Source organism: Leucoraja erinacea, chromosome 5 (genome assembly GCF_028641065.1).
Source record: "Leucoraja erinacea ecotype New England chromosome 5, Leri_hhj_1, whole genome shotgun sequence".
Taxonomy (NCBI): domain Eukaryota; kingdom Metazoa; phylum Chordata; class Chondrichthyes; order Rajiformes; family Rajidae; genus Leucoraja; species Leucoraja erinaceus.
The window spans coordinates 82,138,816-82,282,994 of NC_073381.1; the positions used below are offsets into that span (position 1 = coordinate 82,138,816).

Here is a 144,179-nt window from a genome sequence, read left to right on the forward strand (position 1 = left end):
ATTGTCACGTGTACCGAGGTACAGTGAAAAGCTTTTTGTTGTGTGCTATCCAGTCAACGGAAAGACTTAGTTTGGTTTAGAGATACATCGCGGAAACAGGCCCTTCTGCCCACCGAGTCCACACCAGCCAGCGATCCCCGCGCGTTAACATTATCCTACACACACTAGGGACAATATTTACATTTACACCAAGCCAATTGCCCTACAAACCTGTACGCCTTTGGAGGGTGGGAGGAAACCGAAGATCTTGGAGAAAACCCATGCAGGTGAACATACAAACTCCGTACAGACAGCATCCGTAGTCAGGATTGAACCCGGGTCTTTGGAGCTGTAAGACCGCTATGCCACCTTATATACGTGACTATACATGATTATAATGGAGCCATCCACAGTGTACAGATACAGAATAAAGAGAATAACATATGATGCAAGATAAAGTCCAGTAAAGTCTGATTATAGACAATCGGAGGGTCTCGAATGAGTTAGATGGTAGCACAGGACAGCTCTCTAGTAGTTGATAGGATGGTTCAGTTGCCTGATGACAGCTGGGAAGAAACTATTTGTGAATCTGCCGGTGTGCGTTTTCACACTCCTGTACCTCTTGTGAAACTGAATCTGTTTTTGTCGTGTTGGCCGAATATAAAAGCAAGCATGTAACTTCAAAGAACAGGGGTGTCCTCTTAGATTTCTCTTGCCAATTCTTATTATCAACGCACACTTCCAAGACAAAGATACATTTTTGGGGATAATTATTTGTGGATTCTCACTGTGCCTAAATTTGTTAACAATCTTCCTTACGTCACAAGTGACATTTGAGAATTGACAAATGTAGTCATGGATTGCATGATATAAATGCCGGTATATTTTAACTAATATATTTACAAAAATAGGTGAAATAAATTTAGTGTGGATATGACCTGCTGTATCCTGCATGAAGAGATATAGAATACCAAACTGAAAATATTAACTTGTATTCAATAATTAACCATTTTAATTGCTCAATGTGTACTGGACTACTGTATTTAATCCCCATGGAACTGAGCCCAGCCTTATCAGTTTCCACAGTGGTTCCTCTATGTTTAGTTTACCAGCCTACATTTAATAGAATAGAAGTCAATAAAATGTAATCGCATATTTTGAATTATAATTACTTTTGTTATGCCAAAAGTTACTAATTTCATTATTATGACTCCAGGTTTCTGTTGTTAAACAACCAGAGGACCAAAGGAGGTAGTTGAGACATTTACTGAGACATTTGGGCAGGTAAATGCGAGGGAAAGGTTGAGAAGGATATGGGCCCAACAGAGGCAGGTGGGACTAGTGTAGATGGGAAATCTTGGTCGGCATGGGCAAGTTGGGCCTGTTTCGTGATGTATAACGCTACGGCACTGTAACCTGAACAACACAAGACATCACATGTTAAAGACTCAAAATGGTCTTATGATGTATAAAAGCTATGTTTTAAGAAGAGATTTTGCCTTTTAAGAATGTAACTGGCAATGCTACTTTATGCAATCAGGACAAGAATATAAGTCCACAGAGCAAGGTTTTGAATGTCACCACAACAGCTTAATAATTGGGAATCTATGAAATACAGTTTGCATGAAAGTGACTTGGTGGCTTTTATTTTATTTGTAACCTGCAACTGGCTGACATGTTATCGGGAAAAACCCACCATCCTTGTCGGGACTGGCCTTTCTGTAACTCAGTTCACCTCACAGTCATTACAGGAAGGGTCCTGGCATTCATTAATTTGTAACAGTTACTGAAATTTCCCTGGTTTGATAAGACTGATTACCATGTTCCCTGCACTACTTTAGATGTACCAAGTAAATGCATCACCAGTGTCAACCACACCCTAAGAAGAAGCAATGAATGTTTAACTATAGAGATTGAAGATTTCAAGAGGATATTCCACCTGTAATGTCTTTGTAATTACGGGAATCGCAATGGAATGCTGAAGTAGAACATGCAGTAGATCCTCAGCGTCTGTGGAAAGAGCAACAAATAACATGTTTTGATTGATAAGAAACCCTATTTATGTTTTGTTTTTCAACTGTAGATTACACCATAATGTGAACGAGAATAATCCCAAGAATGATTGGGTTATGAGCGTTTAATAGAACGATGAGATAACCATGAAACTTACCAGTCCTGGATAGAGTGGTAGGGTTTTCACCAGAGGGAGAGTCTAGGAATGAATCAGGGGAGAGGGACATAGGGAGATTGAAGCAAGAGAGGGTTGTGGGGAACTCTTTCGGAGAGAGGAGGAACTGAAGCATACCAGGAGACTTTCACAAGGGTTGGGTATGGCAATACTCTACTGGAGTTTGTAAGAAGAAGAATTTCACTGTGAGCACTTTGCAAATGTAATAATGTAACCATTGAACCATTGAGTAGGGGAATGAAGAATCGGAGGACATAGGCTTATGGAGAGTGGGGAAATTTTAATAGGAACCTGAGGAGTACCATTTTCACTTGGAGGGAGGTGGGCAGGGGCGGAAACCATTAAGCAGACTAAGCACGTGCTTAGGGCACCAGGGCCAAAGGGGGTGAAAAGAAAAAAAAAAAACGAATGAAGATTTGTAAAAAATTCCGTATCTCCACTTTTTATGTATTTGTTGAAAAGTTAGAAACGGAAATGAGGAGGAGACGAAAGGTGTACACTGAAATAGCAGACAGATTCTCTTGTCTGACAGATGTTCCTAATGCCACCCAACAAGGTGCTAATTCCCAATTATCAGAAAGTGAAAGGTACTCAAAGACTTGCATTGATGTTTATCCAGATGACATGAACAACACTTTGTCTACAGAGCTTCAGCAGTTCCATTCATATGTTCTTCATAAGTTTAAAACAACCAAGAAAACATCTTTCACTCACATGGAACTTTACAACACAATTACAGAAGACAAACTAGAGAGTGCCTTTCCAAATGTTGAAATTGCCTTAAGAATATGTTTAACATTAATGGTCACCAACTGCACAACAGAGAGGTCTTTCTCACAACTGAAACGTGTAAAAAACCCAAATAGATCAGTTATGCTTCAAGAAAGACTCGACTCACTGTGTATATTAATAATTCAAGCAGACATTCTGAGAAGTATTAATTTCGAGGATGTTATCAGTGATTTTGCAAAAATGAAATGTAGAAAAATGCCTTTCAGGTCATGAATATTGGAACTTTGATACATTTAACTTGTGAAACATTAAAATAGATGTTGTATTGCATTTTTGTAGAACTTTATGTAACCCAAGCTTGGCTTAGTTTGTACAGTATATTGTGTTATCATAGGAATACATTTTTGTACTGCTGCAACCTGCATTGTATATCTGGTCAGACAGGTCAACAACTAAAATGGACTGGGACAGTGTGGAAAGGAGGGGGGCACCAAGATTGGTCAGTGCCTAGGGCACCAGTGAGCCTTAATCCGCCCCTGGAGGTGGGTATGTGGAACGGGCTGCCAGAGGAGGTAGGTAGTATAATAGCATTTAAAAGACACTTGGACAGGTACATAAATAATAAAGGTTTAGATTGACATGGGCCAAAGGCAGACAAATGGACGTTGGGCTGAGGGCCTGTTTCCGTGCTGTATATAACTCTAAAAGGGAAATCATCGCAGATACAATGATGTTCAAAATATTATGTTTTTTCTTCTTTCCCCAAGCAGCAGGGTGTGCAGAGTCTTGCCAGCATTCCTCAATTCAGTTTTCAGGCAACTGCTGTGTTTTACATCGCACAATATTGGCAAAGCGTCTCTTACTAACCTCCCTGATTCATCTTCCTGTGTTTACACTTCTTCAGTCAGACCAGCAATGATTAACTTCCATCCGTTTTCTCACTTAGCACAGAAAGTAGCTGTGTTTCCTGGACAACCTTGATCTCAATAATCTAACATTGCCTTTGTTCACTGTGGCCCTCCTCCTAGTCCGCAACTTAAAACATGGTGCTTTTTCGCTCGTTTCCAGTTTTGATGAAGAGTAACTAACCCGAAAAGTCAACTACCTTCAAGGAACTGCAGATACTTGTTTATACGAAAGGACACACCTGCATCTCTTAAAGTCTAAAGACACAAAGTGCTGGAGTAACAGTCTGAAGAAAGGTCCCGAGGAATAGACCAGTTAAACACACAGTCTTTAGCTCAGAGAAGGGGAATCACTAATCATAGGTTTAAGGGGGGGGGGGGGGGGGGGGGAGAAAGATTTAAAGGGAACCTGACAGTCACTTTTTACACAAAGCGTGGTGGGGAAATAGATCAAGCTGCCGTAGGAGGTAGTTGAGAATGGTGCTATCACAACGTTTAAGAGACATTTAGACAGGTACATGGATAGGATAGGTTTAGAGGGATATGGGCCCAAAGCAGACAGGGGGAGTAGTTCAGATGGGGCATGTTGGTCAGGTTGGGCCAAAGGGCCTGGTCTATGACCCAAAACGTTCCCTACCCATGTTCTCCAGAGATTCTGCCTGAACCAATGAGTTATTTCAGTGCTTTGTGGCCTTTTAATTTAACTGCCTTTCTCTCTCCATTGACACTGCTGAATAATCCTGTTTTATGTACTGTTTCCCTAGATTATCATGGAATCCAAAATAATGAATAAGGGGCTAAAATAAGGCCAGGCAAAGGGCATTCAAGAGGGCTACTGTTAAAATTTGATCTTAGGGAATTTGATCTTTGATCGTCCGTTTAATTCGCTTTTTTAAAAGTTTTTAGTAAATCCTGTGTTTCGTCCGTTTGGAGAAATGGACTTTTTAATGTGGGGGGTAGGGGGCAATTTTATTTCTAGGTCCCTACCTGGTCGGTGAGGCAGCTTTTTCTCCGGGCTTCTCCGTCGACCCGTCCTCGCGGCCTACCAGCGGGCGTGGAGCGCCGTTTCCTGGCGGGGACCGCCCAGCACCTCGGCCTCGGTGGCGGCACAGCGCTGGAGCACTATTGCGGAGCGGAGCAGGCGATGCCTTGCCTGGGTCGCCGCGCTGGATCGACGCGCTGGAGCTCTGGTGAGCTGTGACCGCCGAGATCAACACCTCCGGGCTGCGGGTCTGCTGAGCGGAGCGGGCGGCGCCGATTTCAACATCGGGAGCCTGGGAGCTCCAAACCGGCGCGGCCTTGTCGGCTTCGGAAGCTGCGGTCTCCAGTTGGAAACGGCCGTTCCAGGTGGCCCAGCCGCTGAAAGGACTCGCCTGACGCCGGGGCAAGACCACCCGGTGAGAACGGCCAGGAACATCGGGCCTCTGTAGAGGCAATTGCGGTGGCCTCAATAGGCCTGACTTTGGGTGATGGGGACTGGACATTGTGCCTTCCCCCACAGTGGTATCCATTGTGGGGGGATGATTTTTTGTCTCTACGTAATCCTGTTAGTCCTTGTCCAAGGTGGGTGCCGTGAAGAGAGAGTGGACGCTGGCGCGCTTTAGCTGCCGCTGCTCTCTCTTCACATTGCGTTTTTGATTTTTTGTTTTTGGACTGAATTATGTTTTTAATTTGTGTTTCTGTGATGTCTTTATTATTTATTTTATTCTGATTATATGTTTTTTATTCCTGTGAATCTTTGTAAGGTGTCCTTGAGATGTCTGAAAGGCGCCCAAAAATAAAATTTATTATTATCTCTTGCAGTGATGTATTAATTTGCTAATAACTCTTTCAACTATTATTCCCGATTTCACTTTTGGGGTTACAGTTGTGTGAAAATTGGAAGTATGTATTTCTAATATTTGCTCTCCAAATTACCACTGTAAATAAGGATATTTTTGGAGACACAAAAGACGGCGATTGCTGAAATCTTGAGCAAAAAACAGCTCAAGGAACTTAGCGAGTCAGGCAGCATCTGTGGAAGGAACTAGGCTGTGGAAGGAAATGGCCTATTTCACAGATGCTGCCTGACTCGCTAAGAGTGTATCTAAGACTGATCAATCAGTCTGATGAAGAGTCCAGACCCGAATTGCCAGTCAGAGAGTATTTTTCCAAAGTGGGCAATACAATTTGAAATAGGTTTAAACTGTGAGTGTAGTTTATGTGTAAGCCATCATCTGCAGTTCTTTGTTTCTACAATTTGTGGTAGCCAGTCCATATTCTCCAGATATGCTGCCTGGTCCACTGAGTGACTTGCACCATGTTCCTTTTACTATTACAATTTAGATGCTATTTCCCTGCCAGATAGAATTTGAGTTTAAAAGTAAATTTATGGCACAGTGGCTCAGCGGTAGAATTTCTGCCTTACAGTGCCACAGACCCAGGTTCGATCCTGACTACGGGTGCTGTCTGTATGGAGTTTGCACGTTCTACCCGTATATAGTGGCCATTATTTATATTGTTCGAGAAGTTACTCCATCTAGCTACTTAGGAGACAACATGGGGTTATGAGAATGTCGTATTACGCACGTGAGCTCTCCATGAGAATTTCAGAGCTCGAAAGATAAATCTTCATAACAGTCTTTTGATTACTGGTTTCTTTATTGTTGCAGAAAAACAGCAAGATATTCATCCAACATTCTTCTCTGACTCATACACTTTAATCTTCGTCAAACTCCAGCATATCGCTTTTAAAAATTAGAAAACTCCTCATGTCTCAGCAAAACTCCACATGGTCGAAGGATATTCCTTCTTGCCATGCTGAGCTCCAAAACTAAACTAACAAGTTACAGCTTCTGCGCCAGAATCCCCGCAGCAAACACACCTCCGACTATGTAATAAATCCAACCCACATAATTACGGGCAGGCTAAATTTAAAGGCAAATGCCATCATTTATGACACACAAAATGAAGCCAAATGGCCACTACACCGTGACCTGCGTGGGTGGTCTCCGGGTGCAAGGCTTTTCTCCCACACTCCAAAGACAAACAAGTTTGTAGGTTCAAAATGCTGGAGTAACTCAGCGGGACAGGCAGCATCTCACCCATTCCTTCACTCCAGAGATGCTGCCTGTCCCGCTGAGTTACTCCAGCATTTTATGTCTACCTTCGATTTAAACCAGCATCTGCAGTTCTTTCCTACAGGTTTGTAGGTTAATTGGCTTCGGTAAAAATTGTCCCAAGAGTGCATTGGGTAACACTAGTGTATAGGTAGGTGGTCATTGGTCAGTGTGGACTTGGTGGGTCGAAGGACCCGTTTCTTTGCTGTATCTAAACTAAACTAAAAAAAAAACAGGAGTCACAGATATGACCCATTCAGCAATACCTGGATGTATGATGACATGAGTATTGTGTTGTAGAGCAGGAATATGGCGATCCAGTACAGGGGAAACACAAAGACAGCAAAACTTTAAACTCCCCTCTTTTTTCTACGGGTGTGCCAGTGCCCCAGTGGCAAAGTTGCTGCCTTACAGCGCTTGCAGCGCCAGAGACCCGGGTGCTGTCTGTACGGAGTTTGTACGTACTCCCCGTGACTGCGTGGGTTTTCTCCGAGATCTTCGGTTTCCTTCCACACTCCAAAGGCGTACGGGTTTGAAAGTTAATTTGTGTAGGTTAATTAGCTTGGTGAATGTGTAAATTGTCCCTAGTGTGTGTGTGTAGGATAGTGTGTGTGTGTGGGGATCGCTGGTCGGTGCAAACTCAGTGGGCCTAGGGACCTGTTCCCACGCTGTATCTCGAAACTAAACTAAGCTAAACTAAAGGCAAGAGAAGAACTGGCTGAAAAAAATGGTAGCAATAGGGCAGCATGTGCTTGTTTCTTATAGAAACGTACAAAATTCTTAAGGGGTTGGACAGGCTAGATGCAGGAAGATTGTTCCCGATGTTGGGGAAGTCCAGGACAAGGGGTCACAGCTTAAGGATAAGGGGGAAATCCTTTAAAACCGAGATGAGGAGAACTTTTTTTCACACAGAGAGTGGTGAATCTCTGGAACTCTCTGCCACAGAGGGTAGTTGAGGCCAGTTCATTGGCTATATTTAAGAGGGAGTTAGATGTGGCCCTTGTGGCTAAGGGGATCAGAGGGTATGGAGAGAAGGCAGGTACGGGATACTGAGTTGGATGATCAGCCATGATCATATTGAATGGCGGTGCAGGCTCGAAGGGCCGAATGGCCTACTCCTGCACCTAATTTCTATGTTTCTATGTTTTGCTGGAGATCAGTGGCATCTACATCTTTGAGGGGTGATTTTATAAAGGTGTATTAAATCATGAGAGGAATAGATCGGGTAGGACAATCTATTGCCCAGGAGTGGGAGAATTGAGAATCAGAGGACATACATTTAAGGTGAGAGGGGCGGGGAATGTTAATGGGAATCTGAGGGGTAACTGTTTCACACTAAGGGTGGTGGGTGTATGGAACGAGTTGCCAGAGAAGGTAGTTGGGGCAGGGACTATTGCAACGTTTAAGAAACATTTGGACAGGTACATGGATAGGACAGGTTTGGAGGAATATGGGCCAAACGCAGGCAGGTGGGACTAGTGTAGCTGGGACATGTTGGGCCGAAGGGCCTATTTCCACACACTGATGGCGGAACTAGGAGGTCGGTGTGCGGATTAGAGACGTGTATGTCTGACGTGGCTCGGCAGGATATGGCCCTGGGACAAGTCGTGGGGCGAGACCATTGGACAAAAGAACACATCAAGGCAACAAGCTCGCCACCTACAGTTTGAGGGAACCGGCTGTGTTTGGGGGAGGCGCAACGTCGGATCCATGTTACACCAACACGCATGCAAGAACAGCACTTGATCATGAATTTTCAGTTCCTGTTTGGCCCCGACTGCAGAGATGCAGGTACGCGAAGATATGAGGTGCTCCTGCTCGGCCCCTGTACAATTGTTGTCATCTGGCGGTTGTGGAAGATGAACCAGTCTTGTAGTGGCGTGGATTTACATAAAGTTTATTAGTGTCACAGACGTCGGACTGACTGCAAAACTGCCACATTGAAATCTCACGTTTGGTAAGTTAGGTTAATTTTATTATATTCTTTGCTGTAGATCCTATTCTGTATTGCCGGTAGCTGGCTCTATAAATGATGGAAAGCATAAGATTGGGAAGGTGTGTTTCCTAAGTTTTATATCGTGATTTTTTTTTTTTTTAGAAGAATGAGCTTTCTATAAACAAAACTTTAAACGACAATTTCTTCATTGAATTGTTTAACTGTGATCGGACGTTTAAGTTTACATTTGGTGGAAAGCTGATGAAAATTGTGGCTGTGATTTCTAAGATTAGATATCCAAATCCGAATTGACTTGGTGCATATTTCATGCATTGCATATTTCACCAGCCTCGGTCGTTCAAACCCAAGTCATCTTTATTGTGACTTAGCAGTACAGCATTCCATGTTATTTATGTAAACGATGTCGTTGCCAAATGACTGTTAGGTTGCTCACCCCGATTGCGCTCATTAACTAAAAGGGTTTTCACTAATTGATGAGAAAGGGTTGGCTGTTTTGTCAACACCGCATAACACAGTCAAACTTGTAAAACATGCACGGGAAAGGCACGCAGAGAAGATTTACTGTGGAATCAGTCTGAAGAGGGGCCACGACCCGAAACCTTTTACCTGTCCACGTTCTCCAGGGATGCTGCCTGACCCGCGGAGTTACTCCAGCACTTTGGATCTCGAATTGGTAAACCAGCATCTGATGTTCCTTGTTTCTAGCTTTACCAGGGTATTGCCAAGACTTGAGGGACTGAGGTTGGAAAAGGTCGCGCTTTTGTTCCTTGGAGTGCAGGAGAATGAGGGGTGATCTTCTAGAGATGTAAAAGATCACCAGAGGAATAGGCAGGGTAGATGCACAGAGTATTTTACCCAGGGTAAGGGGACTCCAGAACCAGAAGACATAGGATAAGGTGAGAGGAGAAAAATAAATCGAACCTGAGGGGCAGCTTTTTCACACAGAGGGTGGTGGGTATGTTGAACAAGCTGTCAGAGGAGGTAGTTGAGGCAGGTATCATAACAACATTTAAAGAACATTTGGACAGCTTCATGGATAGGAAAGATGTAGATGAATATGGGCCAAACGCAGGCAGGTGGGACATCTTGGTCAGCATGGACAAGCTGAAGGGCCTGTTTCCATGCTCTATAACTCTATGACTAAGTGCCAGACTAATTCAGCGGGGCAGGCATCATCTCTGGAGAACATGGACGTGTTCTCAGGTCGAGGCCCTTCTTCAGACTGAAACCACAGAAAGAGTTGCCCTCTCCGTTGCAGCTTGGAAACCCATTTTTTGCCTTCACCTGCACTAGATTTAAACTGTCAACATGATTATATAACTATATTTTAAGAACATTTCCATCAAGTTTGACTTCTCAACTGTCCAACTTTTTTTTTTTTTTTTTTTTTTTAATTTTATTAGAAGTTAATACAGCACAAAACAGTACAGTGGCACCTAATTTTAGGTGCCAACTATGTAATAACGTAATCCATTCTATGTACAACCTCTAGTTTTATGTTATAAGAAAGAAGTAAGCAGAACAAGAAAAAGAAAGCAATAGAAAGGGGAAAAAGTGGAGAAATAGATGGTAGAGAGTAGAAAAACGTGAAGTGTGTATATAAAAAATAAAAAAAGGAAGAGAGAAAGAGGAAAGTAGAAATAGAAGAGAAGGCCCCTTAAAAGAGAATTTTTCAACTGTCCAACTTTGACAGTGGATAATCCAAAAGGTTAATCTGCCCATATTTTAACCTGATGAGAGACTTGATCGGCTATCTTAAACAATGTTAAAAAGACATTGGTTTAGGATTCCACTTGTAACACTTTGCTGCCAGTTTCTCCATCCCCAAAGCACCTTGTCCTCTCCGTTACACGATGGACTGGGCTGCATCCACCACATTGCAATTTCTTGCTATGTCGGGCAGAGAAGTTTGTCAAATCAAATGCATTCTGATGGGATGCTTTCAACACAGCTACCGACAGCCTACACTTCATAAGCCATCTCCCTCGGCACTGCTTGACTTGCAGGAAGGAACTGCAGATGCTGGTTTAAACTGAAGATAGATAGTCTGAAGAAGGGTGTTGACCCAAAATATCACCCATTCCATCTCTCCAGAGATGCTGCCTGTCCCACTGAGTTACTGCAGCATGTTGTGTCAGTCTACAGTGCTTTACTTCCAAGCTCTCGAGGTCAAATGGCAATTCACTAGTTCTTTCAGTTTGATGTTGCGTATTCACTGATGCAAAGAGATCTCTGCACATGTTGGCTAAGCCACATGGTAGAAATCAATCTTCATTCAGTCTGCAAACACGATACCAAACGTCTGGTTGCTTTCCATAAGAAGGCATGGGCTTAAGGTGAGAGGGGAGAGATTTAAGAGGGACCTCACCTTTTTCCCCTCAGAGTGTTGGCCGAATCTGTAATGAGCTGCCCGAGGACGCTATATAAATTGACACAACATCTTTTAATAGACATTTGGATAGATACAAGGATAGGAAGAGTTTACAGGGATATGGGCCAAATCCAGGCAAATGATACCAGCCCAATTTGATTGGCGTGGAAAATGTCAGCGGAAGGATCTATTTCCATGTTGCGTAGCCGTGAGACTATAAAATGTTAAATATAACTCGGCTAATTGTTTTGAGATCCTTATTGACATATCCTTTAGAATCGATATTGTTTGTTCCATTCCCATTCCTGACCTTGAACCTCAGTCCATCTGTCACTTTTTATCTCTCCTGTCATGTGATCACCGATCTCTCTTTTGTTCCTTCCCTCTCAAATTTTCTGTCATCACAGATACCAACTCTGCTTCTCTTAAGAGATGCTGCCTAATCTGCTGATGATTTTAGAGTTTGCAGTATTCATGTGATTGGAGCAGAATTAGGCCATTCAGTCCATCAAGTCTACACCGCCATTCAATCAAGGCTGATATATCTCCCTCCTAACCCCATTCCCCCGCCTTCTCCCCATAGGCCCTCACAGCCCTACTAATCAAGAAGTAATCACTTCAACTCCCCCTCCCATTCCCAATCCGACCTCTCTGTCCTGGGTCTCCTCCATTGCCAGAGTGAGCAACACCGGAAATTGGAGGAACAGCACCTCATCGCCTGGGCAGCTTGCATCCTGATGGCATGAATGTTGAATTCTCCCAATTTTGCTAGCCCTTGCTGTCTCCTCCCCTTCCTTAACCCTCGAGCTGTCTCCTCCCATCCCCCCGCCCTCGGGCTCCTCCTCCCCTTTTTCCTTCCTTCCCCTCCCCCCCCCCCCCCCCCCCCCCATCAGTCTGAAGAAGGGTTTCGGCTCGAAACGTCGCCTATTTTCTTCGCTCCATAGATGCTGCTGCACCCGCTGAGTTTCTCCGGCAATTTTGTGTACCTTCGATCTTCCAGCATCTGCAGTTCCTTCTTGAACAAGAAGTATTATGTGTTTGTTTTGGTGAAAATCATCAAATTTATCCCATCCACTTCCCTGTTGTTGGGAAAGATTTCATTGTGCTGCGTAACCCTGCATCAGGAGTAAATCCTTACAACTAATTACTAAGAGATGGAATGAACCATATCCTTTACTTTGAGATTCATTAAGGTTGGTCGGATTTAGAAGTTCTATTTCCCTCCACCTTTGTGGAAGAAACCTTGTGTTAGCAGGCCATTGAAAATGTGCACAAGAAACATTTGGCCAAATTTGTCATTCCCAAGGAAGACTGGAGTTTGGACATATTCACAAACAGAGTGAATTGTCCTGACATTTTTTTTCAGGATATGGTAAAATTGACTGTTATTTAAATGGTTAAAAAATTGCAGAAATGTACTGCTTTTTCATTCCTGTTTCTGAGGTAAAGATATGCTATTACACTTGGTAAGTTATTTAGAACAGAATGATCTAGGTTCCAAGTTACGAGTCAGGAAAACCAATGTGACTTGCTGTGACTCTAGTATTTTGGGAATGGCATTGCAGGGTTTGCTGAGGAGATTTAAAGGTGCATTGGATGTGCAGAGGGATCTTGGAGTCCAGGTTCAAGGGTTATAGAAGGTAGCAGCTCAAATGGTAGTGGTGGTAATAAAAGGAGTATGGTATGCTTGCCTTCATTGCTAGGGGCATTGAATATAAGTGCGGGACAAGTTTTTCTATGCAGAGAGTAGTGGGGGCCTGGAAGACATTGGCAGGGGTGGTAGTGGAGGCTGATATGACAGTGGCATTTAAGAGGCTTTTAGATAACTAGGGAATAGAGGGATATGCAGGGAATAGAGGGATATGGATCATGTACACGCAGGCAAGATCAGTTTAACTTGGTAGGTAGCATGTTCGGCACAAACATGATGTTTTTGTGTAAAAGGCTTGCCCTACACATCTACATTAAACACTCCCTCTCTCACCTGAAATAGGCCCTCTAGTGTTGGACGTTTCCACCCTGGGGGGGGAGTTCTGGCTGTCTACCTGATCTGTGTCTCTCACAATGTTATGAGAGGCACCTCTATCAAGTTTCCTCTCAACCTCTGAATTCCAGAAAAAACAATCCACGCCTATCTAACCGCCCCTGTAGCTGAAACCCCTAATTGAATTGAATTGACTATTGTCACATGATAGGTCGCAGTGAAATTCTTTGTTTGCATACACAAGGTATGTAAATAGTTGTCCATGAAGGGGGCTGACAAAGTTCCAAGTACCCCACGCCGGGTCCTCCTTTGTTCCTTCCCTTGGCAGTGGTGTCCGCACTTCCACGTGTCTGTCCTCGTACCATCATCGACTGCCGCACCCATCTCTCCATGAACGCTGCCTCCGTGGTGCCGGCCCGGGCCCCAGCCCCAGCCGCCTGCTCCACAGACCCAGGCTACCTACTCCTGGCAGCATTCTGGTAAACATCCTCTGCACCCTCTCCAAAGCTTCCACATTCCTGTAATGGGGCGACCAGAACTGCACCAAAACACCAGTTTCAGCCTCGCCAAAGTCCCATGACTTCTTGCCTCTTGTATTCGATACCCCGAGCAAAGAAGGCAGGCGTACCGTGTGCCTGCTTTACCGCCCTATATACTTGTCCTTTCACCTTTAGTGAGCGGTGAACTCCAACAACCCACCATGTTCCCCAGGAATGCTACCTGACCCGCAGAGTTACTCCAGCACTCTGTCTTTTTTCCATTTATTTGTGATTTGCTGATGCTTTTATACTCATTGATATTAAAATCAATTTCCAATCTAAAAGTAGCATCTCAAAATGATAATCAATTCCAATCCACTTCAATGGAATCTCCTACAAATAATAAACCTGTTGCCCAGTCTTCCCATTTTCATTTAGTCTCCTGAATTTTAGCAACATAATGAAACTAGAAAAATGGAATGAAGCCAACAATTTGTAGATTGAAATTACACAAAGCTGAAGGCATTTATCATCTGTATTGTTCTTCTTGCTTATGGGTGAACTTGGAAACTAGATCATTCTATTCTATGTAACTTATCTAGTGTAATAAGCATTGTTTAAGAAGGAACCGCAGATGCTGGAAAATCAAAGGTAGACAAAAATGTTGGAGAAACTCAGCGGGTGAGGCAGCATCTATGGTGCGAAGGAAATAGGCAACGTTTCGGGTTGAGACCCTTCTTCAGACTGATGTGAGGGTGGGAAGAAGAAAGGAAGAGGCAGAGACAGTGGGCTGAAGGAGAGCTGAAACGTTGCCTATTTCCTTCGCTCCATAGATGCTGCCTCACCCGCTGAGTTTCTCCAGCATTTTTGTCTACCTTTTAGTGTAATAAGCATATCCTTTCCTAGTTGACCACAATTTGACAATGTATAGCTAAAGAAAAATTGCTTCCAGTTACAGATTTATGTCAGTATACGACCCGGATGGAGTCATAAAGTCATATAGCATTGAAACAGGCCCTTCGACCCAACTTGCTCATGCCGACCAACATGCCCCATCTAAACTGATCCCACCTGCCTGCTTTTGGCCCATATCCCTCTAAACCTATCCAATCCATGTATCTATCTAAATCTTAAACTTACCAATCTTTCCCCTCTCGCCTTAAACCGATGTCCTCTGGTTCTCGATTCCCCAACTTTGGGCAAAAGACTATGTGGTAAGCCAGCCAATTCCACGCATGATTTTATACATCTCTATAAGATCACCCCTTATCCTCTGGCATTTGATACAAGATCATAACAATATGAGGAAAAAAAATCTTGAGTTTTGGTCTGAAAATTTGCATGGAGTAGTCTCGGAAGTAACTTGCAAAAGGGAAATTAATATTTCCTGAAGTTTATAAAAAATCTCAGGGCTACGGTGAGAGGAATGTCAATAGTCACAAGGAGTAGAACCAAATTCCCCTTTATCTGGAAGACTAGAGATTGAGTGGACTACTGAGTAGTTCCATGTAACCAATTCCTGAGCCAGTTCGCAGACTCGCCTGCCACCTGTCATTTCTGCGGGATGGAAGAGTCTATATTTCATGTGTCGCCATGTATGGGGAGAAAATCCAGAAATCGGGAGTGCTGGTGCAGGATTCCCAAAAATTTAATCTGTAAGTCGAATCGGTAGTAAAGAAAGCAAACTCAATGCTAGCATTTATTTCAAGAGGGCTTGTATACAAAAATAGGGATGTAATGCTGAGGCTCTATAAGGTGCTGGTCAGGCCGCATTTGGAATATTTTGGGCACCATATTTGAGGAAGGATGTGCTGGCTCTGGAGGGTCCAGAGGAGGTTTACAAGAATGATTCCAGGAATGAGTAGGTTAACCTATGATTTGTGTTTGTCGTCACTGGGCCTGTATTCGCTGGAGTTTAGAAGAATGGGGGGGGGGGGGATCTCATTGAAACATACAGAATAGTGAAAGGCTTGGATAGGGTGGATGTAGAAAGGATGTTTCCACTAGTGGGAGAGTCTAAGACTAGAGTTCATAGCCTCAGAATTAATATACGTTATTTTGGGAAGGAGATGAGGAGGAATTTTTTAGTCAGGATGGTGAATCTGTGGAATTCTTTGCCCTAGAAGACTCTGGAGGCCAAGTCAGTGGATATTTTTAAGGCAGAGTGGAAGGATTCTTGATTAGTACAGGTATCAAAGGTTATGGGGGGAAGAGCTGAAGAACAGTAGGACTCGCAGAGGGGGAGTAGTGAGCGAGGGTCTCACAGAACTCCGTGTCGGTGAGCGGAGGACAACATCTTCAAGTAGTCATACCTTGAGGAGGTTTTGCAGTGGAGCAGCCAAAATGTGTAGAAACGAACTGCAGATGCTGGTTTATACCGAAGATAGACACAAAGTGCGGGAGTAATTCAGCAGGTCAAGCAGCATCTTTGGAGAAAAACGATGGGGTGACGGTTCGGGTCAGGGCCCTTCTTCTGACTGAGAGTAGAGGGGAGAGAACCACATTTGTTTTTAAATAAAATATCCCATCTTGGATTTAATGGCACTGAAAATAAGGTCCAGTTCCATTACCATGTCAAAATTCCCTTGTAGCTTTCTTCCTGAAAAGTATGTATGCTTCATATTTTTAGAAATGCTTTTGAACGTAAGCACCCATTTTCAGCCACAAATATAAATTGTAGGAACAAGGAACTGCAAGTGCTGGTATGCACAAAAGAACACAAAGTACTGGAGTAACTCCACAGGTCAGGCTGTCTCAAAGTCTGAAGAAGGGTCTCCATCCGAAATGTCATCTATCCGTGCTCTCCAGAGATGCTGCCTGATCCGCTGACTTACTCCAGCACTCTATGTTCTCTTCATTAATGTAAATTGCTGATTTGCCAAATGTGCAGAAGAATTTCATATAGAGCCTGATGGCATTCTGCCACCAACTGAACCACTCAGAGAAAATAATCTTTGCTCCTGAATTTAATTGGCATGTGTGAGGCACATGAACAGTTAACTTTTAGATCTCAATGAAGCTGTCAGTTGTGTCCCAGCTGATTGTTCTTTCACTGATGGGTCAGGTTCTTGGCAAATTCCAAACACTTGTCATTCAATTGTCATTTAAGGATGTCCTTCATTTGGAAAGAGTGCAAGGATGTTGTGCCAGAGAGAGGTGGGCAGGCCAGGACCTTATTCCTTCTAACACAGGAGGCTGAGGGATGATCTTATAGCAGTGTATAATATCATGAGGGGAATAGATAGAGTGACTACACAGTCATTTACCCAGAGAATAATCAAGAACCAGAGGGCATCAACGAGGGAGGAATGATTTAGAAAACATAGAAAATAGGTGCGGGAGGAGGCCATTCGGCCCTTCAAGCCAGCACTGCGTAGGAACATGAGGGGCAACTTATTCCACAAGAGGAAGGTGGGTAAATGGATTGAGCTGCCAGAGGAGGTAGTTGAGTCAAGTACTATGACAACATTTGGAAAACATTTTTACAGGTACATAATAGGAACGATTTAGAGGTATATGGGCCAAACGTGGGCAGGTGGGGCGAGCTTTGATAGGGCAACTTGGTCGGCGTGAATGAAAGGCCTGATTCCGTGTTCTATGACTGAGCACAAAAACCTTAGACTGCCACTTGGATGCGGTGGGGATTACTGTACTGCGATCCTTCAGATGAGATGTTCCACTGTGACACCGTGTGCTCTCCAATGTGTACGATAAACATTTCATGGCACCATTTTGTCGAGCGCCAGAGAGTTATCTATGTGCCCTGCTCAATGTTATCCCTCATTCAATATTATCTCTTCCAATAGGGATTCACCACTAAAATAGTTCAATGTACAAAATTAATTTTGAGATGCATGGGTCTTCTGAGAATTGCTATAAATGTAAATCATCAAAAGAGGGAAGGCAGATCATATTCCAAAGTACTTAATTGCCTTTGAGATTTTTTTTGATAGCCGGAGAATGTGTAAACAATGAAATTAATGCAACGTTTTCTGGAAATGCAAAATTCATTTATTTTTAGTGTGAAGAAATGATCAACGAATAAATGCTTTTTTTTTTATTGTGTTCCTTAGCCAAACGGATCAAAAAGGTGACAATATCTTGGGGGTAGACAAAAGTGCTGGAGAAACGCAGCGGCATCTATGGAGCGAAGGAAATGGGCAACGTTTCGGGCCAAAACCCTTTTCAGACTGGGTGGGGGGTGGGGGGGGGGCAGGGAGAAGAAAGGAGAAAGGAAGAGGACGAGCCCGAGGGCTGAGGGAGAGTTGAGAAGGGGAGGAGACAGCAAGGGCTACCGGAAATTGGAGAATTCAATGTTTTTCCAAGTATATTTTAATTGGGAAATTTGTCGAAACTCCACGGTTGGTTTGGTGTCTCTGCACAAGAGAGCTGAAAAATATCATGAATGGTTTCTATCTCTATCTGCTGATTAGTTGAACTGACTAGGGGTTTTTACAGGGTCTTAGAGAGGCAACACAGAAATAGGTCCTTCGGCCCACTGAGTGTCATGGAGTAATATACAGCGTAGAAACAGGCCCTTTGATCCAACTTGCCCACACCGACCAACATGTCCCATCTACACTTGTCCCACCTGCCTGCGTTTGGCCCATATCCCCCTAAACCTATCCTGTCCAAATACCTGCCTAAAAATGACTTCAGCATTGCAATAGTACCTATCTCAACTACCAGACTTAAGAACAGTTTTTACCATCAGGCCATCAGGCTTCTGAACTCTTAAACACATCATATATGTTGATTATTTTATTTATCATTGCCTTTTACCTACCAATGTGACTTTTATTTGATCTTATTTTTATCCTTGTAATATCATTGCTGGGGTGACCCGTTGTCTTGTCAAACACATTTCATTGTACTGTTGACACTGTGTGATTCTACATATGACTAGTAAAACTGAACTGAACATCCTCTGGCAGCTCATCCCATACACCCAGCACCCTTTGTGTGTAAAATCCCTTTCCGACCCTCACATTAACCAATGTTCTTTGGTATAAACTTCATTCAGTTCCTCAAAGCAACTTGAAATAAACACATTTGATATATATTGCACATATTGCCTGTAGGCATTAATTTTCTAGATGCATTAATGAGTCATGGTTATTCAGGTAAGATAGTACAGGTATCCCAACACATACAAATGTAGCCTGCTGCATTTGAGAAAATCAATCAAGGTTGGATAGAGTAAGTGGAATACATTTTTACCCAAATATTAAATTATTTCCAAAATTCCAGTGTTCCCACCAAATATTAGTAGTCCAAAGTTGAAAAAAAACGTATCAAGCCATAGTCAATACTGGATAAAGTGATTACAGTTTATGTGAGACACAAAGTGCTGGAGTAACTCAGCAGGTCAGGCAGCATCTCTAGAGCATGGATAGTTCCCCGACCAGTTTATCTGTCCCCCTGATTAAATTTTATCTCTGTTTGCTTTATTGTCACCCTCTCCTAGCTAACAATGACCTATTCCACATATTCCTTGATGCCCATCCCCTTTGAAGCCTTATTTTTACACCTTATCTCCGTGACTCCCTCACACCCAACTGAAGAAGGGTCTCAACCCAAAACATCACCCATTCCTTCTCTCCACACATGCTGCCTGTCCCGCTGAGTTACTCCAACGTTTTATGTCTAACTTATGGATTGGTGACTCTTCAGGTCGGGGCCTTTGTTCAGAACCGGTCTAAAGAAGGGTCCTGACCCAGAACTTCACCTATCCATCTTCTCCAGAGATGCTGCCTGACCCGCTAAGCTACTCCAGCACTTTGTGGCTTCCTTTGTAAACCAGCATCTGCAGCATTACAGTTTAAGGGACTTAATCAATATAATATTATCCACGCCCACATAGAGTCCTTTATTTCCTTACAACTGTAAACTGGTCTTATTTTATCGAATTCCAAATTACTTAATAGCTTTTGGTGTAAATGGAAAACTCAGTCCTTCCCCTGCAAATAAAATGGATGTCAAACCTGATATTGAAACTGAAGACAGACACAAAATGCTGGAGTAACTCAGCGAGACAGGCCGTATCACTGGAGAAAAGGAATGGGTGACGTTTTGGGTCCTGACCCTTCATCAGACTGACAGTCAGGGAGGAAGACACTGGAGGTATGGGAAGGTACAGAACAAAGCAGAGCCTGCATCGATGACTGAGGAAAGGTGGAGCCCACAATGGTCCATTGTTGGCTGGGGACAAACTGATAATGAAGGGATACAAGTGGTGAAATTAGCAGGAGGATTCAAGGGATATGGGGGGGGAAAGCAGGAAAGGGGTACAGACTTTGGATGATCCGCCATGATCATATTGAATGGCAGTGCTAGCTCGAAGGGCCGAATGGTGTACTCGTGCACCTATTTTCTATGTTTCTATGTTAGGATTAGGGTACTTTGTATTGGAATTTAAGGAGCTCAATGTTTTGTTAATTTGCTTATTAAAAATATTGAATTGTGTTATGGATTCATACTGTGATTTTTTTTTTTTTTTTAAATGTCCTTGGTATTTATTTATGTTTTTGCTTCTAATGGTGATTTTCTTCAGGTCTTCCCCGCTTAGGAAAGTGTGTCTAACACTGGCATGCCTCAGTTAACTGCAGCTGCTGCTTTGCAGATTGGTTTATTAATATCTGCACTTCCTGCTCAGTATATTTTAACCCGCTGGTTTGGCAGTGACTCTACACAGCGCATCCAGGCATCGAGAAGGTACCATTACACGCTATTTTTCTGAATGTTTGTTGGTGCTTTTAGCAACATGCCACTGTTGGGTAAAACTTTGCATACTCTGTGTCAGCAGGCCAGAAGAGTTCTAAATCAGAAGATAAGACACAAAATGCTGGTGTAACTCAGCGGGTCAGACAGGATCTCTGGTGAAAAAGAACAGGCGACATATTGGGATGGAACCCTTCGTCAGACTTTTTAGAAGGGTTCCTTCTTCAAGAAGGAGTCTGAAGAAGGGTTCAGACCCGAAACGTCACCCATTCCTTTTCTCCAGAGATGCTGCCTGACCCGCTGAGTTATTCCAGCAGTTTGTGTCTTATCTTTGGTGTAAACCAGCAACTGCACTTCCTTCCTACACAGTCCTAAATCAGACGAAATGGCAGTGTGGCAACTTTCATGGTCAGGTTTAATTTCAGAATATCAGTCAAATTTCCCATTGATACTTACTGTTGTGAGGCAAATGAAACTTTCCACTACTCATAATTTACTTAACTTTATTTAAGCTTTAAGCAACATTTATTTAATACATAAACTCAGAAACGTCTGGCAAACATGGCTGATTCCGCAGGCTATCCCCGTCCGAAATACTTCGCACATGCGCACACTACGGAAAAGTCCTGCACATGCGCACACTCTAGAAGAGCTCCGCACATGCGCACACTTCATTCTCCCCTCCTATTTATAAGTTGAGACGGTCAGGAGGTTTAATACGTCTTGATGACCGTCGCAGCACTGGAGCCTCAGGAGATACCGGTGTTTCAATAGCTGGGGGTAGATATATTGCTTGGTCATCAACTTCACTCGTATTGTTATTTAGATTTTCAATTTTAGAATTTCTTGTAGAAGTTTCCATAGAGGATGCTGGAAGTGTTGGAGGAAGTTCTTGATTAGTGTTATCAAGAAGCGCCGGAGCTGTTGGAGGAAGTTCTTGATTAGTGTTATCAGGAAGTGACGGAGCTGACGGAGGAAGTTCTCGATTAGTGTTATCAGGAAGTGACGGAGCTGATGGAGAAGATGGACATGGTGCAAGGTCACGAAGTGAGACAGTTGACTGACGTCCATCTCGATACTTGATAGTTGCATAAGAAGGGTTGACATCAGTCAGTTCAACTTCATCAACAAAAGGTTCATTCTTATTTAATCGGACATAACGACGAAGCAACACAGGCCCAGGGCTCGTCAACCATGATGGCAGAGAAGTACCACTAGAAGAACGCCGTTTGAAGTTAAAGAACCGCTCGTGTGGAGTAGTATTGGTAGCAGTTGACAGTAGAGATCTGATGGAGTGTAATGCATCTGGTAGAACACATTCCCACTGCTGATCTGGTATATCATTTGACTTTAAAGCCAGTTTCACTGCTTTCCAAATGATTCTGTTATACCTCTCAACCTGACCATTTCCAATAGGATGATAGGGTGTTGTTTTACTTGTTGCAATTCCTCTCTTAGAAAGGTAGTCCTTTAAATCTTTTGACATGAATGAGGTGCCCCTATCAGAATGTATGTAACTTGGAAATCCACAGAATGAAAACAGTTGATCTAAACATTTGATAACCATAGCAGCTGAAATATTTGGACAAGGAAAGGCAAATGGAAACCTCGAATATTCGTCAACTAAGGTAAGTATATAAACATTTCGAGAGGAGGATGGTAAAGGCCCTTTGAAGTCAATACTCAAACGTTCCATAGGTTGAGTAGCTTTGATCAATCTTCCTTCTTCAGGACGGAAGGGCCTTGGTTTTAATTCAGCACAGATTCTACATGAAGCACACGTCATCTTCACATCTTCTGTAGAGAAAGGTACGTTTTTGGAACGAACATAGTGTAACAAACGAGTGACTCCAGGATGACACAGCCCATTGGGAAGATCAGTGAGTGCAGAAGAATGAACAGAGGCACAAAATGCTCGAGTTAATGTAACTGGAGCAACATTATCTTTACCAGGGCGGTACTCAATTGAATAACTATATGCGGATAATTCAATCCATTCATGAATTTTGCTATTTTTAATCTTCGTTCGTTTCCGATTTTGCAGCATAAAAGCTACTGAACGCTGATCTGTTATCAAAGTGAAGTGCTGGCGAGCAAGGAAATGACTCCATTTCCTCACTGCTTCAATAATTGCTGTAGCTTCCTTTTCGACGGGTGGGTAGTGCAATTCACTACCTTGGAGAGTACGAGACATGAAAGCCACTGATCGTCCTCCTTGATTTAATGTTGCTGATACTGCTAAATCAGAGGCATCTCAATCAACAACAAAGGGGAGATCGTCATCGATGGCGTGTAATGTCGCAGATTCCAATTGTTTCTTTACAGAAGTAAAAGCACCAATTGCTGTAGAGTCAAGGGGGAAAGATTTTGCTCTAATCAAAGGTTGAATTTTGTCAGAAAAATTTGGTATCCATTTAGCATAATACGCAAACATCCCAAGAACCCTTCGTAGAGAGTTTAATGTTGCTGGAACAGGTATCTCTTGGAGTGGGCGGAGTCTTTCTGGATCAGGCTTGATTATATCATTTCCAACCCAATAACCAGGAATATTAATTGATGATACTGATGTTATTGACAGCCTCATTTAATGTTAGATTTTTAGAATGTACAACATCTAAAAACCGTTGTACATTTTCATCATGTTCAGTTTGGTCTTTTCCTGCAATAGTTATATTATCAAGATAAGGGAAAGTATCTTTAAGGTTTTCCTGTTCAATAAGTTTGTCCATCTCTCTCTGAACAACAGCCACGCCATTAGTTACCCCAAAAGGAACTCTGCAGTAGTGATATCATTTCCCATTTGCTTCAAACGCAGTGTATTTCTTCTCTGATTCCTTCAGAGGAATTTGATAGTAAGCACGTTTTAAGTCAAAAGTAGAGAATATCTTATACTTAGCTAATGTATTGATAATCTCTTCTATTCGAGGTAATGGATATGCATCAAGCTCCGTGAACTGGTTTATAGTTTGAGAGTAATCAATGCAGAGTCTCTTTCTATGTCTCTCCAAGGGGTCCTTAACCACGACAACTTGTGCCCTCCAAGGGGAAGAACTGGGTTCTATAATCCCTTCTTGTAAAAGATTAGTTACTTCTGTGTTGATAAAGTTCCTATCATCTTTACTAAAATGTCTTGATTTTGTAGCAATTGGCTTGCACTTGGAGGATAAATTAGTGAATAATGAAGGACATTCAACAGATGCAGCAGAAAGACCACACAATACTGGTGGCTTTGACAATACAAGATCAGGCATAGTTCCTTCATACATTATTTGAAGTGATCTGTGCAGTTTCTGGAAATCCTGACCTAGAATTATATCGCTACACAAATTTTTCAAAATACCAAGACATACAGATTTATAGCTAGTTTTGTTCAGAATAAAGTCTACAATACAAGATCCTATAATTTGAGTATTGAGAGTTGTCAGAGCCATCGAGATTTCTCTATTTGAAGGAATTATAGTTAGATTTAGTCGAGACACAACTTGTTCACTTATAAAACTTTCTGAACTGCCAGAATCAAGTAGTACATTAAGTGTATGGCCATTAATGGATACCGTTGTAGCTGCATGAGACAAGCTCTGAGGAAATGCAGCTGTAATTGCACATAAAGAAGGTGTGTATATGGCAGCAGTCACACTTTTAATAGTTGCTTTGGACTTGCATACTCTGGAATAATGCCCCTTCTTGTCACAACTATTACAAGTTGCCTCTCGAGCAGGGCAACTCTCTCTCTTATGAATATTACCCCCGCAAAAGTAACAGTTCCTTTTTGAATAATTATATGCTGCAGCAAGGGCACCTTTATCAGTAGAAATTGTTTCAGTTTGCTCCATATTAGTACGTGGGTGAAATTATTTTGTAGTAGTTGCAGCAGAATACACATTAGATGAGCCATAAGCATCTGCATTTTTCTGAGCCAAGTCTAAAGAGTAAGCTTGATTGTAAGCTGACCGTAAATCCAAGGTTTTGTGTTCTAATAGTCTGTCGTATTAAAGGCGATGCCAAACCATTGATAAAAGAGTCTCGAATAACTTCCTGTCGATATTGATCAGCTGCAACTGCTATGAAGGCACAGTCTTTACTAAGTCTTTGAAATTCTTGTAAAAATTAATCAAGTGACTCACCAGGATTTTGTTTTCGAGTGGCAAGGAGGTGTCGAGCGAATATCATGTTGGGTGTCTTAACGAAGAGTTTGCTTAGTACATCAATAGCAGAATCATAAGTTGTACATTCCTCTATGTAATCATATACATCAGAAGAGACGGAGCTTATTAATGTCTTGAGTCTGTCTGGTGCATCATTGCCACATTCATCAAATGAGTTATTTAGTATACGAAGCCAGTGCTTCCAATTCTTTGCCGCAGCAGGTGAGTTGGGATCCAGATCCAAGCGTTGTGGTTTCAATAGTTTCTCCATCACGTCGGACTGTTTGACTTCTGAGATAAGTTGCTTAAATTGTTGTGAGGCAAATGAAACTTTCACTACTCGTAAATTTACTTAACTTTATTTAAGCTTTAAGCAACTTATTTCTTTAATACATAAACTCAGAAACGTCTGGCAAACATGGCTGATTCCGCAGGCTTTTCCCGCCCGAAATACTTCGCACATGCGCACACTCCAGAAATGTCCTGCACAAGCGCACACTCTAGAAGAGCCCTGCACATGCGCACATGCGCCCACTTCACCTACTGATATTAAATTATCTAGTTCTTCTCATGTTAGTATCAACATGGGAAGAATAGATCGGGTAGACACACATAGTCTCTAGAGTCGGGGAATCGAGAACCAGAGGATATAGAATTAAGATGAGGGGGGAACCAGAGGGGTTTACTTTTTCACACAAAGGGTGGTGGATGTATGGAAAGAGTTGCCGGAGGAGGTAGTTGAGACAGGTACTATTGCAACTTTCAAGAAACAATTAGACCGGTACATGGATAGGACGGGTTTAGAGGGATATGGAGCTAACGCAGCTAGGTGGGACTCGTGTAGATGGGACATGTTGGTCAGTGTGGCAAGTTGGGCCGAAGGGCCTGTTATCACACTGAGAGGGTGGTAGGTAAATGGAACAAGCTGCCAGAGGAGGTAGTTGAGGCAGGTACAATAAAACATTTAAAATACACTAGGACAGATGCATGGAGAGGGAAGGTTTAGAGGAATATAGGCAAATGGGACTGGATAAGTTGGGGCACCTTGGTCAGGATGGACGTTGGGTTGAAGAGCCTGTTTCTGTGCTGTATAACTCTGTGACTCTAACCCTCCTATATTCCGGATCTTTAAAAATATATTTTTCAGGCTTTCTGTTTCTCATTTATTTATCTCCCTTCATCGCCCCAGTGTTTCCTGGTCTTTATTTTGCCTGTTTACATTATTTAAATGTCATATACATTTTCTTACTTTTGCTTCCTGTTCTTTCAGTCTGCGTGTCAGTGGGGATGGGTGGAGAGAAGCTGTGGTTTGTCTGATTTACAGATGCTGCAGATATCCTCCACGGCCTGAAGCACCAAAATATATTGGGGGGGAAATCCCTTTTGACCACCTTGCAAAATTAGATGATTATATGAGAGCTGAACAATGTTGGTTCAGTGGAGGTAGTTGACGCAGCTGTTCTAACAACATTTAAAATACATTTGGACAGGTACATGGATAGGAAAAGTCTAAAGGGATATGGTCCAAATAGACAATATACAATAGACAATAGGTGCAGGAGTAGGCCATTTGGCCCTTCGATCCAGCACCACCATTCAATGTGATCATGGCTGATCATCCCCACTCAGTACCCCGTTCCTGCCTTCTCCCCATATCCCTTGACTCCGCTATCTTTAAGAGCTCTCTCTTGAAAGTATCCAGAGAAATGGCCTCCACCGCCCTCTGAGGCAGAAAATTCCACACTCACAACTCGCAACTCTTTGTGAGAAAAAGTGTTTCCTTGTCTACGTTCTAAATGGCTTACCCATTATTCTTAAACTGTGGCCCCTGGTTCTGGACTCCCCTAACATTGGGAACATGTTTCCTGCCTCTAGTGTGTACAAAACCTTAATAATCTTACATGTTTCAATAAGATCCCTCTCATCCAGAGTATACAAGCCAAGCCGTTCCATTCTCTCAGCATATGACAGTCCCACCATCCCGGGAATTAACCTTGTAAACCCCACTCCCTCAATAGCAAGAATGTCCTTCCTCAAATTAGGGGAACAAAACTGCACACAATGCTCCAGGTGTGGTCTCACTAGAGCCCTATACAACTGCAGAAAGACCTCTTTGCTCCTCTACTCGACTCCTTTTGTTATAAAGGCCAACTGTGGATGGCTCGATTGTAATCATGTATAGTCTTTCCACTGACTGGTTAGCACGCAAAAAAAACTTTTCACTGTACCTCGGTACACGTGACAATAAACTAACCTGAACAAAACAAGTCCAGGGATTTCTGAAGCTGGCAGCACAGGAAGCTAATGTGGTGGTGAGAGCATGTGAGATATTTGCCTTTATTCCTCGGGGTATAAACTATAAGAGCAGGGAGGGTATAATAGAATTTTGAATACATTGGTTATGTCATGGTTGGAGTACTGCCACCATCTTGTAGGGAGAATGTGATTCCTCTATCCATGTTAATATTACCACCAATCTTAGTTACTTTTATTTAAAATGTTGTATGGTACTATATTAATTACCCAATGACAATCCAATAAAATTGCATCACCTGATTTCTTCCTGGTTACACCCTCGGTGAAATTAATTTTGTTGAATACAATTTTCTATTCATAAAACCAGAGTGACTCTGACCGATCATATTTGGCTTCTACAAGTGATCTTCGGTTCCCCTGTATTTATGTCTTATTTATTATCTCTTCTGAAGTGAAAATGGGCACACAGTGTTTGTTTACTGCCTCGGCCTTTTCTCCATTCCCCTTTATAGTTCTGATGCTAAAGATAGGCACAAAGTGCTGAACTAACTCAGCGGGTCAGGCAGCATGTCTGGAGAAAAAGGATGGGTAACATTTTGGGTGGGGTCTCTTCCCGAAACATCACCCATCCTTTTTCTCCAGAGATGCTGCCTGACCCACTGAGTTAGTTCAGTACTTTGTGTCTATCTTTGGTATAAACCAGCATCTGCAGTTCTTTGTTTCTATATATGTCTGATACTGTTGTCTAGCATATTTGCCATAATCTTGTTTTTACAGTTATATAAAATGATACACTTCTTAAAATTTGTGCTGATTTAAACTCATAATCAGCCTTTTGGTTAATAATTTCATTTTATTTCATTGTAACGTTTTCATGCAAAGGGTGGTGGGTGTATGGAACAAGCTGCCGGAGGTGGCCGTTGAGGCAGGAACTATCGGAACGTTTAAGAAACATTTAAACAGGTGCATGAATAGGACAGGTTTAGAGGGATGTGGACCAAACGCAGGCAGGTGGGACTAGTGTAGCTCGTGTAGCTGTAGTGCTGCCGTGTGGGCAAGTTGGACCAAAGGGCCTGTTTCCACGCTGTATCACTCCATGATGCTTTCTAAAATGTTCCTGAAGGTCAAGTTTAGTAGTCTCATCAATGTTGTAAGCCTCTTTTAATCTAAACCAGTGGCGGACTGGCCAGGGTGTCAGCTTGCCCAATGGCAAGTGGGCCCCTGATGAAGTGGGCCCCCTTTGTCTCCTGGCAACCAATATTTTTAGACCCAGTCCGCCACTGATCTAAACTACTCTTTTCAAGCTTAGTTAGTTACAGGGGGATCCCATTTCTTATGGAGTGTTTACTGCTCAACAGACTGTACATTTACCAATAATTTTAAACTTACTTTCAAGTGCCTGCCATTTATTCTGCTGCTGGTAAATCTTTTAATCTGATTCTGTGATTCACGCTAGCCATTGCAGACCTCCACGGTTAGCTTTATTGCAGCTCAAGACCCTGGTTTCAAATTGAACATTGTTTTACCAAATTGTACATGGACCGGTGAACAGTGCAACACAGGAACATTGTTTGTCTGCTATGTGGTCAAATCATCCCATATACGAGTGCAATCGAGCCATACACAATAATATAAAAGAGAAAAATGCCAGAGTGCAGAATATAATGTTACAGCATCATGGAGTTGCAGTTACAGAGAAAGTGCAGTTAAAGGGCAAGGGTGGTCAGGAGGTGGGGATTACACCCTTAGTTTATTCAGTAGTATGATAGCAGTGGGGAAGAGGCTGTCCCTGAATCTGGGGGTACATGTTTGAAGCTTTAGCAACTTCTACCTGCCAGGAGTGGGGAGAAAATGGAATGACTGAGATGAAACGGTTTTGTTTATGGAGGCTGCTTTTGTGAAGCAGCGTACAGTATAGATGGTGTCAAAGGGGAAAAGTTCGGTTTGAACTGCGATCTACGCACAACACTGCAATTTCTTGCATTCTTGGGCAGAGCTGTTGGCAAACCAAGCTGTGAAGCACCCTCACAGGGTGCTTTCTGTAATGCCTCGGGAAAGGTTGGTAAGAGTTGTTTGAGATATGATGTCTAAATGTCACAGTCACGCAGCGTGCAAACCGGCCCGTTGGCCCAAATTTCCCACCCAAGCCATCATGTTCCATCTACACTAGTCCCACCTGCCATATCCCTCTAAACCTGTCCTGTCCATGTACCTGTCTCAATGTTTCTTAAATGTTGCGATAGTACCTGCCTCAACAACCTCCTCCGGCAACTTGTTTCATACACCACCACCCTTTGCATGAAAAGGTGGCCCCTCGGGTTCCTATTAAATCTTTTCCCCCTCACCTTAAACCTATGTCCTCTGGTTCTCGATTCACCTACTATGGGCAAGAGACTCTTTCGTCTTCTGAGGATGTCGAGGTGTTGGTGTGCTTTCTTGGCTGTAGCTTCATGGAGGTTGGTCCAGGACAAATTGTTGGTCATATTTAGACCTGGGAACTTGAAGCTGTCGACCATCGATGTTGACTTCTTCTTGTTCTACCCCCTTCCTGGCACACTACAGTGTTGTCTTCTGCAAACTTGTCAATGGAGTAAGACCAGAATTTCAGCGTATCGTTGTGAATGTACAGGAAGTATAATAGTTCAATTACATAGTAATACTTAACTCCAGAGGATTCCTGAACATGTGGATAACTGGTACAGAAGGGCACAATTTGGAAACGGGCCATTCGATCCAACTCGCCAAACCAACCAACATGTCCCATTCACACTTGTCAGCGTTTGGCCCATACCCTTCCAAACCTGTTCTATCCATGTACCTGTCTAATTGCTTCTTAAACGTTGCGATAGTCCCTATCTCAGGTACCTCCTGCGGCAGCTCTTTCCACACAGGTAAGATCTACAAACACTGTATTGCAAGGAGGAACTGTGGTGTTGTCTGAAAACCTAAGTGCTGGAGGAACTCAACGGGTCAGGCTACATCTGTGGAGAGAAATGGACAAGCGAATTGGATGAAGAATTGATGGATATTTATGATCTACACTCAGTGACAAATTGGATGTTAAGGTTGTAACAACCAGACATTTGACTTCACAGCAAAATGTGGTAAATGAATCAAGTGTGTTTCTTCACATTAGGGAAGAAGAGAATGAAACAATAATCAAGGTAGTATACACCTGAGATTACTTGGTGTAAAATGTGAATGATTCTGTTATTGAATGAAAGTTAATAAGCTCCTTGTCAAGTTCAATTGAGTGAGCCACTCGATCCCACTTTCTCACCAACTCTGCACGCTTGGGCCAATTAACCTACAAACCCGCACATCTTTGGGACGTTGGAGGAAACTGGAGCACCCGGAGAAAACCCACACGGTCACAGGGAGAACATGCAAACTCCACACAGACGGGGCACGAGGTCAGGATGGAAGCCGGGTCTCTGGCCCTGTGTGACAGCAGCACTACCAGCTGGAACATTGCGCCACCAAATTGTATTCACTCAAAACCAGCAACAAATAATCTCACCGGCATCAGCAAGAGAAGCAACACTCTACAAGCTGTTATTATTGTTATTCAAGCAGAATGTCCAACTGGGATTAAAACCAGTTAGTGAATGACAAGCTCCAAGGAAATCTAGTAATCCAGACTCAGCAAATTGCATTGTGTTGTCGAAGCCAATCCAGAGATCAACAACATTTCCGATGATAGCAATTGTGGATTTGTTGTTTGTTGGCCCAGTCAAAACACTTGACTCTTGGTTGAAGTGAATGTTTGCAACTCAGAAATCAATGCACTGGTAGATACCAGCTGAATCCACGCCGACCAGCGATCGCCGATCATTAACATTATCGTATACACAGTGGGGACAACTTACATCTATACCAAGCCAATTAGACTACAAACCTCTATATCTGTGGAGGCCCCGGAGAAAACCCATTCAGGTCACAGGGAGAATGTCCAAACTCTGTACAGACAGTACCTGTAGTGGGGATGGAACCTGGGTCTCTGGCGCTGTAAGGCAGGAACTACCATTGCGCCACCATGGTGGACCTACAGTATACAGTGTAATGCTGCGTTCTACAATAGGATTAATGAAACTACAAAACTGTTGAGATACATCTTCCACTGATTGGCGCTGACTCGGTGGGCCAAAGTGCCTTTTCTGTGCTGGATCTCTAATCTAAACTAAACTAACCTTATTTTTAGCCCCCAAACACTGTCAGAATTAGCAGGTAGACAAAAATGCTGGAGAAACTCACCAGGTGAGGCTGCATCCATGGAGCGCAGGAATAGGTGACGTTTCGGGTTCAGACCCTTCTTCAGCATTTTTGTGGGGTGGGAGATTGCAACCTTCACGTGGTCCGCCCTGTTTCGACAAATGCAATCAACCTGGTGTGCACAATCAAACAAGATTAAATTGAACAAGTTGTCCTACAACTTTAGGCTGTGCACGCCATACGCTAGAAGAAGAAGAAGCAGTTTTGTCGCCTATTCCTTCGCTCCATAGATGCTGCCTTACCAGCTGAGTTTCTCCAGCATTTGTGTCTACCTTTTGGGGGTTTTTTTCCGGCATCTGTAGTTCTTTCTTAAACATTTCGTCAGAATTAGCAGAATCAGATGTACCATTTTGCCTGAAAGTTCACAAGAGCCAATTGTAGTCTTTTAGTAAGTCAGGGATTCTTTGTTTGAACATTCAATTGTGTAATTGAGATTATTTTCCCAAAGGGAGAGAGATGTAATTAGTTTAGAACTAGCCCAGCAAACAGTGGCCAGATGCCTTTATCCCCTGCAGTGCTAAAATACTCTTCTTGTTTATCAGATTGATGGTTGGATAAATAAAGTAAAAAATATTGCCTTGGCTTTAATATGTTTAAAAGTACAGGACAATTTACCATCATTGTGCTCATTTGCTGCCCTATTTCAATTCCAAGCTTGATGGAGTGAACTGATTCAGATTCAATTTCAGAACTGCATTTAAATGTATTCAAAAATAAATAGTTGTGTTTTGAAAGTTAACATGCAAGTCGTGTCACAGAAAAAATTAGTTGTACTGACCTCTGAAGGAACTGCAGATGCTGGTTTATACCGAAGATAGACACAAAGTGCTGGAGTAACTCAGCGGGTCAGGCAATATCTCTGGAGAAAAGGAATAGGTGACGTTTCGGGATCCGACTGATCCTTTTTCTCCAGAAATGCTGCCTGACCCGCTGAGTTACTCCAGCACTTTGTGTCTATCTAAAGCAAAATGATTATCTTGTTTAGTGTTGTTGAAACATGAACCCCAAAGGAATAGTCCTATAAGGATTTAAATGTCAACCATTTCTATAATAATTGTGAATGTTTTTAAAGTTCAATCTTAGTAAGTGTGAGTCTGGCATCATCATAGTAAACTATCAGAAAAAGAAATATATCAAAACCATATTAATCATTGGTTCCAAATGCGATTAACATGAAATGTACAAAAAAAAATAATAGATTGCTTAATTTGGTGAATGCAGAATTTCCTGTCATCTTTTAGAAACATAGAAACATAGAAATTAGGAGCAGGAGTAGGCCATTCGGCCAGCCTTCAATATGATCATGGCTGATCATCCAACTCAGTATCCTGTACCTGCCTTCTCTCCATACCCTCTGATCCCCTTGGCCACAAGGGCCACATCTAACTCCCTCTTAAATATAGCCAATGAACTGGCCTCAACTACCCTCTGTGGCAGAGAGTTCCAGAGATTCACCACTCTCTGTGCGAAATAAGTTCTCCTCACGTAAGAATTCAAATGTATATAGAATGGAAGAATACAAAGCCTTTTATTGTCATTCGAACAACTTGGTTTGAACAAAATTACATTTTCTACAGTTTTTTACATTACAAAAAAACCCAAGACCCACATTTAACACAGTTTACACAAACATCCATCACAGTGAATCTCCAACACCTCCTCACTGTGATGGAAGGCAAAGTCTTATCTCTTCCCTTTGTTCTTCTCCCACGGTCCAGCAGTCCAACTGCAACGTCGAGGCGACTGGGGCTCTGATGTTAAAGCGGGCGATGGTAAAATCCGTGGCCATTTAAGCCGCGCGATGCGATGTTAGGCCCCAAAACCGTGTCCTTCAAACCCCGCGATTCCAGCGGGAGAAGTTGCCGTTGCGGGAGCTCCGAAAAGCGGTCTCCCACCAGGGACCTGGAGCTCCTGTGATGTTCCTGTCCACCGGGCCTGCGGCTGGAGTCTCCGAAGCTCCGAAGTCGGGTCGCAGCCTTGCGCCACCACAGCTCTCCCCACTCTGAAGACGTCCAGCTCCGTGAAGCATGTCCGCAGGCTCCGCGACTGGAGCCCTCAGGTTGGTTACGGTTGGAGGCCGCCGCCAGCTCCACGATGTTGGGCCCAACGTCATCGGAAACCCGACAGGGAAAAGGTCGGGTCCCCCGTACAGGGAAGAGACTGACGGTTTCCCCCCTCCACCCCCCACATATACACAGCTAAAAAATAATAAAAACTAGGCTCAAGACAAGACAAAAATTACAAAAAAGACAGACGACTGCAGTCGAGCCGCTGCCGTTAGGCGCCGCCACACTCCACCTATATGGAGCAGTTTTTAATGTGGGCGCTGGTTCTATTGGATACAAACTCTTGACATTCATCCATGTCTTGAATATTTACATCAAGCGTCATGATTGTTATGGAACCTACCAGACAGATCACAAAGTGTACCTTATAATTATTAAACCATTTTATTGTTAAAATAATTGCATTTTTGAGAATGAATGAGATAGTTGCATAAATGATGTTTAAAACCTGTCCACGTATGTGCTGATCCATTTATTATGATGCCGTTGTTGCTGCTAAGGCCTGTATTTATTGATCATCCATATTTTCCCTGGAGAAGATGATGGTGAGCTAACATCTTGTACTGGAGACGCTAGAGGCTGCAGATGCTGGCATCTGGAGTGACGAATAAATTGCTGGTAGATCTTGGTGAATGGTTGAGTTTAGTTTATCGTCACGTCAAAAGCTTTTGTCGCGTGCTAACCAGTCAGCGGAAAAAACTATACATGATTACAATTGTGCCATCTACATTGTACGGATACAGGTTAAAGGGAATGACGTGAATGACTTTTAGTGCTAGATAAAGTCCCATCATACATAGTCCGCGGGTCTCCAGTGAGGTAGCAAGTAGCTCAGGACTGCTCTCTAGATTTTGGGCAGGATGGTTCAGTTGCCTAATAACAGCTGGGAAGAAACTGTCCCTGAATCTAGAGGCAATCTCATGTGCCCTCCAACATTCAATTCCCATTGTCTTATCTTCACGATAGATGCCTAACCTTCCCATCACCTCCTATGACTCAAAGGTGTCGGTGGGCACTCACATAGGCCCTAGCTACACCTGTCTTTTCGTTCGCTCTGCCGAGCGATCCCTATTCTAAACCTTCTGTGGTACCACTCGCCAACTCTTTCTCCATTACAATGATGACTGCATTGGTGCTGCTTCCTGCACGTATTGCTGAACTCGTCAATGTTATCACCTTCGCTGCTGACCTCACTCTCCACTCCCAAATTTCTGCCATTTCTTGGATTTCTGCTCCATTTCTCATTCAATCAATAAATTACTGAAAATGGAGGGGTTGCACGGTGATGCAACGGTGGAGTTACTGCCTTACAGCGCCAGAGACCCGTGTTCAATCCTGACTATGGGTGCTTGTCTGTACAGAGTTTGTACCTTCTCCCCGTGACCTGCATGGGTTTTTTTCCAGTAGCTCCCATTTCCTCCCACACTCCAAAGACACCCTTGTGTGTGTATCCCTTGTGTGTGTATGATAGTGTGAGTGTACGGGAATCACTGGTTTGCGTTGATTCAGTGGACTCAAGGACCTGGTTCCACGCTGTATCTCTAAAATAAACTAAACTAAACGACATTATTGCATTATAGGTGGATAAGCGTTTCAAAAATATCAGGCATTATTTGCAAAGTTTGGCAAAGGCATTTACTTTGTTTCTTGTAAAGGGTTTGTCCTTCCTTATAATTCCACGTCCCAATACATTGAATGTTTCTACTTCCATTTCTCAAAGGTTAATCAATAATTGGAATCAATTCAGAAAATCTTACTTAACTTTGCAAGCTTGGAAGGACTGGTTAAAAGAATGGAGTTTGAAGGGGAGGTAAGTTATTGATCCACTCAACTGGCATCAAGTCCTAACAGTTGTTCATGATAAATGTGGCCAATAATTCTGAAAGTTGTACAGGAGGTTAATTTGTGTACATCGATCCTTGGGACCATCTATTACTGGCTCCATGCCGCACTGTAAAAGCATTCACTTTATGGCTTAAATTCACTGTCTGGGGAAACTACTCGTATGTCAAAATTAGTATGACTGTTAAAATAAAGGCAGGCAAACTCAATAACCATCAGTGATACCACTTTAGGTGACCTAGGAACCGGCAAATTTGTATTTTTTTTAAGACTGTTGATTGTTGGGAGTTCAAATTCGGTAATTTGCTGTCAACTTTACATCTGTTCATAATCTGATCTCACCCAATTTCTAATAGTACTTAAAGGGCTTCTCAGTGGTGCAGAGGTAGAATTGCTACCTCATAGCACCAAAGACCAGGGTTCGATCCTGACCACGAGTGCTTGTCTGTACGGAGTTTGTTCTTCCTGTGACCGTGTGGATTTTCACAGGGTGCTCCGGTTTCCTCCCACACTCCAAAGACGTGCAGGTTTGTAGGTTAATTGGCTTCTGTAAATTTTCTCTCCTGCACAGGATAGAACTGTTGTATAGGTTATCGCTAGTTGGTGCAGACTCAATGGGCCAAATGGCATGCTTCCACGCTGTATCAGTAAACTAAACTAATTTCAGTTGTGGATTCACATTCATCCACCTAATGTCCATCCATCTGAATCAAGTGTCATAGAGTGATACAGTGTGGAAACTGACCCTTCACCCCAACTAGCCCACAGCGACCAACATGTCGCATCGACACTAGTTCCACTTGCCTGCGTTTGGCCCATATCACTCTAAACCTGTTCTATCCATGTACCTGCCTAATTGCTTCTTAAACGTTGCGATAGTACCTGCCTCAACTACCTCCTCCGGCAGCTCGTTACAAACCATTTGTCATGAAAACAACAAATGTTGTTTTTCTGTAACTGTTTGGGTCCTATCTTCTGCAATTCCCTTCGAAAATCTCCTCGTTCCCATTGTCCACCTTTAAAAAAAAATTCCCACTCATCTTGTTCACAAATTACTTGGTCTCCAAGATAAAGCCTGGCAGAAAACATCCTGGAATATTCTTCAATGTCACAAATGTAATAAAAATGAGTTTTGGTTATTGATGCTTCTTTTATCACTCCAGTTTCTGCATTATATATATTTTTTCTTCTTATAGGATTATGTCCTTTAACGATAAGTCCAAGGATTCTGGGTTAAGTGTATTTTTAGAGAGAGCCAATGCAGGTTAGTGAGGATAAGACGATTTGTGACTTAGGAGGACTGGACATGTGCCAGATTTTTTTTCTCAATTTGAGTTCAATTCCGGTAGTGATATAGTGCACAACTGCTCATTTACTTTATAGCTACATCTCCCCATAAAACCTCAGTACTCATTTGTGCAATTTAAGAATTACTTGTTGCTTACCTGGGTAATCTTTAATTGTGCTCCTTAAATGATCTGATCTGCAAATTCCAAGTAAAGAAGTGTTGATGCGAAGTGTCGGAGTAACTCAGCGGCTCAGGCAACGTCTCTGGAGAAAAAAGATGGGGGACGTTTTGGGTCAACAGTGAAAGAAAACTCTCCTCAAAAGGAAAATAACTAAACCAAATAGTAGGCCCTGACATGGAACAATGCCTATTCATTCCTTCCAGAGATGCTGCCTCACATGCTGAGTTGCTGCTGCACTTTGTGGGTTTTTTTGGTAAACCGAGCAGTAGAATACTGAACCACAAACCTGAAGAAAGTTTCTTGGAAAACCTAGGATGTAATTTTCCCTGCCAGTTGGGAAGTGAACATGTTTTGCTCTTCATAAGTTATAGGCGCAGAATTAGGCCATTCGAGTCTACTCCGCCGTTTAATCATGGTTGATCTATCTTTTCCTCTCAACCCCATTCTCCTGCCTTCCCCCCATAACCCCTAACCTCCTTGCAAATCAAGAATGTGCCAATCTACGCCTTAAAAATATCCAAGTAAAACAAATCTTCCAGGTGCATGTGCTTTTATGGATTTGGTAAGAGTTTGTGTGAAAATTTCATGTGTTTTCTGATGTCCTGCAGATCTGTTCAAAACGAAGACCCTCTTGGCGAGTCCCCAGCTGTTGAAGTCTTGTTATTAAAAGAAAAGGATGGATACTTTGCAGGTATCACATAGAGGACCACAAACTAAATGATTATTTATCTGAGTTTAGAATTCACCTACATGTTTTACTCATCCATAGATCCTAATTATTGCTTTTCCCATAATAAAAACACCTAACTTTCATCAATTCACTTCTTCCGTTGTTTTGGCTGTGCTCAATTTTCATTGCTGTTTGTATGCAGTATTTAAACTGGATGTTCACCCTCACGTTACAAGGCATAAAATGAACCTCAAATAGTATAGTATAGTATATCTTTATTGTCATTTTCCTGAGTACTCACATACCCAGAGGAAACAAAAAAAGTTGCTCAACCAGTGTCCATATATAGACACTAAATGCTGGTGTATCTCAGCGGGTCAGGCAGCATCTTTGGAGATTAGTAATAGGTGACATTTCTGGTTGGAACCTTTCTTCGGACCAGCATTTTGTGGTGATCTTCAGTATAAACCTGCAGTTCCTTCCTACATGTAAATCTCCAAGCTTCCTTTGACTTTAATTTATAATGGTGTGCCTCATCTTTGATGTTGGAGTGTCCTTTCACTGTTGACACAAGAGAATGTAGCTGAGAACAGGTTGGGCAGTGTATGTGGAGGGAAATTGGGCAGACGACCTTTTGGGCAAGGATGCTTCTTAAGACTGATAAAATGGTCCTGACCCAAAAGCTTCTTCTGTCCATTTCCTTCCTTGGATTCTGCCTGCCTCGCTAATTTCCTCCAGTAGTTTGCTTTTTGATGTTTTTCTTTCTCTGTCATGCTTCCAAACCACCATGTAGTATTCAAAGACGAGAGGGCATTCAAATACGAGAGGGCATAGCTTTAAGGTGAGAGGAGGAAAGTTTAAAGGAGATATGAGGCAGATATGACTGTGGCATTTAAGAGACTCTTGGATAGTAGGACATTGAGAGATATGGATTGTGAATAATGGGGAATGGAGAGATATGGATTCTGTGCAAGCAGGTATGAGTTGGCCTTGTCAATATGTTCAGCACAGACATTGTTGGCTAAAGGGCCTGTTCTTGTACTGTACAGCTCTATAATCTATTATGATCCCATGACACACTGGCCTCATCAGAGAGCACAGAATTAGAGATTGGTACCACTCCACCAGTTCCCCCTCTGTTCCTGTTGAAGTTATATGGCCCTACCTTCTGCCATCTTCCCTTTATGTTTTGTCTGCTGAGGCTATTGGGGAGGCAACAGAACAATTGGGGAGGCAAGAATCATCTTCTCTTGCCTCTCCACCTGTCGCTCTTGCTGAGTCTCCTCATTTACCTCATGAGGTGATAAAACTTTCTGACTACAGTTTTCACATTGAAATGAACAAGTGGATGACAATTATGAATGACCGTAGCTACCAAGTTTATTTACAAGACCATTAGGAAAATGGTGAACTGATGATATCAGGTTCATGATACTGAACATGCTTTTCATTTAACTCTGAGGCTAGGAATGAGATCCAGATCAAATTGGTAAGATTAGTTTTGTCTCCAAATTACAGGTTTTAATAATATTTCATCAGAAGATTCTAAGACAATTATTTGTAATAAAAATGTGTTTAAGGACAATGAACTTGCACCAAGATTTTGATCACAGACTTCAAATTAAATGTTGGTGTATACTTGTTAAACATGCCATTTTCCACATTTTATTAGGCTCATTGGAGCCTCGGTCTCCAAGGTCGCCCCCTGTCAAATACAGAGTGGGGCAGGTCTTCAGACACAAGCATGAAGGATACCTCGGTGTGATAATCGGATGGGATGAATACGCCAATGCCCCAGATGAGTGGCTTCATGAAAGATATCATGCAGACTTCCAGGTAATATGAGTGATGATCAAAAGAAGGATGTTGCACGTGCTGTCATTAGTTGAGAACTCATTTCAGCTTAGTTTCTTTTAGTTTTGAGATACAGTTTGGAAACAGGCCCCTCGGTCCACCAAGTCCACACCGCCCAGCGATCCCCATACACTAACTCTATCCTACACACACTACGGACCATTTACAATTTTACCAAAGCCAATTGGCCTACAAACCTGTACGTCTTTGGAGTGTGGGAGGAAACCGGAGCCCCCGGAGAAAACCCACGCAGGTCACGGGGAGAGCTTACAAACTCTGTACAGACCGCACCAGTAGTCGGGATCGAACCCAGGTCTCTGGCGCTGTAAGGCAGCAACTCTACTGCTGCGCAACCGTGCCGACCCTTAACATTTCTCTCTGCTGAGACAATACAAATTCACAGCAGAAAAGCTGTGCGTACGATAAAAAGAATTGCAAATATAATTTAGTTTAACTTTTCACATGTTTTATCTTAACCTTTTAGATACAACTCAAATTTGAATTTGAGATAGTCACTTTTACTGGCTGTGTACTTCCTGAGACAGTGTGAGCGTGCAGGCAGCAGTGTATCATTTGTCAAACAGAGATGTTTTCAAATGAAAATGTAGTCTGAGGCATCATGTTCTGATATATATTTTGCTTTAGGTGTATTTTTGGAGGAGAATGGAGGAAGTAATAGTTTAAAAACTATGGAAGAATTTACTGGTTATATTCTGCTGATACTTTTGACACAGAAAATTGGATTGTACGTTAATTTTGAATGAACTGATCGATAGATTTGTGTCCGCAGAATTTGAGATACACTCCTCATTATAAGGTTCTTGTTCACACAAATGATGGAACAAGCTCAACATCAGCCTATATTCCAGAAGAGGATATTGTCATATTGACAAGTATACAGGTATGTATTTGATTGTTGGGGTGGGAATACCTTTGAGGACAAAATGAGGTACAAGAAACAAGCTGAGGGAGATATGCACTGGATTATTTTTCTCCAGTTCAAAACTCCAGTTAGTCTGTCCTTAACAATTAATGGGGGGTGTTGTCCTATGCATGGCTGCCCAGCCAGCAGCTGTCTGTCTCTTCATCTTTTTATTTTTTATTTTAGTTAGTTAAGTGTTTTGTTTGGAGGTCTAGACTTTTTTATGTGGGGGGGGGGAGAAGGTGAAAACTATCTTTCAAATATAGTTTGGTCCCTACCTGGTCCCTACCTGGTCGGAGAGGCAACTTTTCTTCGGGCTGCAGCTTCGACCCATCCTCGCGGCCTACCAGCGGGCCTGGAGCGGCGTTTCCTGTCGAGGACCACCCAGAACCTCGGCTTCGGCGGCGGCACAGCGCTGGAGCGCTATCGTAGAGCGGGCGATGCCTTGCCCAGGTCACCGCGCTGGAGCTCCGGTGAGCTGAGACCGCCGGGAACAACACCGTGGAGCTGCGGGACTGTGGAGCGACCAGCTGCGGGCGGCGGCATTGAACTTTACACCGGGAGCCTGGGATCTCTAGATGAGATCGCCAGTGGTGGAGCTCCAACCGGCGCGGCCTTGTTGGTTTCTGAAGCCGCGGCCTCCAGTACGGAAACGGCCGTTCCAGGGTTCCCAGGCCGCTGGGAGGACTCTCCCGACGCCGGAGCAACATCACCCGGCGAGAACGGCCTGGAACATCGGACATCCGTAGAGGCAACTATGGAGGCCTCAATAGGCCCGACTATGGGTGAACTGGGGTTGGGGACTGAACTTTGGGCCTTCCCTCATAATGGGAACCATTGTGGGGGGATGGTCTTTGTGTTTAAGACTCTCATTGGTGTTATGTCTGTATTCTTTTTTTGTGTGCTGCAAAATGGCAAGAAGCATTTCATTTCACTACACCTAGGTGTATGTGAATGTGACTAATAAAATACCTTTGATACCTTTGATACCTTTGAATAACTACGTTCTAGACTGTACGTGTAAGATTAGGCTTCATTATTAATTGCCAACTCTCATCATGATCTTGAGAGTTTTTATTAACATTTAATTGGAGTGAGCTTCATCAAATAAATTTCCATATTGAAGAAGATTCTGAGAAAATCTTCCTTCATGTGTAGGGAGGTAATAAAGAAAACTGGCAGACTACCAGGAAAGGAATTATTTCACTTCTCAACTGTTGAAGTAAACACTTGTTTAAAGGTTACAAATTAAATGTTGGTCTATACCCATGCCATTTTCCACATTAGGCTCGATGAGCACTGTTCTAATAAAAATGGGGAGAAGGGAGATAATCGCTGAAGTAAAAAATAATGCTCATTTTATGTTAGATTAGAGTTTAGAGATACAGCACAGAAACGGGCCCTTCGGCCCACCGAGTCAGCACCAACCAGTGATTCCTGCTCATCAACACTATCCTACATTTATATCAAGCCAATTAACCTACAAACCTGTTTGTCTTTGGAGTGTGGGAGCAAACCAAAAGTTCTCAGAGAAAACCTACGTTTGGTCACAGGGAGAACGTACAAGCTCCGTAAAGATGGCACCCATAGCCAGGATTGAACCTGGGTCTCTGGCGCTGTAAGGCAGCAACCGAGCCACCGTGTCACCTTTCCAATTTAAGAAAAAGCAAAGAACATTCACAAAAATGCTTCAGCAAATATGCATGTCAATTTTTTTAAATGGAACTAAGTTGTGGAAGAGTCTTATAATCTGCAATCTGTAAATTATATAAATAATTTACCTTTCAGTTTTAAACTTCATTCTGATGCTTTCTTTCTTCCACTAGTTTTCTTCTCTTCCTGCCCTGGAAGCGCTGGCCTCACGTCCTGGGAGATATTAGTAGATTGCCCCACGTAAATTCTCATTTGTCAAATGCGGGCTTGGGTAGCATGTATTCAACTACAGAGCACCACAACTGTGGCCTTCAATCGCCAACCACACAAATATAGGTGCTAATGGACCATGAGCAGAAGCTGTTAGTTACCCTCCTATGTTCCCACAGGGACAGGACAGCACAGGAACCGGCCCACAATATCCCCAACTAATCTTCTCAGCCTGCACGTGTTCCATAACCCATCATTCCCTGCATATCCATGTGTCTGATATTTCGCTTGGGCAGCTTACAACCCAGCAGTTTTCTTTTTTTCCAAATTTTGAGTATGAGTTTTTTCGCAGTTATTAGGCCGTAGTCAAGGAAACGTCTTTGAAATATCGTTAGCTTAGAGCAGGCCTCTGATTCCAGTTTAATTTTAAGTATTTTAGAGAAGATATCAAATATTCCCCTCTAGAAGTTTTGTGTCTTTATACAGGAAGCAAAGGAATGGGTTAAAGTCGCTTCTTGGAGGTGGCATTTATCATAAATAGGGGAGAGGGTTGGGAAGATCTTATTGAATTTAGTCTTTGAGTAGTAAAGCCTATGCAGTATTTTAAATTGTACCAGGGAGTGCCTGACATTGAGAGAGAGCAGTAGTGTATGTATAGTAGGCTTTCCTCCCAGATATCCTTTAAAATTAATAAACCCAACTCGTCTTCCCATGCTCGCCTATCTATACATCTCAGAAGATGGGGAATGCGCATTTAAAATAATGTTATAAATGTAAAATGTTAACATTGCTTGCTTGTGTCGGCATGTCTACTCAAACAATCATCAGGTATATCTGGACCCATAAAACGACAGTTTTGTGTATATGTTTTCACATAATCCCGGATTTGAAGATATCTAAAAAGATTGCTTGCCTTCAAACGATATCTCTCCTGTAGTTCTTGAAACAAGAGGAAAATCCCCTTCTCGTGGAGATCTCCCACCGTTTTAATTCCTGAGTGTTTCCATTGTGCAAAAGCCTTATCTAAAGTAGACGGTTTAAACGAGGGATTGTTTATGAGCATGTTTAAAGCAGAGATTGATAGGTTCTGGATTGGTAAGGGCACCATAGGTTATGGGGAGAAGGTTGGAGAGTGGGGTTGAGTGGGAAAAATAGATCAGTCACGATTGAATGGCGGGGTAGACTTGATGGGCCAAATGGCCCAATTCTGCTCCCATGTCTTTTGGTCTTAATTGCAACTATTGTATATGCCTCCTTCACCATCCCTTGAGGAAGTTTGTGATTTGTTGTGGAGGGTCCCTTGCAAGCTGTTGGTTCTAATCTCTACTCATTGTTACTTCTAGGTGTACCATCCCATGTTGAATTCTTTCTTCAGCTCATTCGATGGAGACCGATACGTGATGATGCCATGGCTGAAACAAGTCTACCCACACGACTGAATGGAGGTCAACTTCCAATGGTGCAGGGAAAGCAATTCACCAAAGGAGAATTAATGAGAAGCTTTTACGCTCATTAAGCTCTTGAATTAGTGATGTACTTAAAATAGAAGGGCATCTATTGAATGTTTTTTAAACTGTTACCATAACAGGTATTTTCATTTGGAAGGTCAAATAAATGCAATTTGATTCAGTCTCTGTATGATAATCAAAAATATGTTTCTATAGTTCTTTAGATAAATTCTTTAAAATATTAGCAGCTTGGTGAATAAACTCATCAGACATTTCTGGCACATTGATACAATATTCGTATTAGCAGAAAAGTGGTATCATGCCCAACCTTCAATATTTACTGGCATCGCAGTTTAAAAAAATTAGAAGGACAGGTGAAGTAGGAACTCACAGAATATTAACATGATATTTAGAACATTTGGTGTTCTTTTTAGAGTTTAGAGAGACAACACAGTAACAGACCCTTCAGCCCACCGAGTCTGTGTCGACCAGCAATCGCCCCATACTCTCCTACACTATCCTACACCCTAGGGATAATTTACAATTTTACCAAAACCAATTAACCCACAAACCTGAATGGCTTTGGAGTGTGGGAGGAAACTGGAGCACCCGCAGAAAACCCATGAGATCACATAGAGAACATACAAACTCCATACAGACAGCACCTGCAGTCAGGGTCGAACCCAGCGCGTCACGTGCAGCCCTTCTCATTCTTAAATGAGAAATAATCCAAGGTATAATCTTCATTGCTTTCTAATAATACACATGGGTTGAACTTTGACCTCGTGCTATAATATAATGAAAACCATGAGTTTTCATGTTTCCTTGAATTTTGGTAGGTTGAAAGATACAGAATTGAAACGGGCCCTTTGGCCCACTGAATCCATGCCAATCATCACTAGTTCTACTTTATCCCACATTCGCATCCAACTCATTGCACACTAGGGACAATTTACAGAGGCTAATTAAACTACAAACTTGCATGTCGTATGGGATGTGGGAGGAAAGTGGGGCACCCGGATGAAAACCCAGCCACCTTTGTACCTTTATTTTACTGCTAGTATTAAATCACTTGGATGTCAGAAGGTGTACAAGAAAGCTAGTGGAACAATTATCCTCTAGATATTTCTCTTCACAGCCAAGAGAATATGGAGATGAATAAACATAGGGATTTAAATCCACTTCTATTCCTATTTCTTAGGAACGTTTTAAAGTTATATATTGTTTGCATTTAAATGTTTTTTTCAATATCATCTTTTCAGTTGTTTGGATTTGTTGCCATGTATGTTCATCAGTCATAGGAGTAGAATTAGGCCATTCCTTCCATCAAGTCTACTCCGCCATTCAATCATGGCTGATCTATCTCTCCCTCCCAACCCCATTCTCCTGCCTTCTCCCCATAACGTTTAACATCTGCACTAATCATGTTTACAGTTTAGTTTGTTGCCATGTGCACAGTAAAAAGCTTTTTGTTGCATGCTAACCAGTCAGCAGGAACCAGTGACCAGTAATTACAATCGAGCCATTCACAGTGTAGAAACATGATAAGAGAATCAGTAGTAGTAGAAAATTAACAGTGTGGAGCGATTATAATGTGTGATTGCAGATCCACTTCAGTGACCATCTTGGACGGCTAATGAAGATGCAAATATGCCAGAGCAATACACCAGCATATTCAAATGAAAGCTGATTTAATTTGCATCTTTAAAACATGCAATGATTATGATTTACATACGGCAAGCAAATTGACTTAATGGACTATATACTTGATATGCTGAGAAATGTGTTTTCTTCCTCCTAAATGATTCTTGGAACGGAACATAAAACAGTAAAATAGTTTATTATTTAAAAAAAGCATAAATTCCATTCCACTGCTTTTCTATCACTATTCATTTAAAATCAAAGATTTAGGTTCTAAGTCGTGTGTTTGCTAAGTATTGTATTAAGCATTATTAGATTTTTTAAAATTCTCTTCATCAATTTCTGTGAATAAAGGGAATGTCAACGCTATCTATTAATATGTCATTTATTTTGCATGCTCAGTGGACTGTAAGATGGAATGATTCAAAACATTATAGGGATGTGGTGGTGGTGGAAGGGGTGGAATATTTGACAACTTTTATGCTGCTGGGTTCGATTGAATAGCCTTTAACGATGGAAAGAAGTTGCAAAACTGAAGGCGCTGCTCTCGTTATGCAGATTGTTCATAACTCCATTTCATTATTTCAGGTTTCATGCGAGCTATGTTTCTCATTAGAACAGTCCACAGTCACTGCGGCAATCCATCAGAAACTCCAAGTCATTTCGTCCTCAGAGCTTTGCATAAATTATGGACTTTTGGGTAATTTTAATGGCAAGTTACTGAAAAAGGATATCGTAAAATGGAGTATATGGCAAACAAATCAATGCAAGTTTTATTCACCACTAAAACTAGAGTACAATTGTCTATGCCAAATGTGAAGCATGGATGAATTAGTTTATTTAGTTTTGTTTAGAGAGGCAGCAGGGAAACGGGACCTTCAGCCCACCAGGTCCATGCTAAGTACAGATATGCTGTTCACACTAGTTCTATATTATCCAACTTTCTCAACTTTACAGAAGCTAATTAACCTACCAATGTTTACATCATTGGGATATGGAAGAAAACCTGGAGGAAACCCACATTCTCAGAGGGAAAACATGCAAACTCCACATAGACAGCACCCAATGTTGGGACAGACCCAAGTCTGTGGCACAGTGAGGCAGCAGCTCTACCAGCCATGCCACTGCGCTACTCTTAATGGTCATGGATTTTTCTTACTAGAAACCATTCAAGTTACAGTAATTTAAAATATAATTGCTGTACAATCTTATTCATGATTTTACAGAATGTTTTAAGGAATTGCTACTTAAATGTAGTTACCTGCACTGAAGCTGCATAACCAGCTTAGAGTTCTTTCTCAAAGGGAATATATGTGGAGATTGTTGAGCATGGTGAAGTGCAATCAGACAAGCCAGGTCATGGATGAAGTTTGGCATAAGGAATGGCGTGACTATTTCAACCTTCCTGCTTAATACAAAATTGCAATGAGTGGAGTGTATATATTGATGTAGACTAAGGTAGCAGTGGATCATGTGCGGTGGTTGCCTGTGGTAGGGAGTTGTGTGTTTCTGGGGTGCTTGGAGTGATTTTTCTGTCCACTCCCCTTGACTAAACCCAAGCAGGAAAGATATCTGAAGACCCAAAACGTCACCTACCCATGTTCTCCAGAGATACTGCTTGGCCCGCAGAGTTACTCCAGCACTTGGTGTTCATTTTTGTAAACCAGCATCTGCATTTCCTCATTTCTATGGGTAAGATATCTACTGGACTGATGGAAGTCCCATTGATTCTGTGTCTTTTGCTCCGTATAGAAGTGGTGTTGCATGTAGCAGGTATAAATAAATTGTAAAAGCAGAATTGAGACCTACAATATATGACATTTAGATATTAAAAAAAACGGGCCAGGCAACTATAGAGAGAGAAACTGACATAATATTTCAGATCAATCATCTTTTGTCAGAACTGAGACAAGTTAGAAATGGAATATATTCAAAGTTCGAAAGGAGGAAGAAGCTTCGAGAGATAGAAGAGAATGTCTGCGATAGAATAGAGACATAGATATTGAATTTTCCAGTGGTGGTGCTGATGAATGAGAGGGTGGTGAAAGCTTTTAGTCACAGCTGATACATATGGAGGAGATATAAATAGAAGGAAATGTAGAGGAAAATAATGCTGGAGTTGTGAGAGCAAAACACTGCACGTACTGTAAGACTGAATTAAAACACAGAGCTATAAATACTCAGCGGGACGGGATAAAAGAGTGAATGTATTACGAAATGTGAGAAACTGCAGATGCTGGAATCTTGAGTAAAATAAAAAATGCTGGAGGAAATCAGCAGGCCAGGCAGCATCTGGACAGATGTTATTTTGGATCTTCAGACTACTAAATGTCCAGTTATCTGAGGTTATGGAATGGCCCACCAGAAGATGAAATGCTGTTCCTCAAGCTTATGTTCATTGAAATATTTCATTGAAAAAGCAAACTACAAAAGAAAGGTGTCAGCGTGAGAATAGTGTGTAATCATCAATGAAGACCCCATTTACAAAGAAGGAGTGATTAATGAAGCGAGCTGCCTTGTGAAACCGCACCTCCTTGGTGGCCTGGAGATCAGATTTCCGACCTCCAATTACCACAACCACCATCTATCCATGTGAGATTGATGGAATCCAGTGGATCCAGTGAAGAATTCTTTATTCAGTTCCCATCGATTTCACTTTGATACACACTCAATTATATCATGCTTTGATCTCAAGCAAGACTAGTGTCATGATTTTTGCTTTTTTTGCCTTGATGATAATCCAATCTGTAGCTAAATAGCTCTGAGTGTATCTAAACTACATCAGTGGATATATATTCATTTTCATATGTTCTAGGAGCAGAATTAGGCCATTCGGCCCATCGTCTTCTCCACCATTCAATCATGACTGATCTATCTTTCCATCTCAACCCCAATCTGCCTTTTCCACATAACCCCTAACACCCTTAACTAATCAAGTATCTGTTAATTTCCACATTAAAATATCTTTTGACGGCCTCCACAGCTGCCTGTGGCAAAGAATTCCACAGATTCTCCACCCTCTGACTAGAGAAATTCCTCCTCATCTCCTTTCTAAAGGTATTTCCTTTAATTCTGAGGCTGTGCCCTCTGGTCCTAGGTCCTAGACTCTCACTAGTAGAAACATCCACTCTATCCAGACAGTTATTGTTGAGTAGGCAATGCCTGATAGCAGTGTAGTGATATGTATCATAATTGTTGCTTATGATTAGGTCAGGTGGAACATCATTTTTTGTTGTGAATAGGACATATTGAAGCTTAGTTGAGTTATTAGCTCTACTTAATGCAGGAGTTAGTGATAAGTTACACAAAATCACCACGTCTGAATATGAATGAATAAGGAACCATTTGAAGAATAGATCCAACATGAAACATCCCATATCCATTAACTAGAGATGCTGGTTGTGTATTTCTTTTTATGAACCAGCGTTTGCAGTTGCTTGTACTGTGTCTGCCACTGTGGATGGCACGATTGTAATCATGGATGTGACAATAAACTAAATTCAAACATTTTACTGCTCAACTGTGTGGACCTGAAGAAGGGTTCTGACCCAAAACATCACTTATCCATGTTCTCCAGAGATGCTGCCTGACTCATGAGTTAAACCCCTGTCCCACGGTACGAGTTCATTCCAAGAGTTCTCCCGAATTTGCCCTGATTCGAACTCGGAGATTTACGGTAATGGCCACTCGTCGGTACTCTCGTGGACATTTTCCATCATGTCGAAAAATCTTCACGAGTCTTCCTGTGCTTACCTGCCGTTAGCGCTAAGAGACGTCCCCGAGCTCCGACGTACCCGCTACGTTCATTCTCCGTGCTTACCACGAGTTTGATTTTTTTTTAAACTCGGGAGAGCTCTTGGAATAAACTCGCACCGTGGGACAGGGCTATTACTCAAACACTTTGTCTTTTTTTTAACAGAAAAGCTCTGTGGTGGCCACCTATATCAATTTCAACATGGGCAGATACAGTTACACAAGTAGCCTGGTCAAAACAAAATCAAATCTTTCCTCCTGTTCTTGTATCTCCTGCTGTAGACCCATTCATGCTTGAGATGTTTGTGGTTGGGTGATAAATACTAACTCCAGCTTTGACGACTTATAGATGTAGACTAAGGTAGCAGTGGATCATGTGCGATGGTTGCCTGTGGTAGGGAGTTGTGTGTTTGTGGGGTGCTTGAGTTTTATGATGTAGATTTATATAACACGTGAAGTAATGTAGGACACACTGGGGACATACATGTAGCCTGTTGCATCAACTTGGATATTGAATAATAAAGCAGTTTCAGGTACTAAACAGGTCTGACCTGTGTAATTATGACAAATTTAGAAACAGGCAGTCCACTGGAATAGACACAAAATGCTGGAGTAACTCAGCGGGACAGGCAGCATCTCTGGAGAGAAGGAATGGGTGACGTTTCGGGTCGAGACCCTTCTTCAGACACTGGAATGTCCTCTTACAAGTGACCCTACAAACCTACGAGACCATAACAATTTTTGTGTTAATATTTTGAAAGATGACTGAACTAGATTCAAGATTGTTGCCGTGGCAACAATGGCCTGAGTTAGAACAAGAAGCTAATGACATGGGGCACATGGACAAAAATATATTTTAACAATATATTGGATGCAATGATGTAGACCAGCAGACCTTGACTTGAGGAAGGGGTCTGTAAGGTACATGAAAATCATGCAGGTAAGTGGTGGATGGATTGCTTTCTCATCTCGGGCTGTTCAAGAAGTGAGGGCAGAGTAACTGAGCGGTGAAGATACTGTAGCTTCTCCAGACGTGTACAAAATATTATGTTTTCTACAATCAGAGAGCATAAGCCATAATAGTAAGATTAATGGGTCTCTCCTTCCTAGCGATGAAAGATTGAATGAATAAGTATGTTTCTGTTTGACCTGAGAATTAACTGTGAGGTTATCTTGCTTCACAATATTTCAATGAATCAATTATATTTTATGGTTGCATGTGCTTAGATACAGTGAAAGAAGATAAGACACAAAATGCACCTATTTTCTATGTCTATCTCTGGAGAGAAGGAATGGGTGACGTTTTGGGTCGAGACCCTCTTCAGATTGATGTCAGGGGAGTGGCAGTACATAGGTAAGGAAGTGTTTCGATAAGGAAGTGTCAGCTGTGAAAACAGGACAAAGGGAATGGAGATCAAGGGAAATGAAGAATGATCAGTTGGGAGAAGGTAACAACAAAGCAAACAGATTAAAATATAGTTGGAGACAGTAAGACAAGTCGAAGAACTGGGAAGGGGGTACAGTGAAATGCATACAGTACATCCTGGTAAAATCATATAGCAGACTTCACCTAGGCAGTGCACAAAAGTTGCCACATGTCTGGTGGCGAAAGTTAACAAAGTTCACCGAACAGTCCTATTTTCTGCCTGTCGCTGTATGTGGCAGCAGGCACCCCCCCCCCGCCCCTGTCGAGTCCCCCTTCATTCTTGGTGGAGTTGGCAGGATCTTCCATACAGTGGAGATGTGGTAGTCCTGAAGCATCGTTTTGGTGGGAACAGTGTAAATACCGCAAGTGAATTTGATATAAACGGACCAGGTGGGAGATCCATACATGTGATGTCCATGAGGTGAAATTGACTTGCAATGACCTGGGCAGTGAGAAGCATTTAGGTTATAGAAGAGGGCCACAGTCACAGAGACCTGGGTACATGAATGCATTATGACTGGGGTTCTAGGCAAGGCACAAAGGGGGTCATCAAGTAGCAATTGGAGAAAAGAGCCAGAAGTTAATAAATAAGATGAAAGAAATATGGGTGGGTCCTAAGCTGTCATCGTGAAGATGGAATCATGCACAGGATGGTGAGCCAAATAGCACAAAATAAAGGAGAGAAAGAAGTTCTCATAATAGAACAATAATGATTTGCCTAGTGTGTGGACAGAATTATGTCACTGAAAGTGAAACACTTGGAAGCTGCTGTTCAGTGGCAATCCAAGAACCTATCTTGAACAGGGACAGGTTCTGAGGTTATCACAAGAGTAAAGGAAACCCAAGACTCCTCAGCCTATATTCTACAGGGAAAACCCAATGCTTCCACAGAGAGTACAGGGGCAGCGGGGTAATACTAAGGGTGAGCACAATGAACCCTGCTTCATCCCTGAAGAGAAGCAGTCTCTTTTGAAGGAACCAGTTACCTTGAAACAATATCATGGAAGAAATGTTGGACATCTTTAATTTGCATGGGAATGATATTCGGGCTTTTGTTTAGCCTAAATGCACAGAGAAAATTAAAATCAAAATGAGAGCTGGAATCCCAAGCCTGCATGAAGCCCAGTAATGTGTGTGTATGTAGACTGAGTTATTGAAATATTACATGGCAGATTCAATGAACAATGAAGTGCATTTTATGTAGAAGAGCATCTGAAAATTGAACAATTGCCTTTGTGACAGCATTTCTGTTGTAACATTGAGAGTTGAAAACTGGCCTTTCGTCTTGGCTGTCGTTGGAAGTGTTCAATTCTGTGCATTTTATCTTTTGAAATCTTTTGTGTCATATATTTGGCTTTCAATTCATTTAAACGCCCTGAATGTTTCGTAAGCTCCTGACCTCAGACATTCCCTAAAGTTGGCAAACTTTTGAGTTCCCGACCCATCAGATCGATAGACACCAAGTGCCGGAGTAACTCAGTGGGCCAGGCAGCATCTCTGGAGAAAAAGAATGGGTGATGTGAGGTCGATGAATATTTCCACATTGTATGTGCATAGAACAAGAACAACAGCACAAGAACGGTCCCTTCAGCCCATAATGGATGTGCTGAACATGATGCCAAGACCCAACTCTTATCTGCCTGCACATAATTCCCATCCCTTCATTCCATGTTTATGCCTATCCAAAAGTCCCTTAAATGCCACTATCGTATCTGCCTCAACCACCACCACTGGCAGCATGTTCCAGTTTGACACACCCCCCCCCCCCCCCCAACCATGTAAAAAAAACTTGCCCCTCACAACTCCTTTAAACCTTACCCCCCTCACCTTAAGCAGTGTCCCTTCTACCGATGCAAGGCTAACAGGTCTATAATTCCCCATTTTCTCTCTCCTATCACTTATGAGAGGGGACCTCATTTAAACGTACAGAATAGTGAAAGGCTTGGATAGAGTGAATGTGGAGAGGATGTTTCCACTAGTGGGGGAGTCTTGGACTAGAGGTTATAGCCTCAGAATTAAAAGATGTTCTTTTCGATAGGAGATGATGAGACATTTCTTTAGTTAGAGGGTGGTGAATCTGTGGAATTATTTACCACAGAGGCCGTCAGTGGATATATTTAAGGCAGATAGATTCTTGATTAGTACAGGTGTCAGAAGTTAAAAAATGAGAGGGGCGGGTGGCTTGGGGTGAATGGGGGGGGGGGGGGGAAGGCAGGTAAATAGGGTTAGGAGGGAGAGATAGATTAGGCATAGTCAAATAGCGGAGTAGACTTGATGGACCGGATGGCCTAATTCTCCTCCTATCACTTATGAAAACAAGAGAGGATGCTGTTGCTTTATGTCCGGTATTCCATATCACTTAAAATACATTGTGATATAAAAACAAACAGGCTAATATAGCTTGAAAAAAAAATTCAGTATTAATGCTTTCCCTTATCTCTCGTCTTTATTTGCACCGGATAATTGCTTTTTTGTCAAGTGCTTTGATATCTATTTTGATCCCCTGTTTCCAAAAGTATTTTTTTTATTCATAACATTTGCTGTCGGACTTTCTTAAAATCTGTTTTTCAGACATATTGCTTTACCTTTGTACTGAAATTTTATTTATTTGACTTAAAAATACAATGTTTACAAAATTCTACTTTCAGAACCAGAGTTACAGTAAGTATGGAATACATCACCTGTTTAACACATACAAATAGAGAGTTAATTTCTGTCCTGAAAACTCCTGATTTATCAGAATCTGCTTATCACAGTAAAGGTTGGAAACTGAGCTTCTTAGAAAATGGATTAGTTAGCTCTTATTTCCTGAGTGCAAATTGGACAACTTGGCAGATACGATATGATACGATAAAACTTTATTTATCCCTGGAGGGAAATTGGTCTGCCAACAGAAAAACTTGAAATTAAAAGTGACAACAAAAAGAAAAAGCCAAGCAACTGTTGTCTGGTTGCCATGTGCCCAGCGCCTTCACCGGAACAAATGAACACACGACTTTTCCCCTGGGCAGAGGATTCTAAGCTGTTTCGGATCCGGATACTAAGCTGCACACTGGATCCTCCTTGTTCTCCCACTGTCCCTCACGGTGGTCCTCCCCACACCGGATCCCCATTGTCTTCCCCTCCCCCCTCACGCTCATCGACCATTGTCACCAAGGCCCCCATTGCAGCCGAGGCTCCACTACCGCCGTGGCTTCTGCTGCAGTCGAGTCTCGCGCTGCTGCCACCGGGGCTCCCATCGTCACCGCCGCTGAAGGAATTGGACAACTTGGATTAAATGTCCAAATTGGACAGATCAACCAGTATTAGTTTGAGGCCATTGAGAAATTGTGCTGGGGATTTCCAGGTGCTATTTGTGTTTAATGCATAAAATAGCTTAGCATTTTCTTCAATTTTTGGCTGCTGACACACTCATTGAGTGGGTGCCTCAGTCATGACCCTGCTGGCAGCAAGGTATCGCTGAAGTCATTAACATGGAAATAACTGCCCATCCAGTGTGGATGGAGAACCTCAGACTTTGCCAAAATCTTAACCATGTAGTGAGATACCGCTCCCAGATTCTTCGAAAGCACCATGTATCCTCTCTGGACATCTTTGATTAAAACTCACAGGTTCTGTTTTTTTACCGAGATACCATTGCTGAAATATTTGAAAAGCTACTGGAGGACTTTTAGCTAAGTTCTCATGTCTAGTCTCATGTCAAAGGTCATGTTGACATTCAAATTACTGGCTGGCAGACCTCTGCAAAGTCTCACTTTGTTTATTACTGCTACAGGGAAGTCATCCAGGCACTATTGTGAGAGGTGAGCAGCTGATATCTTGGGCACTGAAATCTGCCAGCTTTGCAGGCTGATCAAAAGTACAGCCAGCTGCCGTAACTACACTCATGTATTCAAAAGCGCTCCTAATAATAACTCATGCTTTTCTTCAATAAGAAACATTATCACGCTTTCAGGTCGTTGTGGAACACAAGAATTTCTCAATAGTCTGCGCCACATGTAGGCATGGTGCTTTTGGCCTCAGAGATTGCCGCGCCAGATATTTTCAGCAATTAGCACTGTATATTGCGATGCGTCCTGTATCATGTGCTGATCTTCACTTCTCTGACTCCACACAATTCACAGTACCACTACAGAAGCAGAGTGTTGCCACGGTGGGAGTCATGCAAGTTTTGGAATTGTGGAAAATACCATGGGACTTCTAAAAAACAAAATTCCCATGTCTGTAGCAGTCCTGAAATGCAAGCCCTGCAGGGACTTCATCATTGTATGTTGTATCATGTATAATAAAAGCCCATCGAGTTATTGGCTCAGGGACAAGATGAAAATTAGACTTTTTGTACCCCAAGAGCCTCCCCTCCTATATGGGTAGAGGAGGGAGGTATTTTTTCCAACAAAAAACAAAGTGTTACAGGAACTCAGAGGGCCAGGCAGCATTTGTGGAGGGAATGAACAGTGGACATTTTGAGTTGGGACCCTTCTCCTGCCTGAAGTCTGAAGACCCTCCACAGATGCTGACCCATTGAGTTCTCCAGTAGTTTGTTTTTTTTTGCTTAATATTCCAGCATCAACATTTTCGCATGTCTCCATAGAAACCCTTTTGCAAAAAGCTTGGTACATTGCAGCCCACACTGCAGACATGCCTTTTTCAGTGAAACTAGGAGCACTACCTCACCTCTTAGGTAAGAAAGCTTTTGAGAAGGGTGGGAGGGGAAGGGAACAGAGGTGTCACTTTTAAGTCCTTCACAACTTGCAGTGCTTTTGTTGTAGCAACACTCTGCTACTATGGTAGGACTCTAAATCATGAGGACCCACAGAAGCAGGGATTAGTATGTCCTTCGGGACCCATTCCTTTCTGGTTCTACTTCCGATCACAACCATCTGTGGATCTTATTTTTTTGATTTTCACCATTCTCAGCATATTGTTGGAAGTTGCGCTCGAATTAGCTCAATCAAATTTCAGGGCACAAGCCACCCTAACGTGCTTACCGTTGTCCAATGCTTTTTGGCAGAGGATTTGCTTTTGGAATAGTGCTACATATACTCCAGGTTTCACAAACTGCAAACGGTTGAAATAAATTTCTAGTTGCACTTTTCTTAAAACTTTACTCCAGCAGATTCCTAATATAATGGAGGCAAAACCAGCAGGTGAGAGGAATTAACCAATTTTTGCGAAAAGATGTAGCCTGCCGTGATGGGGCCCTTCCCAGACAATACTCTGAAAACCCTAGTGTTATTGCACACCTTACTTTGTAGGGGCAGATCACCCAAACTTGACGGCAAGTCAATGTCTAACATGCACCTAACAATCAGTCCCAAGTGAATTAGGGGTCAGTCACTGATATGCATTGGTGACAACAACTCTGCCACAACCGCAAGGATGCACACAGGGTGAAAAGATTTGCAGTCACCCATAGTTTTTTTTTTACGTCTCCAGTCTATGAATGGCTAGCAATAAAGTTTCTGGGGTCAAGTGGTGCAGAACTGAAATGGCTAAACGAGAATTGATAATACTGACATGGATAGTACTAATGTTGGAAGTATAAAAATAACATTATTGGGACAGTGCTACATATACTCCAGGTTTCACAAACTGCAAAAGGACAATAAAGGAATCTAATCTAATCTAATCTAAAAAATAATTGTGTCTAATGGATTCTATACAACTAAATATGCCAATTTTTTTGTACCTCATCATCTTTCATGTTGATTGCCATAATTGCCATCAGTTCCACACTGAGTCATGTGTCATGCAAGAGTCCTATGCAACTATTTTACTTGCATTGAGGACTATATAATACAAGATTTATACCATGAAAAAATCTCCATATGACAAAACAGAATTGCCATTTCAAATCTATTAGAAACTTTAAAAATGTAATTGCTATCTTAAAAGCACAATTTAACTATTCTTTTTGCAAATATCTTTTGATTTGAGCTCAAAAGTCACAAACACCTTAGAATAAACTGTCACGGAGGCATTGCTAATCTGCTGTTGAATAGTCAATGGCCTTGCGTCGTCAGGTGTTCCTTGTTCAGAAGCAACACCTTCTGTCTCGTTGGTTTCTTCTTCCCGGATGATCAAAGGTCTGCCCAGCGATTGTCCAAGCAAGCGGCACACGTCAAAAGCTTTACGTCGGGAATTTGCAACAGCTCGAAGACATGCCTGCCGTCTGTATAACAAAAAGTTCTAATGTAACTTTATTCAACGTATTTTAAAAATAAATTATAATGAAATCAAAGATTTTGGATTTTAACTTGGTGGAATTGAGGCAGAGTGGTTATTAAATCATAAGGGGATATTAACCTAATTATTTTCTGTCCTGATCTGGCTGATTGACTTTTTGAATTGCAGAGGCTAAGGAAGCTAGTGAGGTCCTCTTCAAACATGCAGGTCAAGCTCTGATGATATAATCATGCCATTGTAATCAAAGACCTGAGTTAGGGTGCTGTGGTGACCCCCTGTGGCAAGGCAAAACTGCCAGAGCCAGCAGCCAGTTAAAATAAGCCAGGTAAGGAAAGGTGGTCATTGTTTTTAAAACAAACAGGAAACCTAGGTTTCATCCTTCTCCCCTTGTGAGATCCTGGTGCATCAAACTTATTCTCGGGATTGTTCCAAACAGCCTGTGCAGGATATATAAATAGGACATGCTAAATTCTATTTGCCTGCTTTGGTCTTCAGTGAACTAAACCCACACTGCATGAATTAAGGCTTAACAATACATTTCAATAAAAGTCTCAGAGTCATAGAGCATGGACACAGGCCCTTCAGCCCAACACATCCATGCCCATCTAAACTAGTCCAATTTGCCCATATTTGGCCCATATCCTTCTAAACCTATCCATGTTCCTGTCCAAGTGTATTTTAAATGCTGTTGTAGTACCTGCCTCAACTGCCTCCTATGGCAGCTTGTTCCATACACCCACCACCCTCAGAGTGAAAAAGTTGCTTGACCCTCAGGTTCATATTAAATTTAGGCCACCTCACCTGAAACTCCTAAATCCAGTTGGATTAATTCACACGCTTATAATACCAATAGAAGGGATAGTATAGATATTATAGTCATTTAAAAAAAGTTAGATTCAGCTTTTAAGTGTTGATATAATAGATGTTAAGAGAGTAGAGTAGAACATGTTAAGCGAGTCAAATATTTTCATTTGAACATTGATGATAGGAAGTGGTGGCGCTGCCCTGGCAGCAGCGGCTCGCCTGCAGTCCGTTTGTTTTTACTTTTTTGTGAGGAGGTGTTTGGAGGACTCACTGTGGTGGATGGTAATTTGTGTTTGTTGTTTATTATTGGATTATTGTATGTATGACTGCAGGCACGACATTTCGTTCAGACCGTAAGGTCTGAATGACAATAAAGGTAATTCTATTCTATTCTATTCTATAGGAACTATAAAAGAATTTCCACCATAGAAACATATTGGGCCAGTTTTTCCAGTCAGCAGTGTACTCGGGTTGGATCTTCTGCTATTTACTGTACAAAGTCAAGCTCCATCCACAGTGCCAAATGTCCTGCACAGCTGCAAGGTCTCCTGGGCAGCAATCCCATCAATTGGGACTCCCAGTAAGCCTTGTGCATATAAATAATGGACAAAAAAACTCACTCTGGCATTTCGAGCTGCTAAAACTGACTTCTTCTGAAAGTTTCTGACATTCAGAAGCATTCAGACATTCCAAAACTAATAACGATATTCTATTACCAAAAATTGAAACAAAAGTAATTGAAACATTTAACTAAACCAATTTAAGATAGAAATTAAACCATGCCCTGATCCCTTGCAGCTGCTCCCCTCCATTCAAATGAATAGAAATGCTGTCAAATTGAAGGATGGATTCAAGAGGAAATGTCATGATGCATTTGGGAAATGCTGATGAGCTGCTGCCTGCAGCTTCAGAATTTCAGCATTCACACTGATGTCAACGCTGAACCTGAAGGTGATCATTTTCCAATGTTCTATAGATTCTGGTTCAATTCCTGTGGATTGGAGGGTAGCTAATGTTATCCCACTGTTCAAGAAAGGAGGGAGAGAGAAAGCAGGGAATTATATACCAGTTAGCTTGACATCGGTACTGGGGAAGATGCTGGAGTCGATTATCAAAGATGTAATGGCGGCGCATTTGGATAGCAGTAACAAGATCGGTCCAAGTCAACATGGATTTACGAAGGGGAAAACATGCCTGACAAATCTTCTGGAATTCTTTGAGGATGTAGCAAGTAAAATGGACAAGGGGAGAGCCAGTGGATGTAGTGTACCTGGACTTTCAGAAAGCATTTGATAAGGCCCCACACAGATGATTAGTAGGCAAAATTAGAGCACATGGTATTGGGGGTAGGGTATTGACATGGATAGAAAATTGGTTGGCAGACAGGAAACAAAGAGAAGAGATTAACGGGTCCCTTTCAGAATGGCAGACAGTGACTAGTGGGATACCGCAAGGCTCGATGCAGGGACCGCAGCTATTTACAATATACGTTAATGACTTAGATGAAGGAATTAAAAGTAACATTAACAAATTTGCAGATGACACAAAGCTGGGTGGCAGTGTGAACTGTGAAGAGGATGCTATGAGGATACAGAGTGAAGGACAGGTTGGGTGAGTGGGAAGATGCATGGCAGATGCAGTATAATGTGGATAAATGTGAGATTATCCACTTTGGAGGCAAGAATAGGAAGGCACATTGTTATCTGAATGGTGTCAGGTTGGGAAAAAGGGGATGTACAACGGGATCTGGGGGTCCTTGTTCATCAGTCAATGAAAGTAAGCATGCGGGTACAGCAGGCAGTGAAGAAAGCTAACACATGTTGGCCTTCATACAAGAGGAGTTCAGTATAGGAGCAAAGAGGTCCTTGCAGTTGTATAGGGCCCAGTTGTATAGGGCCCTGGTGAGACCACACCTGGAGTATTGTGTGCAGTTTTGGTCTCCTAATTTGAGGAAGGACATTCTTGCTATAGAGGGAGTGCAGCGTATCCTCTTCCCCTTCTTCCCCCCCCCCACCCCCCCTCCTGGCCACCAACTCCCCTCTCGGCACAGACGACTCCCGCATCCATAAAATCACTACTAAAGACAACAGTGATACAAAATCACATGAATTCTCTTGGAATTTATGCAGAAAAATGTAAATAAAAAAACATTATCATCTCTCATTTCTCGACGTATATGCCCAGATGATGCATCTGTGTGGATTTGTTCAAGTTTTAACTAATGGCAATGGGTCAATTCCAGGAATTTCAGTTCTTCTAAATATTGAACATGTGAAAAATCAAAATAGAAGGAAAAAGGTTTTAGGAATCCAATTAAGCAATCTAAAATATTTTTGTTGAGCCAACCTGTTAACTCATTAACATGTTCTGATTCTGCCCAATATTCACGCTTACCTTATGTTTTCCACAGCTTCGCTTGTGTGGAAGTATTGAGGTGAACCAATAATGACTGAACTGTCTAATTTTTCTACCAACAGGTTGCACAAATCTTCCATCTTGGCAAAATCACTGAATATAACAGAGATCTAGGAAAGGGCAGAGACAAACGATCTTTTAAATGCAAAACTAATATCAAATTCTCTTGCTTAATGATAATATATGAAGGACATAATCTTTTTTGAACTTTAACTGACTGACCAATTGATTAATCATTGATGCTATTTTCTGTAACAGAAGTAGTACTTTTCCACTTTTCTCCAATGGAAGATCACAATAAGAAACAATCGCGTTCTTTCAAGGATCAACAAGATGCCGTATGTGTTTACAGTAGATGGTACAGTAGATGTGTTTACAGTAGAACCATACAGCACAGAAACAGGCCTTTCAGCTCAAAGTCTGTCGCTAACGTGATACCAAATTAAACTAGTCCCCTTTACCTGCACATGATCCATATCCCCCCTTGATCAATACCACTTCCATATCTGCTTCCACACCACCACACCTGACAACACAATAGGCATCTGTCATTCATTGTGTAAATAACTTGCCCGGCACATCTCATTTAAATCCCCCCCCCCCCCCCCCCTCTCACCTAGAAGCTATGATCTCTAGTGTTCAACATTTCTATCCTGGGAAAGAAAGTTCTATGATCTCCTCTTGGTTGGTGTTTTTTGCCCGAACTATTGAGTAATGTTCCCGCCTAGTCCATCACAGGTACTGACCTCCCCAACATTGAAGATATCTATCAGGAGGCACTGCCTCAAAAAGGCTGCCAATATCATCAACAACGCACATCAGTTTGGCCATGTTCTCATTTTCACAAGTTCACAAGTCATAGGAGAAGTAGGCCATTCGGCCCATCAAGTCCACTCCACCATTTAATCATGGCTGATCTAACTTTCCCTCTCAACCCCATTCTCCTGTCTTCTCCCCGTAACACACCCGTACTAATCAATGCAGAGTGCACAATGTTCGGCACACACATTGTGGGCAGAGGGCCTCTGATGGACTGTTCCTTGTTCCACTGTTCATTGTGTTCCATTGCAATTGAAATGAGGAATCTATGCTCTTGCCTTGAGGTTTGGATAAGTCATAAGAAACAGGAGCAGGCCTTGGAGATGGTTGATCTCTGACCTCTGTACTATTTTCCTAAACAAACTCCAATTCTTTTCATGTCCTGAATAACTCAAAATATATTGATCTTTGCATTGAACTTTTTAAACAACCACAATTTCAAATGTTCAAAAATATCTTCTCATCTCTATCCAGAGTGGGTGATGCCTTATGTTAAGCTTGTGATTCTAGTTCTAGTCACACTAGCCAGTGGAAGCATTACCCCCCCCCCCCCCCCCCATCATCTACTCAGTCATGACCTGCAAGATTGTGTGTGTTCTAAAGAGATCACCCAAACTAAAGAGTGTAGGAGCTGAGAGTGCAAATGTCTCCTTTAAATGACAAATTCACCATCCCAGGTGCCACCTTCTCTATCACAAGTACAACTTCCTCAAATAGGGAGATCAAACATGGAGATAATGATCTAGATGTGGATTCACAAGGGCTCTACATAATTGAAGTGAGATGTCTTCTGCTCTAAATCTTCGACAAGAAAGGTCAATTTTCCATTTAGAGTCATCGAGCTCCTAACATCGGGAAGGTGGTACAGGAGGCTGAATAGCATGACCATCAAGTTCAAGAATAGTTTTTCTCAACAACCACTACACAACACTATTGCTTGAACTGTTATTATGTTGGTAACTGAAATAACTTGCAGTTGAATGACGGTAAAAAAGGTTTACCCAAATCAATTACCTTGCCAAGAGCAGTGATACCCTGCATCTTTTTACAAATTTATGAAAGTTAAAAATAAATTATACCTCTGCTTCCATCTGATAGCCATTTTCAATTCGGCGAAAATCCTTTGTCACTGTAATATTCTCCTCCTACAATAAAATAAAATAATTTGAAAACAAACTGAAGTAGTGTAGGTGGGAACGTAGAACTGTAATCACAATAAAATCTTTGCCCAACTGTATGGATGCTTTACCTTATGAGCAGCTAACTGTTGAGCCTCCACCTCCCAAGTTATTTCTCACTGGTCAACAGAAGACATTTATTTCAATTGAACACGAATAGGATTCAGTGGGTCAAATACATCCCACAATTGTTCCAGACAGTGGAAGCAAGCTGTTACATTATTTGAACACAAAATATTGGATTTTCCTAGTCTGTGCATTTTTGGAATCACATAAAATATGTGTATCCCAAATCTGAACCTAACATGAATATGCCTGTAGATTTTTCTTGGGCTAGTGCAAGGACAAGGTCAGGAATTGTCCTGTCAAGAACTCAGCTGGATTGAATCAAAGCCAACATTGGTCTACGTAGGTACATATACTATGAGGATCGCATTCAGTTTCAAAAGAAAATTCTAGAATTCTAGAAGTATGATCTTCTCTTAAGAGCATAAAAACATTCAACAAAATATTAATCTGTATGGCCTTTGCTCACTAATCGATTCTCTGCAAGTCAATGAAATGAAATGTTATTATGTAATGAAACTGGCCCAAGATATTTAACAATGTTCTATTAGATTTTGTAGTGCAATATTTCTGCTCTAAGACAATAGTTGGCTTCTTAAGAAGATCGTGTCAGAAAATTATTTGTGTCAATGGGGAAAAGGTGATTAGGGGATAGAGAATTTCTGACTCAATAACAATGTATTCCACTCCCCACGGGTTTACAAAATAAAACATATTTTTAATAGCTATATGGTTATTTTTGTTACAGTAAAACACAGTCTGCATGCAACATTGTTTACTGGAGTATCATTCCATACGTGTCAATGGAAGTGATTGCTTTTCAATTTCAATGACTAACTTGCGATAAAATTGATAAACCATGTTTTCAGGTGCTGATGTTGATTTTGGGGAGGCAAGAGAGAAGCATTTTTCCCCCTCAAATTTGTTTTTGCTTGTCAACTTTTTCTTCTGCTTGTCAATTTCCAAAGTAATTTTTAAATTATTTCCCAATCAAAATTGAGTAATAAACAATTTATTCTACAATATACAAATAATGCTTCCCAATTCATCAATGGTGTTATATCCAATTTGCGTAAAGGAAACAGGCATCATAGCAAATTTACCTGTAAAAGTCAATTTACCTTTCATATTGCCATCAAGATGTTACATTTTGTATTACCCACAGATAATGGTTCATTCAGCAAAATTCTGTTTCTGTCAGATTGCTTCAATGTGACAAGTTACACATATCAAAATTTCAAATGAAGCAACCTGAATAAATGTTGCACACTTGTCATTTATTTGATAACCTTTTCACATAGATGAATAACTCATGTGAGACCTTGATGCCTTTTATGCCAGGAAATAGGATTTAATCTCCACTTTTCATTATTGTTTACCTGTACTTGAAGACAAGGCTCCTCTGAATCTCCCTTATGTTCCCAAATGAAAAAGTAGTTTCATGTTTTTTTTTAAACAAATTATTCATCACCTCTCACAATGCACTAATCTTGGTTCAGGCACTGTTCATTATATTTTTCTTATTCTCACCAATTCCATATGTTCATTGTTAGTGATACAGTTTTGCTATTAGTTGTGGACTTCTCATATCAAAGATGTCAGACATCAAAAGTTGTAGTACCATTAAGTTCCAGTTGATGGCACTGATGAGGTGTTAGAAATTACAGCAAGCCACCAATGGACTGTCCTTCCAAATTTGCCACTCAACTATGCAGATAGTCCACATTATGATAACTATAATTTTAGAATCTGCTCTAAATATTTACTCAGAATAGGCAATCACTATTGTAAACAATTTAAACACCTTAGAGTATATACTACTCTAAAGGGACTAATTAACAGTGACAAATCTGGTTCAGTTGACTGCATTCTCATTATTGTGCATATGCCCAGCAGTGATTTAAACACCAACAACTAGAACTGACACTACCAACAGCAAGAGAATGCTTCATATCCAGGAATGCAGGTATTAAGGATGGTTTTCATCCCAGTGAAATTATACACATCAGAAAAGCACTGGAACGATTCTGAACACAAGGATTATCTCATATACATAAACTCCAGTTCAAAAAACAGTCACACAATCACACGATCCACTTTTCCTCCCTCTCCCCTCATGCAAAAAATATTTGAGCTTGAAAGCATGAGCCACCAAGTTCAGCAACAGCTTCTCTACTGTTATCAGACCACTTCCCATTAGCTAGGATGTAGACCCAACCTTCCAACCTACCTCATACAGACCTTGCACTTTTTTAAATCTACACTTTCTTTGTAACTGTAATGCTATATGATGCTGTAACATTATATTCTGCACCCTAGTATTTTTCTCTTTGCACTACATATTAGTACTTGCATATGACTTGATCGTACTCATCTATACTGTGATTTGACTGGACAGCTCACAAACAAATTTTTTCACTGTACATTGGTAAATGTGGCAATAATAAACCAATGCCAAAGCTGTTCTTTTAAATTAAGAGATTTTAAAGCAGAGAAGTGTGTCATCTTGTGTAGGAAGGAATTGCAGATGCTGGTTTACACCGAAGATAGACACAAAATAGGTGACAGTGGTTATGGGGAGAAGGCAGGAGAATGGGGTTAGGAAGGAAAGATAGATCAGCCATGAAATAATGGCGGAGTAGACTTGATCGGCTGAATTCTACTCCTATCATTTATGATCTTATGAAAATGCTGGAGAAACTCAGCGGGACAGGTAGCATCTCTGGATAGAAGGAATGGGTGACGTTTAGGGTTGAGACCCTTCTTCAAACTGCCGGGCCAGTCAGAAGAAGGGTCTTGACCCGAAACATCACCCATTCCTTCTATCCAGAGAAGTGTGTCATCTTTTTGGGTAGATAATTTGATGGATTCTACATAAGCAAGAGATTTTCCGGCTACTGGTTTAGACAAGTTTAGCATTAGATCGGTGATGATTTTATTGAGCAGCCGAGTAGGCGGGAGGAGCCGAGTGGCATACTTGGCAAAAGATCATAAAAGATCCTATTATGTCAGGTTAAAAATGGCCAGTGGAGCTCATGACGATGGTATCCAAGCCAATATCCATTACACCATCAGTATCTCGGTGCTAGAATATTTGGTCATTAATTATTATACACTGGAGCTGACTGATTGCATACAATGTGCTATATTTACTTAATAACTCAGAGAAACAGGCAGCGAAAGAATGGGTGACGTTTCGGTTCGAGCCATATCGTCAGATGAGTCCTACATTTTGATTGGGTCTTTATAAATGCAAGTCACTTTTGTACATAAATATGTCATATCAAAAGGCAACAAAATACATTCCAGATGTTTGATGCCATCATTTACTGCAAATACAATTAATACAAAGTAAAACTCTCAAATATCTTCCCAGTGTAGCAATAGTACCCGCAACAACTAAACATCTGGGAGATATCAGTGGTAACAATGATTACCAAAAAGAGGAAATATATCTTTGAAGCAGGTTTACTGCATTGTTAACCATCAGTTCATTATTAGGTCACTTTAAGCAGGTGGGTATTAACAATACGTTGCTAATGATGCCAGAAATCATCACTGACATATTATACATCTCTACAAGTGTGACAAATGACGTGACACAGTCAGAGCTAATTCAAACCAACAACTTCAGAATGCAAATCCATGAGTTTCTGAAATACAATTATTTACAACAGGACAGAACCATTAGCAATTAAACACTTGCATTTAATTAACACCTTTCCCAAATTCAGAATTTCCCACACAACTACAAAGTTAATTATTTGACCTTGTAGTCGTAGGTGCATGGGGCAATTCATGTACAAGGGTCCTGCAATCTCCTAATGACTGGTAGAGGGATAAATATAGAGGACGCCAATGAAAATCATCTTACTGCTTTTTAGAAATAGTGTCCAGTTTTCCCTACTTCTTGCTTCATATCTGACACTTTCACTACCTTCCTTCCTTCTCCATAACTATCTGCTCACCTTCAAGACCCTGCAAAAAAGATGCTGCTGGAACTTAGCAAGTCAGGCAGCATCTTGAGAGGCCAATGGACGATGATGTTTTGGATCTGGTTTAGATTAGATATACTGCCTGGAAACAGTCCCTCAGGCCCACCACGTTCACACCGACCACCTGTTCACACCGACCACCCGTTCACACTAGTTCTATGTTATCGCACTTTTTCATCTGCTCCCTCCATACTTGGGGTAATTTACAGAAGCCAATTAACTTACAAACCGACACATCTTTGAGATGCGAGAGATAACCGGAGCACTCGGAGGAAACCCATGCTATCATAGGGAGAACTAACAAGCTCCACACAGTCGGCACCCAAGGTCTAGATTGAATCCAAGCCTCTGGCAGCAGCTCTCTTAGCTGCATCATTATGCCACCACTAGTCTTGAAGAAACATCATCTGTCTATTTCCCACCGTTAAAATGCAGGTTTGTATCGCTTGTCAGAGAGGGATTTCCTCGGGCTGCTAGTCGATGAAGAAAAATCGATCAGACTTCCGTTCCCGGTTTTAAAAATAAATAAATAAATCACTGGACAATTTAATAGTTGGATTAAAGTAAAACGCGACTTCGAACACCCACAATGCCTTCAGGATCGTAATATCAGGACAAAACAAAGGGTGAGTCGTTTATTTCACATATAATCTTGCTTCTTGGGGTGGCTTTAGACTAATTTTACGATGCAAAAATGTTATTTAGTCCCCAAACGATTCGGCCATGTCTTTGCCTGCCGATATGGGGTTAAAATTCACGGCAACGGCAACGTTCCAATCGATCGCATTCCAGAAACACCCACTCGCAAGATTATTAAAATTCTCTTTTTTTTGGACAATCATGTCATAAGAGCATCTAAATCGTCTATATTTTGTGTAATTGTCTATCCATAATCAATATTGTTATACTAAATATCCACAACAGTTTTAGTCACATGTAATGTGCAAAAAATAATAATTTTGATTATATTGAGAGTGGATGTTTCTAGATTAATTTATGGGAATTAAACATTAAATTCCTTCCATTTGGCATATGTTCATGACAGTGAGATTTTAAAATCATGTTACATTGTGAATTCATGTGTGAATGGGATTAGTTTGTTATTTGGATACTTAGGCTATTAAAAAAAATATGATATGCCAATGCACTAGCTAGCAATCCAAATGCCCAGCAAAAGAGACTGATTTAGACAGCATTTGCAGAGATTATCTGAATTTGGACTACTCTAAATGTGATGATCTACAGGACATTCTTAATGGGAAAGTAGTGGGCAGAAAGGCATGTCATGCGTGGTTTGAAGAGCAAAAACTTGTAGTTTACAATGCCACAATTGAAAAGTTGAGGAAAAACAGAGTACAGTGTTGCTTATTGGTTACAATCTGAGGAATATGATGATGCTACTGATTACGATATGCCAATGTACTAGCTAGCAACTGATCTTCTCCATAAAGACTTGGTCTATTGCTAGAAATTGTAATTTATTTACCTATCTGTTACGGACTTACCACATATAATACAATAATATTAAAGTTCTGATCTTGAGAATATCACATATTTGAATTTTCAAGGCAGTCTGGGTGTTTATTACTATTTCCGTCACAATGGTCAATTTTGAGATTAGCTCCAATTAGATAACTAACTAATTATATGCTTTAATTTCAGGTCATCCAAATAAGACGTTTCATATTTGTTTCAGAATGCTTCAATCCTTAATAAGTGAAAATTTCATTCAGTTCTCTTAATTTTTAAGGATGTTGTGGGCTTTTGACTGTCCTCGATCACAGCTTTTGTGTTAAGTCAATGGAAAAGCAATAGGGTGATTTCACTAAAGGTCACTGGAGCGTAGATCCGCACCCACGTGACCAAAATTCTCAAGTGGAGGACACTCGAGGGTTCGGTACATGTTAGTGGATGGGAAAAAACGCATTTTCCCACCCGTTAAAAACATAGAAAACGGCGAGGTTGTGAGCTGCAATTTACTGTGCCAGTCGGGGTGACCGTGAGGCACAGCTACCTAGATTTACAGGGGGAAAAAAGGATAGCAAGGTAAATTCAAGAGGGAACTGAAGGTGCCAAACCGGCGGAAATGAACAGCCGACATTTGCCGTGGATATTTACAGGTCCAAAATATCAGGAATTATCGCGTTTGCTCGCTGAATTTCATCAAAAGTAAGGCATTATTAACTTACTTTTGATAAATTCAGCGAACAAACGCGATAATTCCCGATATTTTGGACCTGTAAATATCCACGGCAAATGTCGGCTGTTCATTTCCGCCGGTTTGGCACCTTCAGTTCCCTCTTGAATTTACCTTACTTGCTATCTTTTTTTCCCCCTGTAAATCTAGGTAGCTGTGCCTCACGGTCACCCCGACTGGCACAGTAAATTACAGCTCACAACCTCGCCGTTTTCTATGTTTTTAACGGGTGGGAAAATGTGTTTTTTCCCATCCACTAACATGTACCGAACCCTCGAGTGTCCTCCACTTGAGAATTTTGGTCACGTGGGTGCGGATCTACGCTCTAGTGACCTTTAGTGAAATCACCCTATAGGGAACAAGATGCTAATTTCCGAGTATGAAAATGGCCATAACTTTTTTAATACTGAAGATATGAAAGCGAATTGGGTATCTGATGGGATAAATTGCAGACTTGACTTTTAACATCTCAAAATGTTGTAACATTGCTACATAGTCAGGATTGAACCCGGGTCTCTGGCGCTGTAAGGCAGCAATTCTACCGCTGCACCACCGCCTTTCACCACCTCTCCTCTCCTCTCCTCTCCTCACCTGGACACCGTGGCCCCTCACACTCTGCACGATGTAGTCGAGCCGCCGGATCACGCTGCCCTTGGCCTGCACGGCCGCCTCCTTCCTGCTGCCGACCAGCACGCAAACCCGGGCACGGTCGGGCAGCGCCGACACTTCGGCCGTGGCGCTGACCTGCACCTCCCGCTCGCCTGCCGTCCCCACCATCACCGCCCCCGCCCCCGCCGCCAGCGGAGACTTGGCGCCGCGACGCTCGGCCCAGCACCATCTGGCCTTCTCGTGGGCCGCATCGGGCTGCGGCAGGGACGCCAAGACCTGGGCCGGAGAAATCTCCATGGTTACCGGCCGCGCCCCGGGGGCCAGTTATCCCCAATGGCCGCCGCCGCCGCCGCGCTGCCATGGCAACCGCCGCCTCTGCCATGGCAACCGCCGCCTCTGCCATGGCAACCGCCGCCTCTGCCATGGCAACCGCCGCCTCTGGGGGAGGGGCGGCACGGCACGGGCACTGCGCAGGCGCAGGGGCGATTGTGGCGCAACTGCGATGCGACCCGATGAGTGAAGGAGAAAGTGCTGCAAAGCTGCAGTCGGTCAGGGCAGCACCTGAGGAGACGGTCAGGCGACACGTGTGGGTCAGGCAGCACCTATAGTGGGTCAGGCAGCACCTATAGTGGGTCAGGGCAGCACCTGAGGAAAGGGTCAAGCAGCACCTGTAGAGGGTCACCTGTAGTGCACTTGTGGGCGACATGGCAGTCGGCAAGAACAAGCAGCTGAGCAAAGGCATCAAGAGGGGAGCCAAGAATAAGGTTGTGGACCCCTTCTCCAAGAAGGACTGGTATGATGTCAAGGCTCCAACAATGTTTAACATTAGGACCCTGGGTAAAACTTTGGTTAGAAGAACTCAGGGAGCTAAATCTGCCTCAGAAGGCTTGAAAGGCCGTATATTTGAGGTGAGTCTTGCTGACTCACAGAACGAAGAAGTGGCCTGTCGCAAATTTAAGCTGATCGTCGAGTATGTTCAGGGCAAGAACTGCCTGACCAACTTTCACGGGATGAACTTAACACGTGATAAGATGTGCTCGATGGTCAGAAAATGGCAGAACATGATTGAAGCTCACGTTGATGTCAAAACCACAGATGGGTACCTCCTGCGCCTTGTTTGTGTTGGTTTTACTAAGAAGCGTAACAACCTGATTCGCAAAAACTCCCTTGCTCAGCAACAGCAGGTTCGTACAATCCGCAAGAAGATGGTGGAAATCATAACTCGCGAAGTTCAAACCAACAATCTCAAGGAGATAGTCAATAAATTGATCCCAGACAGCATTGGCAAGGATATTGAGAAAGCTTGTCAATCCATTTATCCGCTCCATGATGTGTATGTCCGGAAGGTCAAAATGTTGAAGAAGCCCAAATTTGAATTGGGCAAACTGATGGAGCTGCATGAAGAAGGAGGAAGCGGCACAAGCAAAACATCAGAAGAGGCTGGTGCTATAGATGATCGAGCAGATGGATATGAACCTCCTGTCCAAGAAAATGTCTGAACATGTATAATAAAGCATCTCTTCTAAAAAAAAATGTATGAAGCTCCAATAACGATAAGCCGTTTAACTTCATATAGTCTTTTATTATTTATTGGAGTTGGAAACCAAGTGAAAAGCCTCCTTACATTTCAGCGTCGTGAACAAATCTTTTCGACCGTGCCCTACACACTAAGCACGCGCTAGCTAGGTTGCATTCCACATGAAGTTATTACAAAAACCCGACATGGATCAGGAACATAGTGCACCAGCAATATGGTGACTGATCTACAGGCAGTACCTGGGGAGAGGGTCAGGCAGCACCTCTAGGGTCAGGCAGCAACAGTAGTGGGTCAGGTGGCACCTGTGAAGAGGGTCAGGCGACACCTGTGAAGAGGGTCAGGCAACACCTGTAGAGAGGGTCAGGTAGCACCTGTAGTGGATTAGGCAGCATGTGTGGAGAGGGTCAGGTAGTACCTGTAGAGAGGGTCAGGTAGCATCTGGAAAATCTCAATTGGGCAGGTAGTATTTATGGCATGCCTCGATGGGCCAGACAGCATCTGTGGAGGATGGCAGTGAATCATGCAGCATACGTGGAGGGTTGTAATGGGCCAGGCAGCTCCTGTTGAGAGTCAGTGGGTCAGGCAGCATCTCTGGAGGATTGTACTGTTCTTCAGACAGATTTGGAAGCTGCTGCCTGTACAGATGCTGTCTGACCCTCTGGGTATCTCCAGCACTCTGCCTTTGTTGCTTAAGTTCCCAGCATCTACAGTCCCTTGTGTCAACTCAGTGAACCCAATGAAGAAGAAAGGAAGAGGCAGATACGAGCTGAGCTGGGAAAGAAGGAGAAAGCAGGGACTGCCTGAAATTGGAGAAGTCAATGCTCATACCGCTGGGGTGTAAACTACCCAAGCGAAATATGAGGTGCTGCTCCTCCAATTTACGGTGGGCCTCACTCTGGCCATGGTGAGAGCCTCCTCTATAGTAGAAAAGGGGAACCCCCGTTTCCTGAAGAATGAGGACATCCCTAATGCCCTTCAGGGAACGGGTGTTCCCCTCTTCTACTATAGATGAGGCTCTCACCAGGGTCTCTTCTATACCCCGTAACTCTGCTCTCACTCCCCATCCCCCCCACTCGTAACAAGGGCAGAGTCCCCCTTGTCCTCACCTTCCACCCTACCAGCCGTCACAACAAATAATCCTCCAACATTTTCGCCACCTCCAACGCGATCCCACCACTGGCCACATCTTCCCATCTCCTCCCCTTTCGGCTTTCCGCAGAGACCGCTCCTTCTGTAACTCCCTGGTCAATTCGTCCCTTCCCACCCAAACCACCCCCTCTCCTTGCACTTTCCCTTGCAACCATAGGAAATGCTACACTTGTCGCTTTACCTCCCCCCTGGACTCCATTCAAGGATCCAAGCAGTCTTTCCAGGTGTGGCAGAGGTTCACCTGCACCTCCTCCAATCTCATCTATTGCATCCGCTGCTCTAGATGTCACCTGCTCTACATCGTTGAGACCAAGCATAGGCTTGGCAATAGCTTCACCCAACACCTCCGCTCGGTTCGCAATAACCAACCTGATCTCTCGGTGGCTCAGCACTTTAACTCCCCCACCCAGTCCGAATCCGACCTTTCTGTCCTGGGCCTCCATGGCCAGAGTGAGGCCCACCGTAAATTGGAGGAGCAGCACCTCATATCTCGCTTGGGTAGTTTACACCCCAGCGGTATGAACATTGACCTCCAATTTCAGGTAGTCCCTGCTTTCTTCTTCTTTCCCCTCCCCTTCCCAGCTCTCCCTCAGCCCACTGTCTCCATCTCTTCCTTTCTTCCTCCCGCCCCCTCCCCCCCCACCCTACATCAGTCTGAAGAAGCGTCTGGTCCCGAAATGTGGCCTATTTCCTTCGCTCCACAGATGCTGCCTCACCCGCTGAGTTTCTCCAGAATTTTTGTCTACCTTCGATTGTCCAGCACAGCAGTTCCTTCTTAAACTTAGTTTTTATCATTCATAGTTATCATACACTTCTAATGGAGAATTCATGGTCGAAACGTTAATTTGCCTGGTTTATAAACAAATGCCAGATGGTATGCTAGGTGATTGTGGCATTATTGCATTTGTTGGTTTCCAATGCTTTCAGCACACTTGTATTTAACATTCTCCTAATTCCTGAAAGTACTGCTTAGATTGATTAATATTTTATTTATTGATTGATACTTTATCATCACATGTGACATGTCACAGTTAATTTTTTGTTTTGCATTGCATTGTATGTCTCTCGGTATGTCTTGAAATGAAATGATTCAATTTATTGTCATTGTCAGTGTACAGTACAGAGACAACGAAATGCATTTTTAGCATCTCCCTTGAAAGGGAGACACAGGGCGTCGCGGTGTGCCCGCGCCTGCCGCCGTACATTCCATTACAGGCAAAGGTGGGTGAAGTGTCTTGCCCAAGGACACAACGACAGTATGCACTCCAAGCGGGATTTGAACCGGCTACCTTCCGGTCGCCAGCCGAACTCTTAGCCCATTGTGCTATCTGTCTTGTGTGGGGGATGGTGGGCGATAAAGGGGGAAAACCATTTTTCAGTCGCTTCCTCGACGGAGAGGTGACTTTTTCCCCTCTAGCGGCCTAACAGCTTGGATTGAAGCGGCCTTTCCTGGAGTCGGGCCCAGAGCTTTAGCAGCGGGCGCAGCGTGGACTTTTCCATCGCGGAGCGGGGCGAGCCCTTGCCTGGGGTCGCCAGAAAGGAGTGCTCCGATCGCTGGCCTGGTGACTTTGACATCATGGGGCTGTGGTCTGCGGAGCTTCTTGCCGCGGGTGTGGCGTGGACTTACCATCCTGAGCCTGGGATCCTTTGCCGGGGATCGCTGGAGAAGAGTTCCGACCGCCGGCCTGTGGCCTATAACATCCTGAAGCCGTGGTCTCCAGTAAGAAAGTGGCCAAGCCGCGGAGTGTGTTCGACCGTCCCGAAGTCAGAGTTTTGATCATCCCGATGAGAGGACCTGTACATCCGGCCGTTCGTAGCCTGACCACGGATGAACAAAGGAGGAGGACTGACTGAACTTTGTTGCCTTCCGCCACAGTGAAGAGTGTTGTGGTGGATGTTTGTGTTGAATTCTATTGTGTATTGTGTGTTCTTTTTTCAATTGCTGCATGGCAAATTAATTTCACTGCACCTTAGTTGGTGCATGTGACGAATAAATTTGCATCTTGTATCTATCTTGTATCATACATTTGGTATGCAAAGAGTTGTCACGTATATGGGGCGGCCCAGACAAAGTTAAAATGTATTAATTATAGTTCCCAATCCGGTAGGCGGCGCGACCCTGGTCAGCAGCGGCCTCTGTAGCCTGTCCGCGTTTTTATTATTTTTTGTCTGTGTTTTTATGTAGTTTTTGTTATTTTATGTTTGGGGTGTGTGTGGGGGGGGGGGGGGGGTGGGGTGGAGGGGGGGGGGGGAAAACTTTTTTGAACCTCTCCCTGCACTGGAGACCCGACCTTTTCTCGTCGGGTCTCAGTTGTCGTTGGGGCCGCAACGAGGAGCGGTCTCCAACAGGAAGAAGCCGGGGACTCAGGTGCCGACTCACCTCACCGTCGCGGAGCTGGCCGAGACCGGAGTGGGTGGAGCGGTGGAGGAGCGCTGCTGCTGCTGCTGCCGCTGCAGCTGCTGAGTCGGAGGCTGCTGCTGCGGGTCTGTGGACGGCGGCACCGGGAGCCCGCGGATCCCTGGAGGGAGACCGCTTTTCGGGGCTCCTGCAACGGCGACTTCTCCCGCCCGAGTTGCGGGGTCGAAGAGCTCCTGGAGCGGGGCCTACATCACTGCCCCGCGCGGCTTGGAACGGCCGCGGGACTATGCGAGCGCACGCCGGGGGCTCCAACACCAAGACCCGGTGTGCGACCTCGCACCACCCGGCGTGGCTTTAATGGCCGCGGGACAATCGCCATCGCCAGCCGGGGGCTTTGACTTTGACTCTGACATCGGGGGGGAGAGAGTGCAGTGGAGAGATAAGTTTATTTGGCCTTCCATCACAGCTATGTGATGGATGTTTATGTAAAATGTAATTATGTTGTGTCTGGGGTCTATTTGTGTGTAATGTATGGCTGCAGAAACGGCATTTCATTTGGACCTCCAGGGGTCCAAATGACAATTAAATAGACTATTGACTATTGACTATTGACAATGGTCTCTCTTTGTTCTCGACAGCCCCCTTTGTTCTCGACGGTGTGTCCTCGATTGGTCCTTTTTACTGGAACTGCAACGCTTCAATGCTGTAAACTATATTTTGCACCACCTGATGGCTTGATTGTACTCGTGTATAATATGATGTGAACCTATCACTGTATCTCAGAACACCACTATAAAGTTTCTTTGTCTCCATGAATCTGCAATTAACTAACCTTTTCCGTCCATTTCCAGCAAATAGCAACATCAATCCAATACCATATATAGCTGGTATAGAATCAGAACCATAATTCACAGCATGAGGCCAGGAAGTCACAGGATGCTTGGATACTGCTGTTAGACTCCAAGTAGAGTCTAGCAATGGAAACAAGTGATATATGCACTGGCCTTTGTCACTCAGCACGTCCCAAACCTATAGCAAGCGGGTCCATGTGAACCTGGGACTTAACGGCAAGCAGCTGAACGTTAGTGGTTCCCTTTGAGACAATTGGCTACAGTGAGCATAATTCCAGTCTGATGTCAAAATATTCTTATACCAGCATCTGTTGACTTGATCAGGTCATGAGCTATCACTAATGTCAAGGAGTTACTGTGAAACTGCATCTGTTCCTTAAAAATAATTTACAGATGCTTGTTACTTATTTTCCAATGATTGTGTTGCTGAAGCACTGATCTTCCTGTCTGAGTTTAGCAACTGGTGACAAACTGGTGACATGGAGATTTTGTTTTCTTGCTGCTAAACCTGCCGATAAATCTTGATTTCATTCCAACTATTTCTAATTATAATTATGCAGTGTCTTGTTTACTGCAATTAATTCTAAACTTAAAACTTCTCTCATTCCAGGACAGAATTGATGCCTATAACCTTATTAAATAGATTGAATCAAATCAAATTGGAAAGTATAGCTTGGAAACGGGCCCACTGAGACCCTGTGAACTATCGATCACCTGTTCACCCTAGTTCTGTTATCCCACTCTCTCAATCATTCTCTACTTACTAGGGGAAATTTATAGATGCAATTAACATACAAACCTGCATGTCCTTGGGACGTGCAAGGAAACCAGAGCACCCAGAGGAAACCCTCGCAGTTACGGGGAGAACATGCAAAATCCACACGGACTGCACCTGATGTCAGGATCAAATCCATGTCTCTGGTGCTGTGAAGCAATCTACCAATGTCAGTTAAATTCTGCAGCACTACTTTATGTTAAAACGTGATCAGAGGGATATATTCATATTCTTATGAACTGGAGAAAAAAATTGAGTCCTAATGTCTGGAAAGGCTTTGCTGCAGCCTTACATTTCAGTTAAGAAAATAGAATTATGATTTCTAGACCAGTTAGGACATGCAGAAGAAGGGTCTCAACCCGAAACGTCACCCATTCCTTCTCTCCCGCTGAGTTACTCCAGCTTTTTATGTCTATCTTGAGTAATGAGATTACTCATTAACAAAGAAAGGACGATTACTTTTTGTAACTTTGTTAGTGCCTTTGTGGCGACTCTTGTGTACATTGTATGCAAAAACAAAGTATTTCACTGTACCTAGTGACGTGACAATAAAGTATCGTCATCATTATCATCATCTTCATCATCATCATCAGATCATAGTGAGTCATAAAGCATGGAAACGGGCCCTTCGGCCCAACTTGCCCACACCAACCAATATGTCACATTTATACTAGTCCTACCTGCCTGTGCTTAGCCCATATCCCTTTAACCCTATCATATCCATGTACCTGTCTAAATGTTTCTTAAAACATGAACATTAGTAGTAATCTTGTTGACATTCAATGCACACCTCCCTGATTTAGCATACTTTGAATGGTAAAAAACTTAATTTTGAGGAGATGTTGGATATCTATATGCAATCAGTTAGGGAATCGAGGTCTTCGGGGAGAGAAAGGGGATAGTGAACTTGAAATTTGGATCAACTATGTTAGTATTGAATGGTGGGCCAGGCTACTGGGGTCAAATGTCCTATGCTTGTGGTGTTTTGTAAGGAAGTAGGTAACTATTAAAATGTCTTTCTGCTCATTGTATACCATCCTCAAGGATGGCTTGTGTGACCAAACGCAAGGTCCATTTCTTTAGGAGACGGGACCTTTAAATATGAAAACCAAGGCCTGTGATTCCCATAATCCATGCTCTCTTTCTCTTCTCCAATTCTTCCTATTCATGCCACCTTCCTCACCCCCAGCCACACAAATTTAGGGTGGCACGGTGGCGCAGCGGTAGAGTTGCTGCCTTACAGCACCAGAGACCCGGGTCTGACCATGACTACGGGTGCTGTCTATATGGAGTTTGTTCGTTTTGCCTGTGACTGCGTCGGTTTTCTCTGGATGTTCTGGTTTCATCCCACACTTCAAAGACGTACAGGTTTGCAGGTTAATTGGTTTCTGTAAAATTGTCCCTAATGTGTAGGATAAAACTAGTGTATGCATGAACGCTGGTCGACATGGACTTGGTGGGCAGAAGGGCCTGTTTCTGCTCTGAATCTCTAAAGTCTAAACATAATATATTTACGATCTGGAGTTCCGTGGGGAAAAGTGGCCTGTGCCCTATATATCCAGTAAACAGAGCAGATGATATATCAAACTGCTATGTTTAAAATCATTTTCTAAAGTAGGAGTAAGAGTATTTTTGGAGGAGTATAGGAAAGGCATGAGTATTTTTGATTTTGTCCACTTGTTAGGAAACAATGTTAATTCTTAGTTCAGAAAGTGGCAGGATAATTTTGGATGGAAGCAACACATGGATTAATCCTCAGTAACTTTTTAACCTCAATTATTTATTTTTCCTCGGTAACATTTTAGCTTCAATTATTTTCTGTTGCTTTGTGCATCGCCAATTTGATGATGATGAATCATCAATTTGATGACGATTATTGGTTTTTAACTACATTTCCTCAGAACCAGATCATGGCTACTTGCAGCATTCTGGACAACATTCAGTTTCATACATAAATGTGAAGTAACGCTTGTGCTACACCAATGCTTGATATAGACCCTCCCGTACAAAAGATTCTAATTATCTTTATCATTCAATGACATTATCATTGTCAAACCTACCATCAACATAGCACCACTGTCATACACCATGTAACCATGCCATTTGGCCCAACCCGTCCATGCCGACCAAGATGCCCCATCTCAGCTAGTTCCATCTGTCAACCTTTGGCCCATATCTCTCTAATCCTTTCCTATCCATGTACCTGTTCAAGTGCCTTTTAATTGCTGGGTATAGTACTTGCCTCAGCTACCTCCTCTGGCAGCTCGTTGCATATACCCAGCACCTGAGTGGAAAAGGTGCTCCTCAGGTTCATGTTGAATCTTGCCCCTTTCGCCTTAAATCTATGTCCTATGGTTTTTGATTCCACTACCCTAGGTGTAAGACTCTGTGCATTCATCTTATCTATTCCGCTCATAATTTTATACGCCTCTATAAGATCACCCCTCAATCTGTGCTCCAAGGAATAAAGGCCTAGCCTACCCATTCTCTCTTATTGGTCAGCCCCTCAAGTCCTGGTAACATCCTCGTAAATCTTCTCTGCAAACATTCTAGCTTCATCCTATGGATCGGAAGCTCAATTGGACCAATTGGTTAGGTTCTATCGCTATAGCAGTAAATCAAGACTAGGTAACGTGTGACCAATGCCCCATATGTTTGCTGCACGATCAAGGATAAAGTAGACTGCTCGATTAGCATAACATGCATCATGATAAATGTTCAGTATATCCATCACTACTACAGTGTGGCTGCAGTCTGTATTCTCTATCAACACTGCACAAATTCAAGAAGCTGACATCACTACCATCTCAAGGACACCCAGGAATTTCCAGTAAATATGTTGATAATAATCACACCTTAATTCCGCTTACACTTCACACTGCCTCTGCAAGGCTACCAGCATAATTAAGGGTGAGTCTCACCCCAGTCACTCCCTCTTCTCCCCTCTCCCATCAGGCAAGAGGTACAGAAATGTGAAAACACACACCTCCAGATATCGCTGTTCTAGGTGTCAGCTGCTCTACATCGGTAAGACCAAGCGTAGGCTTGAAGATCGGTTCGCTCAACACCTCCGCTTGGTTCGCACTAACCAACCTGATCACCCAGTGGCCCAGCACTTCAACCCCCCCCTCCCATTCCGAATTCGACCTTTATGTCCTGGGCCTCCTCCATGGCCAGAGGGCGTCCCACCGCAAATTGGAGAAGCAGCACCTCATATTTTGCTTGGGCAGTTTACACCCCAGCGGTCTGAACATTGACCTCCAATTTCCGGTAGTCCTTGCTTTCTCCCTCCTTCCCCTCCCCAACTCTCCCACAGCCTCCTATCTCCGCATCTTCATTTCTTCTTCCCGTCCCCACCCACCTCCACATCAGTCTGAAGAAGAGTCTCGACCCGACAGGTCACCTATTCCTTCGCTCCATAGATGCTGCCTCACCTGCTGAGTTTCTCCAGGATTTTTGTCTACCTCCAGATTGAGGCACAGTTTCTTCCCAGCTGCTATCAGGCAACTGAACCATCCTACCAACAACTAAAGAGTGGCCCTAAGCTATTATCTACCTCATTGAAGACCTTCAAACTATTTTCAATCGAACTTTACTGGACTTAATAGACAATAGGTGCAGGAGTAGGCCATTCGGCCCTTTCAGCCAGCACCACCATTTAACGTGATCATGTTCCCAAATCAGTAGCCCATTCCGGCCTTATCCCCATATCCCCATATCTTGTACTTTATCCTGTATCTGTGCACTGTGAATGACACACAACAAAAGGCTTTCATTATAACTCGGTACATGTGACACTAAACTAACTAAACTAGACATGGGGGGGAGGAAAAGTATAAATCTATGGTATGACTTAATCTGTGAAGTTTGTCAAAATATATAAATGTTTTTGAAAGTCAATGTTGCAGAACATATCAATGTTACATGAAACAAGAGAGTTGTCAAAGCAAGTGACCTTTTTTATGCTGAAACAAGGAACTGCAGATGGTGGTTTACAAAAAAAACCACACAAAGTGCTGGAGTAACTCAGCAGATCAGGCAGTACCTCTGGAGAACATGGATAGGTGACGTTTTAGTTTGGGACCAGAAATATCACCTCTCACTTATAGGTAAAACATCACCTATCCATGTTCTCCAGAGATGCTGCCTGACCCGCTGAGTTATTCAAGTACTTTGTGTCCTTTTTCTGTTTCATGCTGATTGCTTGAATTTGAATGCATTGTAGTTTGAAAGCCAGATTTTAAACATAGAACTTTGCTTGTAAGATATCTCATATTAAACTATTGTGCTTGGATCAGCAATTATATTTAGTGAAGTGAATGGAAATTAGTTTGGTCAATTAGTTTGGATTGTGTAATTGATATAAAACTGTCTCCCCGTTGGATTGCAACCTTGTCATGGTCGGGGAGCTTGTGTGTCTCAGTGACCCCTAGAGCTATGTCAGCGGGAGATTCGTCTCCTGTTAGGGTCTCCCATGCTGGACAGGTCGAAGGGTAGAGGCGAGACGAAGAGTGATCCACTGGTCCTCCAGGTTGGGGTTTGAGCACAGGGCTAACAACCCTGTCTCGTAAAACAAATATGTTACGGAAACAGCAACTGAAGGAACCAATACCACTGGGCTTGATGGACTTCCAGGGCTATCGACAATGGACCTGACCTGGGGTAGTGTCCAGAAGCTAGCCCAGAACAGGCGTGGAGGACCTTCGTTGCTGCCCTACATGCCAGGAGGCATAATAGGCAGTAAGTAAGTAAGTATAAAACTGTGCCTCAGTCATGATTTTGCAATCGCATTGCTGTAATGTCAGCTCCCTGCCACAAGAGATCACTAAAGTATTTCCATAGTGTTCAGCATTTCTGCAGACATTGTACAGCTTAGCAACGAATGAAAACTATCAGATGTTGAAGTTTTCTTTCCAGGGTTAGTGTAACTTTAAACAATATTCTATTTAGCATAATAACTGGAGCTATTTGACATCACCATTAAGTGTTTACAGATTTTACTGAGAAGGCAACACTTTTGCAAATGTTTCACCCAGGGTGGAGTTGTTCCAATTTCACTTTCACTGTTTTACTAACTCTACAACATTCCACTTGTGACGACAACAACAACTTATTTAATTGGAATTCTCTACATAATAAACTGCCTCAGGGGGCTTCTCAAATGTGCAATTAAAAATAAACGCTCTAATGCTATTTGTACTTAGTGTCATATGTAAAAATGAGCAACAAGCTGCCTGGGTTCTGTAATCAAATGACTTTGAACCATATTGCTTTTGTGAGTGACCTTTGAGAGGAAGCCCGGAGTAGCTTCTTTCCCACTGTAAGTCACTTGGCCTTGACTCCATCAGTGGCCATTTTGCACCATACCATTGAATCTCTGGCCACTCGAGCATTGCTTTACTAGTTCGAGTCTCTTTATCCAAATTTAGAACAGGACATGGATTCATGAGGACAAAGTGTTATTACTAAACTAAAACTGACATGTAACTAACTACATGTTTTTGCAAATACCTTGGATAAAGAACAAATAATAAGCAATAAACCCCTTTGCCAGATGGGAATGCAGCAAAGAGGCCAGGAAACTTTCACAGTTTTTGCCCCTTCCCACTTCATTGCTGCCTGACACAACAGTTTGTTGTTTACTGAGTTCTAACTAGGGCAGAGCTGAGCAACTCCTCTCCCCTCCCCCTGTTCCCACCTACCACCTCCATTCACGCCTCGCTGAAACCAGGGTCTCCTGCTATTCCAGCTGTCCCAAAACCCGGATATTAGTGGGCCATTTCAAGATCACTGGAGACAGAAGCTGTTCACCAAAACAAGAGATGCTGAGTTCACATTTTGGGCGTGCTGATTGGAAAATATGTCAAACAGTGGAGGAAGGGTAGAGGAATCTAAAAATGTCCGCATGGTAGGTGAGGATTGATGCCTGAACTAGCCATTCTCCTGAATATGACCCAAACCATCTGAAAGCCCCAACTTCTAGTTTAACAGCAGTTTGCCTGAGTTCATCCATGTTAACTGCTATGGAGAGATAGGTACATCACATTAATATGCATATAAATCACTATTCTATGTAAATTGACAGGTACATGAATAAGAAACATTTAGACAGGTACATGGATAGGACAGGTATAGAGGAGTATGTGCCAAATGCAGGCAGGTGGGACATGTTGGCCAGTGTGGGGAAGTTGGGCTGAGGGGCCAGTTTCCACGCTATAAGACTCTACGGCAGGAATTTGAATTCAATTCAGGTCTGCCAGATTTCCCGGCGAGGCAAGAGCAGCTGAATCCAGCAACTAACTATTTCCTATTGGCCTGCTCGTGGGCCATGAAGGTTCATACATATCTAAAATATTTGCAAAAGTATGGATTTAGTTACATGTCAGTTTTATTCCAGTGGTAACACTTTGTCCTCAATAGGCCATGACGAAATCCCTGTTCTAGATGTGGATAATGAGGACCTCGAGTGGTTCCCACACTTCTTGAATCAAGCTTTACTTTGTTTTATGTCAAACTTCACCTTCAGTTCAATTTCCTCTGGAATGTTAGTCCAACTTTTAGGTTTTTAACATGGACTCAGATCTGCTTGAATCTGGTGACTTCTACGTACGTTTGCAGGTGAATACCTCAGGACCTTGAAGCACTTCTGAAGAAGGGACTCAACCCGAAACGCCACCCATTCCTTCTCTCCAAAGATCCTGCCTGACCCACTGAGTTACTCCAGCATTTTCTGACTAGCTTCATGTAAACCAGCATCTGCAGTATAATTTTCCTTTTTATTAACAATGCACAAACGTCTTTGATGTCACATTTTACCTCAATAGTATCTTTGACAGCCTATGAAACTGCAAGACCACACTACTTGCCAAAACCATTCTACAAGCCGTTTCAGCCACTTCAGCTTGGAGATTGGGAGTAATTTGGGGACATTATTTACATTCAGGTTTTCCAATAAAAGCACTTGAGACCTTTAAAACCAATGGAGTCAGGAAAATTCTAAATTTCATCAATGTGATTTGATATAGGTCTTACGGGAGAAATGATGGTCTGATAAATGCAAATAAAAGGACAAATGTGAAATAGCCTACAATAAGTTAAATATGAGCTAAATTTCCACATATTGACCACTCTGAGCTGCTCATCAAACTAATATGTTTGCAATGATTCAACACTCGCTACATGTAACATGTAAATTATATGTAGAAACAAGGAACTGCAGATGCTGATTTATACCAAAGATAGACATAAGGTGCTGGAATAACTCTGCGGATCAGGCAACATCTGGAGAAAAAAGACATGTCATGTCAGGACCATTTTTCAGTGGTTTATTTTATCCTTATTACTCTAGACTTATTTTATATTATTTTCAAATATGTTCTGTTGAATGCACTAATGTGACTTTGCTTAGTCTAAATGGAACAACATTGATCTTCAAAGATCTTTAGGGGAAAATGTTTCTTTGAATCACTTCCATCTGGAAGGCGACTCCGGACTGTCAAAGCTGCCACAGCCAGACATAAAATTAGAAAAAAAAATTTCCGCATGAGTAGTAGCTCTACTCAATAACCAAAAATCTGAAGCCTCCTTTTGCTTTGATATTTTATTTAATTCACATATTTAATCAATAATGTTTATTGTATCATTCTTAACTGTCACTGTATGTCATGTTGTCACTTGCGGGCGGAGCACCAAGGCAAATTCCTTGTATGTGAATACTTGGCCAATAAACTTATTCATTCATTCATTCATTCAATCATTCATTCATTCATGTGGATTCCTATTATACAAAATGATGTTTGAACAGGTATTTGTTTTCTCCTGTCAGAAGTGATTTGCCAGAAGGACCAGGTACTTATAATCAGACAAGGAGAAAATGCCTTCTAGTATCTTCCTCTGTTCTATGAAAATTACAGGTTCCTTGAGTCACAACTTGTCACCATGAATGCTACTGTTTGGCTCAGAATACACACAAGCGTTAAATAAATATTTAAATTTTTTAATTAAAAAAAAAATTAGAATCATTGTACATACATCTTAATTGTGATATGCACCATAATACATTTTGTGTACAACTTCTCTTTTTTTAAAAAACTTTAACCTGTAATAGAAAAAGAGAAAAGAGAAAGAAGAGACGAATGAGGATAGTAGTAAAGTGTAGTCCGCAGTAGTTGGCGTCAAATGAATGATGATGGTTAAGTATAAGTAGATTACTGACATTATTTTTTTGTGGGAGGTGCTGAGGTAATGATTGAATACCTTTGTCATAGCCTGGCCAAGAAGTTTTTTTTTCATTTACCTTTACCATTTACAGTTCTACGAATGTGAGCTTTAGCACCAGTCTGAGTTGAATTTTAAGTCATAACGCTGAAAGACTATTATTTAGCTTGAAGTGTTCATACAGTCCATATATTGAGTACGGGAACTGGGATGGCATGTTATGTACAAGATGCTGCTAAGTAGGAGTACTGTCACAGTTCTGGTTGCCCTGCTATAGAAAGAATGTAATTTAAATGGAAAGAGTGCAAACAAGTGTCTCAAGGATATCTATCCCCCAATTCCCCCAAAGTGAGCTTGCAATATTGGTTTTTGTCCTCTCTGGCAATGTGGTACTTTTTCTTTGTTCTACCTTTTATACTTGTATATGGCTTAATAATATTCTTGTATATGTACGTTTAGTCAAATGAAATGAGCCTTCTACGTTTTGTAAGAGCACATCTGTATCCTGTTAAGTTAGACAATCTGATCAAGGAAGCAAAGCAGATCATACCTGAGAAAATATGAACAGCAATCAGTTACTCTCTATTCCTAGGTTTAGGTTTAAGTTTATTATTGTCATATGTACCCGGGTACAGTGAAAAAGCCTTGTTTTGCGTGCTCTTTTCATGATATTTATTTTAGTTGTTTATCTTTTTATCTGTTTATCTTGTATGTATCGTTAGCTTTTAGAAATGTTTGAATGGGGCACTGACTGGCTGACATTTTTAAATTTTGTTGTACATGGTTCATGTTACAATGACAATAAAGAAACTATTCTATTCTATTCTATACCCAAACAGGTCAGATTTACCATCCATAAATACGATCACGTCAAACTCATGTACAATAGATAGAACAACGGGGAAGATAATGAGTGCAGAATGAAGTTCTCAGCATTGTAGCACATCTGTAACATAGTCAAAAGTCCAATGTCCAATGGGGATGAGGTGAATCGACAGTAACCTAGCTTGTGGGAATGACTGTTCAGAACTGTCCCCAAGTCTGGGGATTCGTGTTTTCAAGCTTCTGTAACTTCTGCTGGATGTGAGCAGGCAGAGAAAGAATGACTGGGGTGAGACGAGTCTTTGATTATGTTGGCTGTTTTTGCGAGGCAGCCTGTAGATGGTGTCGATGGTGGGAAGTCTGGTCTGTGTGATGGACATCTAGAACTAGCAATGTTCTATGTTGTACTACAACCTGTCATGATTAACACTTGTTTTTCAAGATAGTATGCATTTCCTAGCATATGAGATATTAAGGCACTTCACAAAAATACTTGCAGTCTCTGCACTTTCTTCTGTTGCATTTACATTTCTAAGCCATTTGGAAATCAATGTGTAAAATTATTTTCCTACAACTGAAATGTAAAGCTAATGCTCAGACTGTCTGTATTTGTTTGCTCTTCAATGAACACTAAGCTGTGAACCTTATGTGTAAACACCATCACGTAAATGATATTTATTGTCATTGTCTTTGCTTTCACATATCTGCGAGTTCGGTTTTGAAACTGAATCTTTCTTCCGCTTATCTTACCAAATGAACCGGTTAGCTTTCCATGTTCCTCACTGTGTGGGTTATAAAGCTGGAACATTGCCACAATGTGAGAGTCAAACATTTTTAACCTTTAAGCTGAGTTGTTTAAATTCTCACAGTATCACACAGGCTAGCTTTAAAACAGTACTTTTGTTACAATTATTGCTTTCAACCATTTGCAGAGATTCATTTTTCCCGATAGGTGCTTTGAGGGTCTCCGAGTTCAATTTTCTTGCGTAAGTGTCAATAATTTATATTGTGTTTATGAACCACAACAGGATAAAACTATTTGTCACCTTTGCCTAGTTAAATTCTTGCTTTATTTCAGAGTGAACTGCATGGATTAATAAACAGTGTTATAAATGTGAAAGTAATGTGTTCCAGTGAATCATGGATTCCTTTCCCTCACATAGGCGACTATCCAAGGGTAACAGCAATAAGTTATATAATACAGTGCAAATTACATCAGTGCAAGTTAGCCTGAAAATGGAATAACATAAACATAACTTATGCTCTGTGCATAAACCAGTCACCGTTTATATAATGGGGTCACAAAGAACTGCAAATGCTGGAATCTTGCATTGAACACAAACTGATGTAGTAGCTCAGTGGGACAGGCAGCATCTCTGGGTGACATAGATAGACACATTTCAGGTCAAGATCCTACTTCAGATGGAGAAAGAAGGTCTTTCTTTGAAGAATGGTCTCTACCTGAAAGATCGCCTATCCATTTCCTCCAGAGATGCTGCCTGACCCACTGAGTTACTCCAGCACTTTGTGTTCTATCATTTATACTACAGTCATTTCTGGGATTTTCATGCAGAATTAAAGTGCTGACCTACTGGGTATTTATAGAATCATTGAGTAATACAACATGGAAACAAGCCCTTCGACCCAACTTGCCCACACTGCCGGCGTTTGGCCCATATCCCTCTAAACATGTCCTATCCATATACCTGTTGAAATGTTTCTTAAATGTTGCGATATACCTGCCTCAACTACCTCCTCTGGCAGCTTGTTTCATACATCTGCCCCCCTTTGTGTGAAAATGTTACCCCTCAGGTTCCTATTAAATCTTTCCCCCCTCAGCTTAAACCTATTTCCTCTGCTTCTCGATTGCCCTACTCTCGGCAAGAATCTTAGTTAATCTATCCAACCTATTTCTCTCATGATTTTGTACATTGTGTTTCCAGGATTTCCATGGCCTGGATGACTTGCAAGGACATTGAAATTTCAAGAAGGTTTTTCGAGGCAGCAACGAGGCTGATTTGTGATCTCAGAAATGAACTCAAATCGTCTTGTAATAAAGGCCTCATATTTTTTGTCTTCCTAATTTCTTGCTGTGGAAGAAATTAATTGTGAGGGAAATAAAATTTAACACAAAAAATTACAGACTTCGCAGGTTTGCTTCAAGAGACTTTATTCCACGATATCATGGAGATGTCACCAGTTCTCTATCTTCACAGCTGACAGTTATATTGTGCAGTAAATTACTTTTGTTTACTTGTTAGATACAGCTATACGAAAATATACTATCTACTACATGGGTACCAATTATTTCATTAGTAATAACATACTGTTCGCTTATGTTAATCTTATTCAACAACAGATGATTAATGCAATTCAAACACAATACAAAGGTATCTTGACATTATTCCAAGCCAATCATAAGCCTCCCATTTATTGCAACGTATCTACGCTACTAGCGGTAGGAGGCGCGGGTGATCTACTGTAACTTCTCAGATAAAGTTAAACAAGCTTCGTTATCTCCTTCTATTTACATTTACCATCCACCCTTCATCAAATTCCCAGACAGGAGGTAAAAACATCTCATCTACTTTTCCGTTTCCAATGGATTTTCTTCTACACCTGGTCAGGACAGAGATCTCCAATTGTCACCGCCAATACACCCTTTCGTTACCTTGTTCAATTCCAATCAAAATTAAATAAAGATGGATATTAATTTTTCTTCTGCATTTGCTTACCTGCAAGTTAATGTTCTTGTTGAAGGAGACTGAGATGTCTTTGATCACCATTCAGACATTCTTCTTTAAAAAAAAAGCTTTCAATTAATAATCTTTCTCTCCACCCAAGAGGATAATCTCACATTAATGATGTCATCATAATGTCACATTATATTCACTCTAGCATCCCCTTGTTCTATTTACTTAACCTGCCTTAAACTCCCTGAACCTTCTCTGCATCCTTCTCTCAACTACCTTGTTACCAAGTATTTATCATCAGTCAACTTGGATACATTACACCAGATTCCTTCCATCCAAATCATTGGTGCAGATTCTGGGGACTCTATAGTGAACCCAATGACACCCTATATCGGTATAGTCTTCGAATCCAAAATAACTCTCTACTTCCATCTTCCTATTTGCTAACAGTAAATTGATCCACAATCCTTGTATGTTCCCAATAATGTGTGTTCTAACTTTATTTATTATCTCTTCTGTGGCATTCAGAGTTACATAGAGTTCTTTGGGCTAGCGGAATCAAGGGGATATGGGGAAAAGGCAGAAATGGGCTACTGATTGTGGATTATCAGCCATGATCATGTTGCATGGCGGTGCTGGCCCGAAAGGCCGAATGGCGTACTCCTGTACCTATTGTCTATGTCTATGTCTACGTCTACCTTATTATAAACGTTCTGTCAATCTGAATGCATTACATCAATTAATTGTCCTTATCTATGGTGCGTCCGCATATGAATTTCCTTTCATATGTCATGTTTATCTAATTCTATCACAATTTTCAAAGTGATCTGAAATCACTTATTTGTGTAATCACTTTATTAATTGGTTCCATAATTTTCCCTGTAACTATTATTAGGCTAATCAGTTTTCTATAGCACCTTTGTTTTTCTCTCCCTCTTCCTCCACATCCAATAGTGGGATTTATTTTGTAAGACTGGTGGGTCAAGTACTCTTTTGATCCAAGTATTATCTTTCTTAAGAGCTTGTTCAAGTACAGAAAAAGAAAAAAGGTAGCTCAAGTAAGCATTGGCCTTAAGAAAATGAGATTGATCAATTAATAATTGGAAATAAGGAAAAGGCTCAACTATTTTAAGCCTGCCTAAACAGTAGAAGACACTAAAAGTATCCTAGTAATTGTAGAATATCCCGTGGTTGAAGAATCTAAATGCATGTATCTAAAATAATCACTAGTAGAAGGTTGCATCTAAGTGTCTTAAATACTTATCTGCAGAGTTGGTGATTATTTTGGTTGTGGTCTTCCAAAATTTCTTGTGAATTTGGAAAGGTCCTTGTGCTTTGGAAAATCACAAATGCAGTTGTACCCATTAAATAAAAAAGGAGAGATGCAGAAAGCAATAAACTAAAAGCCAATTAGTCTGCCATTTATATCAAGGAAATGTTGGAATCCAGCAGGAACAGAGCATTTAAAAACACATATTGCAATCAAACAGAGTTGACATGGTTCCATGAAAGGGAAATGTTGCTGGACAAGTTTAGCCGTCAAGTCAAGATGATTTTATTGTCATACGCACAAATATGGTGAGGTACAGGTACAATGAAAATCTTCCTTGCAGCCACTTCAGAGGCACTTAGACTCAGACAAACACGCAAAAACAGAAATGTTATCTAAACCACACATAAATTCTGCATGACAGTAAAAAGAATTAAAATACGGTGCAAATAAGCCGCACAAAACACAATTTGAAAAATACAAGTCCATGATACTGCAAGAGGTGCTCTGTAATGTTCTGATTGTTAAAGTAGAGTTAAAGTTGTGTGGTTCTGCAGCAGCGCAGCACTGAAGTATCATCGTGGGCGATGCCTTACTAGGGTCGCCGTGTTGGAAGCTCCGGAGTGCTGGGCCTGCCGACTTGAACACTGTGGAGCTGTGGTCTGCGGCGCTTCCAGCCGCGGGCGGCGCTGACTTTAACATCGCAGAGCCTGGGATCTTTTGCCGAGACCGGAGGTGTTGGAGCTCCGCCCAGCTCGGCCTGTGGACTTCAGAAGCCGTGGTCTCCGGTAGGAAGAGACCGTTTCGGAACTCCAAGCCACTGAGAGTGTAATTCCGACGCCTGAGTTCCATCACCCGGCGAGAGGGCCTGAAACATCGAGCCGCAGTCCCGGTGACTATGGAGGCCTCAATAGGTCCCGACCACGGGTGAAATAGAGGAAGAGGATTGAACTTTGTTGCCTTCCCTCACAGTGGGAAACATTGATTCCGCTGTGGGGGGATGGTTTTTATATTTAATGTTAAATTCTATAGTGTTGTGTTTATCTTATTTGAGTGCTGCATGGTAACTCAAATTTCACTGCGCCAATTGGTGTATGTGACAATAAATGTCCTTTGTCATTTGTCCTTTGTCATAGAGTCTTACAGCATGGAAACTTGGCCTTTGACCGAACTTGCCCACGCCGACCAACTTACCCCATCTACACTAATCCCACCTGCCTGCATTTGGCCCATATCCCTCTGAATCTATGCTATCCATGTACCTGTCTACATTTTTGTTAAACGTTGTGATAGTACCTGCCTCAACTATTTCCAACCTGTTCCATGCCCTTACCACTCTTTGTGTAAAAACATTGCTGCAAAGGTTCCTACTAAATCTTATGTGGGGATGTCCAGGTAGGTCTGATGCATGACTAGTTTGTGGAATGACTCTCACAATTTTGGATACCAGTCCCCAGATATTTGCAAGGTTTGCTGGGCTGCGAGTGGATTTGCCATGGTCAGTCTGATGAAGAGTCTCAACCCGAAACGTCACCTATTCTTTTTCTCCAGGGATGCTGCCTGACCTACTGAGTTAGTCCAGCATTTTGTGTCTCTCTTCGGTTTAAACCGGCATCTGCAGGTCCATCTTACACAATATGACCCCAGGACTGTATAACTTCAAGTGGATCAATGGAATGAAACTGCAAGGTTAATGTATAAGCTATAGAATATAAAATGTCTCTGGGGTGGTTTTAACAAAGCCATTGACAACCAAATGAGGTAGAGACAGCGAAGAACATTTGCAGAAATTGTATATTTAGGTTAATCTTAGAGCTGGTGAAATCTTGGGCAGTGGTCATTGACCTCATGTTGTTCAAGTGAAGTAGCAAATCAAAGAAAGAATGACCGATGGCCCCAGTGTTGAAATTCTGGCAAGCTACTGCAGATGTGTGAAAGGGCTATTCTGTTGGAGAGTTAAAAGACATGTGGATCCAAAAGACACTCGTCTATGGAATATTTATGAGTCTTCTCAGAAATAAATACTGATTTCCTTCAAGATTATTGCAAAGAAAGTCACAACCACACTTTTGAAATCACACGCTTTGATGGATGAAATACTATGCTCCACTGTTTTGTTAGGATCAAATGTGTCTACTCCTCGGACAGTTCACAGAGATTTTCATGCGGTTATTTTTAGTTCCTGGAAGCCTGGGAAGTGGAGGATCCACTCGGTTAGAAAGTTCTTAAAGACACAGCTGTAGCAGAGCCTCTGAATCTGATTATATGAAATAACAAAGATGTTTTGTATGAAGCATAAGCAGGAAGAAGTAAGGTGGGTGGCAACATCTATCAGAACTTGGAGTAAAACAACTCTCTCAAAGCTGTTGAAATAAATGTGGGCGAAAAGACAACAGACGTCAGCAGGTCTCGCGTATTATTTTCCCATGTATCGCAAATCTCTCTGGATTTGAATTAACATCCTACTAGTTTGACTTTCTATGCAGTGTTTGCTAAGTGTCAAGTTCCCTTTTGTGAAGCTTGAATTCCACAATGATCTGATTTGTGAGTTGAGTACTGGCTAGATGGACTGTGTTTCTTTTTGGCCATTTGACCTTGTATGGCAACAGATGGGATCTGAGTCAGTCCATTTTAATCATGGTATTTTTATTTTTTTTTTTGCATTATCTGAAAGAAACAAATTCACACATCGAGTAGCCACATGCAGCTAATATTGAGAACTTTGCTGATGCCAATGCAGGGATGGTTTGTCAAGAAATCTATTGTTGGTACAATTGTTGGGGTGGGGGGGGAAACTTTTAAAATCTTTCCCCTGCACGGAGAACCCGACTTTTCCTTGTCGGGTCTCCGTTGTCGTTGGGGCCGAGCAACGTGGAGCGGCCTCCAACAGGAACGACCTGGGGCTCCAGTCACGGAGCCTGCGGACCTACTCACCACCATCGTAGAGCTGGCTGAGTTCGGAGCGGGAGGAGCGGTGGTGGCGCGCTGCTGCGACCGGACCCCCGGAGATTCGGAGGCTTACCGCAGGTCTGGTGGACAGTAATACCGGGAGCCCGTGGGTCCCTGCTGGGAGACCGCTTTTCGGGGCTTCCGCAACGGCGACTTCACCCGCCCGAGTTGCGGGGTTGAAGAGTACCTGGAGCGGGGCCTTACATCACCGCCCCGCGCGGCTTGGAATGGCTGCGGGACTTTGCTAGCGCCCGCCGGGGGCTCCAACAGCAAGACCCGGAGCGTGGCCTTGCATCACCCAGCGCGGCGTTAATGGCCGCGGGACAATTACCATCGCCCGCCGGGGGCTTTGACTCTGACATCGGGAGGGGAATTGGGGAGTGCAGGGGAGAGATACGTTTTTGCCTTCCATCACAGCAAGGAGGAGATGCGCTGTGATGGATGTTTGTGTAAATTGTGTTGTGTCTTGGGTCTTTTTATTGTGTGTATGACTGCAGAAACAACATTTCACTTGAACCTCAATGAGGTTCAAATGACAAATAAAATTGTATTGTATTGTATTGTACCAGCATGGCAGAAGGCAAACAGAATCGTATCTTTTATCATTTAATATTTTTCTTTTAGCGTGCTCAACCTTTTTATAGGTCCTTGGAACAAAGTAACTAATGGCAACAAACGTTAGGCTGGCAAATGGTGGTAGTATCTCCAGATGGATTTACCGAACAGTGATGATTCACCAACACAGAAAGGTCCAAATCTCACAGTGCCTTTCATTTACTCCATACGTTAGGAGCACCATCGAGCACAAACTAGTTTAGTTTAGTTTAGTTTAGTTTAGTTTAGTTTAGTTTAGTTTAGTTTAGTTTAGTTTAGAGATTCAGCACGGAAACAGGCCTTTGGCCCACTGAGTCCACTCCTACCATTCATAATTTGTTCACATTAGTTCCATGTTATTCCACTTTAGTATCCCACATACTAGGGGCAATTTACAGAAGCCAATTAACCTTCAAACCTGCATGTCTTAGGAATGGAAACCAGAGCACCAGGAAGAAGTCCACGCAGTCACAGGGTGAACATACAAACACCATACCGACAGCACCCGTAGTCAGTATCAAACCCGTGTCTCTGACGTTGTCAGGCAGAAGCTCCGCCGCTGCCCCCCTGAGCTGCCTTGTTGCTTGCTGTTGGCCTGGATATTTGCAGTTGTACAGCATTCATCATGCGTGATACTCATCAGAACATAGGGCAGCACAGTGGCACAGTGATAGGGTGCTGGCTGACAGCGCCAGACCTAGGTTCGATCCAGACTATGGGCGATGTCTTTATGGAGTTTGTACATTGTCCCCTGTGACAGCGTGGGTTTTCTCTGGGTGCTCCGGTTTTCTCACACACTCCAAAGACGTACAGGTTTGTAAATTAATTGGCTTTTGCAAAATTGTGAATAGTCTCTAGGGTGAAGGAAAGTGTTAGTGCATGGGATGAGTGTTGGCGGCGTGGACTTGTGGGCCGAAGGGTCTGGTTCCATACCATGTCTCTAAAGTCTAAAATAAAAGTCTATAGTCTAATGAACTAATCAATCCCTCTTTGTGAGCTTAGTGTTCCATCTTGTCTTACAGTTTACAGTGGCTTCAGTATATACTTTTTATACGATGCAGAGGAATATTTTGTCAAGTTTTCTTGGTAAAGATAGACACAAAGTGCTGGAGTAACTCAGGGGTCAGGCAACATCTCTGGCGAAAATGGAGAGGCGACGTTTCAGGTCAGGACCTTTCCTCAGATATCTTCAAAACAGATCCCGTAACGTGTTCAAATATGGACAAAAGATTTAACATCCAGTGTGTCGGCGCTTATCAGGGGTTAGGAGTGGGAAATAACCTCCCTGATAGCAGGTCTGGTAGCTGAGATTCTATTTGCTGTTATCTTCTTCAATTTTGTGAACCCCACCATAGACTGCTTCATTGTGCTTGGACAGATGACTATTGGGATATAAGACAGCAAGAGGTTTAACAGATTGGGGACTGGGCAAGGGTGAGCCAAGCTCCCACTTCCAGACCCTTATTACATCATCCCTCTCATGACCCACCACAGCTGATAACATGGAGACGTGGAGAAATTGTTGCTGCAGACCTATTTTGGGCTGTGTATGGTCAACGTCGTAGCATCAGTGGAGAGGATGTTTTCACTAGTGGAAGAGTCTAGGACCAGAGGCCATAGCCTCAGAATAAAAGGAAGTACCTTTAGAAAGGAGATTAAGAGAAATGTCTTTAGTCAGAGGCTGGTGAATTTGTGGAATTCAATGCCACAGGCTGCTGTGGAGGTTGCGTCTGGGTATTCTTAAGGTGCAGATTGATAGATTCTTGATTAGGACTGGTGTCAGGGTTATGGGAAGAAGGCAGGAGAATTGGGTTGAGAGGAAAAGATAGATCAGCCATGATTGAATGCTCCTAGATCTTGTGGAGATATTTTGCATCCTATTGGAGTTGTGGTCGATGATGCACAGATAGCTGGTGAAGGCCTACATTCACTTGTGCGATTGCTGCATTTAATGCCCCGTGCATGTGCCCCACTGATAATGACAATGGCTTGCAACATTGCATCATTCATTCATGAGGTGAACTTCTTTGCAAGGAACAAATTAAAAATAGTCCAAGGGTCTTCAAATAGATAGATAATAGCTCAGTTCTGGTCTGTAGTTGTTAATGGCTGGTTCAGTTGCCTTATAACAGCTGGGAAGAAACCTTCTCTGAATCTGGATGTGTGCATTTTCACACTTCTGTACCTCTTGCCTGATGGGAAAGGGGTGAAGAGGAAGTGGCCGGGGTGAGATTGGTCCTTGATTATGCTGCTGGCCTTGCCGAGGCAGCGTGAAGTCAGGATGGAGTCAACAGAAGGGAGGTTGGTTTGTGCGATTGTCTAGGCTGCGTCCTTGGGAGAGATTTTACTTTCTCCCCGTGACCTGCGTGGGTTTTCTACTGGATCACACTCCAAAGACGTGCAGGTTTGTAGGTTAATTGGCTTGGTATAATTGTAAATTGTCCCTAGTGCATGTAGGGTGATGCTCGTGTGCGGGAATCGCTGGTCAGCGTGGACTTGGTGGGCCGAAGGGCCCGTTTCTGCACTGTATCTCGAAACTAAACTAAACTAAAGATGCCAAAGAGAAACTAAAGAAACTAAAAGTGTAGGAAGGATCTGCAGATGCTGGTTTAAACCGAAGATAGACACAAAAAGCTGGAATAACTCCGCGGGATAGGCAGCATCTCTGGAGAGAAGGAACGGGTGATGTTTTGGGTCGAGGTCTAAAGAAGGGTCTTTTTGTGTCTATCTAATGAAACGAAAAATTGCATATGATGAAGAGACGGTTGAACAGTAATTGAGGGGTGTGAGTATTATTGAGAGGCAGGCTGGTGTTCGGCGACGTGGGCGTGTGGCATTGGTGGCTGAACTGAAGGGAATGTGAGGACGTGCCAAGTCAGAGGGGGCTCACTAACCAGCAGACTTGAAAAGGCAGTGTGATGGGGCTGCAGGGGATGAATCCTCAGCAGTCAGGAGGAGCTGATGGTGATCATCGGGGTCAGAAATAACATCAGAAATAACATCAAACAGAGACTTGGCACGAAGCCTTTGCTCACACTGATTAGATATCAGCCAGGAGTGAATGTAAATGAAGGCCATTTAAAACATTTCTTCCTTGGCAGGACTAATTCATGTCTAAGATTTCCCACAGGGTCTACAAACTGGAGGAGGATAAGAGGGACCTCACTGAGAAGGTCACTCCTTCTGAGATGTAATATATTTCCCTTTCCTGAGATGGCAATTACATGGATTTTGGCGTTGAATTCATAAAAGAATAACTATGTTATGTTCTTTTGGTTCGGCCACCTCCAGCGATGCCGACTTGGCTTCACCGGCAGACATCTCACCAGTAGCACAATCGTTAGACTTTAGAGACAGTGTAGAAACAGGCCCTTCGGCCCACCGCGACCAGTGTTCACCCCGTACACTAGCACTATCCTGCAAATAAGGACAATTTACAATTTACAGAAGCCAATTAAACTACAAACCTGCACGTCTTTTGCGTGTGGGGGGAAACTAGTGCAACCGGAGAAAGACAACATGGTCACAGGGAGAACTTACAAACACCTTACAGACAGCAGTCGTAGTCAGGATCGAACCCAGGTCTCTGGCACTGTGAGCCAGCAGCGACTATACCGCTGCACCACTGTGCCATCCACAATGTTTCATGAAGACAGCAGATCACTCATTCTCAGAGCCTCCAATGCCAGCCAAGCCAAGATTGAGTACTTAGTGCTCGCTAGTGCTAAGAACGATACAGAGAAGATTAGCATGGCCCCTGTGCAAGGATGACACGCAAATTCGTGAAGCGTTATTTTTTTTGCCCAGGTGCGGATAGAAAGGGAATACGCCCTGTCTACGGGCACCCTGAGGGAGTTCCGTGACCGCTGGGCACCGAGGGGGGTTGAATGTATCCTGGACAAGGATTGCAATATAGTTGTTTAGCAGTTGCTTAGCATTTTTGTTTGTCTTGTATTATGGTGGTGTCCTGTTTTATTGTATTGCAAATACTATTTTAATATTTGAATAAATATTTTTGATTTAAAAAAAAAAAAAAAAAAAAGATTGAATACTTTCCAAGAACTAAATCTCCAAACTACGTCCTGGTCATGAATTAAAATAATAACATACAAATATCATTATTGAACCATAATTGGAACTGAATCCAAACAAATATAAATCTATTAGAACACAGAACATGGAAGAATAATGGGCACTCAGCAGGTCAGGTGGCATCCCTGGTGAACATAGAAAGGTGATGCTTTGGGTCATGACCCTTCTTCAGACTGAACATGTTCTCCAGGGATGCTGCCTGAACCGCTGCGTTACTCCAGCGTTTTGTGCCTTTCCCTGGTAAACCAGCCTACTCAGTTTTTTCTTTCTACTTCTAGAAATGTTGCGCACAAGAACAGGCTCTTTGGCCAGAATGTCTGTGCTAATGCTGAACATGATGCCAAGCTAAACTAATCTCATCTGTCTGCACATGATCCATACCACTCCAGTTCCTACATATCCTTGCGGCAATCCAAAAGCCTCCTAAATGCACTATCGTGTCTACCTTCATCACCATCCATGGCAACATGTTCCAGGCACCCACTGGCCTCTCTGCACATCGCCTTTAAAATTTGCCCCTTTCATCTTAAAACTTTGCCCTCTAAAGTTGGACATTTCTTCCCTGGGAACAAGTTTCTGACTGTCTACCCTATCTATGCCTCTCATTATTTGATGTACTTTAGTTTAATTTTGGTTTGGTTTAGTGATACAGCACTGATAGAGGCCCCGCATTTTAACTCTATCCTGCACACGCTAGGTCCAATTTTACATTTATACCAAGTCAAAGCCTATAAACCTCTACGTCTTTGGAGTGTGCGAGGGAACTGAAGATCTCGGAGAAAGCCCACCTAGGTCACGGGGAGGATGTCCAAACTCCGTACAGACAAGCACGGTGGTCAGGATTGAACCCGGGTCTCTGGCGCTGTAAGGCAGCAACTCCACCACAGTGCCACCACCATGCTGCCCTTCTGATCTCCCCTCAGCTTCCGATGCTCTAGAGACAACCTGCAGCCTGTATTCTTCTCACCAGGATGGGTTCACATCAGTTTGACCTTGTAGTACGGACTCTTGTCAATGACCTCTTGTGAAAGACATCCTGAAACTGCTCGGACATAGTGTCAATGTGCAGTATTTAAACACAAGCTTAGGTACTTCTTCTAAAGTACAATCAAACGTACAAGGCATAAGTTGTTCCAGCATCTATATTTGGTGCCCTTGTTCTCGTGGTTCAATATCTAAATGATAACGCAACTCATCCCTTCTAAATACTTTTGTATATCTTACCTAGTACTAAATGAACCTATAATTTGCTAATTCCTTGTCAACACATTTTTAAGAAATAAAATTATGTTCGTGGTTCTGGGAGGAAAACACAATTCTCCCCAAGGCTCCACAAACATGGACAGTTGCCAAGAAACAATCAAAGTGTCGGCTCAAGGATGGAACTTTAAAATATTATTAAATCACTCTATTTTATACAAAGTTGCTATCCTTGCAGCATCTTGCAAGAAAATGGTAAGTCTTTAGCTAAAAGCTAACTTAATTAACACTTGTCATCAAATTATTTGGCTTTTCGTGGTTTTACTGGGTTCAGGAGTAAAACAAGATAGTTAAGCCAGCGGTTTAGTTACTGGCATGGGCGAGAGGGGACTTCTTCTGCCTTGAAATTTTACTGCTTTTCTATAATTCTATAAATGGTAAGAGATTTAATCAAACACACTGGGTGGCACAGTGGCGTGACTGTTAGAGTTGATGTCTCACAGCACCAGAGACCTGGGTTTGATCCAAACCTCGGGTACTGCCTTTGTGCAGTTTGCACATTCTGTGACTGCATGGGTTGCCTCCGGGTTCTCCGGTTTCCTCCCACATCCCAAAGACGTGTGGGTATGTAGGTCAATTGGCCCTCTGTAAATTGCCCCTTGTGTGTAGGGAGTGGATAGGGAAAGTGAGATAACATATATATCGGTTTAATTTCATCAGCACTTCCTAAGATTACTTCAACTGTTGATTGAAATTAAACGTTATAATACATACATCCTTTCAAAGTATATTTTCCAATCTCATTGGCTTTGTTTTAATGATCAAATAACTTATTGCTAGTGATATTGGAGGATATAAGGGGAATTGAAGAGGCCAGTTCTTGCATATGTATGGTGAGTGTAAAATTGCTGAGATACACATCATGAAATTTAATACAGAGAGTATTGCATTTGGGATGTCCAACATGGGCAGGACCTACACAGTGAATGGTAGGGCTCTGGGGAGTGTTATAGAGTAGAGGGATCTAGGAGTGCAGGTAAAAGGAACTGCAGATGCTGGTTTAAACGTCACCTATTCCTTTTCTCCAGGCCTGCTAAGTTAAGCCCCTGTCCTACTTTCCTGAGATACTCACGAATTCTCCCGAGTTTTCCCCTTGATTCAAACTCGGGGAATATCTGTAGGAGGCCGTAGGAGTCCGTAGATAATTCAAAGTGGCTCGTAATGCCAGCCGTAGGAACTCGAAGCATCAGATAAGTCGGGACGTTTTTTCAGCATGTTGAAAAATGTCCACAAGTTAAAAAAAAATAGCCCCGTGTGCCTACGGCTGACTATTACCGTAATTCTCCGAGTTTGAATCAAGGGGAAAACTTGGGAGAATTTGTGAGTAACTCGGGAAAGTGGGAAAGTGGGACATGGGCTTGACTCCAGCTTTTTGTGTCTCTCTTAGGAATGCAGATGCATAGTTCCTTGAAGGTGGTCGCAGGTAGATAAGGTGGTCAAATTTCCTTCATCAGTCAGAGTATTGAGTATAGAAGTTGGGAGATCATGTTGCAATTATATAAAATGGTGGTGAGGCTGCGTTCAGTTCAGGGCACCTTGTTATAGGAAACATGATGTCAAGCTGGAAAGGGTATAGAGAAGATTTGTGAGGATGTTGCCAAGATTCGAGGGCCTGAGTTATTGGGAGATTAGACTGGGACTCTAATCCTCGGAGCGCAGGAGGATGAGGGGTGATCATATAGAGGAATATAAAATCATGACAGGAATAGATTATGTAGAAGCACAGAGTCCCTTGCCCAGAGTAGGGGAATCAAGGACCAGAGGACATAGGTTTAAGGTGGAGTGGAAAAGATTTAGAATGCACCTGGAGTATTGTGTGTAATTTTGGTGTCCTAATTAGTGGAAGGACATTATTGCTATTGACGGAGTGCAGCGTAGGTTTACAAGATTAATTCCCGGGATGACGGGACTGACATATGATGAAAGAATGGGTCAACTGGGCTTGCATTCACTGAAATTTAGAAGGATGAGAGGAGATCTTATAGAAACATATAAAATTCTTAAAGGATTAGACAGGCTAGATGCAGGAAAAATGGTCCCGATGTTGGGGGAGCCCAGAATCAGGGGTCATGGTTTAAGAATAAGGGGTAGGCCATTTTGGACTGAGATGAGGAAAAACGTCTTCACCCAGTGAGTTGTGAATCTGTGGAATTCTCTGCCACAGAAGGCAGTGGAGGCCAATTTACTGGATGTTTTCAAGAGACAGTTAAATTTAGCTCTTCGGGCTAAAGGAATCAAGGGATATGGGGAAAAAGCAGGAATGGGATACTGATAGATGATCAGCCATGATCATACTGAATGGCGGTGCTGGCTCGAATGGCAGAATGGCTTACTCCTGCACCTATGTTTCTGTTCCATGTTTCTAAGTTTCGGAGATTTAATAGGAATCAGAGGGGTACCTTTTTCCCACAAAGGGTGGTGGCTATATGGAACGAGCTGCCAGAGGAGGTAGTTGAGGCAGCGTTTGAAAAACAATTAGATAGGTACATGGATAGGACAGGTTTAGAGGGATATGGGCCAAATGCAGGGTGGGACTAGTGTAGCTGGAAGATGTTGGTCAGTGTGGGCAAGTTGGGCAGAAGGGCCTGTTTCCACACTGTATGACTCTATGACATTTCAAGGAGGAGGATTCAACTCAAAATTCATCAGACCACAACATCCGACTTTTTTCTCTTTCACTTTCAGGCAGTTTCACAGGCTGCCTACAACTAGGGAGTCGTGGCACCACATTTGGCAAAACGCTGATGAAAACAATATTTTGAAAGGTGATCTCTCGTCTTAAACTGAACAAATCCCCAACTCAAATCTATTGGCAAAGATGTAAGAAGAGTGAGACGCAAACGTTTCAATTCCCGACACACTTCGGAATGAGCTAAACTTCAAAAGCATTATCACCAAAGCCTAACTGGAAATAAATCACGCCAAAGAAATAACAAATGAGATGTGGTGGTGGTACATTTCTTCTTGTTATCACTTTAGAGTGAAACTTCATTTGTTCCATATGTGTGCAAACTAGGAAACTGTATGGAGCCTTGTTATCAAGTATGGATGTTATTGGTTTTAATGAGCACTTGGGTTCCCATTATGACTGGATAATTATAATAGGCTATATTTATTGTTAATGTCACAGGCTCATAAATAATAATAAATAATTCCTTATGAGTACGTTTAGTGCCGATAACTTTATTTCCTGCAATAATGTTTGGTTTGTAGTCTTTGTCAACCTATCGGAGAGCAAAATAGAAAGCATTTGTATTTTAAATATGTTAACAATCTACTAGTGGACATTAAATAACTGGAAAATAATCACCATCTGTTATTTATAATATTTTAAATCACCAATAAGCACCTTAACTTTTAATGGTGCAGTGTTTAGAATTAGAAAGCATCTTGATGTTTGTCGGTTCAAATGCATAATTGGAACAGTGATGTAAGGCAACGAGGGTTAATCATCTGTGGACAGAAGTGTGTCCAAAAATATTGGGCAACTTAAAGTTGGACTGTCATCATTCACAACGGAAATCTTTTATCCGCTTGCCCTTTATTCTTTCTGCATGATGGCAGTCCAATTTTATAATGGGTGCTGTCAGCTCTGCCAGTGATCCTGAATAATGGTTTGCTTTTTAATTACTTATGTATTCACAGGATTTCAGTGGAAAGGCCGTCCCATAACGGCCCTCCAGCAGACGTTGGAAAGCCACTTTCTTGACAACTTGAGAGGGCCATTAGCAGTGAACTGAATTGCTGTGGGACTCTCCTCACATGCAGGTCAGACATGCAGGTAGGAACAGCAAATTTCCTTCCTAATTAATATTTGTGAACCAGATGGATTTTTAACAATAGTGCAAGAACTCCATGGTCATCATGACTGATGTTAGCCTTTCTTCTGCAGATGTATCACATTAACTGAAACTTGAATTTTCCAGCTGCTGTGGTAGTATTTGAACTCGTGTCTTTAGATCACGATTCCCAATATCTAATTGCTAGCCCATTAACGTAACCACCGTGGTCCTCCACCTCGATTACCGTCCCGTAATCTTCTGGTTTAATCCATGTTTAATGGATGAACTACGAGTTGATAAAATATTTGAGTTTTAACTTTGAGTTTAGTTGATTGTCATGTGTCTTTAGTTTGTTGTCATTAGGTCCAGTGAAGAGCTTTTGTCCCCAGTTAGCAGAAAGACGATACATGATTACAATCGAGCCATCCACAGTGTACAGATACACGATAAGGGAATAACATGAATAATGTTTAGTGAAAGTAAGAAATGTTGTATTTAATCGCAAGTAGTGATTTAAAAGAATGGAGCGATTGTAATGCATCATTGCAGATCCACTTCTGTGGCTAGTACACAATGAGTCGCAGGGGTTACTGAGTTAGTTGCTTTTAGATAGGGAGACATTTAAAATGGTACAAACGTATGCTGGGATCCCTGAACTTCAACTCCTGAGGCAATCTCCTCAGGGAAATAACTGAGGGGGTCACAGGTGGCTGCAAAAAATAATTTTAGATGGTGTCTGAGAGATGAGAGAAAATTGATAAAATAATGTTATCACTATACAGAGCAGTTTTCATGAAGAACAGGTTTAGAAACAGTTTGATAGGCGTCACATTAATTGTTGACAGGTGGAAGGAGTGGAAGCAAAATTACATAATACTATAATAGTTTAATGAATATTTTTGCAATCTAATTGCCATCATTTTATTGCATTTCTGATCCCAGGGCAGACTGGATGACATCACTTTAATCAACACATTTTTTCTTTTCTCTTCATAAAATAACATGTTTTGTGAAATATTTGGTGGATGATAATGTTCCTTTAAACAAAGGTATCTGAGGATATGAGATTGATTTGAGTGTCTTTTACACTTTAGGCCTTAGACATGCAATGCAGAAACAGACTCTTCAGCCCACTGAATTTGCACCGACCAGCGATCCCTGTACACTAGCGTTATCCTAAACACCAGGGAAAATTTACAACTTTACCAAAGTCAATTAACATACAAACCTGAAGGAGTGTGGAAGGAAAAACCCTGTGAAAACCCAGGGAGAACGTATAAACTCAGCACACAAAGATGGTACCTGATGGCAATGTCAATAAGTGTATAACAGTCGTGCAGGAAGGAACTGCAGATGCTGGTTTACACTGAAGATAGATACAAAATGCTGGATGACTTGATGAATAACCAGAAATCTAGCTTTTCTTCTATCAATCATCTTGCCCAGAAATTCAGTCGCATATTTTTGCAACTTCTTCAGGTGGATTTCAGTCACTAATCATGATGGATTTTCTTTCTAATTTTCAATTCAATTTCAGGCTCCTGTATTTAACTCTCTTGTCGTGGTTCTTTGTGTTGTTCGCTTCTCCTCTACGGACTGTGTCAAATTTGGTTTCAATACTGACAATGGTGTTCCCAGCCACAAATTTACTAGAAGCAGTTCAGACAGTGTTCCTTCCCTACGAGATCTCACTTTATGATCCAACGGTGGCAGATGTTTCTTTGAATTTGAATCCAGCCTTTGCGTTAATGAAGGCACATTTAATAATTTAGAAACTGCATTCAGGAGCTCCATTAGAAGCAGGATGACAGAATAAGTTTCTGGGTTATTTTACCCTTTTTCAACATTAACTGTTCAAATTTTTGAGAATGAACCTGAAGTCCATTATTTGATGGTTTTGTTTCTGGAAGCCTGTTTAGTAAAAGGGGCTGTCCCACTGTACGAGCTAATTCTCGAGTTCTCCCGAGTTTCCCCTGAGTCGAACTCGGAGAATTACGGTAATAGCCACTCGTAGGTACTCGGGGCTTTCGTGGACATTTCTCAACATGTTGAATAATCTTCACGAGTCTTCATGAGCTTACCGCGTTTCCCGAGCACCTGCCGTTAGAGTTACGAGCCGCTAAGAGACGTCCCGAGCTCCGACGTACCCGCTACGTACATTCTAAGTACTTAGCACGAGTTTGATTTTTTTAAAATCTTGGGAGAGCTCTTGAATTAGCTCGTACAGTGGGACAGCCCCTTTAGTTTAAAGATACAGCACGGAAACAGGTCCTTCAGCCCACCAAGTCCGTGCTGACCAGTGATCTCCATACACTAGCAATATCCTACACACTAGGAACAATTTACAATCTTTATCAAAGCCAATTAACCTACAAACCTGTGTGGGAGGAAACCGGAGCACCTGGGGAAAATCCACATGATCACGGGGAGAATATATAAACACCGTACAGACAGCACCCGTAGTCAGGATCTAACCCGGGTCTCTGGTGCTGTAGGCAGCAACTCTACCACTAAACCACTATGCCACTCCTAATTTAAATTGCACAAGTTGTCCAGTGTTTTCCTCGTGGCTGTTTGATTCATCAAAGGTGCTTCTACCTCTTGTATGCCATCTATCATAATGAACAACTTTCATTATCCCACTGTTACAAAATCTGTACACAGCTATCGTCATATTCTGGTTGGGTGTAAAGAAACTAATGTTGACTTTTTGTTGACTGAATATCGTGTGGTACAAGCACTTGTAATATATCATCATCACCTAAACACAGGCTTCATGTACAACTCTATGCCAGACTCCCCCAGTCATTCATGTGAGGTGATTTTGATCAACCTTATACAATACCGACTGAGATCTGTACTCCAGCTCCCCACATGACACATCATTCATCAACTGACAAGTCATTCTTGCAAACAAATTATGAGAAGATATCTGTTTCTGATGTGTGAGTAGGCCAGCTTCTGGACTACTGGACCTTTGCTAAAACACAATCTCATTTAGTTCCCCTGCCAGTATTTACTGCAGCGATAGGCAACTCATCTAATTATGAGAAGTGATATATTTTGTAATTTGTACTAGGCCCAGTAATCTTGATGCAGTATCACACTGCTACCTTTTGAAGGAGGGTCTCGACCCGAAACGTCACCCACTCCTTCTCTCCAGAGATGCTGCCTGTCCTGCTGAGTTACTCCAGCATTTTGTGCCAATCTTCGGTTTGAATGCATCTGCAGTTCCTACATCTTTTACTGATCATGGATACTGAATGTGATAGGTGTAAGTACATGGGGTTAAGTCCCTTTCTCATATTCATGGTGCAGCTAATATGGGAACTGGCGATTTAGGTTTCAGTACAACCAACAGGGGCTAATCATCAGTTCTGAATGAAAAGATGACCATTGATGGCTACTTCCATATGCCAACTCGTTCCATATACCCATCACCTTCTATGTGACAAAGTTGTCCCTCAACAAGAACATCTATACTGCACAATTCTCTTTGTACCATGGCCTATTAACATCTTCTCGTTGTATTAATACTGCCCTGTTGTTTGTGCCCTAATCTTTGCTTACCTCATTGTGTGAAAACCCCACATCAAAGTCAGGATCAAACCCGGGTCACTGGTGCTGTGGGGCAGCAGGTCCATCACCTGTCCTACTATGTCGCCTTCAATACAACTGAACAAATACAGTGTACTCAATTATTGTCACTTCATTAAATGTAAAATAGCAAGCCTTCTTAATTACGCTGCTCGGTAATGAACTGCTCACATTAAAATCCTCTTCTCAAGGCTGGAGCAAAACCCAGCGGCACGGTGGCGCAGCGGTAGAGTTGCTGCCTTTCAGCGCCAATGTCCCGGGTTCGATCCTGACTACGGATGCGGTCTGCACAATGTTTATACCTTCTATCCGTGACCACGTGGGTTTTTTTCCCTGGGTGCTCTGGATTCCTCCGACATTCCAATGACATACAGGTTTGTAGGTTAATTAGCTTTGATAAAAATTGTAAATTGTCCCTAGTGTGTAGGATAGTGTTAGTGTATGGTGGATCGCTGGTCGGCGCGGATTCGGTGGGCTGAAGGGCCTGTTTCCATGCTATATCTCTAAACTAAACTAAAACCCACTGCGAGTGAGAGGGAGGAAGTGGAAGGGAGCAGGACAAGGGGAGGCCAGGACAGACTCCACAGGGGAGGTGGGAAATGGGAGAGAGAGGGGGAGGAGCAGAGGGTGAGAGGACAGGGAGAGGGGATTGGAAACTTTCTTTCATCTTGTTATTATGGCTGTGATGAAAACACCATTCAAATGCCACTCCTTCAAACTTCTTCAATTCCTTAGGTTCATCATGCTGTAAAAAGTTCTGCTTATTGAAGAAACACACCATGATAGTCTATTATGTCGCACCCCGGCCACTCCCTCTTCTCCCCTCTCCCATTGGGCAGAAGGTATAGAAGTGTGAAAACGCACACCTCCAGATTCAGAGACAGTTTCTTCCCAGCTGTCATCAGGCAACTGAATCATCCTACTACAACCAGAGAGCAGTGCTGAGCTAATATCTACCTCTTTGGACTATCCTTGAATGGACTTTGTTGGCTTTACCTTGCACTAAATGTTATTCCCTTATCATGTATCCATACACTGTAAATGACTCGATTGTAATCATATATAGTCTTTCCACTGACTGGTTAGCAAGCAACAAAGGCTTTCACTGTACCTTGCACACGTTGCTCGAAGATATGACTTGAACTCTTCATCTAACTCACGTTGAATGTATGTAATTTTCTGATCCAAATTTAAAAACATTGCCAAAGAAGTGAAATATCTTCCAGATTCAGTGACGTATCCGGGAGGCAGACACCACATTCTATCTTCTATTGCTGTTTCATTTTGATCCTATATCCATGAATGGAGTTTATTGACTTTGCTCAATCTCAGAAATAATATTTACCATCTCAAGTCTATTCAATTCTTGCTCTGTTTTCCCTCTGAGAGCACTGAAAGCAAATGCAGTCCTTGCAGCTCTCACTTCGGCCTTGAATTGGAGCATTTGTTTCACTGAAAATCATTACCACATCTCCTTTTCAATGTGTGTTAGTGATAATCATAAACATATTCAGAGGGGCATATACATAATCATACAGCACGGAACAAGCACTTCAGGCCATCAGTTGTTGCCAACTATCAAACATCCATCAATACTAAGACAACGCCAATTCCATTTGTTTCTTCTTGTATTCCCCTCAACTCCTCCCAAGATTATGTAGACACAAGGAGCTGCAGATGCTGGTTTACAATAAAAGGCACAAAGTGCTGGAGTAATTCAGCGGGTCAGGCAGCATCACTGGAGAACATGGCTAAGTGACATTGTGGCTCAGGATCCCTCTGACCTGAACCATTACCTATCCATGTTCTCCAGGGATGCTGCCTGACCCGTTGAGTTAGTCCACTACTTTGTCTTTCCTTGGTAAACCAGCATCTGCAGTTCATTGTTTCCACATTTTAATTTCTTCATCGTGTTTTCTCTTTACCTGTCATTGTCAATGTACTAAAACCCTGGAGCTTCCACCCCAAAACATCACCTGTCGATGTCCTCCAGAGATATTGTCTGACCGGCCCAACACTTTGTGTCTTTTTGTCTTCCCAGATTATACCGTTTACTGGGGACAATTAAACCTACTAATCCATGTCATGCTTCAGTGCAAATTATCTTATTCCAACCTAATTTAATGAGAAAACCAGAAGAGAGAGCAAGCAGCACTCTGATGTATTGCCATATCTTGAATGTACATGGTGTATGTGCCCTTTGTGTACCTGTTTGAGGAATACTGCTATCAAAGACTTAATTTCTCAAAGGTGGTGGACTGCATCCACAACTGTGGCCACAGAACTGTGCACGGACCATCCTAGCTGTGGCCATAAAGGTGGTTTTAATATCTTCACAAGGTTATTCGGGCACGTGCTTTATCATTTGACGAGGTTGCAAACTTCCTAATGACACAGGGAGGGATTGATTACATCCACATCATCATCTGGAACTATAAGGATTTAATTTCTCCAATGTGTGAAAACATTGGCACGATGGTGCAGCGGTAGAGTTGTTGCCCTACAGCGTCAAAGACCCGGGTTCGATCCTGACTATAGGTGCTGTCTGTACGGAGTTTGGATTATCTCCCTGTGACCAAGTCAAGTCAAGTCAAGTCAAGTCAAGAGAGTTTATTGTCATGTGTCCCAGATAGGACAATTAAATTCTTGATAGGACAATGAAACCCACGTGGGTTTTCTCTGAGTCCTCTGGTTTCCTCCCAATGACGTACAGGTTTGTAGGTTTATTGGTTTCTGCAAATGGTAAACTGTCCCTAATGTGTAGGATAGTGCAAGTGTACAGGGATCGCTGGTCAACACAGACTCAGTGGGCCGAAGGGCCTGGTTCCACACTGTATCTCTAAACTAAACTAAATTAAATATAAAATAGAAAGATTAAACAAAAACTTACTGTTTGAAGTTTGCTCTTTATTTTATGAGAAGTTGAAGTGAGGGATTACGTGAAGAGCCCACCAGCCCGCATGCGCGTCAATCTTCTGAGCAACTGTATGAAACCACAAACCACTTGCACAAACTTAAACTATAGAAAGATTAATAACCGTTGAGTTACCGAATGATCTTTATGAGATTCAGGGTTGGTAGTGGAAGGCACGTAATCCCTCACTTCAACTTCTCATAAAATAAAGGTCAAACTGCAAATGGTAAGTTTTCGTTTAATATTTGTATTTTTAATTGAAGTCACGTGAGTGACTATGTGAAGCCTTCAAAGCTCTGTGGTTTCATGCAGTAACCCAATCTGTGTGTGAAACACTTGGAATCCTCTTGCTTCCCGCTCATCTTTGCTACGTTGTACTTCTTCTCTTTTATTTTTATACTGTCCCTGATGTCCCTTGACAGCCACGGTCGCCCCTTTCTCCCCTTGGAATCTTTTTTCCTCTTGAATGAACTGATCTTGCACCTTCTATATTATTCCCAGAAATACCTGCCATTGTTTATTCACTGTCATCCCTGCTAGGGTATCTTTCCAGTGAACTTTGGTCAGCTCCTCCCTCATGGCTCCATAGTTCCGTTTATTCAACTGTAATACTGATACCTCTGATTTACCCTTCCCCCTCTCCAATTGTAGATTAAACTTGACCATATTATGGTCACTACCTCCTAATGGCTCCTTAGCCTCAAGTTCCTTTATCAAATCCGGTTCATTACATAACTCTAAATCCAGAATTGCCTTCTCCCTGGTAGGCTCCAATACCAGCGGATCTAAGAATCCATCACAGAGGCACTCCACAAACTCCCTTTCTTGGGGTCCAGTACCAACCTGATTTTCCCAGTCTACCTGCATGTTGAAATCTCCCATAACATCCATAGCATTACATTTACTACATGCTAATTTAAACTCCTGATTCAACGTGCACCCTATATCCAGGCTACTGTTTGGGGGCCTGTAGATACGTCCCATTAGGAGCTTTTTACTCTTACAATTCCTTAGTTCTATCCATACTGAGTCCATATTTCCTGTTTCAATGTCCCATCTTGCAAGGGACTGAATTCCATTCCTCACCAACAGAGCTACCCCACCCACTCTGCCCACCTGTCTGTCTTTTCGATAGGAGGTATACCCTTGAATATTCAGTTCCCAGCCCTGGCCCTCTTGCAGCCATGTCTCTGTAATCCCCACAACATCATACTTGCCAATCTCTAACAGTGCCTCTAGGTCGTCCCCTTTATTTCTTATACTTCATGCATTCATATACAAAACTTTGACCAGGGGATTCACCTCCCCTCTCACACCGGTCACTATTGCTCCTGACCTTACTCTCTTATCCCTTCTCAAACTTTCCTTCCCATTAATTCCAGAGTCTTTTGTAACTTTTTCTGTACTCACTTCCCCTTCAACTCCATCTTTATGCTCCCAATTTGTCAATCCCTCTCCCCCACTATTTAGTTTAAGCCCACATTTGTAGCCTAGCAAACCTGCCTGCCAGAACGTCAGTCCCCCTCCAGTGAAGGTGTAACCTATCCCTTTTGTACAGGTCACCCCATACCACAGAAGAGATCACAGTGGTCTTTAAATCTACATCCTTGCTCCTTGTACCAGCCCCCCAGCCACACATTCAGATCCCCTATCTCCCTGTTCCTGTCCTCACTAGCACGAGGTACTGGAAGCAATCCAGAGCTAACCACCCTAGAAGTCCTGCCTTTCAGTCTTCTTCCGAACTCTCTGAACTCATGTTGCAGAACCTCCTTCCTCTTCTTCCCGATGTCGTTTGTGCCAACGTGCACAACTGCTGCCGGCTGTTCAGCTTCCCTCTCGAGGATGTTCCGAATTTGGTTTGTGACATCTAGATACCATCTTCCAGACTATCAGGAGGATGCTTGGAAATGAAGGCTATTCCATATTCCCCAAACATCTAGCTCCTGACTTCAGTGCTAATCTGCACTAAAAGTGTAGAAACTCATCAAGTGGTTGACATGCAATCACCCAATAATATCATCGATGGAACTGTATGGAAGAGCCATTTCACTGCCTGGAATCCTCACAACCAGGAGGTGGAAGATTATGCGTTCATTCCACCACAAGTTAAAAGGGCACGTATCACAAAATATTTTCCAAACACTGTCCAATTTTGTACTCAGTGTCCTTACATTGAAGTGGGGTGAGAGCCTGAGGAAAGGATTGAACGAGTAGATAGTGTAGAGACATAGATAGGATTGACAGTCAGAATCTTTTTCCCAGGGTGGAAATGTCAAATGCTAGAGGGCAAAGCTTTAAGCTGAGCGAGACAAAGTTTAACGGAGATGTGCAGAACAGTTTTCTTAAACAGAGGGTGGTGAGTGCCTGGAACGCACTGCCAGGAGTGGTGGTGCAGGCAGATACAATTGTTTAAGAGATTTTTGGATAGATAGATGGATATGCAGAGAACGAGGAATATGGATCATATGCAGGCAGATAAGAGTTAGTTTGTCTTGGCATCATGTTCTGCATGGGGATAGTGGACCATCGAGTCTGTACCTGTGCTGTAAGTTCTATGTTCTGAATGTGTAATTAAAATTAGCAGACTGATGGCCTTCTGGTCTTGAATGAGTATGGGTCAAGGTCAACTTCCAGATCATTGTCCATTCACCAGGCATCTTAGGACACATAACTTGCACTCAAAGACCATTAACCATTCAATACTAAAACTGCCCTCTTCCTTGGAGTTTCAGAACCACTCTTATAGCTACATAGATTTTTTTTTAATTTGCATTCATAAGAGAATTTGGACTGTAAATTAATAGCCATAACCCCCAGGTTTACTTCATATCATTTAATTTATATTTTATATTTTTGCTGAAAGCAGAAGAAGAAACTAAGGAATAAAAATATTGATGTGCCCTCCTGTAATACAGGGTTGTTTGAGCAGGATACATCTGCAATGAGACTGCCTTAAAAAAGAAATGAAGGCCTGAGGCTTTTCTACCAGGTCTGGGCAAAGAGCCAAAACTCAGCATGTTCACTCGGTCTCTGTTTCTAAGGACAGATGGAGTCCTCCAAAAATACTAGCAGTTGACCAATGCCTTTATTCTTGACAAGTACAAGAATGCATAACTGTATAACCATGATAGCCTTAGGGTTCCAATGATTACACGTTGCAGAAAGCAGATAATAGACTAAAATATTTAAGAAAGAACTACAGATGCCGTAAAAATCAAAGGTAGACAAAAATGCTGGGGAAATTCATCGGGTGAGGCAGCATCTATGGAGCGAAGGAATAGGCGACGTTTTGGGTCGAGACCCTTCTTCAGACTGAAGGGTCTAATAGATTGAAACATCATTTACATTTTAGTGTAGTTTAGTTTAGTTTATTAACATCACCTGTACCAAGGTACAGCACATAGCTTTTTGTTTGCATGCTGTCCAGTCAAAAAAAAGATTAGGAAGGAACTGCAGATGCTGGTTTATACCGCAGATGGACCCAAAAAGCTGGAGTAACTCAACGCGTCAAGTAGGATATGTGTTTAAGAAGGAACTGCAGATGCCGGAAAAATCAAAGGTAGACAAAAATGCTGGAGAAACTCAGCGGGTGCAGCAGCATCTATGGAGTGAAGGAAATAAGCATAGAGATAGCAAGGGGGAGACAGCAGCAGAATTGGGCTCTATGGAGCGAAGGAAAAAGCCCGAAAGGTTTGCCCATGCTATTTCCTTCGCTCCATAGATGCTGCTGCACCTCCGCTTTCTTCTCCCCCCCCCCCCCCCCCCCCCCCCCCCCCCCCCCCCCCACCTTCCATTAGTCTGAAGAAGAGTTTTCTCCAGCATGCGCCCGCTGAGTTTCTCCAGCATCAAGTAGCATCTTTGGGGAAAAGGAATAGGTGACATTTTGGATCTGAAAAATGTTTCTGAAGAAGCAGTTTTGAGAACATTTACAAGACTGACACGTAGGAATAGGCATTCTTGGTTGAGTGTAGTTTAGAGATACAGCGTAGTCCGTGTGCGCACCGACCAAAGATCCCCGCACATTAACACTACCCTGCAGACACTAGGGAAAATTTCACATTTACACGGAGGAAACCATAGATCTCGGAGGAAACCCACGCAGGTCAAGGGGAGAACGTACAAATTCCGTACAGACAGCACCCATATCCAGGATCGAACCCAGGTCTCTGGCGCTGGAATGTAGCAGCTCTACTGCTTAGGAAGAATTCTAAGAACCCCTTAGGAAGAATTCTAAGAATTCTGTTTGGAAGAGAGGTTGGACCGGCCAAGTCATATCCAATGGAATTTAGAAGAATGAGTGGCAACTTGATGGAAGTACTTAAGATCATAGGGGTTCTTGGGAGGTTGAAGTGAAAAAACCTAGAACTGGATTTACTAAGTAAAAATTAAGGTATACCCATTTCACATGGAGATTAAGTGTTTTTCTTTCTCTCTCCAGAGGGTTGTAAGTCTTTGGAAATTTCCTAAAACGTGGGGATGTACAGCATAGAAACAGCATTGAAACAGGCCATCGAGCTTGTCTTTAACTAATCCCATTAACCTGCATTAATTCCATATTCCCCTACATTCTGCTCATTCAAGTACCTGCCAAGATGCCTCATAAATGCTGTTACTGTTCCCGCTTCCACCACATCCCCTGGCAGCTCATTGTATCTGTGTGAAAATGCTACCCTTCAGAGCCCATTTAGCCCTCCTCCCTCTAGCCTTAAACCTATGCCCTCTAGTTTTTGACGCCCCCCCTACTGTGAGAAACAGTGAGACACTGGCCATCTACCCAATCTATGAAAGGACACAAAGTGCTGGAGTAACTCAGCAGGTGGGGTCAAGGAAAGAGCGTTCACATCATGACCCTGTTTCCACCAATCTTTCCACCACCGCGCACAAGCGCACAAGAAGTGCAAGAAGCCATCGTGTGCAGATGCCGCGAAGAGTGGTCAGCTCTGGCTGAACAATTTATAATCTTGTGATGTTGGATGATGAAAATGTCAGCAGGTCAGACAGCACCTCCGGAGAACATGGATATGTGACCTTTCAGGTCGAGACCCTTCTTCAAACTGATCAGTTTTCCTCTAGCCCGGTCAACCGATGACATATCGCAACTTCGTTAATGAAGAAAAAAGAAAATAATCTGTAGATGCTTGAAAGTTGAAATGAAATAGAAATACTTAGCAGTTGTTTGTGGAGAGAGAAACAGAGCAGAGCAAGTATTGTAGGTTGATGCCATAGAGTCATAGTCGTACATCGTTAAAACAGTCTCTTTGGCCAAACATGCCCATGTTGACCAAGGTGCCCCATCTGCACTTGTCCCACCTGCCCATGTTTGGCCCATATCTCTCTAAACCTCTCTTACCCATGTCCTTTTATATATTGTGCGGTATCACACTCTTGAGGAATTCTTCTCTGAGCAGACTGTACTTTGCTTTCGGTGTTTATGCATGTGTGATATGGAGTTCTTTAGCGATTTTTGTACATTGCACATTTCATGCAGTGTGGGATGCCAAAAATATATCCACATAGTATTGCAACATTTTCAGGTGGATTTCAGTCACTGGTCATGACGGATTTTCTTTCTAACCTTCAATCCAATTTCAGACTCCTTTGTTTAACTCTCCTTTTAGTTTAATTTAGTTTAGAGGTACAGCACAGAAACAAATCCTTTGGTCCTGCGTGGGTTTTCTCCTAGTGCTCCAACTTCCTCCCACACTCCAAAGACGTACAGGTTTGTAAGCTAATTTGGCTTTGGTAAAATTGTAAATTATCCCTAGTGCGGAAATAATCCCTAGTAGGATAGTGTTAGTGTGCAGGGGTTGCTGGTCGGCGTGGACATGGTTCCCGCCCTGTATCTCCAAACTAAACTAAACTGAAAACAAAATATTCAGCAGGTTCTAGTGGGGTTTTCTGTTTCTATAAGGAATTAAATGCTAACGGAATCAAAGGATATGGGAAAAAGGCAGGATTCTAGATGATCAACCATGATCATATTGAATGGCGGTGCCGGCTCGAAGGGCCAATTTTCTCCCTCACCTATTTTCTATGTTTCTATGTTTCTAAGTCCCACCTCTAATCCTTTTGTTGCATCAATGCCTCCAATATGGCACTGAGAACTGTCTTGACCTCCTTCTGAAATCTTCTTCAGTTTGGTTAGATTTTTTGCATGCTACCTTGAGAGTGCAGCTCTCTTTTGCCTGGAATGATGTTCGTGCCAAAGTACAAGTTTCATCTCTTAATCTTTCATTTCCAGGAAATGTACATTCATTAACTCAAAGCATGTTGGATGTGGTTAAAGCGCAAGGGATTGGGAATAAACTACAGACAAGGATACGGAGTAGTGGATAGTTCCATTTTCCCTTCCCAAAGAACCACATCTCACACATGTATAACTAATGACCACAAAGTACACAAGGGTTTCGGCCCGAAACGTCACCTATTTCCTTCGCTCCATAGATGCTGCTGCACCCGCTGAGTTTCTCCAGCTTTTTTGTGGACCACAAAGTACAGTCTGCTCAGAATAGCAGTTTATTCCTCCAGCCACAGGGGGGTGATATACGAAAGGCATCAACCCAAAACACATTGCTGGAGGAACTCAGCAGGTAAGGCAGTATCTCTGGAGAACATGGATATGTAACGTTTCAGGTCGGGACTCTTAGAATGGTCTGAGTCTGTGGAAGAGTCCTAACCTGAAATCTCACCTATCCATGTTCTGCAGAGATGCTACCTGACCTTCTGAGTTACTCCAGCACTTTTTTTTTATTTTTAAAACAGCATCTGCAGTTCCTTGTATCAACCTAAAACACTTGCAGTGTTTGCTTCTCTCTCCACTGACCGTGCCTAACTGCCGAATATTTCTATTTTAATTTTGGGGTATCGATTATTGTCTCGTGTACCGAATCCCCCAAGCCTTTCCACTTGTCACTTTAATTTCATGTTTCATGTATTTTGTGTTTTATGATTGTTGGCAGATCGTGGAATGAAAACTTTGCTTACGTGCTATCCATTCAAATTACAATATACATGCTGTAAGTACAATCAAGCCACATACAAGAACAACAGGGAGTGCAAAGAGAAAAATACCAGTGTGTAGAATTCAGCATTATAGAGTTCCAGTTCCAATGAAACTTATGCAGATAAAAAATTACAAGGGATTACAAGGGCTGCAATGAGGTGGGTCAAGAGATCATTCTTATACCCTTAGCTTATGAGAGGATGGTTCATTAGTCTGAGCTGTGAGGAATCTGTTCTTGAATCTGGTGGATTGGCCGTCAAGAAACAAAGAGAAACATAGAAACATAGAAAATAGGTGCAGGAGGAGGCCATTCGGCCCTTCGAGCCAGCACCACCATTCATTATGATCATGGCTGATCGTCCCATATCAATAACCCATGCCTGCCTTCTCCCCATATCCCTTGGCTTCACTAGCCCCTAGTGCTCTAACTCTCTCTTAAATCCATCCAGTGATGTAGTCTCCACTGCCCTCTGTGGCAGGGAATTCCACAAATTCTTTTTAATAAGTTGAATAAACAAGTCTTTTTTTCAGTGGCAGGCAGTGAGATAGCACTTGGTCTGGTGCTCAGACCTGAACGATTCATGATGAAGAAGGTTTTTGGCACGCTGGCCTTCATCAGTCAAGGAATTGAGTACAGACGTATGTTACCGTTATATAGGATGTAATGAGGCTGCACTTGGAGTATGGTGTTCAGTTTTAGTCACCCTGCAATGGGAAAGATGACATTAAGATAGAAAGGGTGCTGAGAAGATATGTGAGGATTAGGCCCTGACTCGGGGGCTGGAGCTACTAGGAGAGACTGGACAGGCTACCATTTTATTCCGTGGAGCGGAGGAGGATAAGGGATGATCTTATAGACTATTCCCCTTGTGATTGTATGAAATCACGAGGGGAATAGCTAGGGTGTATGCACCAAATCTTATTCCCAGCATAGGAGAATCAAGAACTAAAAAGTATAGATTTAAGACAAGAGGGGAAATATTTAATAGGAACCCAAGGAGCAACTTTTTCACACAGAGGGAGGTGGGTGTGTGGAACGAACTGTCAGAGGAGGTAGTTGCAGCAGGTACGATAACAATAATTAAAAGACATTTGGACTGTACATGGATTGGAAAGATTTAGAGGGATATTTGTCAGCCGTGGCTAAATGACACTAGCTTAGATGAGGCACCTTTGGCATGAACAGGTGGGGACAAGGGGCTCACAGTGGTGCAGCAGTAGAGTTGCTGACTTACAGCGCTTGCAGCGCCGGAGACCCGGGTTCGATCCTGTCTACGGGTGCTGTCTGTACGAAGTTTGTACGTTCTCCTCGTGAACGCGTAGGTTTGCACCAAGATTTTCGGTTTCCTCCCACGCTCCAAAGACGTGCAGGTTTGTAGGTTAATTGGCTTGGGTTGGTATACTTGGTATAAGTGTAAATTAGTGTGTGTAAGCTTGTGTTAATGTGCTGGGGATTGCTGGTCGGTGCGGACTCGGTGGACCGAAGGGCCTGTATCAGCGCTGTATCTCTTAACTAATGGGCCTGTTTCTGTAATTTCTGACTCTATATATATTAATGATTTGGATGAGGAAATTAAATGTAATATCTCCAATGTTACAGGTCACAAAGGTGAGGAGATCCATGAGGAGTTTCTATAGAAGCTTGAGGCTGATTTGGACAGGTTGAAGGAATGGGCTGATAGATGCACTATAATGTATGTAATGTGTGCTTTTCCACCTTGGTGTCAATAACAGAAAGGCAGATTAATATCTCTATGTTGGGAAACAGGGAAATGCAATGAGACCTGATGTCCTTGTGTGCCAGTCACTGAAAGTAAGCTCAAAGGCAAATGGTATGCTGGCCATCTTAGTGAGAGGATTCAAGTATATAAACAAGGAGGTCCAGATGCAATTGTATTGTGGCCTGACAAAACTGTGTGTCTTTGGGTCTCCTTGTCTGATGTCCTTGCAAATGAGGGAATTTAATAAAGATTTGCTAGACTAATTCCTGGGATAACAGCAATGATACATCACCAGCAAGTTGTCCTGGACCAGTCATGTCCAGACAGCTGGAGCAACTATACATGATTACAATCAAGCCGCCCACATTGAACAGATTAAGAATGAAGGGAATAATGTTTAGTGCAAGATAAAGTCCATTAAAGTCCTTTTAAAGATTGTCCAAGGATCTCCAATGAAGTAGATGGTGGGTCAGGATCTCTCTCTAGTCGATGATAGGATGGTTCAGTTGCCTGATAACAGCTGGGAAGAAACTGTCCATGAATCTGGAGGTGTGCGTTTTCACATTTCTGTACCTCTTGCCTGCTGGGAGAGGGGAGAAGAGGGTGAGGCTCATCCTTGATTATGTTGCTGGCCTTGCCAAGGCAGCGTGAAATGTAGGTGGAGTTATTGGAAGGGAAGTTGGTTTGCGTGAAGGTCCGGGCTACGTCAACAATTCTCTGAAACTTCTTGCTGTCTTGGAATGGAGCTTTTCCCAAACCATGCTGCAATGCATCCCAATAAAATGCTTTCTACGGCGCATCTGTGGAAGTTGGTGAGAGTTGTTGGGGACACGCCAAACTTTGTAAGTCTTCTACGGAAGTAGATTCATTGGTGTGCTTTCTTGACTATAGCTTGGATATGGGAGGTCCAGGACAAGTTGCTGGTGATATTTACTCCTAGGAACTTGAAGCTTTCAACCATCTCTCCTTAGGTACGTGTACTGTCCGATGTACTCTTCCACTTCCATATTCTCCACATTTGTTCTTTCAGCCAGGAACCATTTCAGTGGCATCTCTCGATACATCTCAGAAAACATGAGGCCTGCCTAGATTTAATTAATTTATATTTTGAGAACATTAGCTTACATCCAATGACTATTTGACTGACATTTCTGCAGTTTTTCCAGTAGATCTCAGTAAATAGTTCAGAGTAGTGAGAGTTGCCACTTTTCTGTGGATTGTATAATACCTAGAGATGGGGGACAACTCCATCAGAATTACACGCATTACACCTTTGTGAAGAAATACAAGGTCTGGAAATGATCTTTACATACAGTGAGAAAGACAAGTCAGTCAGTAATGTATTCTGTAGTATGATTTATATCTTTGTTGTATGAGTTTGAATTTTTTTTCCCATACTTTTCAAAGAATATTTAGCTCGCTAGATGCCCTTTCAATTGAGCATACAGGGATATGAGAACTAGAAAATATTGCCTCAGTAAAAATTAACAAAATTCCTGAGAAGAAGCAGACTATTTAGCAAATTTTCCTTTTCATTAATGTGCCTCTTTTTTTTAAAATATGTTTTAATAAATATCTGTGCTACAGTTAGAGCTATGGATAAGGTCACAGTTGACAAGTTTAATTAGAATTGGACATCAGATAGATGACATTTCATTGATTTATTAGTTCCTGTGAAGGCAGTCTTTGCACTGCTGACCAATAAGCCCAAATCCTGGTTTCACTCAGATTTATGTGTAAAATCTGAAGTTTTGTGTTTGATTAAAGAAGAAAATGTCTTGGAGGAGTGTGGATTCCAGACACCCACACATAGGGTACATATAAGAGGTCATTACAAAAATGTGTCATCCCAGGATCAGCACAAGTCACCACAAGGGTGGCACAAGAGTGGGGGGGCACGGTGGCGCAGTGGTAAAGTTGCTGCCTTGCAGCGCCAGAGACCTGGGCTTGATCCTGATCACGGATGCTGACTGTGCGGAGTTTGTACGTTCTCCCCGCGACCTGCGTGGGTTTTTTCCTGGTGCTCTAGTTTGCTCCAACACTCCAAAGACATGCAGGTTTGTATGGAAATTGGCTTGATATAATTGTAAATTGTCCCTAGCGTGTGTAGGATAGTGTAAGTGTGCGGGGATCGCTGGTCGGCGCGGACTTGGTGGACTGAAGGGCCTGTTTCCATGCGGCATCTCTAAACTGAAAACGAAACTAACGTGAGAAAATCCATGAGCATCACATCCCAGGCATGCAATCCATGAATGTCCATCCACTGAACGATAAGTCTCTGAAGATAGACACAAAGTGCTGGAGTGACCCAGCAGGTCAGGCAGCATCTCTGGAGAAAAAGGATGGGTGACGTTTTGAGTTGGGGCCCTTCTTTAGACTCAGATTCTTCTTCAGACCCTTCTTCAGTTCCGATCCAAACGTTACCCATCTTTCATCTCCAGAGATGCTGCCTGACCTATTGAGTTACTCCAGCACTTTCTGTCTATCTTCAGTATAAACCAGCATCTGCAGTTCCTTTCTACACACTTAATTAAGTCTTTCATTGTTTTTTTTAACTGAGTTCGCTTTGGCCATGGACAACAGGTTTTAGAATCATCTTGAATGAAAATGTAATAAATAGGGTGCAGATTCTCTTGTTTATGCTGTCACTTCATGCATGGCTTTGGCTGCATCATGGGATAGATCTCTTTCAGGAATGCTGTTTCTCATAATTAGAAGAATGGGAAAGTGGATGTACAACATTGAACAGGAGGATCACTTCCACAACCTGTTAGTGCTGAGCATTGCATGAAATGGCAATGGGGATTCACTTCGAGAGCACCCACTAGTTTGCCGTGCAAAACATCCCCAGTAGAAAAAAGGAATTGCAGATGCTGGTTTGCAAAAGAGGAGGCAAAGTGCTGGACTTGGGCCAATATCTGACAGAATGCATCCCACAATAAAAAGGAACTGCAGATGAGGGTTTATATCAAAGATAGACACAAAGTGCTGGAGTAGCTCAGCAGGTCAGGCAACATCTCAGGAAACATAAATAGGTGATGTTTCGGGTTGACACCCTCCAAATACATAGATTTGTAGGTTGTGTTGTAGAATTCATTGACACAGAAGATTGTGGAGGTCAACAAATATTGTTGGTGGAGATTGATAGGTTCTTGATTAGTAAAGATGTCAGGTGTTAAGGGGGGGTCAAGGAAAGAGCGTTCACATCGCGGCCCTGTTTCCACCAATCTTTCCACCACCACGCACAAGAAGCACAAGAAGGGCAAGACGCCATTGTATGCCGATGCCCAGAAGTGTGTTCAGCTCTGGCTGAACAATTTCTAATCTTGTGATGTGGACTCGATAAGGAGAAGGTGATAAGAGGAGAAGGCAGTAGAATGGTGTTGAGAGGGCAAGCTATGATTGAATGCTGAAGTAGATGATGGGCCAAATGGTCTAATTCTTCTCTGATAAGTTGTGAACTTATGAACTGAATTGACTTTGGTAAACATTTACAAATTGTCCCAAGTGTGTAGTATAGTGCTAGTGTATCGGGTGATTGCTGGTCGGTGCAGACTCGGTGGGGTGAAGGGCCTGTTTCCGCGCTGTATCTCTAAAATAAACCAAACTGTATTGGGTAGGAAGAGAAGTGCAGATGCTGGTTTAAATCTAAGATAGTCACAAAAACCTGGAGTAACTCAGCGGGACAAGCAGCATCTCTGGAGAGAAGGAATGGGTGACGTTTCTTGTCGAGTCTGAAGAAGGGTCTCGACCCTAAACGTCATCCAGTCCTTTCATCCAGAAATGCTGGCTGTCCTGTTGAGTTACTCCAGTTTTTTGTGTCTTTAAACTATGATACGATACAATAGAACTTTATTTATCCCAGGAGGGAAATTGATCTGCCAACAGTCATAAAAACATAAAAGACATGAAACATGAAATTAAAGTGACAAGTGGAAAGGCTTGGGGGATGTGTAAATATTGAGGAGGGGGGGAGTCAGTCTCAGTCAATTGTAATTGACAATAAGTAATTGTATTTGCTTATGCATTCTTTGAAGCATGTCTTTGGTACAGCATAAGCAATAAATAATTAAAAGAACAAGATGAAGCAGTTCGGAGTTACATGACCATGGAGCCGTTCCGTGCCAGCTATTACCAGCTGTGACTCTCAACAGCTGACCAGCTCGATCCCGTTCCACCGATCAGATTACCGCCATCATTGGCAATGCCAAACCATATCCTCCTTTAGGTCAACAGTTAGCGTCAGTAAATGATTTAGATGATAGGGTGGAATTAACATACATCTGATCCTCATTCCAAACAAGATGGCTTCACTTAAACCAGATTAGTGGGAAGAACACACAGGCTTACCCTTAGAAACGAAAAATCAGAAATAGGTTCCGTAATATTGCTAAATTGCCTTCATATTTCAATTAGCATGTTACAGTAACCATCAGCTACGTCAAGGGCAGTTACCATATGCTGAAATAATATTCACCAGTAATTACAGGAAGCAGTTCTTAAACCTACTCCATCACTCAACAAAGGATTGCAAAACTCTTGCAACTCATGCATATTTCTAAACAGCCAAAATTAGAATGGCGAAGATATGGAAACAATGCATCTGGCCTGATGCAGGGTCTTGAACTAAAACGGCGACTATCCTTTTCCCTCCACAGATTGATTGAATGGATTGATTGAAAGAGACAGTAGGGAAACAGTCCATTCAGCCCGCTGTGTCCACACCGATCGATCACCCGTTCACACTAATTCTTTGTTATCTCATATTCGCATCCACTCCCTGCAAACTCAGTGCAATTTGGCCTAATTCTCTTCCGATGTCATGATCTTATGATCGAGACTTGATACAAGATATAGAGACTGAAAACTGATTTAGAAGAGAGAAAAGCAGATCTGGAAAAAGGTTAGTGTAAGAATTTGAAAGGCAGAGAAAATTAAGATTAGAAAATAGAAAAACAGAAGTCTAGACATAATGGTATATACCTAAAATGTAATGAATATGGCAGAAGGGCACTGATTGAAAGTGGAAAGTATGATATATACTTCCCTATGAACTTGAGTCTAGACCCCTCCACTCTCTAAATACAATCCTACTTTTTAACCCATCTGTTAAGGGACAAAAGTCCATCTCCAGAGCTCCAAGTATATAAGTATGATATATACTTCCCTAACATCGGGAACAAAAAAAAAAAAAAAAAAAAGGCAGGTACGGGATACTGAGTTGTATGATCAGCCATGATCATATTAAATGGCGGTGCAGGCTTACTCCTGCACCTAATTTCTATGTTTCTATGTTTCTATATTTATTTCAGAAATATGGTATGGGAATGGGGAGGACTGTTCCTATTAACTGGGTTTTCTGAAAAAGATGATGGCCATGATGATGGCTGGAGTACCTCTGCGGGTTAAGCAGCAGCTCTGGAGATGGACTTTTGTCCCTTAACAGATGGGTTAAAAAGTAGGATTGTATTTAGAGAGTGGAGGGGTCTAGACTAAAGTTCACAAGTTATAGTAGAATTAGGCCATTCCCTTGACACCTGTTCTAAATAAGAATTTTTCTCGCTCTGCCTTACAAATATCCACTGACTTGGCCTCCACAGCCCTCTGAGGCAATGAGTCCTACAGATTAACTACCCTCTGACTAAAGAAGTTCCTCCTCACCTCCTTTCTGAAAGAGCACCCTTTAATTTTGAGGCTATGACCTCTGGTCCTAGACTCTCCCACCAGTGGAAACATCCTTTCCACATCCATTCTATCGATGCCCTTTCACTGTCTAAAAGGACAGTAGAGGCAGAATCCCTTCTTCATTTAACCAGGATTCAGATGTGCATTTAATGAGCCGTGACTGCAGGTTTACAGACCCAATCTGTGAGGTATGGCGAGGTATGGTGAGGTATGGTGAGGTATGGTGAGGTATGGTGAGGTATGGTGAGGTTGGCTAGCTTAAGCGCCTGTCCCACTTGGGCATCATTTGCATGTCATTTATGCGACATCCTAAAAATTGGTTGGCGTGCCGTGAGGCGTGGTGGCGTATGCAGTGACGCGGGGTTTTTCTATTTGCGCAAAGACGATACGCGATAGCGCTATGATTTTTTGCCAGGTTACTCACCGTTCTCCTGTGCTGCGAGTGCACCAAGTTTAGTTCTGATTGGTGGTACATTGTAAAAGCTATCGAGGTTTAAAAATCTTAAAAACCGCGCGTGTGCAGATTCCTTTAGTCAACACGCAGATTGTTCTCTTCTCCTGTCAGTCAACGCCACGGCTGGGATGGCGACGCCTCTTCTTGCCCCACTGGCGGCGACCTGTCCCGCCTCATTCACCAACTCCTCTCTCCCCTCCTCACAGTAACTTGTCTTTCGTCTCCCTCCCCAGTGAAGGCCCTGGTCCCGTCTATCTCTCTCCCTCATCATTCACCCCTAACCCCCGCCTGCCCTCTGCAGCAATGGCGGTCCCTTCTACCCATCCCTCCATGTCCGTCTCCTCCGCCGCCGCCGTAGCAGTAACTCACCCTCACGGCCTTCTCGGAGGAGATCTTCTCCACCAGCTCATTGAAATTCATGGTGCCCACCGTGACGAATGCCAACTCCATCAACCCCCCCCGCAGGTAGGCAGGTGCGTAAGAGGGTGGGCATGGATGGAGGGAGGAAGGGAGGGAGTGACTGAGGGTTGTGGAAAGGAGAGGGAGGGAGAGGAGGAGAGGATGGGGAGGAGGAGAGTGCAAAGATCCTGGGCAGGTGAGGAGGGAGAGTGTGGGGATTGAGGGAGAGGATGGGGTAGGGAGGGAAAGGAGTTAGGAGGAGGGAGCATGGTGGGAGGGAGGGAGTGACAGGGTAGGGGAAAGGAGAGGGAGGGAGGGGTGAAGGAGGGATTGGGGAAGGGATGGAAAGAAGAGGAAGGGTGAAGCGGAGGGGGAGGGAGTGCTGAGGGATGAGGGGAAATGAGCCGTGCCGGCGCAGTTGGGGGCTATGCATGAGTGGTGCAATATTGCGTTGGGGCAACGGGTTGCATTGGGGGAATGGGTGAGTGGTGGAATATTGCGTTGGGGGAACGGGTTGCATTGGGGGAATGGGTGAGTGGTGGAATATTGCATTGGGGAAAGGGTTGCGTTGGGGGACCAGGGTCCCAGTTAATCTAGTAATTTTTACAGAAGGCCCTGTGGAGACCTTTGAACTATCTTTAATCAAACTTTATCCATGTCATAAGGAATAGGAGTAGAATTAGGCCATTGGGCCCATCAAGACTACTCTGCCATTCAATCATGGCTGATCTATCTCTTCCTCCTAACCACATTTTCCTGCCTTCTACCCATAACCTCTAACACCAGTACTAATCAAGAATCTTTCTCTGCCTTAAAAATATCCACCGACTTGGCCTCAACAGCCTTCTGCGGCAAATAATTCCACAGATTCACCACCCTCTGACCAAAGAAATTTCTCCTCATCTCCTTCCTAAAAGAACGTCCTTTAATTCTGAGGCTATGCCCTCTAGTCCTAGACTCTCCCACTAGTGGAAACATCCTCTCCACTTCCACTCTATCCAAGTCTTTAACTATTCTATATCCTTCACTAAATGTTGTACCCTTTATCCTTTGTCTGTACACTGTGGATGGCTTGATTGTAATCATGATTTAAAGAATCATAATCTTTGCTTTGACTGGATAGCTGGGAACAAAGGCTTTTCATTGCACCTTGGTACATGTGACAGCGATAATAATAAAATATATTGTAGCGGCGCCCGCTGGTGCACGCAGGTATGGAACCCGGCGTTCGGAAGCTGCGGTCACGTGTCTCGGGAGGGGCTGGTTGTTTTTGCGCGGTTTTGCTTTCACGCGGCAGTTCAGTACTGACCACCGTTGTGGCCAGGCGTGTTGTGAAAGCCTGTGAACTGAGGAGTTATTTTGTGAAGAAGAATACGTTTGAAAACTCAGTTGTCACCAAAATATCATATCAATTCACCATTACTGCATTTCTGTTCTTTGCATCATGTTCACAAATTACAATATTTCAAGTTTGAATTTAAAGTTTTCATTTTGTCTTCAAGGAGTCAAATTATTTGTTTTCTATGAAACGGATCATTTGAATAAATGTCTCCAATATTTACGGCAACCATATAACCATATAACAATTACAGCACGGAAACAGGCCATCTCGGCCCTTCTAGTCCGTGCTGAACACTTATTCTCCCCTAGTGCCATCTACCTGCACTCAGACCATAACCCTCCATTCCTTTTCCGTCCACATACCTATCCAATTTATTTTTAAATGATAAAATCGAACCTGCCTCCACCACCTTCACTGGAAGCGCATTCCATACAGCTACCACTTCCTGAGTAAAGAAGTTCCCCTCATGTTACCCCTAAACTTCTGTCCCTTAATATTCTGGAGTAAACTCTCTACATTATCCACTTGCAGATAGACATACATTTCTTACTATTTTATTTTGTTTTCCTAGTACAACCCACCCAATTACAGTGTTCTAATCTTGGCTTGTTGATCATTGTGTCTGATAATATGATCCCAACGTAATGGGTTGCAGAAGCCACCTCCAGGGTCCTGTGTAACTAACAGCCCGACAAGCAATAAAAAGAGAGATCTGATTAAGCAACAGAGATAAAATTGTCCCCGAGGTATTGAAAAGAAAAACATGATTCCATGAGGTGCCTCAATTTCAGGAGGTAGAAAAGGATATAACACAATTATTAATGGTATCTTAAGGGAGTCAGAGGAAAAAAAAGTAGTATATTTTAATGAATTGAAGGAAATAAATTCGGAAAGTTAAAACCTATCTCCAACACAAGAGGACATACAGGACAGGCAGTGAAGGGTTCTTTCTGAACTTTTAATTTTGATTTTTTTTAATGGAAATTGTTAGTGTTTTTCTCTGTCTTAAGGCAGATTCCTGAATATTTAAGATACCAATGCTTACCATACCCTGTGCACTCCCACTTCACTATGTGTATTGATGAAATACAGGGGCATAATCAAGCCACATTAGTTTAGTTTAGAGATACAGGTGTTCAGCCCACTGAGTCCGCACTGACTAGCATTCCCTGCACACTTACACTATCCTACACGCATTAGGGACAATTTACAATTTCACCAGGCTAATTAAACTACAACCTGTGCGTCTTTGGATTGTTAGAGGAAACCGGAGATCCCGGAGAAAACCCACGAGGAGAACGTACAAACTTCGTACAGACAGCACCCGTAGTCAGGATCGAACCCGCGCCTTTGGTGCTGTAAGGCAGCAACTCTACCGCTGCGCCACCGTGCCGCACCAAGTACTAAATGAGTATCTTGTAATAATTAATTGGTGGAAGAATATGCCTGACAAATGGTTTCATTACTTAAATAATCATGCAGGGAAAATCATTTATTATTGTATTATTACCTCTTACTTTTAAAACATTTATCCAAAATTTCCTCCAAACTGTTGCTCTTTGGACAGATAAGAAACAGTTTAGGTAGGTAAATGGAGGTCGTGCTACACTGCTGGTAAAATTATAATGACCCTTCCAAAGGAATTCCGAGTCAATTTGGAATAAAGCATGAGAGAGCTTAAGTATTTGTGCTGTGTTATATTTTCTGCCCCTTTTCTGATCACTTTTTCTTAAACGTTCACTATTCTCTTTTTCATTTTAAACTTCTATTTCTTAAAAAAAATATGCCTTCTTAATTCAAGTTAGAGTTAATTTATGGCAGACGTAAAAATAAGAATCTGGAACTTTTTTTCATTAAAAACAAAGCACTATTGAACCATTGAAATGCTGGTTTACAAAATAAGACACCAAGTGCTGGAGTAAGTGGGTCAGGCAGCGTCTCTGGAGAAAGTGGATAGGTTGGACCTTTGTGAGGTCTGCTACATGGTTTTACTGGGCTGTATGCAAAACAAAGCATTTCACTCTACTTAGGTACATGTAATAATAAAGTATTATTGAGGCACTTAGGCGATGTTTCAAGTCGGGACCCTTCTTCAGACAGATGTATGTCATTTTTCAAAGGATTTGAGTATAGGAGCAGGGAGGTTCTACTGCAGTTGTACAGGGTCTTGTACAGGGTCTTGGTGAGACCACACCTGGAGTATTGCGTACAGTTTTGGTCTCCAAATCTGAGGAAGGACATTATTGCCATAGAGGGAGTGCAGAGAAGGTTCACCAGACTGATTCCTGGGATGTCAGGACTGTCTTATGAAGAAAGACTGGATAGACTTGGTTTATACTCTCTAGAATTTAGGAGATTGAGAGGGGATCTTATAGAAACTTACAAAATTCTTAAGGGGTTGGACAGGCTAGATGCAGGAAGATTGCTCCCGATGTTGGGGAAGTCCAGGACAAGGGGGGTCACAGCTTAAGGATAAGGGGGAAATCCTTTAAAACCGAGATGAGAAGAACTTTTTTCACACAGAGTGGTGAATCTCTGGAACTCTCTGCCGCAGAGGGTAGTCGAGGCCAGTTCATTGGCTATATTTAAGAGGGAGTTAGATGTGGCCCTTGTGGCTAAGGGGATCAGGGGTATGGAGAGAAGGCAGGTACGGGATACTGAGTTGGATGATCAGCCATGATCATATTGAATGGCGGTGCAGGCTCGAAGGGCCGAATGGCCTACTCCTGCACCTAATTTCTATGTTTCTATTTTTGTCATTTCGATGTCATATTTATTCATATTCTTCTTATCCTACCATTTATTTCAAGAAATTAGTGGAACTATGAAAAAAAGTTAGTGGCACGATGGCGTAGCAGTAGAGCTACTGCCTTACAGCTCCAGAGACGCAGGTTCAATCCTTACCACAGGTGCTGTCTGTACGGAGTTTGTACGTTCTCCCCGTGACCTGCATGGGTTTTCTCCGAAATCTTCGGTTTCCTCCCACACTCCAAAGACGTACAGGTTTGTAGGTTAATTGGCTTGGTATAAATGCATAAACAGTAAATTGTCCCTAGTGTGTGAAGGGTAGTGTTAATGTGCGGGGATCGCTGGTCAGTGCGGAGTCAGTGGGCCGAATGGCCTGTTTCTCTGCTGTATCTCTAAACTAAACTAAACTAAAAGCTATGCTAGACGTGGCGGAGTCAGACTAACATGAGTACATAACTGCAAGTATACTTGCCACAACCAGCAAGGAATAGTGCTCTCAGGCAAACAGTCTGTGCTGTTTTAAGGGCTAGAACACCAAGAATATAATGGATGTGTAGGCCTTGCCCCATACCGTGATGACAAACATTCACAACGACACAGTACTGCATGTAGCCATAACAAAAGGATAAAGAAAACTACATCAGCAAACAATCTTGTCACTTTTACATTACTCAAGAGAACCTCAGTCTGCAGGGGTAACCTCCTGTAACCACTGCACCCATGTTGAGCAAGTAGCTTAGGGTTGTGTCTGCAGAGTGTTGTTGGAGTGTCTTGGAAATTCTATTTGAATCTCCCTGACAACCCCAGAGAGACCTGCAACGAGCCCAGCAGATCTGGGTCCCCTCTGGTCATAGAGAAGAGTGCGTGCACCTTTACTAAGTGCCCCCTCAGTATCACATGGATAGAGACTGGTTTTCACCTTTGTCTTACGCTGGTCTGGATTTTGAACCCGTCTCATAGTCATAGATTCATACAGCACGGGAACAGGCTCTTTGACACAGCTTGATCATGCCGACCAAGATGGCCCATCTAAGCTTGTCCCATTTGGCCCACATTCCTCGAAATCTTTCCTGTCCATGTACCTGTCCAAATGCCTTTTACATGTTATTGTGTCTGCCTCAACTACTTCCTCTGGCATCTCATTTCATATACCCACCATGCTCTGTGTGAAAAAGTTGCCCTTTTGGTTCCTATTAAATCTTGAACATATGGCCTCTAGTTCTGGATTTCCCCAACCGTTGAAAAAAGTTTCTGTGCACTTGCTCTGCCTATGCCCCTCCTTATGTTGTACATCTCTGTAAGATCAACACTCTGCTTGTATGCTGAAGGAAATAAAGTCTGCTCAACAGTTTGCTCAACCTATCACAGTTTAAGAATAAGGGGTAAGTCATTTAGAACGGAGACGAGGAAACACTTTTTCTCACAGGGAGTGGTGAGTCTGTGGAATGTTCTGCCTCAGAGGGCGGTGGAGGCGGGTTCTCTGGATACTTTCAAGAGAGAGCTAGATAGGGCTCTTGAAAATAGCAGAATCAGGGGATATGGGGAGAAGGCAGGAAAGGGGTACTGATTGGGGATGATCAGCCATGATCACATTGAATGGCGGTGCTGGCTCGAAGGGCCGAATGGCCTACTCCTGCACCTATTGTCTATTGTCTTTCCCTATAAATTAGGCCCTTGAGTCCTGCCAACATCTTTGTTGATCTTCTTGGAATAGTTGGGTGTCATTGTGAATTCCACCCCTCTAACCCTCTAAACCTATCTTATCGATGTATCTGTACAAATGTTTCTTAAACGTTATGAGAGTACCTGCCTCAGCTACCACCTCTGGCAGCTCGTTCCATACACCCACCACCCTTTGTGTGAAAAAGTTACCCCTCGGATTCCTATTAAATCTTTTCCCCTTCACCTTGAACCTATGTCCTTGGTTATCAATTCCCTTACTTGGACAAGAGACTCAGTCCATCTACCCGATCTAATTCTCTCGTGATTTTGTACTTCTTTATAAGAACAACTCTCATCCTCCTGTACTCCAAGGAATTGAGTCCCAGCCTGCTCAATCTCTCCCTTTAGCTCAGTCCCTTGAGTCCTGGCAACATCCTCGCAAATCCTCTCTGCACCCTATCCAGCTTGACAACAACTTTCCTATGACATAATGATCAAAATTGAATACAATACTCTAATGTGGCCTCACCAATGTCTTATACGACTGTAACATGAGCTCCCACATTTCTATACTCAACACACTGACTGAGATAAGGAGAGACTAGATAAGCCGGGACTGCACGGAGGCTGAGGGATGACTTTATAAAATAGAGGTTTACAAAATCATGAGAGGCATAGATATGATGGATTGTCACAATTTGTTTGTAGGGTAGGGGAGTCTAACTAGAGGGTTAAGCTTTCAGCTGTAGGGGGGAAAGATTTATAGAGAACCTGTGGGGCAGGTTTTTCACACTGGGGCAGATGGGCATTGAACAAGCTGCCAGAGGAATTGGTAGAGTAAGGTGTAATTAGAGCATTACAAAGACACTTGGACAGGTACATGGATAGCAAAGGTTTAGAAGGATATTGGTCAAATGCAGCTAATGGGACTTATTCAGGAAGGCATCTTGGTAGCCATGGACTAGAGTCATAGAGTCATACAGTGTGGAAATAGGCCCGTCAGCCCAACTTGCTCACACTGACCAATATGTCCCAACTACACTAATTTCACCTGCCTGCATTTGGCCCATATATCTCCAAATCTATCCTATCCATGTCCCTGTCCAAAGTTTTATTAAACACTAGACTAAGTGGGACCCGTTGGGTCCCATGTTCACACGGGAGGACTGGTCCCCCGATGCAATATTCCACCTCTCCACCAATTCCAATATTGGTGGCCAGTGGGGGGGCTTTCTGGAGTGCTGGTATGGGTTCTTGGGGTGGCAGCTCAGTCCCTCAAGCCTGATCTGCTGGCAGCTCACTCACGGCTGGTGGGCTGCCAGTTGACTCATGACTATTCCTTGAAATTCCACCAAGCAGAGTGCAAGGCCACCAAATTCAAATCCATGTTTCTACCACTTCAAGCAGGGTGCAAGGCCACCAAATTCAAGTGCAGTTTCTTACCACTATGAGCAGGGTGCAAGGCCACCAAATACAAGTGCAGTTTCATACCACTTCAAGCAGGATGCAAGGTCACCAAATTCAAGTGCAGTTTCATTCCACTTCAAGCAGAGTGCAAGGCCACCAAATTAAAATGCAGCTTCATACCATTTCATGCAGGGTGAAACCACCATAAAACCACACAAAACACCACACTCACAGTTCAGTAGACATTCAGTGTGTTCAGTTAATTCACAGCTCAGACAGAGTCGTGACCTCTCCCTCCCCCATCATGCAGACACTGAGCCACACCCACACTTCCGGGTTTTATAGCCCCTCCCCATCCCACTGGAAAAGGTGTGGCTTTCATAGCGTAATTGACAGGAGAGAGATTCTCAACATTTTTTAAACACTAATAACACCTTTGATTTTCATTGATGGGAAGAATCCTCTGCACCTGCTCAGCGGAGGGGGACTGAGTAAGATGGCCTGAAATCACAGCCGTAAGTGGTAGCGTTTTATCTAAAATTAATATACAGTGCAAACAGGAAGTAAGTACATTTGCAGTAGTGCCTTTTAACTTCAAGCCAAAGCACCCAAGCCACCATTTGCAGTAAGTAGTGACTTTCAACTTCAAGCCAAAGCATCCAAGCCACCATTTGCAGTGCCTTTCAACTTCCAAGCCATGGCACTCAAGCCACCATTTGCAGTAAGTAGTGCCTTTCAACTTCAAGCCATAGCACCCAAGCCACCATTTGCAGTAAGTAGTGCCTTTCAACTTCATGCCACCATTTGCAGTAAGTAGTGCCTTTCAACTTCAAGCCAAAACACCCACACTACCATTTGCAGTAAGTAGTGTCTTTCAACTTCAAGCCAAAGCACCCAAGCCACCATTTGCAGTAAGTAGTGCCTTCCAACTTCAAGCCAAAGCACCCAAGCCACCATTTGCAGTAAGTAGTGCCTTTCAACTTCAAGCAAAGCACCCAAGCCACCATTTGCAGCAAATAGTGCCTTTCCGAAACCCAAGAAGGGTTTCGGCCCGAAACGTTGCCTACTTCCTTCGCTCCATAGATGCTGCTGCACCCGCTGAGTTTCTCCAGCATGTTTGTGTAAAGTCTAATCTTCCCTCATTTTCTCCCACATCGGGTCAATTGATGCCCCTGTGCCAGGGCGGTCGAAACTCCTGCAGCCGGAGGTCGAAGCTCCCACGTGGGGCCCGATCGAAGCTTCTGTGCCGGGGCGGTCGAAACTCCCGCGGCTTGGAGTTCCCGAAGTCGGTCTCAAACCAGAGACTGTGAGCTCTGTGATGTTAAAGTAACAGGCTCCCACGTTTGGAGCTCAGAGGTCGACCCCTGGCAAAGGGATCGCCAGCTCCGCAATGTTAAAGTCCCGCAGGTACCCGCATTATAAAGATAAGAATAACATTTACATTGAGTACTTGCCACAAACTTGGCACTAGGAGATGTATCAATATAAAATCTTATCTAGAGTTAACCAGCTTTTCCTTCAGCTAACAAAGAATTTATGTTACCTTAGAGCAATATAAATGCAATCCATTACAATATAAAAGACCCCTGTAAGAGCTGTATATATAAAAATAAATAGTCACGACAGTGAAAGGAACCCTAATTCACACATATGGAACAAATGAAGAAGTAAATTACCAACAGAGAAATTTGCTGAGGAAATAATTTGAAAACACACTCTAATCCATACAGGATTTTAGAAAGGCAATGTTTGGATTAAGTCAAATGTTGTTGAAGAATCAGCTGCAGCCCTGTAAGCCTTTTAGTTGCTAATAGTTGGCTGTTGTGGATCAATATTAGAGCACAATGTTTAGTTTAGTTTAGGGATACAGAGTGGAAACAGGCCCCTCGTCCCACCGAGTCCACGCCAACTAGCAATCCCCGCACATTAACACTGTCCTACACACACATGGGACAATTTTACAAATTTACCAAGCCAATTAACGTACAAACCGGTACATTTTTGGAGTGTGTGAAAACCCACGCAGGTCATGGGGAGAACGTACAAACTGTGTACAGACAGCACCCGTAGTCAGGATCGAACCTGGGTCTCCGGCGCTGTAAGGCAGCAACTGTACCGCTGCGCCACCGAGCCATCCTAGCCCAGAGTAGATTAAAATTGGAACCCCCCTGGCCCTTTGGAACTTGACCGGTTGCTGCAAATAACATGATATTCTGCACTTTGGTAGCTTTTTCCTTGCAGTACCCATTGTACGGCTTGTGCATGGCTTTGTGTACTCATGGATAGTATGATTTGATGTGACTGGATTGCATGCAAACAAAGTCTTTTCACTGTATCACGGTATGACTGACACCAGTAAACCAATGCTAGTTTTAAGGGTATTTTTAAGGCGGAAACTGACAGATTCTTGATTAGCACGGAGGTCAGGGGTTATGGGGAGAAGGCAGGAGAATGGGATTGAGAGGGAAAGATAGATTAGCCATGAATGAATGGCAGGGTAGACTCGATGGGCCAAATGGCCTACTTCTGTTCCTATGACTAATGAACCGGGTTTAATGGGATAGCATGCCAACAGAGCTGTTCACTTTATCTCGGTACACCTAATAATAAGCCATCCAACCAAGCAATCAACCATCTCCAGACCAATTTTAGTGCTTCAGGTAACTCAGTAAAGATCAGAATCCCATGATTTGTTAAATTACTCACTGGGAATTTTATTAAGATGTTGATCTACCAATGTACTAAATCTCGTACTGTTCGTTTTTTTTACTTTAGTTTAGAAATACAGCGCGGAAACAGGACCTTCGGCTCACCAATTCCGCGCCGACCAGCGATCCCCGCACACTAACACTATCCTACACACACTAGGGACAATTTACAAGTATACCAAGCCAATTAACCTACAAACCTGTATGCCTTTGGAGTGTGGGAAGAAACCGGAGCACCCAGAAAAAAACCCACTCAGGTCACGGGGGGAACGTACAAACTTGGTACAGACAGCACCCGTAGTCAGGATCGAAACCGGGTCTCGGGCGCTGTAAGGCAGCAACTCTCCTGCTGCGCAACCGTACCAACTAACTTGCTTGTTGATGTTAATTTGATGTTAACTTCCTGGTGGATGTTAATTTGTGTTTATTGTGTGTTTTTGTCATTTTTTATTATATGTAGGACCGCAAGGCAATTAAATTTTGTTCAGACCGCAAGGCCTGAATGACAATAAAGGCCACTTTGACTTTGACTTTACTATCTCGAAGCTTTACCTGAAAATTAATAACAAAAACTAAAAAGCTGGAAATAATCAGTGGGTCAGGCAGCATCTGTAAAGAGATTTGTGGAAAGGTTTGTGGCTTTTCATCAAAACCGGTCAGCTACTCGTCATCAGGGGCTGCAGCTGAAGTTATTTTCTTCAAATCAATGCCACACTTTCATCAAATTATCATTACCAGTGCCGAAATGAAGTCTTTGTTACTTTGTTTCCCACCTGGTGATGTGTAGTCTTCAAAGAGAGAGGGCTGACTGTCCTGAGTAATGAAATATATCCTACTTCATTCCATAAACGTAAAATTCAAATAATGCCGGAATCATTGTGTTGAGCACAGAAAGGCTTAGATTAATATTTTTGGAATATGAGACAGATGTTCTTTCGCTTTACTCTTAATACTCAATATCCTTTGGTAAACTGTAGTTTATTGTAAGCAGATTTTGTGGTCCCAGGTTTAGAACTAGCTCCAAATGTAACAGTAGACTGTGATTGGATTACTCGCGTTCAGGCTTACAACTTAACACACTCATTTATCCTGAAGTGTTGTAAATGGAGACTCAGAAGAGTTAAAGAGCTGTTTCTGTGGTTGGGCTAAACAAAGGCCATTGCTCTCAGGAAAACCTGTGCTCTCGGGCACACCCACGTCGCCAGTGTGAAGGGTTGACTTGTTCACGGAATTTTCTTCATGGTCTCTTGGGGCGGAGGGCGGCGGGGGGACTTTGAAGGAACCGATGAACTTGGGAAAAGTGGTGGCAATTCTGTCGGAGGTAGAAGTAATGAACAAGATACCCAGAGTGATGCACTTTGGTGAATAATATTTGGGGTTTAGCAATTATGTTGCACTGTGCAAGACCTATGTACATTACACAATACAGATTCGATTGTATCTGCTGGACAGGGCCCTTCCCGAGGTGCCGCGGCTGCGGTGCCTGCCCAGGTTCACCCGTCAGCCGGACCTTGCCCGAACGCTCGTCAGTCGACAGGACTGGGAAACCGCCCAAATGCTCGTCGATCAGCGTAACCGGGAGGGAGCTGGAGACGTCGGACACGAGGAGCAAGGGCCGGCAGGAGGGTTGAAACGGGGTAATGCCGCCATTGTCATCAAGGTTGGCTGCAGGAGGCACCCCCGGGACGCAAAGATGGCTGGGCGAGGAGAGGGACGTCGGATAGCTGGAACTACTCCAGTACATCGAGCGCAAGGGCCGACCAGACTTTGGACTTTGAATAATGGTGGCAAAAATGTCAGTGCCAGCATGTGTAATAAATGCAATTCCGCGTGCGAGCATGGCGTGCATTACGCAGTGACATAGGCAGTGAAGCGTGGTCACATGCGGCGCCCCAGGATTTTGGGATTCACAAAATCTTTGTGTGCCACCTGGGTGACGAGCAAACGATGTCCAAGTGGGACAGGCGTTCTAGTGTGCCTACTTGGCTGCCACTTCAGTGTCCTTGACCCATGACAGGCCATTAGTACTTTTTACGGCAAAGGATCTTGAAGGTCTCAGCCATTTCCACTTCGACACTATTGATGCTCATATTGACATGTACTCCACCTTGCTCCATCACACTCAGACGGCTTTCATTTTGTATTTGTAGGAGCATCGTAAATGTAAGTTGTAATTATAAACAGACGAATCTTAATACTTACAGATGAAATTTGAGTTGCCCTAACATATTCAATGTGATAAAACACAAGCGAATTTTGAAAGAATCCAAGTCCACAAAGCCATGAGGGAGTTGCTGCCTTACAGCGCTTGCAACGCCGCAGACACGGTTTTAATCCCGACCACTGGTGTCAAAGCCTGTACGGAGTTTGTACCTTGACTCAACGAACACTTTGACTGCATGGATTTTCTCCGAGATCTGTAAAGAGGTCTTCATCAGGGGCTGCAGCTGAAGTTATTTTTTCCTCCCACACTCCAAAGACGTCCAGGTTTGTAGGGTTAATTGGCTTGGTACGTAAAATTCAAATCCAGGTGTTGTACGTTTGTTAATTTGCGGTGATCGCTGTCAGTTTTTCTCGGTGCTGCCGACAAAGGGCCTGAAGAAGGGATCGTTGTGTTCACCTCTGCGGCGGGGGGGACTTTGAAGGGGAACTTGGGAAAAGTGGTGGCAATTCTGTCGCAGGTCGAAGTAATGAACAGATACCCAGAGTGATGCACAGCAATTATGTTGCATCTCAAACTCAATACAACTACGGTGCTTGCGTTGTACAATGGCAAATGTAACCGGCCCCTAGTGTGTGTGGGATTGTGTTAATATGCGGGGATCGCTGGTCAGTGTGGACTCGGTGGGCCGAAGGGCCTGTATTCGCACTGTATGCTCTCAAAACTAAACTACACTAGTGCTTTGTGTTGGATGTAGTGTAAATGGGCGAATCTTTACAGATGAGATTTGAGTTGCCCTAACATATTCAATGTGATGTGGAACGGTTTGTGCTTTGAGACGTTCTCCCTGTGACTTGCATGTCCGAGATCTTCGGTTTCCTCCCACCTCCAAAGACGTAAGGTTTGTAGGTTAATTGGCTTGGTACGAAATATATGCGGGGATCGCTGGTCAATTCAATTAACTAAACTAACAGTCAATGGGCATTTGAATTTTATGCTTCATGTTGCTGGATTGGCCGAGCAATTCAACAGGCTATGATTTGATTGGATTGGCATTTGATGCTGCCACATGTGAGCCTTAAAAGTTAATGCTTGGTATTAATTACAAAGTTTACTAACAGCATTGAATCTGGCTTGGCACTAGGAAACAGAGAGTGAACATAAATGGAAAAGCGTTGCCTGAAGACAGGAACTAATGGATACCTCAACAAAGATAAGTTATGGGTTCCTTGCTGCCTGGACGATTCATAAGTAATATGGAGAAAATTATTCCTTGCAATGTTGTAAATTTTGTTGATGATACCAAGCTGCATGGCCAGAGGCATCACTGCTCATGGAGATCAAGACTAACTCCGAGCACAGGCTAAGCAACAACTAACGGGTTTTGCTGTAATCACATGTGAGATTATGCACAATGGAAACGGAAACATAAACCATCTGTACACACTGCACAAGAACTGGCTTCGAGTGACTGAGTAGGTTGTGAGGAAACTCATCAATAGGGGATTTAGAGGGAGAATATGCAACTAATAATTTAGGGAAACTATGTTGGTGTAAATTACTTAAAAAAAAAATCATGATAACTTTTTAATTTCAGTGGTTATTTCTGCGCAAATGATTCAAAGTAATGGATTGAAAGATAAATTGTCAACTTGTCAAATAAGACCTGAATTTTGGTACTTAAATATTTCCTGAGCGGACAAGGATTAACAGTAATCAAAGGCCAGCAAATAGGGTCATAGAGTCATAGAGCGATACAGTGTGGAAACATGCCCTTCAGCACAACTTGCCCAACAATGTCCCAGCTACACTAGTCCCACCTGCCTGCATTTGGCCCAGATCCCTCCAAACCTGTCCTATCCATGTACCTGTCTAAATGTTTCTTAAACAATGTGATTGTAACTGCCTTAACTACCTCCTGCGGCAGCTCGTTTTAAATTCACTCACCACCCTTTATGTGAAAAAGTTACCCTTCCTGTGGACAAGTATTGACAGTTTCACCATTTGTATGATGCCTGTGACACTATTTCAAGGATTTTCACTGAAATGCGGTGAGATTAAAATAAAAACGAAAAGCTGGCAAAGGAAGAGAAAGTAGGCAGGCAATCAGGTGCTTGGTTAAAGATACGGCGTTTAAACTCTTACATGAAGAGATAACAGTGGAGAGGTGAAGACTTATTTCTTATTTGCTCCAATTGTTCTCCGTAGCTATGAAAGTGGATCAATTAGTTTAACTTAATTTAATTTAGTTTAGAGATACAGTATGAAAACAGGCCCTTCGGCCCACGGAGTCCGCGCCAACCAGCGATCACCTGTTCGCACTAGTTCTAACCCACACACTCGGAACAATTTTAGCAGAAGCCAATTGGCCTACAAACCTGCATGTCTTTGGAATGTGCGAGGAAATGAACAGCATCCATAGTCAGGATCGATCATGGGTCTCTGGCAAGGAACTGCAGATGGCTTACTATGGAAAGACATAAAATACTGGAGTAACTCAGCCGGTCAGGCAGCATCCCTGGAGAACATGGATAGATGACATTTTGGATGGCGATCCAAGTTCTCCAGTGTTCCTGCTTGATCTGCCCAGTTACTACAGCGTTTTTGTCTTTCCATGGACATCCAATTATTTGGTGACTGATGAATGACAAGGCTGGCAAATTTAGGGACCCCCTGAATCAAGGTTCCAGTCATGAAAAACAAGGCATTTAGGCTGTGAGTAGAAGAACATTTAAGAAGGTAATCAGGAGGGCAAAAGCAGGAGATGAACTGGAGCCGGCAAGCAGGGTGAAGGAAATTCCTGAGAGGTTCTGCAGGCATATTAAGTGTAAATCAATCAATCAATCAATCAACCTTTATTGTCATCTTGCAAGCAACAGTTGTACAGTGCAAAATGAAAAGACGTTTCCCAGTGAATAGCGGAGCATCGCACATGAAATTTAAAACATTTCACACATAATAACACTAAAAACAATCCAGTCCCTGATGGAACAGTATAAATAGTTAAAAGCAGGTAAAACACAATGTTAAAATACAATAAACCAATCATAAAAATGTCCGGGGCAGCTGATTTGAGTGGCCAGTGCCAGTTATTAAAGTGTCCGTGCCAGCCGCAGAATCAAGTGACTGTGAGTACAGAGTGACTGTTTAGCGGCCTCACAGCCTGTGGTAGGAAGCTGTTTAGCAGTCTTGTAGTCCGGGCTTTGATGCTTCGATATCTCTTGCCTGATGGCAGGAGATCCAGGTGTATGTGGAGGGGGTGCAGTTTGTCCTTAGCAATTCTCTGAGCTTTTTTCAGACAGCGGCTCTGGAGCAGTTCTTGTACCGAGGGTAGGGAGATGCCAATGATCCCCTCACTACCCTCTGCGGAGCCTACAAATGGTGGCTCGGGAATGAACATATTCCCTTAAAGATCAGCATGGCTGCTGGAGCCACTGGAGACAGGGAGATATTAAATTCATGTTTTTTTTTCTCTGTTTTTACTGAAGAGAAGATCATAGAAGCTAAGAAATTGAGGCATAGGAATTGTGGTGTCTAAATTACCAAAAAGGAGGGATACTGGCAATTTGAAAATACATTATGGTGGATTAATCTTCCGAGCCTGACCATTCTCGGACTTAGTGGGAAGCTTGGAAAGAAATTGCGGAGACCCTTGCAGAGATATTCACATCATCGTTCACACAGATGAAGTTCTGGAAGATTGGAGGGTGGCTGAATTTGAAGTAAAAAGGGCAGCGGACAGAAGACAGGGAACAAGAGGCCTGACATCAGTGGTGGGGAAATTGTTGGAGGGGATTCTTATGACAGGATCTACCAGCAGTTGGATAGGCAGGGACCAATTAGGGATAGTTAGCATGGGTGTGTATGTGGGAAAATTATGTCTCACAAATCTGATAAGATCTTTTGGAAGAGATCACCAGGAGGATTGAAGATAGACATGTGGGAGTCTCGTTCGTTATCGGAATTCGGAATCAGTTAATCGGAATTAACACGGGAAACTTGATTCTGCGGCTGCTTTTCTGAGGATGCACGAGGCATAGCTGGAGTCAATGGTGGGAAGGCTGGTCTGGTTGTTGTACTGGGCTGCAACTACAACCCTGCAGTTTCTTGCAGCCTTGGGCAGAGTTGTTCCCAAACCAGGCTGTGATGCAGTCGGCGCGGACATGGAAAGGATTGACAGATTGATAGCTCTTTCTCGATTCTGTGGGTGGTGGGGCATGGCCATTCTTGGTTGGTGGTGCGATTTGTCGGGTTATTTCCTATTGTGGGGGGGGAGGGGTTGTGTGGGCGGGGGATTTGTTGGGGGAGGGGGTGTGCGGGCAGGGGGAGGGAAGTGGGGGGGGGGGAGGAGTTGTGGGGGCGGGATGGTGTTGTGGGGGTGGGGGTGTGTGGGGGCTGTGGGTGGGGTCGAGGGGGGGTTGGGGGGGGGGGGTGCGTTGTGTTTGTGTGTGGGCAGGGGGTGTGGTGGGGGGGGGAGGAGTGACCTCGGATGGGGAAAACATGGGGGTGAACCATGGGGGAGGGGAGGTATCATGGGGGAGGGGGTAGATGCCAGCGAGGGGGACCAGAGGGGTAGTGGCTGGAATTGACGGTACGATGGGGACTCGCAGCAGTCACTGGTCATTCTCCTCTGCCGGGATCAGTGTGTCCGCTTTCCGTTTGGCATCGGCGACATCTCCGACTCCAGGCTGGGCTGGGTCTCCGACGCTGGGCTGTTTGACGCTGGGCTGCTCGGGGCTGGGCTGCTTCGGGTCCCTCCGAAAATTGTGTCCAGTTGGAAACCTCTGCCGGCCATTCTCAGCTCCAGTAATGACGTGATAGCGCAGGAAGGGACGGACCATCCCGGTGAGTGACAGGGGAAGAGACTAATCCGCGCGGCGCTGAACGGCAGGAGAAGAGATTGATCTGCGCACGCATGGTTTTTAAGATTTTTTAAACCTCGCTACCTTTTACGACATTCAACCGATCGGAACGAAACTTGGTGCAATCGCAGCACAGGAGAACGGCGAGTGAACTGGCGAAAAATCGTAGCACTATCGTGAACTGTTTTTGCGCAACTAGAAAGACCGCACAAACCGGAAGATAACAAGATCAGAGTTTTAGTTATGTATAGATAGATGATGAAATACAAACGTAGCAAATGGAAGTAACTCAGAATGCCAATTTGGTCAACATGGATAAGATGGACCAAAGGGCCTCTTCCTGTGCTGTCAAACTCTATGACTCTATGCAACCCCCTCTTGATTCACTATCTACCACACGACTGTCTTGGGCCTAATCTCTTCTGTGTGAATGATTAATGGGTGCTTCTTTCGACCCAACGCACCAAACTTGTCTTCTGTTATGGAGGAATCCAATTGCAGATTATGAGAAGCTTTGATAAACACCTCCATTCTATTTATGGATATGGTCTAACATTTCCCAACTGGATTATGTCTCTGGCCCATTTCTGCGCCCTCTTTGTGCCTCTGGTCCTCAGTGCATTTTCCTAGTGCAGCTCTTGTTAAGCTTGAAGATCCTTTTTTCTTAATCATAAAATGTATTCAATTATTAAAAAATAATAATGACACCACAATAAAGCAAGCCAGAGCCCACCACCATAATACAATATTAACATATATCCATAATAAACTAATATACAGTTATAAATACAATCCTTATTGAGGATACATTCAACACCCTGCGGAGCCCAGCGGTCCCGGAACTCCCTCAGGGTGCCCGTAGACAGGGCGTTTTCCCTTTCTAACTGCACCTGGGCACGGACGTATCCCCGGAAAAGGGGCAGGCAGTTGGCTCGGGTAGAGCCCTCCATCGCCTGGCACCGTGACTCGCGGATGGCCAGCTTGGCCAGGCCCAGGAGCAACCCAACCAGGACATCTTCAGCCCTACCCTCTCCCCTACGCACAGGGTGTCCACAGATGAGGATGGTTGGTGGAAAATGCAGCCAGAAGGCAAGGAGCAGCCCCTTTAGATAATAGAACAAGGGCTGCAGCCTCACGCACTCCATGTACACGTGTTACACAGACTCTTCCAGCCCGCTAAAGTGGCAGGCGGCTGGCGAGTCTGTGAACCGCGAGAGAAACAGGTTGTAGGGAACTCCTCGGTGCAATACCCTCCACCCCAGGTCCCCAATGTAGAGGGGGAGAATCCCTGCGTAGAGGGACCCCCACCGGGGACCCCCCTCCCTCACGACCGGAAGGCAACACCGACCGCCACTGGTGTCCGGACGGTGGACCAGGGCGAGGAAGTGCAGGGTGTGGAGGAGGAGCCTGTACAGGACACGCCTCCCTGCGTCTCGGAGAGAGATGAAAGGTGTCGAGGAAAGGCGGCTCAAATTGTGTGGGACCAGCTCCCGGGATGGATTACGGTGCCTGGGTCTGATGAGTACTTCCGGCTGAGCGGGGGCTTGCTCAACCGCAACTACTCCACACGTTTGAGCCCCCCCACCCCCGACACCCGGTGGGGCCGGACAAGGACCGGCTGCTCTCACGCCCGCGCCGTCACCCTCCGCCGGCGGAGGGGGGGCCCGGTCAACAGCAACCAGGTTCAAGACTCGCAACAAGTCCCTATAGAAGCCGGGCATCCCTATCAGGACCGCACGGCTGATCCATCGAGATCCACGTACATCCTTGAAGGCAGCGGCCCCGTTGGAAACAGTACGTCGCCAGCACGAGCTTGAGGATCCTATGAGGCGCTTTCATCAGCGGGCACCACTTTGCCTCGTCAGCAAGAAGGATGGGATGAAATGTATAGCAAGTAACTGCGGAGGCTGGATTATACTGAAGATAGACACAAAGTGCCCAACTCAGCGGGTCAGGCAGCATCTCTGGTTAAAAAGAATGGGTGACATTTCGGGTCGAGACCCTTCTTCAGACTGGAGGAAGTCTGAAGAAGGTACATGGTATCACGGTACACCCGGCAATAGTAAACCAATCCTATTTTTATCTTGCACTAAACATTACTAATCGTATAAAATAGTCCGGATGTCAAGGGTTCTGGGGAAAAGGCAGGGCAATGGGGTTAAGAGAAACAGATAGACCAGCCATGATTGAATGGCAAAGTAGACTTGATGGGCCCTCTGGCCTATTTCTGCTCCTATGACTAATGAACATAATACCAATTACATTTTCTCTCTCGTGTAATTAGAGGCTGTTCATTTAAGCCTCATCTGCTCTTATTTTTCGTAGAACATAGTTATATGTTTAGTAGAAACAAAGATGCTGATTTACACAAACAGAGACAAATCAGGATGATCCCGACCCAAAACGTTCAGCCTTCCGTTTTCTCCAGAGATGCTGCCTGACCCACTGACTTACTCCAGCACTTTGTGTCTACCTTAGGATGTAATGTACACAGGCTGATCGCTATCATCGCTCTAACCAGCTGGGTTATAACTCATTTATTCACCACGCTAAGACTTGAAGTCAACACCTCTGATAAAGAGTCTAGCTCGATACTTTCCTGTGAGTGGGTGGTGTTAAACTCCAATAGCACATATGGATAGTTCCAAGGCGAATCAGGCATATTATCATTAGTGTGCCTTCTTAAGTCAGCTCCTTGCAGGCAAACCCCTTGTTTAAAAAGTGCAGTTCCGTTGTTTTCACTCTAGGCTCACGTGTGATGGGGCTTTAATAGCGGATGCGGGGTGACCGAAGTTGTAACAAAGGCCACGGTGGCCAATATTTACATTATGGGCAACTTGCGATCTCCCTCTGTAGTGACACCCTCAATCTGATCTGCCTTCAAAAGGCTAAAAATCCAAGCAGCTGAACTCTCATAATACCTTGGGATATTTAATCACCCAGATGGGTCGGCTAGCGAGGTCTAGCTCCTGTTCCCTGGATAGCTGGGATTTAGCGAACGGATTTAGAGTCTGATGAGACGGATAGAGCATTTAAAGGAGAGGATTTTACAGGAGCTAAAAGATAAACAGTAAAGTGAAAAAAATACCACACGACTCATGATCATTATAAACAATGACATGTTATTCACTTTGCACTACCGTAAATCCGTCATCTAGCAGAGATAAAAGATGTTATCTCCACTTAGCAGTTCACAGTGGTATTTTGTAGGCATTTTGTCAGATGATGCAGTGCCTATCAAGCTTTACTTCCACAGTAACTCCAACAGTGTCTAGCAGTAGGTCTGCATGGTTTATTGGACAGGTTATTTTATGACCCAAATAGTAAATTATTTTTGAATTGACTTCCTCTTCCCCTTCCCTCCCATAAAACAACCTGCCCTTTGCCTGCTCATAAGCCTTCAATTGCTCCTTGACATTGAGGTGACTAATATTTCTACATCTGCTGACACAGCCAAAAGTATGCATGTCTCTTTGAAAGATGGACTATAATAATTTTATAGCAGAGGCATATTTCACAAACAATTGTAGAACTTTTAATTGTGAGGATAGTCACAGTTGACGGCGGGGCTCTTAGGAGGGTTGTGGAGCAGAGAGACGTAGGGGTGCAGGTGCATGGTTCCTTGAAAGTGACATCACAGGTAGATGAGGTGGTTAATAAAGCTTTTGGTACTTTGGGCTTCATCAGTCAGTATTGAGTATAGAAGTTGGGAGGTCATGGTACAGTTGTACAAGACATATTAGTTTATGTTCAAAGGTTCGAGGAGCAGAGTGAGACCATTCGGCCCATCAAGTCCACTCTGTCATTCAATCATGGCTGATCTATCTCCCTCTCAACCCATTCTCCTGCCTTTCCCCAGTAAGCCCTGACACCCTTACTAATCAATAGGTAACTGAAGGGTAACTTTTTTATACAAAACGTGGGCAAGTTGGGATGAAGAGCCATGTGTCCATGCTGTGTGACTCTGTTACTATTTGACTCTAGTCTAGTCTACAGGTTTTTCACAAACAGAGATAAGAGTCTTTGAGCCTGATGGATAGCTATCTCCTCCACAACCATTCGCTCACTCCACCACTGGTGCACAGTGTGATCAGTTTGTAGCATCTACTGGATGCAGGCTCAAGATAGCACCTTCCAAACCTAAACATCTATACCAGCTAGAAAGGCAAAGGCAACAAAAGCATGAGAGAACCGCCAGCTGGAAGGCATATAAACCACAACCATCCTGATCTGGAAATACATCACCGTACCTTCACCACCACAGAGAATTGTGGACGCAGCCCAGACCATCGCACAAACCAACCTCCCTTCCATTGACTCCATTTACACTTCATGCTGCCTTGGCAAGGCCACCAGCATAATCAAGGACGAGTCTCACCCCAGTCATTTCCTCTTCTCCCCTCTCCCAGCAGGCAAGAGGTACAGAAGTGTGAAAACACACACCTCCAGATTCAGGGACAGTTTCTTCCCAGCTGTTATCAGGTAACTAAACTGTCCTATCAAGAACGTGAGAGCAGTCCTGTGCTACTATCTACCTCATTGGAGACCCTCGGACTAATTTTAATTGGACTCTACTGAACTTTATCTTGCACTAAACGTTATTCCCTTGATCTTATATCTGCATATTGTGAATGACTCTACTGTAAACGGAAAGGCAATTCATCACTAGAATTGAGCCATCCGCAGTGTACAGATACATGATAAAGGTTGTGTAATGTTTTTGTTTATTGCATTTCAATGATAAATAAGTTTCAAAGGAAATGATTGCAATTTTTTTTATCATGGTTCCTTGTGCATTGAATGAATCAATCCACTGAGCTGACTCAGCATCTGCCAGGATGTACAATCTACTTCAGT

At 43.0% G+C, this 144,179-nt stretch overlaps 3 protein-coding genes and 1 pseudogene across 5 annotated transcripts; 3 read left to right on the forward strand and 1 right to left on the reverse strand.

Annotated features, from left to right (window-relative positions):
* Positions 1–8,568: 8,568 nt before the first annotated feature.
* On the forward strand, positions 8,569–43,404 carry si:dkey-261l7.2 (uncharacterized protein LOC569751 homolog). The gene is made up of 7 exons (XM_055636090.1): positions 8,569–8,859; positions 20,247–20,407; positions 34,873–34,962; positions 37,072–37,154; positions 38,806–38,969; positions 39,778–39,888; positions 43,116–43,404. The coding sequence occupies exons 2-7, from the start codon at positions 20,283–20,285 to the stop codon at positions 43,209–43,211; spliced, it is 669 nt and encodes a 222-aa protein (XP_055492065.1). The 5' UTR covers positions 8,569–8,859; positions 20,247–20,282; the 3' UTR covers positions 43,212–43,404.
* A 7,817-nt stretch (positions 43,405–51,221) lies between these two features.
* On the reverse strand, positions 51,222–68,659 carry irak1bp1 (interleukin-1 receptor-associated kinase 1 binding protein 1). 3 transcript variants are annotated; one of them, XM_055636094.1, is made up of 5 exons: positions 68,292–68,659; positions 61,344–61,409; positions 59,425–59,555; positions 55,996–56,212; positions 51,222–51,537 (listed from the first exon to the last, which is right to left on the reverse strand). In XM_055636094.1, exons 1-5 carry the CDS (start codon positions 68,604–68,606, stop codon positions 51,517–51,519), a joined length of 750 nt encoding a protein of 249 aa, XP_055492069.1. In that variant the 5' UTR covers positions 68,607–68,659; the 3' UTR covers positions 51,222–51,516. The 3 variants fall into 3 exon arrangements, with proteins under 3 accessions (XP_055492069.1, XP_055492070.1, XP_055492068.1); XM_055636095.1 differs by lacking the exon at positions 51,222–51,537 and adding an exon at positions 52,452–53,290 and having other exon boundaries at positions 68,292–68,658; XM_055636093.1 differs by lacking the exon at positions 51,222–51,537 and having other exon boundaries at positions 55,140–56,212; positions 68,292–68,656.
* A 148-nt stretch (positions 68,660–68,807) lies between these two features.
* On the forward strand, positions 68,808–69,842 carry LOC129697480 (40S ribosomal protein S3a-like). The gene has a single exon (XM_055636091.1). It carries the CDS (start codon positions 69,014–69,016, stop codon positions 69,806–69,808), a length of 795 nt encoding a protein of 264 aa, XP_055492066.1. The 5' UTR covers positions 68,808–69,013; the 3' UTR covers positions 69,809–69,842.
* A 25,385-nt stretch (positions 69,843–95,227) lies between these two features.
* Positions 95,228–95,327, forward strand: LOC129697763 (U6 spliceosomal RNA; annotated as a pseudogene).
* The last annotated feature ends 48,852 nt before the right edge of the window (positions 95,328–144,179 follow it).

What these genes read in the sequence shown, in the direction of transcription:
- irak1bp1 (XM_055636093.1), bottom strand. Translation starts at nt 68,606, where the DNA reads ATGGAGATTTCTCCGGCCCAGGTCTTGGCGTCCCTGCCGCAGCCCGAT. An exon ending in GCTATCAGATGGAAGCAGAG is followed by an intron (nt 59,556 to 61,343) that starts GTATAATTTATT and finishes GCCCTTTCCTAG; the next exon opens with ATCTCTGTTATATTCAGTGA. An exon ending in GAAGCTGTGGAAAACATAAG is followed by an intron (nt 56,213 to 59,424) that starts GTAAGCGTGAAT and finishes TTTGTTATACAG; the next exon opens with ACGGCAGGCATGTCTTCGAG.
- si:dkey-261l7.2 (XM_055636090.1), top strand. Translation starts at nt 20,283, where the DNA reads ATGCCTCAGTTAACTGCAGCTGCTGCTTTGCAGATTGGTTTATTAATA. An exon ending in GAATGGAGTTTGAAGGGGAG is followed by an intron (nt 34,963 to 37,071) that starts GTAAGTTATTGA and finishes GATGTCCTGCAG; the next exon opens with ATCTGTTCAAAACGAAGACC. An exon ending in GATATCATGCAGACTTCCAG is followed by an intron (nt 38,970 to 39,777) that starts GTAATATGAGTG and finishes TTGTGTCCGCAG; the next exon opens with AATTTGAGATACACTCCTCA.
- LOC129697480 (XM_055636091.1), top strand. Translation starts at nt 69,014, where the DNA reads ATGGCAGTCGGCAAGAACAAGCAGCTGAGCAAAGGCATCAAGAGGGGA.